The sequence below is a fragment of the Elephas maximus genome, chromosome 18 (genome assembly GCF_024166365.1).
Source record: "Elephas maximus indicus isolate mEleMax1 chromosome 18, mEleMax1 primary haplotype, whole genome shotgun sequence".
Lineage (NCBI taxonomy): Eukaryota > Metazoa > Chordata > Mammalia > Proboscidea > Elephantidae > Elephas > Elephas maximus.
In genome coordinates this window covers 36,464,345-36,608,523 of record NC_064836.1, presented here as the reverse complement: position 1 = coordinate 36,608,523, position 144,179 = coordinate 36,464,345, and the positions used below count along the sequence as shown (strand labels likewise).

Below are 144,179 nucleotides of genomic sequence, written 5' to 3'. Positions count from 1 at the left end.
TGTAAAGGTTGGGGGTTTGAACCCACCTAGTGGCACTGCAGAAGAAAGGCTTGGCAATCTGCTCCTGTAAAAATTACAGGCAAAAAAAGCCCTATGGAGCAGCTCTACTCTGCAACACATGGGGTCATCATGAGTCAGAATTGGGTATGGGTTTTGGTTTAGTATACTATCTACCTGTAGGCATATTCACAGAGAAAGACAGACAATTATCAGCAGATTGTTTGATGAGTACGAACATGAAGAAGAAGAAGCTGGATGATCTTTATGCTGGCTTCATCGAGCGATGACTGCTGTCTGGAACATTGTATAGATAGATCCTTGAGTTTTTGAGCCAGAATCTTCTAGACATGCTAGACATACACTGAGGAATTATGATCAGATTTCACTTTCCAAGAGCGGTTTCTCAATTTTCCTTCCGATGGAAAATAATGCAACAAATTATCTTTTTGTTTGTTTGCTTTAGCTTGGTGTTTACAGACACTTTCTAATCATGTACATTCTTGCCGCACTTTGAAACTCTTCATCCTTTCATTAGTAATCATTTTGGGCTCTTTCTTTAGATAAATGACTGTTTTAATTATACTAGCGATTCTGAATTTTTTTTTAAATCTCAGATATCCTGAAGAATATAACATTAAGACTAAAAGGGCACACCAGCCCTGGAGCAAGGACTAGAAGGCAGGAGGGAACAGGAAAGCTGGTAATAGGGAACCCAAGGTTGAGAAGAGAGAGTGTTGACATGTCGTGGGGTTGTTAACCAATGTCATAAAACAGTATGTGTACTGTTTAATGAGAAACTAGTTTGTTCTGTAAACCTTCATCTAAAGCACAATTTTTAAAAAAATTACTAATAACTTACTTTAAAAAAAAAGACTATAACAAACATTATAGGTCCCTTTCCTAGAAAACCAAATACAGCACATTAAACACAAATTTGCACACTCTTTTAAAAGAGATTGACAGGGATACAAACTTCGATTCAAATACCACAGGTCTGTCAGACCTGGGCTGTCTCACCTCTGCAGACCAGACCACACTTTTGTACTTATTATTTTCGGAATGAGACAAAAACTCAGTACACAAAAAGGCAAAGGTACAACTTGGTTTTACATAATTTTGTATCAAATGCAGTGCCAGGCCTTGCCTGGATCTTAGCGGAAAGCCCCTAAGGTCAGAGGTGGTAAATAGCCTCAGCCACAGAGCTGTCTTTGCTCTCAGTGAGGATGAGGGTGAAGGAGCCACAGAAGCCCCCAGCAGAGGAAAGAGCTGGCAAAAGAAGCAATAGGCAGTGTTCCATGTGCTTCCTATAAGGGTACATGTGATAGTTTCAGAAGATCGGGGCCTTCAGAGGGACCTTTACTCAAGTTTTCAACAATAGCAGTTAATTATTTCTTAATTTTACTCATAAACAGTAGACATAATTTCAAGCATGCCTTTATGTTGTCCTTGTAGTCCCTCCATTTACTTATTGAAAAATCTTAGTGATATATGAATATATCACCATTTAATTTAAAAAAAAATTTTTTAAAAAACAAATGTACAAACCAAAAAAACCCATGGTACCTAACTTCCGAACACTTCAAATTGTACTTCAGATACTTCACATCATTAGAAGGATTAATAATGAAATACATGTGTCTCTCCCCCTTAAATAAAATTAGAATTCACAATAAAAGAAGAAGGAGTCTTGATGACAGGCATGGGGTATAGGGCAATGAGAGAGAGTTGAGAATAATTTGTTAATTTTTTTAGAGCACTTTATAATGTCTCCTGTACCCCCATATTAGCTATTGCAGTTGCTTATTTATAGGTTATTGCCTCATACTTGAGTTCATTTCATGCTTCCGGCCAACTTCACCTGCTCGGCTGTTAGTTCTGTAGCCACCCTTCCTTTCGGGGCATCGGAAAGCTCTACTCTCCCCATTCCACACTTTCACAGGGTCCAGCTTGTTTTCCTTCTTTTTTTTAATTTGCTTTGCATTCTCTTTTAAGCTAGTATGCTGAGCATTCATCAGAGGACTCTGGCATTATGCAGACATAAAATTACTTTTTGTTTGGGGGTAGTGAGGCATCTCCATTCACCTTTATACCTTCTTGCCTCTGCTTCTGTTAGACTGAACTGCACAAAAGTGCCATTTTTTAAGATAAACTGTGGTCCTATGTCGACTATTTAAGGCAGCTCACTTATAATTTGTTAAGTATATTTGGGAAAAAATATTGGAGATTTCCATGAGAAAAAGATAGGCAAAAATGCTTGGCACATATGGGCTTTATAAGCTTATCGTTATTATTATTATTAAAACACTCTAGTGCCTTCTCTAAGTAGAGCCTTTAAGCGGCTTCAGATATTCTTCTCAAGTGAGTGCTGCAATGCTTAGGGAGCCAGTTCTCACTGAGACCTCTTGGAATATGATTTAGCATTCTCGAGTCATTCTAAACTTCTTCTTAGATTGCCAAGCTTTGGTATTTGTCGTCTTCAGGCTGCTTGTTCTATTATATTTATATCCAGTCACATTTACAAACTAATGTCATCCTCTTTATAATAACATCCCCAGGATAATGAAAGTTCTCAAGAAAACAAGTCAGAAAGAAATATAAAGATCTAGATATATTTAGGTATTATAAAATATACTGCAAATATTTTGGTTTCCCATGATTTCTATTCAAAATCACATGGATCACATCTACAGGTCAAACCTTCACCTGTGAGTTATCTCCATCTTCTTAGCCTATCTTCATGTCATTATCATCTAAAAAAAAAAAAAAAATTCTCAAAACAAAACCCAGAGGAGAGGCAGGATAAACGGTTTTCTCACGGGACTTGTGGTCATTTCCCTTCTGACCTGTTTCAGGCCTTAGGCTCCTGACCAATATTTATTTTCGGAGTTGAATGAGGCAAAATTTCATTCCAAGGATAAACTAATTCAAGAGCCAAAATAAAGGGTTTGCTAACTTAATTGTGGACTCAATTTTTTTTTTTTTTAGAACTCCAATGAGTGCTTGGGTTGGTGCAGCCTTCTAACAGAGCACGGGGGCTTGTAGCACACTTGTCATGACCGTAATTAGTTCTCACTTGGAACAAGCACCATGGTCATCACATTTTCCATGTTGCTCACTGCATACTGTGTCGGAAGAGAAGGAAGAGGTGATTGACAAAAGGTTTCTGTGACAGATCCATTTACCATATAAATACCCATCTGATGAGCTCCAAAATAAGCTTACTGCTTCAAACAGTGGTGCGTATTTTAAAAGACTGACTTCACAGAAATGCCATTTTCCACTGCTCATTTCAGCTAAAAAAAAAAAAAGAATAGAGGCATAAAGCTCAGATACCAAAACAAAATGATTTACTTTGTTCAGCCATTTCAAACAAGTGAGAGCAGGAAATAGCATGAAACTTGAGACCAGGCCCCTTAAATTCCAATGCCATGCACTGAGTGAATTTTTTTTTTTTCAATCAGAGGGTAAAACCAAACATTTTGCCTAATACCCTTTGACACTTTTCAGTGAATCTTTGCTATTACTTTTGTTTATAATTTTAAGTATATGTATTTATTTTTGGAAACCCTGGTGGCATAGTGCTTAAGAGGCACGGCTGCTAACCTAAAGGTCGGCAGTTCAAATTCACCAAGTGTTCCTTGGAAACCCTATGGAGCAGTTCTACTCTGTCCTATAGAGTCACTATGAGTCGGAAAAAACTCTAACAGCAACGGGTGACAGGGTGATACTTATTTTTATCTTAGCCTTCAGAATTATCAATGCATACATACTAATTAGTTGAGCTATATTTCTAGTTCACTTGCTCTGGAATTTCCAGTCCAGAGTTCCCTTTTTCTTCTCCCTAACAGCAGTGGGTTTGGTTCTCTATTTTTTTTCTTTTTTTCCTGCTTTATTTTCTCATTGGGCTTCCCAGAAGCTGGCTCCACTCTCTCCTGCCCACTTATGCTCAGTAGTCTTACTTCTTATACCTCCTTTATCAGTTGGTTATACCTGTGTAACAAACAATCTTAGAAATAAGTGGTTTAAAACAATCAATAACCATTTATTACTTCTCATGAGTCTACAGGTCAGGTGGGGGGCTCTGCTGACCGGGGCCATTCTTGGTGCTATCAGTGAGGCTTGCTTGAGTATCTGCAGGTCAGCTGGGCCTGGTGGCTTTAAAATAGCCTCACTCATATGTCTGTTGCATGGCTGACTGTTGACAAGCAAAATGGTTGACGGAGCTTGGGTTTTTCTTCATAGCAGCTGAACAGGGAGCAAGCAGAAGCTGGCAAGACCTCTTGGAACATAGTCCTAAACTGCCACAGTGCCATTCTGCCACACTCTTTTGGCCAAAGGAAGTCACAAGTCTAGCCAAAATCCAAGAAGAAGGGAAATAGACTCTACATCTTGATGGAAGAAGCTGCAATGTCACACTGCACAAAGCATGATTTGAGAAGTGAAGAATTGAAAAATTTTTGCAATCACTCCATCACACCCTCGCACCATTATCCCAACAACATTCATTCTACAACATTCAATCGCCATACCCCAATACTACCAAATGCCTTTGCTGACTAACTTATAACAAACAGAGAAAGCCAGGCTAGAAACCAAAGTTGAGGGACAGAACAAAACAAAAGTTAAGAGATGCAGTCACAGTGTCAGTTTACTATGTTATATGTGTGTCATCACTGTCAAAATGGCCAAAATAAAACTTCCTCCATGCTATCAGCTTTCATATCATACTGTTGATTATTTGGGGCATAACCCTGCACCTTGTAAAGTTTTTACGAAAACATATAGACATTTCAATACTAGGGGATTTTTTATTGTGGTAAATATATATATATATAAAACCAAAAATTTGCCATTTCAACATTTTTTACATGAACAAATCAGTGACATTAATTGTATTCATCATGCCAAGCAACCATCACCGCTATACATTTCCAGATATTTACATCACCCTTCGCAGAAACCCAGTGTCTCCTAAGAAACGACTCCCTCTTATCCCTATAACCACTAATAAACTTTGGCCCATCCTAGGTATTTCATGTAAGTGGGATCAAACAATAGTTGCCCTTTTGTGTCTTAGTTCACTCCGTGTAATGTTTTCAAGTTCATCAATGCTGTGGCATGTAACAAGCCTTTGTTTCTCTTTATGGCTAAGTTCCATTGGATGTATGTACCACATTTTGTTTATCCATTCAGCTATTGATGGACGTTTGGGTCGTTTCCACCTTTTCGCTATTGTGAATAGTGTTTCCATAAGAATCAGTGTATACGTGTCTGTTTGTGTCCTGCTTTCAATTCTTTTACTTATATACTTAGAACTGGAATTACTGGGTCATATATGGTATTTCTGCAGCCCTGCTGGCGTAATGGTAAGAATTCGCTGCTAATCAAAAAAAGGCAAGTGGTTTGAATCCACCAGCCACACCTTGGAAACTCTGCGGCAGCTCTACTCTGTCCTATAGGGTCGCTATGAGTAGGAATCGACTCGAAGGCAGTGGGCTATGGTAATTCTACGTTTAACTTTTTGAGGAACCACCAAACTGCTTTCCACAGCAGCTGTACCAAAATGGGGACAATTTTTATTTTGTAAAATCCACCCATTTTTTAAAGGATGCATTAGCCCATTAAATTGAACATATAAAAGAAAAATGCAGAAGAAAAAAATACAGCATGAAATTTTATGTCAGACATACCTGAACTGAAATTTCACTTCTGCCATTGACTGCCCTGTGACTTTACCTAATCATTTGGCCACTCCAAGCCTAACTTCTTACCTGCCTTACAGACTCATTGTGTGGACTTTGTTCAGTATTCTAAGTAAAGTGAATACATGTACCAGGTATCTGTCGAATGCCCATTTCACTAATGTATTGGTTCACAGTTTGACAGAAATGAGCACATGAAAGGGGCAGGAGGAAGCCAAGGAGGTTCTGAACGGAACTCTCCTGTCTGATAAAGACTCTTGGGCCCACACTTCAAGCTCCTTGAGAAAAATAAGTCAGTTCACTAAAAATAGAATTTTAAAACTTAACATTTTCATTTAGCTTATCAAACTCACATCTATCAAATTGCATTAAATAAATTTCCTCTAAATAGGCATTTTCTTGGGTTCAACTATTTTGTTTCATCCACTACGAAGAAGAATATGTCACAGTAAATGTTGTGCTTTGATGAAACCTCGCTGATGGTTCGCTCCTTTCCTTTAATGAGAGTTTATATCTGTTAGCCAACGAGCCATAGTAGCACAAGGGTTAAGTGCTAGGCTGCTGACCGAGAGGTTGGTGGTTCAAACCTATGCAACAGCTCCTCGGGAAAAAGACCTGGAGTTCTGCTCCTGTAAAGATGACAGCCTAGAAAACCCTATGGGGCAGCTCTACTCCATCACATGGGGTCACTGTAAGTTGGAATTGACTCAAAAGCACCTAACAGCAACATCTATTAGCCACAGACTCCTGAATTCCTTGGCAAACTATGACAAAAATGTACTGACAACTCAACACATATGGTTAAATACATTAAAAAAAAAAGAATAAACAGTGCTTTAGTGTTTCTGAATTTCTTCTTTCTTCCCCCCACAAAGGAGAAGAAAAACAATCCCTAGGCCACTTACAGGAAGGTTTGCTTGCATCTTCAATCCCCAAAAAGAAGAAGAAAATAATTGTTTGATGTTGTTTTACAAAGTTGGAAGGCATCTTTTACAATTTCATAGAAACTAAAATATCCATGTCCCTAGAGTCACAGTTAACATACTGCAGCTCATAGGTATTTTCAGGTTATTATATACTCGATACTGAAATATTCTTTCATTTATTTCAAAGAATTCATTTGTGCATTGTTTACCTCCTTTGTCAAGTTCAGTGATAAACCGTGAGGCTTTTTCCCAGTTAACAGAGAAGCTACATTCTGGAGAAACCGGACTCCGAGGCTCTAGTTTTCAGGGTGGTAGTCTCCAAGAGGAAAATTGTCTTGGTACTAGAAAGGATCAACAATCTCTAAATTAATTCTATCAGGAGTTTAATCTTGTAATGAAGCCTGAAAATTCCATTTTTGTTAATAGAAAGAGAAGCAGCATGAAATGTAGTGACCAAACCATTTCCACTGGCAGCTAACAGAGCCACACTGAGTCATCACAAACTCAGCACAATAAAATTGATTTAATTATATAGAAGAGAAGGTGGCAAGGGATGGACTGAACTAGCACAGTCAGCCAAATGCAAACAAGGCGCACAACTCAAAATTGTGTTACTGGTGGAAAAGCAATATACTGTGAGAGTAGAGCTGAGATTTGCATCTTTGACTTTGACATTTTCAGGTGTCCTACAGTGGTAACTTTGTGAGGCCGTTCCACTCTGTCCTGTAGGGTCTCTATGAGTCAGAATTGACTCGACCACAGTGGGCTCAGTTTGGTTTAACTGGTAGCAAGGCCAGTCTTATTGAAAAGCATCTCTTCCTTTCTAGACATTCTACCTCTTTCTGCTATGATTTGTCCGGAAAAGAACTCATTTGTACCAAAAAAGAATACCAACAAGCGGTATGTTTATTCCTTTGTATCACTTCCTTAGTGGTCTTGGAAAAACATTCTATTTTTACTTTTCAGTATTGTCCTTGGAAATACTTCTTACTTCCACTTACAAGCCACAGGGACATTTGCCAAATACACACGGGTTGAACCTCACCTGTTTTACTTAGAGATCACATTGTTACCCAAATTGTTAAAAAGAAGACGAAATATATGTATAAAACTGTGAGTGAATAGATTATACTTCAAATATAAAGGCAGGTCAATAAGGAGAAATAATGCTGGACTGGAGTCAGGAGCTATAAATGAGTCGGAATTGACTCAACGTCAACGGGTTTTTGGTTTTGGAGTCAGGAGACTTGGAACTCACTGCCAGTTCAACTAGCATGGTGGAAGTTTATAAAGCTTTCTGAATGATTTTCCTGTACCTATATATTTCTCATCTAAACATTACAGGATTGGCTGCGAGAATTGACAAAGCTCCTCCCACCTCTAAAAATCCTTGACTAAAAATACACAAGTTACCTAAAGCCACGACCAGTATAACCCAAAGCAAAGCTTCCAGTTGTAAGTTACATTGTTTAAAAGAGGGTCAGGGAAAAAGTGGAAGACCCTCAAAGAGATGGATTGACACAGTGGCTGCAACAATGGGCTCAAGAATAACAACAGTCACAGTGTTTCCTTGTGTTGTATATAGGGTTGCTATGAGTCAGAACCAAATCGACAGCACCTAACAACAACAAACCAACATTGGTTAAAAGTAGTTTATGAGCACAAATATGGGTAGAGGCAAAAAAAAAAAAAAAGCCCATATCCAATATTCCATTCAACAACCCTGCAGATATTTGTCTTATAGAAAAATTGCATCTTCACAAAAATATACTTCAAAGATATCCACTTAAAGTCCATACTTGTTCTTATCCTTTAAATGTACATGAAAACGGATCAGTATTTTTTTCATCCTTCCATAGTCTATATATTCTGATTTCTTTCTTATTTGTGATGCCCCGTGTGAATGTAAACATTATTTCCTTACCCTTGGACTTCCATGGAATTAATGAACTGTTGCAATAGCCAATCATAATTTGTGTTTATAGTTTAGTACCCTGTCAGTCTTCTAATTATTTTTAGTGCATACCTGCTAGTCCAGTGAGTCCCTTCATTATTCTTGGAGCTGAAGAAGCTGTTGGTTATGCAGAGCTTGCCTTGTCTCTGCCCCTTCCTTCTTGGCCACTGCTTGTAGTAAACAGCCTTTTTGCTCCATTTTAATAGAGCTGCCTGCAGAAGGTCATTTATTAGGTAATCACTTGTGTGTGAAAAATCCTAATTACTCTACGTTTGTCAAAGGGAGGAAAACAGCATTGCATTTGAATGCTGAATGAGGAGCATTCCTGAATGCAGATGAGGAAATCTGATTTTTTTTAACTGCCAGTTAAAGAAATTTGTTAAGTGCATCTACACTGTGAGGCTTGGAAAGAAAAGGTATGCTATCAGCTATACACAAAAAACCAAACCCACTCCATGGGGTGGATTCCCACTTACAGGGACCCTATAGAACTACCCCATAGGATTTCCTAGGCTGTCAGACTGCCACATCTTTCTCCTGTGGAGCAGCTGGTGGGTTCGAAGTATCAACCTTTCAGTTTGCAGCTGAGTGCTTAACCACTGTGCCACCAAGACTATAAAAAAAATAGTGAAGATAAAAAAAAAAAAAAGCATGGCGTTTATGGTGGTATCATTTTGGAGCTAAAGCAACAGAGAAATAATTTACGACTGGGTATTTTTTTTCTCGTGGAATCTTAGTGCCCCCTGCTGATCTTCAAAAAATGTTCTACGTTCCCAATGTTTCATGCTTTTCTTTATAAAAGCGGAGAAAACTCCCTACGTGGAGACTTGGTCTCAGCAGCAGTATCACGCGCTTGTATCGGCAGCTTCTAGTGGGGGGGGGAGTGATTAATCAAAAATGTATATTCATGAATTTTAAAAGATAGAGGGCAAAGAAATTTTTAGTTTCTTTGAAGTTTGAAATTACTGTGGTATCTCTTCTACCTACAATTGAAATTATTTGGTATGCTAAAGGAACTGTTTGAGCTTGTTAAAAAGAGACTTAAACGAGAGAAACTGGGCGAGGGGTGGGAGAGATGGGAACTCTGTACTTTGTGCCTGATTTTTTCTGTACACCCGAAACGGTTCTAAAAAATAAAGTCTATTAAAAAAAAAAAATCAAGAAACAGAAATATATCACCACGTAGGAAAAAAGACCTTGATGATACACAGCACATTGTCACAGGCCGCCCACTGTTAGTAACATTCATTTTCTCCATATTTTAGTCTTTTCTGGTACATTATAGGAAATATTACTATCCCCATCTAAGAGAAGAGGAAAGTGAAACTCAGAAAACGTATGTAACTTGCTGAAGAGCTGTATCATTTAATGGCAGAGAATCCAATTATTTTTAGAACAAGATGGAGTATGAACACGTTTTCTGCACCTCCCCACGGCACCCAACATTATTTTGAAGTAAATCATGGACATTATATCACCTCATCTGTAAATATTTCATTGCTTATCTGGTAAGATAAGGTATTTTTTTTTAAATCTAGCAGAATCAAGGTATTTAGGATTTCAACATCCATAAGCTTCCGGCTACCCCACAGAGACTCCCCAGTCTCTTGCCATCACATGTTCAATGAGACAATAAAATTGATATGAAATAATACCCATTTGTCAGTTTGTCGTACTGTGGTGGCTTGCATGTTGCTATGATGCTGGAAGCTATGCCATTGGTATTCCAAATACCAGCAGGGTCAGCTATGGTGGAGAGGTTTCAGTGGAGTTTCCATACTGACAGACTAGGAAGAAAGGCCTGGCAATCTATTTCCAAAAATTAGCCAATGGATCGCAACAGAATATTATCTCATATAGTGCTAGAAGATGAGCCCCTTAGGTTGGAAGGCACTACACAATTGCCACAATGAGCTTAAACATGTCAATTGTCATAAAAATGGTATTTGACGGGGCGATGTTCTGTTATGTTGTATGCAGGATGACCATGAGTTAGAGCCAACTCAACAGTAACCAACAACAGTCATAGAAATAGTGGATTAGGGGGCCAGTGAAGCACAGAGCTTTTTTTATAAGTACAGTAGACCTTTCTCATTAAGTTATTTCACATCATTTAAATGGATTCTTTGACATTGATGGGTGTCAGTGAGCCATTTCCCCAACCCCTCAACTCCCAGACATGTCCTGAGGAATGATTAACTCCAAGAACACTCCAGCAAAGGTTAACATGTGATGGTTTTGAAGATAAAAGATACCACACACTTCATCAGGCTGAGCTGTTACAGGGAGAAACTTAGAAGTCCAAAGGTCTGTATGGCTGAGAAACTGGCTTGGTTCAACAGGGTTTTTGATCCCTAACATCAGAGCTTCCATGACTAAGAAGAAGACATCAGACATGTTTTCCACTTAGATTATCTCATGTAATGCCATTGTCCACTGAGTTAAATCATTCTTGTTTTATTGATGCAGAAGTCAAGACTCAGGGATGGTCAGGAGTTTGCCTGTCATGTTTCAAAATCTTGTCCTGACTTTAAACATCATATTCTAAGCCTCAATACAGCCACAAAAAAAAATCTCAAATAACCTCTTTAGTTAAAGTCATGTTATAGGATAATTCCTGTGTTTCAAAAAGTATTCAGTATGGTATATCATCCTACTTTTAATAATAACAACTAAAGTTCAGTGAAGTTTCATGTGGTTTCACGCACAATACTCAAATTTAATTTTCAGCTAATAGACAAAAGGAGACAGTCACACTCCGGTGGTAGTTTTCTAGATCCTGACACAAGACCAAGGCAGAGTTTGCACTCACTGGATCATATAGCCCACCCCACGTAGTTTATTCAGGTACCAAGAGCCAGTCCAGTAGTAGGGTTATCTTCAGTCCAGAGTAGGTTTATCAGATTTAAGGAAGAAAAAAAACAGAGGCAGTTAAATTTGAATTTCAGATAAACAGCAAATAATTTTTAGTATAAGTACAGCCCATGCAATATTTGGGACATACTTACACTAAAAAGAATGTACTATTTACTTGAAATACAAATTTAACTGGGTGTCCCATTTTTTACCTGGCAGCCCAGCCCAGGATCTTCTGGAGAGCCCGAATCCTTTCTGTGGTCTCATCAGGAGGTGGTTCTGTGCTGAATGAGGAAAAAGTTAAACCCAGAACTCTCATCCCCAGACATTTCCTGAAATATAAAAAATTTCGATGAGGCTTCTTGAAGACCATGTTTGTGGACTCTTTCGCTCCCATGGCCCATCCTGGTTGAGGTAGAAAATCCCTGGGAAAACCTAGAACCGGATAAGCTTCTAGAATGGAAGAGGTAAAATGTCATGTTTTTTTATATCACTATGTCATTCCTTCTCTCAGCAAGGTCCACAGAATCTCAGAATTTGATGCCTTCATAATGGATGGATACGGGGGTAGACCACCACCTTTCTGTTTGTCATATTGCAGTGGCTTGCATGTTGCTATCATTCTGGAATTTATGCTACCAATATTTCAAGTACCAGCAGGGTCACCCATGGTAGACAGATTTCAGTAGAGCCTCCAGGCTAAGACAGACTAGGAAGAAAGGCTTGGCAATCTACTTCCAATGAAATTCCTTTGGGTCACAAAAGAATATTGTCTGATGTAGACGCTTCATCAAGAAGGATCATTTTCTGGAAAAGAACGTTATGTTTTGGAGAGTAGAGGGCCAAGGAAATCAGGGGAAGTCCTCTATGACATGGACTGACACAATGGCTGTAACAGTGGACTCAAGCAGACCAGCGATCATGAAGATGACGGAGGACAGGACACGGTTTGGTTCTGTTAAACTTAAGGTCACCATGAGTCAAAGCCAAGTCCAAGGTAACCAACAACATGGGGGTAGACGGAAAGTCATCATAGGCGGGAAAGAAAAATAATTCAGGGTCAGCAAATAAACCCAGAAACCAGTAAGTCCCAGAGAATGCCATCTTTAATATAGTAAAATCGTTTTTATCATTATATCTATTGTTCTAATTTTAAATCACGTTTCCCAATACCAAACAATTCAGAGCACCGCTATTTTGAAGAAAGTGGTATTTCCATGGCAGACTGTTTGGAAGAGCCTTATATTTAATGTACTACCATATGTCTAAATTCTCCTTGTGGTGATTTTAGCTTCTTGGTGTATTGTGATTTCCCAGACCCGCTAGATGTGGAAACATTCTTTTTGTTGATGTTGTTTCCTGCGAGGACAATTCATTTTTGAAGAAAAATATGATTTACTTATCAGAATTCAGACTGCTATAGCTGTGCATTACCTGCAAGTATTTTATGAGTCTTGTTTTTTTTTTTTTTTTTCCACTTTGAAAACTAGTAAGTTGGCTCAGTGAGAAACCTTTTAACTGAGAGATGAAAAAGACAACCACAGCCTCATACAGCGTGTTATAAGGGCTCTGACTTGATGGAATATTGGTGGTTTGGTGACATCCATCTTATTTAGTAGATATTTCTAGAACAGTGAATATCATATTGTTCCACTTGCCAAAAGGTCATGATTTTAAGGTTGGGCTCAAAAAAATAACAACAGTGCTGGCCATGAAATTTCCTTTGACTTAAGTGGAAGAACAGTATCTCCTTCATTCAAGAATCTTTATTGTTAAAGCAATTTAAATCAAACCCAGTTTTTCTGGGCCAGTCATATAATCGGAATGTCTGACTATCAACTCCAAAACTAGCTGAGCCAAAGAAAACACCTAAAAAGGGTTTGGAAGAGAAACAACTTCTTATAATTGACTTTTGAAAATCTGATCTAGAGCCCACATCCAGGTATCCAGGTAGATCCTTCATACGTAAGGTGAGCATTACAAGAAGATAGTGAAGGCAGTTTTAGAAATACATTCTCTGTGTAAACAATAAAATATGAACAGCTGAAATTGGGAAATAGATCTCGGATTTAACCAAACACCTTAAATTTTGTAGTGAGGTGATCATTATAGGAGATATTCACACATGAGCAAGAAATGACATAAAAGTTCATTTTCAAGCAAAAATTATAATTTTGAAACTCTTATATCCAGATGGCAATGAGCTTGACAGCCTCATAATGGTTAAGTACTTCTCTGATGAGATTGGTTGTGATATTAATATTTATGTTGTATAATAAAATATGCCCAAATGTGGAAGATCTGCATAACTCATGAACCAATATTTTCCAAATGACTAATGCATGATGTTAAAAAATTATATGGCATTAGAAAAACTATTCAAAGCAGAAGAGCGAAAAATAGATGTTGAGTTAACAGAGTATGTAAAGGTCAAGGATATGGTTTCAAATTCCACGTTGCAACTGAACTTTAAGAAACCACCATTTGTTGAGTTTTGGTGGTTTATCAAAAGATAATCAATATATGTCTAAAAAAGCTATTAAAAATAATTCTCTCTTGAATGACTGTTTGAGGCCATATTTTTTATATACTTCAATCAAAATATACTGCAACAGGTTCACCGTAAAAAAAAAAAAAAAAAGTTCCTGCCGAGTCAACTCTGACTCATGGTACCCCATGTGTCTCAGAGTAGAACTCTGCTCCAAAGAGTTTTTAAGGGCTGATTTTTTGGAAGGACATCACCAGACCTTTCTTCCAAATGTTGCCTCTGAGCGGACTTGAGCCTCCAAACTTTTGGTTAGCAGCCGAGCATGTTAACCATTTGGACCATTTGGACCATCCAAAAACTCCAATTATAGAAACAATTCTCCAGCTGTCTTCTACTGAGCTAGACATTAAGGAGATTTACAAAAATGTAAAACAATACCATCCTTCTTGCTAAAATTTTACTTGTTTTTAGAAAATAGTTGTTTTATAGTAACATATAATGATTTTAGTATTGTTATTTTCAAATTATTTTCAATGTCTTTGTTTTAATTTCTAATTTCATAAGTACCAATAGATATAACCTACATTAAAAAAAAAAAAAGTTCTTTTAGGTGATCAGTCATTTTTAAATATACAAAGGGGTCCTGACATCAAAAAGTTTGAGAACATTTGTTCTATAACAATGCAGAATTTTCTATCAGCTAAGTTATTGTGGGGCACTGCATTAATATTTTTAAAGAATTATGTACACTAATAAAACAATCACTTTATGCATATTATCTCAGGCAACTGCCCAAGATATGTATTCAATTCTCAAATAAATTTAGATTTGGAAAAAAAAAAAAAAAACTCATGTTGCATTGACCAGCTTCGCCCTGATAACCAAATGATCCATTCTTGAGAGAAAAGCACTTAAAGGAACAAATTAAGTTACAGCTTCCTAGGAAAATGCTTCTCAAGGACCAGGTTATGACACTCTATTGCCTGCTAAGCACTAGATACTTGAGTTGCCTTCCTTCTACATTGTTCAGGGTAGAAAAAGAAATTTGCAGGCAAATGTAGTTGGGATCCCACTACTTCAGTTAGACTGGGGCCATATTTCTGCAGTTCATCACAGTTCACCTTCACTTTCTCTGAAAAACAATGCAGACTAGAGAACGTGGTTAGAGGACTAGTTCTCCAGGATGATTGCTGTTGTGTTGTTGTTAGTTGTTGCTGAGTCAGTTGACTCATGGCAATCTTATACATAAAAAAATGAAATGCTGACCAGTCCTGAGCCACCTCCATGATCTTTGATACGCTTGAGCCCATCATTGAGGCTATTGCGTCAATCCATCTCACTGAGGGTTTTTCTCATTTTCACCGATCCTTTGCCTTACCAGATATGATGTTCTTTTCTAGAGATTGGTCTTTCCTCATGGTAGGTTCAAAGTAAACAAGATAAAATCTCACCACGTTTGCTTCTGAGGAGTATTCTGGTTGTATTTCTTCTAAGATTAATCTGTTCATTCTTCTGGCAGTTCACGGACATAGAATCAAAGAAAGAGAAGAAAAAGTGATCAAAAGTAAAGAAAGGTATAAAGGAAATTCTAGGGAAAATAATTCTTGGTCACCTACCATTTCTTCTATTGTGGAAATAGAAATGAGGAGTGAATGTTGAATGTTTAATTGTTGTTCCCCCTCCTCACTCTACCACCTACATCAGCAAGTTGTCTCTGCTTCACTTTGTTTCTTTTGCACTCTTTATTTGACTCTTTTGTCCCTCAACTTTTCTGTAGCAAGGAATTTTTCTGTCGTGTATATTCTTTCTGCCTCTCTTCTTCTTTTCTTTTTTCACTTCTCATTTCTCTTTTCTAATCTTTTTCTTCTTTTCTTTGTTTTTTCTTCTAGCTTTCTTTTTTTTTTTCACTTTCATCACATAATGCATTTTCGTCTTCTTTTTCCCCATCCCTGTGCAGATGGTGTTTGATGAAGCTGACAGCAATAGATCAGAATTTCTCAAGCTAGAAATATTGCACTGGTGAGACCTACAGATACATTATCAGAGGACCTTAAGTTCACAATAAGTTTTAGTTGCATTTTCTCTTAAATAAAAATCTAAGTTACATAAATAAATATCTTCTGAATCATCTGGATAAATATCTTTAAAAAAAAACAAAATAAGTGAAAAAAGCACTTCAACACTTAATTTTAATGTACCAATTTTTAATGTACACAATTTTGCAATTGTGTAAGTCTAAGTTAAGGTCAAATTATGTCATATCATGATGGAGAAGGGGGGGTTCGCAGAAGTTCAGTGGAAGAATTGAGTTATTGCATGGCACATAATAACACAGACACAGCTGAATCAAAAGAACCTATGCTAAAATAAACCCCTCTCCCAAAAAAAAAACCATTGCCGTTGAGTTGTTTCCAACTCATAGCGACCCTGTAGGACAGAGTAGAACTGCCCCATTGGGTTTCCAAGGAGCACCTGGTAGATTCAAACTGCTGACCTTTTGGTTAGCAGCTGAACTCTTAACCGCTACGCCACCAAGGTTTCCATGCTAAAATAGTTAGTACGATATTAACGTGGCAAATGGATGTATTTTGGAGATGCTGCCTTCATTTGTGTCACTTGAATATAGTGAAACAGCAGAAGTATAGTAGTAAATGCAGAATGTTGTTCTGTTCCCAGCTCCAACAAGAGTTACATTAATAGTCATTTACTGCAGATTCCAATAATGTCACAATGCTAACCATACCTTGAGTTGAAAAAAAAAAAAAACAGCTCCAAAGGCTTACCAAGAGACATCTCACTAAAATTAGCATTCAAGTTTTGTTCTTCATCAGAAGTTTGGTTAATAATAAAAAAAAAATAGGTCTAATTAAATTTTCTTTTCAGGTAATAACTAAGATTCTAGTGAACTGACTTCCAGAAGTAAATAACTATAAAATCTGGAGATTTACAGAATCTACGGATAGATTCTGGTGGGAAATACACACTTGGAGCAGAGAAGATGTACAGAGTGATTGGAAGGTTTTGCAGCATTTACCCTGGGGCCAGGGCAGTCCGCATTGGCATACAGAGCAGTCTTCCTGACCTGAAGAATCATAACACTGAATCTGAAGAAAGCACGGCTACTGAAGGGAGTAGGAGAATATTAAAAGGAAAAAGGCAAAGAGGGATGCCCATATGTGTCTATCCACACCTAGGACTAACCGCTGACACATGTTTGTGTAAAACAGACTCAAAGCAGTTCAGCTAAAGACAGAAGACCTTCTCTGAGACCAGTACTGCTGCCCAAATATTTGCAGTTGAAGTACAATCAAGGTAAGATCCTTCTAAAACAAGAGAAGAATAACCAAATTCATCAGAGAAAAATAACCTAATCCAGTGTTTCCAGACTTAACACTACAAAAGCCCAGCATCGAATCCTGAATTATGAAGAACTCAGAAAATGGAACATATTCTCAATAGAAAATAAAATCAAATATAACCAGTCTCAAGATGACCTAATTGAAACTAGCAGACAAGGTTTTTAATGTGACTTTCTAACTCTATCAATGAAGAAAAATAAAATATGCCTTCAGCAAATAAAAAACAGAAAGTTGCAGCAGAAATTAAAAAAAAATTAAAAGGACCAAATAGAGAAATTCTAGAACAAAAAAAAATAAAAGGACTTAAAAAATTCTCTAGGGAAACTCAACTGTCAAATGGAGATGACAGAGAAAAGAGTAACTGAACTTGAAATTTACCCATACGAAGAAAAGAGAAAAATAATGAACACAGCCTTAGTTACCTATTGGATAATATCAAATGATCAAACATACGTCTAACAGGAATCCAAGAAGAGAAAGAGTAAGAGAAAATACATGAAGAAAAACAGTTGAAAAATTCCCAAATTTGATAAAAGACATAAATTTACAGATTAAGATGTTTGATGCAAAATGAATATGAATAAATCTACACTGAGCCACAGCATTGTTAAACAGTTAAAAGCCAAAAAAGTAATATCGAAAACAGAAAGAGAAAAGTGACACATTACATAGAGGTAAGAATGATTCAATGATCAGAAACTATGGAGACCAGAAGAAAGTAGAACCAAATCTTTAAAGTGCTGAAACAAAAAAAAAAGCTATCAACCAGAATTCTACATCCAGTAAAAATATACTTCATGAAGAAAATCAGAATAAAGACATTTTCATACAAAAGAAAAGTATAAGACGGACATCAGGAGACCTGTTCCAGAAAACATGCTCAAGAAAGTTTTTCAAGATGAAAGGAAATGGTACTAGATGGAAACTCAAAAGCTGAGAAAGGAATGAAGAGCATGGTGAATGACAAATAACCCGTTGGTATCAAGCCGATTCTGATTCATAACAACCCTATAGGACAGAGTAGAACTGCCCCACAGGGTTTCCAAGGAGAGGCTGATGGATTTGAACTGCCAACTTTTTGGTTAGCAGCTGAGCTCTTAACCACTGAACCACAAGGGCTCCCTATGAATGACAAACAGCTGGGTTTAAAAAAAGGTTTTTTTAATAAAATTTTATCCTCCTAATTTCCTTTTTATACATATAATTGTTTAAAGAAAACATCACAACACCGTCATGGAGTTTATAACACATGAAGATGCAACACATATAACAACGATAGCATAAAAGCTGGGGGGAATATGTACAGATCTGGTTTCCAGGTTTTCAAATTTTATATGGAGTAGTATTAGCTGGGAAACCCTGGTGGTGTAGTGGTTAAGTGCTACAGCTGCTAACCAAAGGGTCGGCAGTTCGAATCCACCAGGTACTCCTTGGAAACTCTGATGGGCAGTTCTGCTCTGTCCTATAGGGTCGCTATGAGTCGGAATTGACTCGACAGCACTGGGTTTGGGTTTTGGTTTAGTACTAGCTGTAAGTGGACTGTTAGAAATTAAAAATATATATTGGAATCTATAAATCAATCACTATGAATATGGAACAAATAAACATAGAAAAAGTCAACAAGAAGACAAAAATTGAATGCTGAAATATTTAAATAAGCCAAAAAAGGCAGGAAAGAAGAACAAAGGAATTTTTAAAAAAGGGAGACAGAAAACAAATAATAAAGTGATAAATCTAAAACATATCATAGATTAGATCAGATCAACAAAATAACAAATTAAAAAGAAAAGATGACCTAAATGAGAAAAAAAGAGAGCCCCAACCATGTTCTCTCTATAAGAGATAACTTTTAAGTACACCAATACAGTAGGCTAAATATATATGAGTGGAAAATGGAATACAACCACATATGATGGTTGTATTAACGCCATATAAGAAGGATTTTGAGACAAATTCATTACTAGGGATAAAGAAACTATTTCATAGTAGAAGAGTCAATTCACCAAAAAGACAAAACAAGCAAAAATGTGTATGTTTTAATAACAAAATATCAGCATGCATGAAGTAAAAATTAGCAGAATGAAAGGCAGAAATAGAGAAATCCACAATTAGAGTTGAAAATCTTAAAACTTTTATCACAGCAATAGCTAGATCGACTAAAAAATAAATTAGCAAAGACATAGAAAATATGACTAACGCTAATATATTGATCCAGTTGGTATCTAGAGAACATCCCAACAAATGCAAAATACACATTCTTTCCAAATGCGTATGGCATGCCATAAAATGCCTCAACAAATTTAAATAAATTGAAGCATATTGATTTTGTCTGAATTGTGTAAAATATTTCAGATCAGTCAAACGCAGCAAAATTCTGATAACTGATAGTTTGGGTAATGAGAAAATGCAGTTTATTATTCTATTTTCTCTTGTTTGAAATATTTCTTAACATTTTTAAAGTGAGATTATAATCTGAAATATCAAGTACTCTATTTTGTTACCTAATTTATTTTCAAGCTTAAACTATAGCCTATATAAGAAAATTTATTAAAACACAATTTTATTTTATTACATTTTAAAACAATTTTAATTCAAAATAATACACAATTGTCCTTTTTTTAATTGAGAAAAAAGGCACAAAGTAGAAAATTTAAATGGCATTTAATTATTTTATTCTAGATAACCATTGTCTGTTGGTTCAAAAAAAAACCCACTGCCATGGATTCTGACTTATAGCTACCCTATAGGACAGAGCAGAACTACCCCATGGGCTTTCCAAGGAGTGGCTGGTGGATTCAAACTGCAGACCTTTTGGTTAGCAGCTGAACACTTAAGCATTGCACCACCATGCTCTGTCTACTGGTTAGCCATCTTTTATACATTTTGGAGATAACTAACCCATATATATTACTGAAGGCACTTGAAAAGGGGTGCCAATATATTTAGTGAATTAACAGAAAGGAGAAAGCACTTATGAGTACTAGAGTCCAAAATCTGAGTTATAATCGTTGCTCTGAATTTACAAACTACAGAAGCTTAACCCACTTCACTTGCAAGGAACCCTGGTTTGTCTCTGTAGGAGAAAGATGTGGCCTTCTGCTTTCCTAAAGATTACAGCCTAGGAAACTCTATGGGGCAATACTACTCTGTGCTATAGGGCTGTTATGGGTCAGAATTGACTTGATGGCAACAGGTTTGGTCATTTTGTTTTTTTGGTTAAAATAAAGGCACTGGATAATATTTACTATAATTATCTATTCCAATTTACTAAACATATTACATTATATCATATTATATTCCATGTCATACATTATTTTTTCATTATAGGGTTATATAGTGGGTTATATTGTACGCATAACGTATCAAAAATTACTAGCAGATAAACTCAAGCTGGTTAGTATTTCTTCTCGGTTTCTAATTTCACAGTAATAAAAGTCAGTATTGTTTCCTGTAAGCTGTACTATTGAATGTATTAAATACCTTAATTTCCATACTAATAACCTAGAGCAGGGGCCAGAAAACTATGGCCCATGAGCCAAATCTGTCCTGCTATCTCTTTTTTTGAAAATAAAGTTTTATTGGCACAAAGCCATGCCCATTTTTCATAAATTGCCTACGACTGCTTTCCTGCTCAACTCCCCCAGAGCTGATTAGTTATGATTCTCAAAACCTAAAACATTTACATCTGCCTTTTACAGGAAAAGTTTGCCCACTCCTAGCACAGATCATACTATGAGATAGGCACACCTACTCAACAAACATGTACTCCTGAATTGACATGTAGGTCACTGTCTTCCTAGGCCAAAAACAGGTGTTAACCTGCAGTGTTTGGAGCCAGGATAGTGGAGACATCACCCTTGGTATTTCCTATAAGAATAGTTCACTCTTCACAAATGTCGCGAATTTATCTTTCAAATCCATGAAGATTCATTCTACTCAGAAACTCCTCTTGAAAGAACATAATACTCAGAAAAAAGATGGGGAAAAAATAGTAGCTTTATTTAAACATTAGTATACTAGAAAATGTCCAGGCTATTGAGAAAATATCTTACCTGAACTATGGGTCAATGCTCTTAGAATCATCAATCAGCAAAAAGTATCTAAACTCCTTGTGCTTTGGAGGGAAAAATACAGACTATCATAGATTCTCCTTAAAGCATACTATGAAAGTTATATACATATAAGAAATTACATTTAACATTAATGCTTGGTCATAAAAATATTATTATACAATGTGTTATTTATGAAGAATAACTACAAATTACAGCCAAATAAAAGTTACATCTTCCTAAGGAGGTAGCAAAAAATGATGATTATAATTCCAATATTTTAAAAAATACTCATCAGGCTGCCTGAATAAACTCCTTGCCTAAAAGTACAATTTCTTTCTGTAGTTTATCAGGAAATAAATACGTTATTTATTGATTGATTGATTGATTAATTGATTGATTGATTGATTTTGGCGTGGTTTGGTTTCTAATTCTCTTGGTTTTAAAACTGCATTGGTGAATCATTCTGACTTCTGCAACCTCATTTCACTACCCTGGAGGGGTCAAAACTGCACTATGTCATCAAGAAATCAAGACAATCACAGTCATTTCTCTTTTGAACGTTCCTTCCAAGTTATCAGGGAGAAGTAATCGTCTTTGTATGAATTCTTCCACCTCTTCCCTTTAATGTTGACTGGAGACCTGAACAAACTCCCATTTGGCACCCCAAAAGGCCTCAACCAATAGTGTTCACAGACCCTTCTGACCCTCCAGAAACTGTCATGATTTAATTGACCAAATACATGTGCCCCTCCCCAGAACCAGTGGTAACAAAGCATTCCTCTTCTCCCTTGGAGTTCCTTCTCATTAAGAGTCATTCACCCAATTATGCATTTAACGAACTGATGTTGAGTGTCTACTATATAGAGCCCTGGGTGGTGCAAACAACCAATGTTCTTAGCTGCTACCCAAAAGATTGGAAGTGAGAATCCACCCAGAGGCACCTCAGAAGAAAGGACCAGTGATCTGCTTCTGAAAAATCAGCCATTGAAAACCCAATGGAGCACAGTTCTACTCTGATCCACATGGGATCGTCATGAGTTGGAACGGACTAGATGGCAACTGGTCCTGATACAGGTCAGGCAGTATGTTAGGTGCTGAAGGTACAGTGATGAGCAAAAGAGACGTGGTTCCTGATCCCATGCTGAAATATTGGTCACAGCCCAGACTGAAGACTGAGTTCCAAATTACCAGTCACTCACTCTTTTTACATCCCAACACTAATTCTCCTGCAAAGTATTTCTGAGATGACCAGACTGATTTGTGAGGCCTTATAAAGATGCATCCCCAGGATATCAGTAGACCTGGGGTATTTTTAGGAGCCCTGGTGATGCAATGATTAAGCGTTCAGCTGCTAACTGAAAGGTCAGCAGTTCGAACCCACCAGCCACTCCACAGGACAAAGATGTGGCAGTCTACTTCCATAAAACATTTACAGCCTTGGAAATCCTATGGGGCAGCTCTACTCTGTCCTATAGGGTAGCTATGAGTCAGAATCAACTCGACGGCAATTGGTTTGGTTTGGTTTTGGGGGGTATTTTTAAGTGTCTGAAAAGGAGATTCTCCAAATAGAAAGTTTATTTGTTGTTCGTGTGGTGCTTACCTAAGTATATTGTTTGTGTATTTATCATGCAGTGTCAAAGAAAATGGATTGTTGGGTTTGCACCTTTTTTCTTTGCACTGAGAAACGAACAGAAAAGAGTAAAGGTGGGATGCACGGTAATTTGATTCTGCTTTCCAGGCGGTAACAAGGGAGTATGAGGAGGCTTGAAGCCATCAAGAGGAGAGCTACTGCATTCAGCCTTCTCTGCCATTATGCCCACTGCTGTGTGAACCATCAATAGTCTGTTTCTTCATTTATGCAAAATCAGTCTCTGAATCGTGAAAGAAACTGTTTCATAGATTTCTGCTTAGTGTATATACTACTTACCACATGCATGCTTTCAGTTAATAAACAAAATTCAGAGAAAAAGAGCCAATTAATGTTCAATGTGAAAAAAAAAAAACTCTGCAACAAAGTATTTTTATAGGAATAGTTCTAAATTTATATGTGTATATACAGGGGCAGTTCAACTCTGTCCTTTAGGGTTGCTATGAGTCGAAATCGACTCGACAGCAATGGGTTTTTTTTATATAGGTTTATTTGGATTAACCAGGTGGCTGCAACAATGATTTCAATCCTAGCAACAGTTGTGAGGATGGTACAGGACTGGGCAACATTTTGTTCTGTTATACATAAGGTCACTATGCACCAGAGCCAACTCGGCGGTACCTGAGGGCAACATATATGTGTAATAACATAGTAATTAGATTCAATAAAATCACAAAATGCAGGGCTCAGTTACTCCTAACGGTTTTCTAGTCCAATTTCCATTCATCGTTAGGTGGCTAATGTTAAATACCACCCACATAATCCAAATATTAATGAAAGTCCATGAATACTTGCAGCCAAGTTTACATTTTTAACATGCAGGTGATATATCAGAATCAAGTCTTCTTGATGGTCATATTAATTTTCAACAGTTCATTTCTAAATCTATCAGTAGATTATGTATTTCTATTCTAGTATTTCCAAAGCCGTTGGGGCATATGCAAACATTAGAGATTGCCTATCATACAAAGGAAATACAGCCGATTCCCATAATGCGACATAGTTTCATACATTACAGAAAGTGGTTAAGAGTATGCATTCTGAGGTGAAGAATGTGGGTTCGGAATACAGCGAACTTAAGTAAAATCCCACTTCTCACACTTCTTAGCTGCATGGCCTCGAGTGTGTTACCTAATTTCCCGTGATCCTTCATTTCTCATCTGAAAATGGAGATAATGATAATGGATGTCCCGTAGAGTTAACTGAGATACCACCGTCAGAGTATTGCAGCTGTCGCTGTATCATTATCAAAAAAAAAGGAGCCAAATTGGCTTTGCATCCAGGAAATAAATGAATTTTGATTTTGAAAAGCAGATAAATCCAACCAGTGGCCATCATGTGGAGCTTTTTTAACACCAGCGCAGTCAACAGGGGGTTTACCCTGCAAAGCTACTGACATAGATCTGAAAGCCCAAATCTCTACACCAGGGGTGAGCCCCCTATGGTTCAGCAGTCTTTTCCTGGAAATACATAGGCCTGAGTAGAGTTTTCAATTTAATTCTTTTTGAAAGTTGTACAGTTTCCCCTCCGTTGAACCCAAAATGTTTCTGATTCCCTTCCCCAGGTTGCCAAAGCATATCGATTTGGTTGTGAGAGATTTCTCTCCAGAGAGGTCAAAGGAGTATATATGTATATGTGTGTATATATATATTTTTTTCTTGATTCTGTCTGCTTTAAAAATATCATTTAGGTTGTATGCTTTTGTTGATACAGAATTAAAAAAAAAAAAATTATCCATGGTCTAAAAAGATAATGGGAGTCAAGGCCACCTGCCTCCTGATGGAACTGAAGTTTGAGGTGGTTTTATCCTTTGAGTCAACCTTTCAATCAAGTATAGTCCAGTTTTAAATACCTTACTGAAGAATCTTTTGTATTTTTCACTAAGCTTGTGAAATTGACCAAACTTAGATTAAGAACTGCCTCTATTTAGGTATGGAAACCCTGGTAGCATAGTGGTTAAGAGCTAGGGCTGCTAACCAAAAGGTTGGCAGTTTGAATTCCACCAGGTGCTCCTTGAAAACTCTATGGGGCAATTCTGTGAGTCCGAATTGGGTGGAGCCAGTGGTTCTGTTTTTTTTAATGTTTCTTTTTTGGGGGGGGAGGTTTATATTTATGCATAATAATAATTATTCCAGTTGATATTAATCAGAAAGTCTTTTTAAGTGAGATACACTTTGAGAATATTTCTTCTTTTCTGGCAGTTTCTTAAGGAGCCCTGGTGCACAGTGGTTAAAGCGCTGGACTGCTAACCAAAAGGTCAGCAGCTTGAAACCACCAGCGACTCTGTTAGAGAAAGATGTGGCAGTCAGCTTCTGCCATGGAAACCCTATGGGTCACTATGAGTCAAAATTCACTCGACAGCAGTGGGTTTGGTTTTTTGTTTTGTTTTGGTAGTTTCTTATTATACTAAACTCTCCAAAGGAAAATATAAACTTTAACACTGGAGGGAAAAAGACTTGAATTATGCTCATTTTTTTTTTTCAATAAAGCCTCTTAAAATACTGTCTTTGATGCAGCTAAAAAAGATGAACAATCCAAATACTTGTTTTTAGTTTCAAATAAACTTGTTTAACAAAATTTCAAGCCCAGGAAACTGTCCATCATATACAAGGTGAGTACTGAAAATAAAATAACGTTTGCCACTGGCTATAGAGCACTGCTCTATCATAAATTGTGAATTTCCAAAATAAGCTTAAAGTAGAGGGCTCTGGGATCTGAAAATCAGATGCCATCAGGGGGATTACAGCACAAGGCAGCTTCCTATCATGTGTAAAAGTGTAAGAAATTTTTTTCTTAAGATTGTTATAAGACTACTTCTCATATTCCAAAACCCAACGTGCCATGATATTAGCCACCAGTGAAAATGGCAGTGTTGAAAATGGTGGCTTGACTTTGCTTCGATCTCCAGAGTTAGAAGTCTACATAAAATCACTGTAAATTTTTTCTTGAGTTTGTTTTTATTTTTAGTATAAATAAGTTCAAAAGTATTTGCTATTTAATTTGTCCTTCCTTCTAAATCCATAGCAGATGAACCACAACCAATTAATAAAATTAAAGCAAATGTGAAGTGTAGATGGAAGTCAACATAGCCTCCAAATGCTGTAGATAATTACAGAAACCACATTTAAAAACCAACAAACCCTGTTGCCTTGGAGTGGATTCCGACTCATAGGGGCCCCAGGGGACAGAGTAGAACTGGCCATAGAGTTTCCAAGGAGCACCTGGTGGATTCAAACTACAGACCTTTTAGTAAGCAGCCATAGCTCTTAACCACTAAGCCACCAGGGTTTCCAAAAAACCACGTAGATGAAAACAATACACTCCTAGCTGTCGTTCACCCATGATGTGCTATTGTAACATCCAGCAAGGTACTGCCCAGGTGCTACAATGAGGGCTAAGCTGTTTCTAATAGTGGCTCACTTATGCTAATAAAAGGCCTAAAAGCAAAGCCTTCATCTGTAAACTGAGACATATTTATACCTAACTTCAATATATAGCATATTAATTAGCTGTTAATTCCTGTTAATTAGCATTAATATAATATACTAATTTGAGGAGGCAAAGAAAAGCTATAGTTTATGAAGAAGTTTATTGAACCCCAGCTCTTACTCAACAAAATGGGTGTGAAAGAGCTCTCCATGCTGGTGTTAGTTTAAAAAGAAAAAGCCCATCTCCCCGTACCAGTAATGCACTTTGTTTCAGCCTAGATTTCATAGGCTAAACTGATTAGCAGACCGCCGAGAACTGTGAGAATTATTCAAAAGAGCTTGAAGAGAGAAAACAGTAAGTTGTGAGAAAGTCACATGAAGACCAGTGAATTATACTTAGGGACTCTGCATCCTGGAGCTCACGAAATGAAAAAAGAAGAAAAAAATCTACTGCCTTTTCTCTCAGCTCAGTGAGCGGGATACTTTATCAAACATTTCTGAACGTAGGACATCCTGCTGGTTTTATCTTATTAAACTGGGAATAAAACACATTGCTTCATTAGAGTTGCTTCAAGAATGAATCAAAGCTGTGGACTTTCTGCACAGAAATCAAAGGTATGAAAAAACATCACAATCACCTTATATTCTTCCCCAAAATATAATTGACTGTAATTAACAGAGAGTTGAAAGACAGCTAGTGGAAATATGACCAAGTTACTATAGAGTGTAATTTTCCAAAACCATAATATCATGATATCCTGGCCATTAAACAGTTATCTTTCTAATTTATATAATAACATGATAATTGATAGGAAATAACTTCTGGAAATTTTTTTTTATTTTGATAAAAATAGGTATAACAAAACATTTGCCATTTCAATCATCCTGGTGTGTACAATTCAATGATGTTACATTTATCCTTTTGCACAACCATCACCCTTATCCATTTCCAAATATTCCCATCACTCTTAACAGAAACTCAGTGTCCCCTAAGCAATGAGTCCTTCTTTTCCTTTTCCCCTCCCTCCTCCTCACCCCCGGTAACCACTAATATACCTGTCTATTCTAGATAATTCATATAAGTGGGATCATACCATATTTGCCCTTTTGTGTCTGACTTATTTCACTCAGCATTGTGTTTTCAAGGTTCCTCAATGTTGTTGCATGCATCAGGACTTCATTTCTCTTTATGGCTGAGTAATATTCCATTGGAGTCCCGGTAGCCCAATAGTTAAGAGCTATGGCTGCTAACCAAAAGGTCAGCAGTTTGAATTCACCAGCCGCTCCTTGGAAACCTTATGGGGCAGTTCTACTCTGTCCTCTAGGGTCACTAAAAGAGCTCTGGTCTGTCTTAGTCTGGAAGCTCTCTTGAAACCTGTCCACCATGGTGATCCTGCTCGTATTTGAAATACTGGTGGGTAGCTTCCAGCATCACAGTGACACGCAGACCACCACAGTATGACAAACTGATAGAGGGGTGGTGGGGGCTGATACTAGCTCTCCTGAATTTGCTTGCTCCTCCTGTTCTCATTATATCTCTTCATGTTATTTTTTTTTCTGTAACTCTCACCCCTGATTTATTGTTTTTATTCATAAAACTAATAAACCAAACCAAACTCATTACCATCAAGTCAATTCCTACTCATAGCGACCCTATAGGACAGAGTACAACTGCCCCATAGGGGCACACTTTTAACCACAGTGCCACCAGGGCCCCATAAATCTAATAAAACCAAAACCCGTTACCATTGAGTCCATTCTGATTCAGATACCCTATAGGACAGAGAACTGCCCCACAGGGTTTCCAAGGAGTGGCTGGTGGATTCAAACTGCTGATCCTTTGGTTAACAGCAGAGCTCTTAACTGCTGTGCCACCAAGCCTCCACAAAGCTAATACTACCTGTCAAAAAGAAATAAATATGCATTCACAGGTAAAATTCAATTCAGTACTATATTGATGGCATAGAAACCACCTGTGGTCAGAGGCTCTTGTGCCTCAGTCAGACAAGCCAGGGGTCTCTGTCTGCATAGCCTCAGAAGTTTTGTAAAACCAAGCTCTAAACTCTACAAAGAGGCTGGGGTGGTTCTTGACGTAGTCTGTGCACTCCCCCTTTTGAACAATAGCACTTAATTCAGGTTTGTGAACAGTACTTGCCAGGACAGTCATGAACTAGTGGCCAAGTGAACTAATACCCCTAGACCCCAGTGAATCATGGGAGAGGCATGGAAGGCTCTATCTTATTAGCCACATAGACTATTTCAAGTGCAGCACCAACAAAAGACATGCGGCAAACATAGCAAATGCATCTAACCAGTTATGCCGATATCAAACTACCTCACATTGTAAAAGCTATCTTTGAAACCTGTGTATAATAACTCTAATCACACAACTCAGCAATGAATGAGTCAATCAGCATAGTAATAAAAATGCCTTAAATTTGTAAAGCTTTTCATGGTAGTTCATTTGCCTAAGACATATTTCTCTTTCCTTGAGATGACATTTGAGCTTCTAAATTCATGATTTTCTTATTTAATTCTCAATCCAACTTGGAATTAAAAAATAATAATAATAACCAAACAAAGAAATAGACCACTTATAGCTCAATCAAGGTAGTTAGCATTAGCCTGCTCATGAATGCAAGATTGACAATAATTTGCTTCATGCCAGATTTTGCCTTAATAAAACATGACTACTGCCTTTTTTTTTTTTTTTACTGTCTTAGTCATCTGGTACTGTTGTGACAGAAATACCACAAGTGGATGGCTTTAACAAACAGAAGTTTATTCTCTCATTTTTTTTACTGTCTTTTTTTTTTTTTTTTTTACTGTCTTAGTCATCTGGTACTGTTGTGACAGAAATACCACAAGTGGATGGCTTTAACAAACAGAAGTTTATTCTCTCACAGTCTAGTAGGCTAGAAGTCCAAATTCAGGGTGTCAACTCCAGGGGAAGGCTTTCTCTGGCAGCTCTGGGGGAAAGTCTTTGTCATCAATCTTTTCCTGGACTAGGAGCTTCTCCATGCAGGAACCCTGGGTCAAAGGACACGCTCTGCTCCCAGCACTGCTTTCTTGTTGGTGTGAGGTCCCCTGTCCCTCTGCTTGCTTCTTTTTATATATATCCCAAAAGAGATTGGCTCAAGACACAATTCAATCTTGTAGATTGAGTCCTGCCTCATTAACATTACTCCACCTATCCCGCCTCATTAACATCATAGAGGTAGAATTTACAACACATAGGAAAATCATATCAGATGACAAAACAGTGGAAAATCACACAATGCTGGTAATCATGGCCTAGCCAATTTTACACATATTTCGGGGGGACACAATTCAATCTATGACAACTACTAACAGTTATATTTACTATATGACTTTTTGAAAATGATAAATTATGCTTGTTAGAAGATGGATGTTCCAGAGGCGCAAAGAGAATCTTCTCTGTATATTTCTTTCCGAGACAAAGCTTTATTTATTTCCATCTAAAATCTTAAAAGGTTTATTTCAAGCAGTCTAAATTATGGCCCAATATTCTTCTCAACATCACCGTGATGTTTGAAAATAATGAATATATTATTTCAACCAACTTATGTTTAACAACACTAAGAAACACACCAAGAGTTGCTGAAATCTTGGGTTCAGATCTTAGTCATTACAAAAATGTTCAGCTTCTGGGTAAACAAGTGGTGTTTGCTCTCAAACAGTGACAGGATTTTGGACACCATAATGTCTTTGTCTCCGTCACTGAGTATAACAAGCATCTGTTGACCTGGACCCTAACTGGGAAACAGTGTGCACAAAAATACAACGCTCGTACGGAAAACAGGCTTGGAAGTTTTGGAAGCAAAAAATGAATAAGATGGAATAATTATAGAGATAAAAATGCTTTCTCTCCTGCTACCAACCAAAATAAATTTAGAAATTGTGAGAGGAAACATCAAGGTGAGAAATTCTGATAATTAAGGTAGTGTTTATCCATCCCTCTGCACATAGCTTTTCATAAAACAAGGAGTAGGTGTGAGTGAGAAATATGTACCAGATGGGAAGAAAGGGCACCCAGCAGAAGGATTACTCTCAGCAGAATTATACCCAAAAAGAAATTGTGAAAACAATACCATTGTGAATGTTTAAGGCATATTTTGCTTTCCTAGTCTCTTCTCCCCATTCCTACCGCCTCCCACTCCACATCTCATGCCAACATCTTTATCAGCTTTTGTTTTCATTATGTGTAACAAAAGCCAGGGAAGAATAGCGGAAATGAATACGTAAATGCAAAAATGCCCATTTTTGACCAGAGCTGACATTACTCGCCTCTTTCCAGCTGGATCTGATTCAAACTTCAAAAGAAGAAGGAAGAGAAATGAGCTTAATTAAAATATAAAATGTGGGGAGGAAATCAATCGTACCTTTTTTTCTTCCAACAAGAGCTGAGTTTACGTGTTTCTGGTTTTTTTACTCAAAACAGCTAACATTTCAGCAAACAAGTTGTTTCTAGTTTGTCCAACCATCATGAAAAGCAGTACAGAACAGAAGTTGCTTTCTCTATGAAATATGGCAGATAACAAAATGTTTGCAATCCAAATGCGTGTTCTAAAACTACCATTCATATAAATTTACTTACCTGGAGTTAAGAATTCTGAATTCTCTACTCTGCCACTAACATTGACCCAGAGTCTAATACATTGCTGAACTATTCCATTTGTTTACAAGTTGTTAATGTTGCTGTGGTTGTTAGTCGCCATTGAGTCGATTCTGATTCATGGAGACCTCATGTGTGTCAGGGTAGAGCTGTGCTCCATAGGGTTATCAATGGCTGATTTATCAGAATTAGTTTGTCAAGCCTTTCTTCCAAGGTGCCTCTGGGTTTACTCAAATTTGCAATCTTTTGATTAGTAGTCAAGCATATAAAACATTTGCACCACCAAGGAACTCCTATGAGGAAAATAAAGAGAATGAGATATATATGTATATATATTCTTTCTTTCTTTTAAGTGACTAAGTGTGTGTGTAAAGGGGTGGAGGTTGTAGGTGGTATGGTCAAGGAAGGCCTCTAAAAAGATGTGATATTGAGGCTTGACATTAACGGATTGAGGAAGCCCACCAAGCCTAGACTCAGGAAGAAAGCATTCTAAGCACATGGAGCAGAATATACAAAGACCTTAGGGTTTGTGGGAGGTTGGGTTTTAGGAAAGTATAAAAGACCAGAGCAAAATAAATGTGGAGTAAATAGTAGGTAAGGTAGTCCCAGGCCTGGTGTGGGCCCTGTAGGTGGGTCTGGGTGTAGGCTGTGATGGGAGGGGTTGGAGACTATGTGGAATGCCTTCCCTTTACCCCTCCAACTCTCTCTCCACCCATCTCCATCCTGCTGTGTGCCCAGGTGGTTGACTTCTGCTCCAGTGTGGTAGGAGCTCAGAGGGCGGAGTTTGAGATACTGTATTTATTCTCCTGGCCTCTTCCCTGTTGAATCTCTGATGTTCAGCTGTGGCTTCCTTCCACAAGCCATGGCTCCCATTATTCGTCCCTCTCCATACAGCCATCTCTCCAGGTTCCTGTAACTACAAGCTTTCCTTGTACCATCAGACCTTGAGGTGGAAAGAGCTTCCTCTTTCCTCTTTCCCAAGACATGGTACTGGATGGTACAGTACCTACTGATTCCACTAAACACTACCCACACCTGTGCATACAGCCCCTCTATTAAAACCCCTCCAATTAACCAGAATGAATGTACCATCTCTTTCCTGACAGGGCCCTGGCTGATGTGTAGAATGAGATAAGGATTTGGAGTTTAATTCTAAAGGATAAAATACACGCAAAAGACCCCACAGTCTACACAGGCAGTACTTTGCATATGCTAACCCTCGTTATGATTATCCCATTTAGAAAAATTGACCAGCTTATCAATGCGTTTGAATATTGCCTTAAGGGTATCAGAGCTGCACTGAATCATCCTCTTTTGTTTTCTTGGTCAATGGCCAACAGTGGCCTGGCATCTGCAGCCAGGAGATCACACGATTTGAACATGTTCAGGTAGATTGCTTGACTCTCTGCTCATTCTCCCTACATAAAAATGCAGAATGGCATATTAAGAAGGTGACTGAGATTCACCAAGGTACTCTGAATAGGTTAGGAAGAGAGATATAATTACACATTGAAAATGTGGGTAAAGGCAATGCAAAGGTATGAAATTAGTTTTGGTCTCCTAAGTATCCTCTTGACAAATTGTATAAACAGAGAAGAGGCATCAATTAACTGAAAAAACTGGGAGGCATTCACAAACTGAAGAACTAAGACAGTTGAATTTATTACACTTAAATTGTTGCTTGCAGTAGAGCACAGAGTCCTTGTTTCCACCTCTGAAATAAAGGAAATACTGAAATTTTAAGACAAAAATATCAGATGTGAGTATATACTGTTCATTTGAGAAATGCGTGATGTTTCTCCCAAGACTACTTAGACGTAACTTGTGGTTCCTTCACTGTAAGATATAGACATTTAACAAAAGTTTAGGTTTTGTGCAAACGTAGATTATGTATGTGTACTATTCTCTAAGGCTCTAGCAATTCCTTCTCATCGAATTTCCTACAAGATTATAAATTTTGTATTTATACAGGCAAACAGCAGCAGAGATTTAAGCAAGAATCTGGTGATTTTGAGCAGAAACAACTGGTATGGTGATACTTCTCTCCAGCCTCGCTCTTTATTCCATAAAAGTTTGGGTCATTTCCATGGTCTCAGGGAACATCCAGCTCAACTGGCATTACATAGTTTATAAAGAAAATGGTCTACATTCTACTTTGGTGAGTAGCATCTGGGGTCTTAAAGCTTGTGAGCAGCCATCTAAGATACACCACTGGTCTCATCCCATTGGGGAGCAAAGGAGAATGAAGAAAACTAAAGACACAAGGGAAAGATTAGTCTAGAGGACTAATGGACCACAACTACCGCAGCCTCCACCAGATTGAGTCCAGTACAACTAGATGATGCCTGGCTACCATCACTGACTACTCTGACAGGGATCACAATAGAGGGTCCCAGACAGAGCTGGAGAAAAACATAGAACAAAATTCTAACTCACAAAAAAAGACCAGGCTTTCTGGCCTGACAGAGACTGGAGAAACCCTAAGAGCATGGTCTCTGGACACCATTTTAGCTCAGTAATGAAGTCAATCCTGAGGTTCACCCTTCATCCAAAGATTACACAGTCCCATGAAACAAAATGAAACTAAATGGGCACACTAGCCCGGGGCAATGATGAGAAGGCAAGAAGGGACAGGAAAGCTGGTAATAGGGAACCCAAAGTCGAGAAGGGAGAGTGTTGACATGTCGTGGGGTTGGTAACCCATGTCACAATACAATATGTATACTAACTGAAGCTAGATTGTTCTGTAAACCTTCATCTAAAGTACAATAATAAAAATAAAATAGTTACTGAGCACTCTAAAAAAAAGTTTGGGTCATTAAGTTTTAGTTATTTTGCTGATAATTACACCAAAATCATGAGCTGGTAAAATAGAAGCTTGACAGCTTTCCTTTGGATTTACCACATGTAGGTAGGGCAGAAACATTAAGAGCTATTCACCAAATTGTATTATTTAGTCCTGAAATACAATATGACACAAAGTACAACATTGAAAATTATGCAATAAAATCAAGTTGTCTACAATTTTTTACAAAGTCCCCACATTCAAGATCTGTCATTCTGCTGCAAAAGACCTCTTTAAAGTGTTGAAAAGCAAAGATATCACCTTAAAGACTAAGGTGTGCCTGACCCGGGTGATGGTGTTTTCAATCACATCATATGCATGTGAAAGCTGGACAATGAATAAGGAATAGAGAAGAATTGACACCTTTGAATTACGGTGTTGGCAAAGAATATTGAATATACCACAGACTGCCAAAAGAACAAACAAATCTGTCTTGGAAGAAGTACAACCAGAATGCTCCTTAGAAGCGAGGATGGCGAGACTATGTCTCACATACTTTGGACATGTTATCAGGAGGGATCGGTCCCTGGAGAAGGACATCATGTTTGTTAAAGTAGAGGGTCAGTGAAAAAGAGGAAGACCCTCAACAAGATGGATTGACATAGTGGCTGCAACAATGGGCTCAAGCATAGCAACGATTGTGAGGATGGTGCAGGACCAGGCAGTGTTTTGTTCTGTTATACATAGGGTAGCTATGAGTTGGAACCGACTTATGGGCACCTGAAGACAACAACAACGTTAAAAGAAGAATATTTCTATTTGTAAAATTTTTTCTTTCCTTTGTCAATGAATTCAGTGAAGCCAGTGAGCTAGGCTATGGGTAAACGTGTGTCAAATGCTAACTATCAGAAAACATCTTTCAGGAGAAGAGGTGTAGCTGTTTGAATTATTGGAGAGAGAGAAAAGCTTTCAGTTACACGGTCCATCCAGAGACTCATGATGCATAGGTTCAAACCTTCCAAAAACCACTTTATTTTCATTCCACTGTAATGCATGTTGATTGAAGTTATGGAGAATTTAAAACATATCCTTCTCATTTCTGTTTGAATAAACCTCGGGATTCCATGTTTATAAAATTTCCTTCTTTGGGCTAATAACTGGCTGATCTTTACTTTTTGCCTTGTAATTCACTTCTCCTTTATGCACTTACTCAACAAATATTTATAGAATGTCTATTAAGTGTCAGAAATAATTCTAAGCAAGAGAATATGATGATTTATAAAACACGCATGATTTTCGCCACGAAGACTGTTAATATCTTTATGTCTTCATAGACACAGGCTAAACAAAACAAATATTACAATTACATCAGGATTCTGCATTGGTCAGAAAGGATGAAAAAGTGATGCATTAAACTTGCCAGGATTTTATTCAAGCTAGCATTTATAATAAGTATAATGGATGTTATAAAAACAAAAAGAATAGAGAATCCCATGATACTAATATCAGATTTGACCTATTGTAAAATTCACCTGCCTAGGAGGTTAAATCAATTGCAGAGCTGCAGGGAGAGAATCTTGCCTTATACAAAAGGAATTTGACAAGGGTATTATTTCTGAGCAAGGGCAGTTGTATTCATGCATTGCTTGCAGCACTTAAGGTTATCTCATTCCTCTTCTAGAATGTACTAAATGTAAACCCTTTTCTTCCTTCTCTAAACATGCTCTAAGGTATTTGCATCACTTGGTATTTTAAAAAACCAAATTTGTTTCCTTTTGAGACACTTATAGCACTACGGTTAACTTTTTAGCAAATGACAATCCTTAATGACCCACTTTCTAAATGGAAAGTAAAAAAAAAAAAATCTCACAACAAACCTTCAAAGTACAAAAGCAATGACAGCTCTAAGTAAGCTCCCATTCAGCCCCAGGGTATCCTTAATACTCACAAATCTCGTCTTGGCATACATTTAACATCTGTGCTTTAATCTGCTTAAGGTCTGCCATTCATATCTTCCACCGTTCCTTTTAACTAAGCTAAATAAGCTTTTTTAAATAAGCTTAAGAGAACAGTGCTGTCCCTGAGACTGTAAATTAAGTAGTCACCAATCAAAAGAAGAAGATAAAGAAGAGATGTGAGATCATGTATCGAGAAAGAGAAATAAGAAAACCTTGAACTCTCCATTCTATGTATAGACACTAGGAGATGGGGCACGAGGAAGAATGAAAAAGCAGCTACCCCTATGGCCTGGCTCAAGCCCCAGCTGTAGCAATACACCTGCAGACGTAGCACCTTACCCTCTCTTACACCTGTCTTCCCCTCTAACATTAGCACCTGTCTTAGTTACCTAGTGCTGCCATAACAAAAAATGCCACAAGTGGACTGATTTAAAGAATAGAAATTGAGTTTCTCACAGTTCTGGAGGTTAGAAGTCCAAATCAGGGTCTCAGCCTTGTCAGTTCCTTCTGTGGGCCTCTCTCCTTATTCCTGGTGTCGGCTAGCAATCCTCTGTGTTCCTTTACTTGTAGATGGGTCCTCATGTGATGGCTCATCTTCTCCTTTTCTGTGTCCTTGTTTTTCCTGCTCTTTTTATAGACTTAGAAGAGATTAGGTTTAGGACTCACCCTACACTGGTAATGACTGTGCTGTGGATTGAACTGTGTCTCCCAAAATTGTGTGTCAATGTGGCTAGGTCATGATTCCCAGTATTGTGTGGTTGTCCTCCATTTTGTGATCTGATGTATTTATCCTATGTGTTGTAAATTCTAATCTCTATGATGTTAATCAGGCAGGATTAGAATCTGGTACCAGAAGAGTGGAGGTGCTACTCTAACAGATACTGACAATGTAGAAGCAGTTTTAAAAGTACGAATGGGTAGATGCTGGAAGAGTTTTAAAGTGCAAAAGCCTAGATTGCCTTGAAGAGACTGTTGGTGAAATTGTGGATGTCAAAGGCAATTCTGGTGAGGGCTCAGAGGGAAGTGAGGAGAGCTGCAACACCAGAGACAGTTCAGATGGCAAGAAGCTGCAGCAGAGAAATGGCAGGAGCAGAACCAGAAGACCTTTTCAAGACGGCGCAGGAGCTGACCCACAGAGCAAGAGAGCTGAGTGCCTTCCAGCCACGGTTTCCTGGTGGAGTGGGGTGCCTTCAGGCAGTTATTGGTAGAGATAAAGAGTTTTGTAACACTTGCCCAAGAAGGGCAGATGCCAGGCTGACCCAAGGGTCTGAGGGTCTGAGGGGCTGAGGGGCCGAGAGGCCAGGAAACCAGGAAGCAGAAGCTGAAGAGACAAAGAGCACAGGAAGCAGAACTGCCTCAATTTCAAAGGGTAAGGCCAAGACCACTGGGGCCTCAGAGGGTGGAGCCATGGCCTCTGGGGTTTCAAAAGGTGGGACCATATCCTCCTAGGTTTCAGAGTCAGATCTTCACCCACTCAATTCCAGAGTGTGAGGCTACCCTTCACAAGTATCAGTGGGATGGGGCCATATCTGCTGCCCAAAGCTGAGGGGGCAGGACTGCCATGCCCAAGGGGAAGAAGAATGGGTCCTGCCAGGGCTGAGAGGGTAGGGTCATCATCACTCAGACAGACTATGAGAAAGGGTCCACCCAAATCCTAGGGAGCCTGAATTGTTGTCCCAGTAGGCCTGGAAGGCAAAGCTGAAGCCTAGGGTCAAGGGGCCTCCATCCAGAATCTGGACAAAGTGGCCAACACCCAGAATCTAGAGGCCAGCGGCATTGCCTAAACGGTCTCAGAGAACAAAAGATTATTTTCAAGCCTTGAGAGGTAACGTAATGTGTTCTGCTGACTTGCTTGGTGCCTGTTATCACTTCTTTCCCACCAGTTTCTCCCATTTGTAATAGAAGTGTCTGCCTTGTGCCTGCTCCACTATTGTGCTTTGGAAGCAGATAATTTACATTCTAGATTTCACAGATGAAGAGCAATTTTGCCTGAGAATGGAATTTGCACATGGAGATGTTTTAAGATTTTGGGACTGTTATGATGGAGTGAATGTGTTTTACATGTGGCAAGGACATGAATTTTAGGGAGCCGAAGGGTGGAATGCTATGGATTTAATTGTGTCCCCAGTAAATGTGTGTCAGTGTGGCTAGTCCATGATTCCCGGTATTGTGTAGTTGTCCTCCATTTTGAGATCTGCTGTATTTATCCTATGTCTTTATAACTCTTACCTTTTATGATGTTAATAAGCCAGGATTAGAGGCAGTTATGTTAATGAGGCAGGATACAACCTACAGTATTTATATTTAGACTACCTTATTCATGAGACATATATGAGCAAGAATAACTAGAAAAAGGTAGGATTTGGAAGAAAGAAAGACAAATCGGGGGTGGTAGAAATTCTTGCAGTGCATCTTATAAATAAGTGAAGAGCTAAAGCGATTTTGTTTCCTGAAATGTTTATACTGTACTGAAATGCTTCTCAAATAGTAAGTAGGCTAATGGCCTGGGAGAAGATACACCTCTAGTATCATATCATGGCCATGATCAAAACCATCATCATCACCAACACCATTATCATCTTCCCATCATCATTATCATCACCAACACCACCATCATCGTTTACTATGCTTTGGATCTGTGCCAACGCTTCGTGTGACTTGTTCCATAACTCGGAAACAGCAAGAGGTTGAGAGGCTATTTTTTAACCCTATTTTCATTGAAAGCACTGATTATAACCATTGAAGTCTCAATATGAAGAAATGAGTGAAGACTTAAGAGAAAAAAAAATCTAACTTTGGTTTGTTCTGATTCATAGAGTACAGTAAAATGCAATAATACAAGCTACTTAGTAATGGAACCTGTAGTAAAACATGACAGATTATAAATATCAATATCGTCATGTCTCATCATTACCAGCAGCCTTATACTACTAAAAAGGAAAAACAACCTCTGAAAAATGATTTAGAGGTATGAATTGTTTGAACCCCTAAGTAGGTTTTAGTTAATGCTATTCAGAGGATTTAAAAAAAAAAAAAATAGCGTAAATGAAAATACTGCTTTGTTTGAAACACTTCTTTGAGAATCTTCTAGTTTTGGGAGAAAACTTGTTTTTTAAACAATATTATTTGATTAATTTACTTTAAAAAATGGTAGAGGCTAAAATTCTATGTCTTTGAGATAACATCGTCCTCATCTTATGTAACGGGCTTAAGACAAATAGCATCACTGTGGTTCTGCCTGCTGAGCTAACCTCACCCCAATAGAAGAGGCTTCTTTGAAGTGGAGATTTCTGTAATGAGCAGAAAAAGAAAAGAAGAAGAAAAGCATAGAAGAATAAGAGTCTTCCAGATAATATTTATCCTGAAGATAGTTTTTCTTTTCTTTCCTGCAAGCAAGAAGAGTTATACAATCCAGCCACCACCAAAGGTAGAAGTCACCTCAGGGCATTCAAAGAAAATTACATGAAAAAATTCCGACTCCTACAGCCCTGCTCTGCACAAGTTTGTATAATAGACAATACGGAAAAAAATAGTAAGATTGGGAGTTCTGAAGATATAGTTGATAAATATAGTTTAAAAGTAGTTTAAAAAGAAAGAAGACATGTTAATGATGCCTTTGAGCAATGACAGGCAAAAGCTGGGAATCAAATCTAGCTTTGATGCTAGAAGGTGACTAAAAGGGGGTTCAAAATTGAATATTGTGGACCAGGAACGAAAAGACCCAGGCCCAAACATAACAAAGAAGAAGAGAGTCTGGACAAAGATAAAACACCCCCCCCCCAAAAAAACCCAACATTGTCATTGAGTCAATTCTGACTCACAGCAACCATATAGTCACACTATAAGACAGAGTAGAACTGCCCCATAGGGTTTCTAAGGAGCAGCTGGTGGATTCAAACTGCTGACCTTTTGGTTAGCAGTGGTAGCTTTCTTAACCACTGTGCCACCAGGGCTCCTGGACAAAGATAGAGATAACAAAATAAGCTTCCATTTTTCACACGCTTTCAACCTCCCGAATTCTTAGTGGAATTGCAAAATAAAAGGAGAGGAGGAGATAGATATATATATATATACCCAAAAAACCAATGGCACTGGGTTTGGGGTTTTATATATATATATATGTAAAACCCAACCCACTGCCGTCGAGTCGATTCCGACTCATAACGACGCTATAGGACAGAGTAGAACTGCCCGATAGAGTTTTCAAGGAGCGCCTGGCGGATTCGAACTGCTGATCTCTTGGTGATCACTAAAAACAAAAGGTGGTATACAAGGCCAGGAGCTTCAGGAACATCTACTATACAGTCTTTTGACCAAATTGAGAGAAAGACCAGCCTGAGGTGTACCAAATGCAAAGAAGAAATCAGCCGGGAGAGTTAAGTGGGTAGGAGCCCAGCTAGAACTCAGAGTAATGGGCCAGGCATTGAGTGAGAAGTTGCCATCCCAAAAGAGACTTTGGAAAGCATCATAACGTTGACAAAGAAAGCAATGTCTACACCAATCCCTCCCAGCTCATATTTGTTACACATGACTTAGCACACAGAGCATGGAAATGTCACAACATGATGGTGCCAGTGGGAAGGTTTGATACCGCTGGAGTTAACGTTGAACAGTACAATGGGTTGAATTGTGTCCCCGAAAAAATGTATGTGTCCTAACTGCTGGTACCTGTGAATATAACCTTGTTTGAAAATAGGGTCTTTAAAGATGTTATCAGTTAACACTAGAGTCGCGCTGGAGTAGGGTGAGTCCTAATCCTACCTGAGTGGTGTCCTGCACAAGATAAGAAGAGGCACGGAGAGACAGGAAACAAGACCATGGGATGAGGGAGTTATGCCAGCTGCAAGCCATGAACCCTGAGGCTGTCAGAGCTGAGAGACACAAGAAAAGATGTTTCTCTGGAGCCTTTGGAGAAGCCGTTGGTGTGCTGACCCCCTGAATTTGAACTACTAGCCTCCAGAACTGTGAGACAACAAACATCTGTTGCTTAAAGGTACTCTGTTACAGCAGCCCTCGGAAACGAACACAATCAGCCACTGCAAACCCTTGAAAATCCCATAGGAATGAAACTTTCTGCCTTACAAATGCATTCCGCATCCCTCACAGACAACCCCAACCACCACGTGAAGACAGAAATCAAACTCAATTAAGCATATGCTTATATTTTCTCTGTCTCTGAGTCTAAAACTTTTACAGGGGGTCCCACATGCCTCAGATCAGAATCATTTCAATTCTTTATGGTGAATATATCTACATCTTCTGTTAAGGACAAACAGAAAAAAAATTTGCTAGACATGTTTAAATCTGTCTAAATCTGACTAAAATGAAGTATCAGAGCCAATTTCTGCTTGCGAAACAGCCTTCCTGAAAGAAATAGATGGAAACTTAACCACCTCTCATTTTTATTATCTAGGAAATTTGAAAGGGCAGTATATCTGTAACGCAGATAAGGAGAAATTGTTTCCAGATGGAAATTATCCTTCCAAATATTAATCAATGGAGGCAGTGAGAAGTAGATTGGCCGCTACAGAAAGCAGAAAGAGGACCTAGCCTACCCCAAGAAATATTTATAGAATTTAGAAGAAAATGGCAAAGGGGTCGATATGGTAAGTAAAAAGATAATAGCAAGATGGGAGATTGATCCTGGAGTTCCCTTATGCTCATAAGAATTCCAAAGCAAAGATTTGGGAGGGAAAAGCCCTCTACAGAAGATAGAAGAGAGGCAGCAATGAAACTAAAAATGAAGACAAGTCACTGAGCTAAAGAGAACCAGGACTTTAAATCAAAAAGTGGTACCTGAATGAGAAATAAAAGACGAAAACAAGTCTTGATAATTACAAGAATAAAGGGAAAATAAACTAAAGTCATTCAGGCAGAAAAGCAGGCCACATACAAAAGATAAAAAATCCAGACTTCTGTCATAATTCCTCCTCACAATTCTCTATTTCAAAAACAGACTGTTCAACATCTATAAAGTTAAGCTGACTTTCAACTTGGATTTAAGAAATCTAAGCCCAGCCAAGGTATCATTCATGTTTGGAGACAACAAAGACATTCTCATTTCCAGGAACTTAGAAAATATTCCCATACATGTATCTTTTTTTACTTTTTTTTATTTATGAGGCATTAGAATGAACCTGAAAATAAATCAGAATAGATTGTTGGCGAGCAAATAACCTGTGGTCATTAAATTACTGCATAAGTAAATCATCAGTGTAGTCATATAGCAACAGAAAACATCCCTAAGTGGTGCAAATGGTTTGTCCTCATCGCCTAAAGGTTGGTGGTTTAAACCCACACAATGCATTGCTGAAGAAAGGCCTGGTGATCTGCTTTCTTAAATTTTACAGCCAAGAAATTCCTATGGAACAGTTCTACTCTATGACGCATGGGATCGCCATGAGTTGGAATTATCCCAATGGCAATGGGTTTGTTTGTTTGTTTTATAACAGCAGCAATAAATAAATTCTCTAAATATATACTAATTGGCATTTTAAAAGAAGAGTATGAAGCAATAAGGAGAAGTGACAGGAAAAAAAAGAGGGAGGAAGGGAAGAAAAGAAAAAGGCAGGGAGAAAGGTAGGAAGAAAATATTATTCTTTCAGGTTAAATAGGAATAGTTTTATTCCATGATTGATTAGTGTAAGAATAAGTTCAAGTGCAGTTTTGTGAATTTTTATGATAATAATATAAAAATAGTTATAATATCTAAATTGCTGTAAAAGTAGTAAGAAAAATGAAACAATAGACCAAAACGTGGGCAAGGTACGGCCAGTAAAGAAAAAAAATTCTCCAGCTTTTCATAGGTAAAGTCTTCAGAAATAAATATTTAAGGAAGGAAAGATTGGTAGATTGACCCCACAACCACATTATAGTAAAAAATAACATTGTAGTTATTTATAAACTCCTGCCTTACTCTGCGGTTAAGTTACACAGCCATATACAGTGACTCTATCTCATTCCATTTTGTTGGTTTGGTAATTCTCAACAAATCTCCCATGCTTATTGCTGACTGTCTACTCAACATTCCTTTTTTCCTCACACAGCTTCTGTGATTCAGAAGAAGCTAACTATTACCACCCCAGCCCAGCTCCAGGAACAGACCCTTGTTGGCTTAAACTAAACAGTTCACTCCATTCCCCTAGCCACCATTATTAGTCCTAAATGGTCAAATTCAGAGTACCATAGTTTTTTTGTTTTTTGCAAGTTACGAACCCAAGTAAATAATGTGCCCATAGACATAACATGCGGGAATGATTAAAATAAGTAAAATAGTTCTAGCACAGCACACCTATGCATATACCGCTCTTGTCTTGTGACATTTCCAGAAGTGAATTTCACCCTCATGCATCCATCCTCCCACATTACAGGTAAATGATATCTTTCTGTTCATTTTTTTGTTGTTCTGTACATTTTCTTTAATCTCCTGTGTATGTGTACAAAAATAGTCTGAAAATGTTACTTGTGATCATAATTGCATAATAAAAGCATAAGCCATGGTCAAGAAGCCATGGATGGAGTTCGGTTGTTGTTGTTAGGTGCCATTAAGTCAGTTCTGACTCATAGAGACAGTGTGTACAACAGAACAAAATACTGCCCAGTCCTGCGCCATCCCAACAATTGTCATTATCCTTGAGCCCATTGTAGCAATCACTGCATCAATCCGTCTGGTCGAGGGTCTTCCACTTATGAGCTGACCCCCAACTTTATCAAGCATGATGTCCTCCTCCATGGACTGGTCCCTGATAATAACATGTCCAAATTATGTGAGATGAAGTCTCTTCTAAGGAGCATTCAGGCTGTGCTTCTTCCAAGACATATTTGTTCATTCTTCTGGCAGTCCGTGGTATATTCAATATACTTCACCAACACCACAATTCAAAGGCATCAATTCTATGGCCTTGCTTATGCACTGTCCAGCTTTTACATGCATATGAGGTGATCGAAAATATCATGGCCTAGGTCATGTGAATCTTAGTCTTCAAAGTGACATCTTTGCTTTTTAACACTTTAAAAAGATCCTTTGCAGGTGATTTGCAATATGTCTTCTGATTTGTTGACTGCTGCTTCCATGGGCATTGATTGTGGATCCAAGTAAAATGAAACCCTTGACAACGCCAACCCTTCTCCATTTATCATGATGTTGCTTATTGGTCCAGTTGTGAGGATTTTTGTTTTCTATATGTTAAGGTGCAATCCATACTGAAGGCTGTATGTAGTCGTTGATCTTCATCAGTGTTTCAAGTCCTCTTTACTTTCAGCAAGCAGGGTTGTATCATTTGCATAAAGCAACTGTTAATGAGTCTTCCTCAAATCCTGATGCTCCACTCTTCTTCATATAGTCCACCTTCTCAGATTATTTGCTCAGCATGCAGACTGAATAAGTATGGTGAAAGGATCAACCCTGAAACACATCTTTCCTGATTTTAAACCATGCAGTGTCCCCTTTTTCTGTTCAAACAACTGCCTCTTGGCCTATGTACAGGTTCCACATGAGCACACTTAAGTGTTTGAAATGTTATTCATAATTGGTTAAGACCCACACAGTCAAATGCCTTTGCATAGTCAATAAAACACAAGTAGACATCTTTCTGGTTACTTTCTCTAATCCAAGCTTATGAGATGGCATATCCATGCTTGACTATTAAATGCAAAGAAAGTAACTTTACCAAACTCTTCATTTCTTTAACCTATCATCTGGGAATTGGCAACCTTCCAACCACTAATTTTGGGTCCACAGAGAGCTGGTCTTGCAAAATCCCTAAACTTCCCAAGTAGAGAAGAATCCCAGATAGAAGCTGTCTCTGCTGCTCTCTGGTTTGATTAGTTAGGGAGAAGTGGAAAAGGGGAAGACCGTAATATGAGAAAGAAGTGATACGGTGCATGGGTGACCCAGAGAAAATGACACTGGGGCAGAATAAAGAAAACCTGAATTTTAACCCCCGGTATCCATATTTTGTCCTTTCTAAGCAAGCTACGGAATCCCTGGGTGGTGCAAATGGTTAACCTGCTTGCTACTAACGGAAAGATTGAGCTTTGAGTTCACCTGGAGGCACCTAGGAAGAAAGGCCTGGTGACCTACTTCCAAAAATCAGCCATAGGAAATCCTATGGAGAGCAGTTCTACTCTCACACACATGGGTTCTAAATTAACTCAACAATAACTGGCTTGGTTTGGGTTTTTGAAGCAAACTACAGAATTTCTATAAGCTTCAAATTACTCAAGGAAGTAGGCTGCAGATCTCAAATTCTCTTAAAAAGACCAGACTTAATGGTCTGACTGATCATTGATCTTCATCAGAGACTAGAAGGACCCCTGGGGGTCATGGTTCCCAGACCTTCTGTTAACCCAAGACTGGAACCACTCCCAAAGCTGACTCTTCAAACAGGGATTGGACTGGACTATAAGACAGAAAATGATACTGGTGAGGAGTGATCTTCTTGACTCAAGTAGACATATGAGACTATGTGGGCAACTCCTGTCTGGAGGCGGGATGAGAAGGCAGAGGGGGCCGGAGCTGGGTGAATGCACCCAGGGCATACAAGGTGGAGAGGAGGTATGTGCTGTCTCATTAGATGGAGAGTAACTAGGAGTACATAGCAAGGTGTGTATAAGTTTTTGTATGAGAGACTGACCTGATTTGTAAACTTTCTTTTAAGGCACAATAAATTTAAAAAAAAAAATTACGCAAGGATATATGGGCTTTGTTTAAAGGATCAAACACAACAAAATGCAAGGGGTTTTTAGTATTGTGTGTATTCCTGCTACAAATGAGTGACTTCTATCCTTCACTTTCTTGTGCTTTGAAACGTCTGATTTGGGAGTAATTTTTATCCCTCTCACAGTCTCATCATCACGTTACCATCAAGGTAACTTGTGTAAGGATGGTTTTTAGGTGTGGAAATGACTTACCAAGGGATCTGGTAAGTCTGTGTAAAAGCAGAAATTAATACCAGATAGTATCTCAAGGATTTTCCCAGGTTAGTGGCTCTAGGATTTATGTGGTAGAAGTCTCTGAACTTGGAAATGGGCTCTGGATTATAACCCCGAGAGCTGAGGAAGCGGGCAGTGACATAGGTGCCCAGGAACGAACCACCCTCCTATAGCTTCCAACTACACAGCCCCTCTTGACCAGGTCCCAGAATAACCACGGAGACTGCCAAGCAGAGTATAAGAATAACGAATGTGGTCAAATGTGTGACCATTTCCTAAAATGGCTAATGTTCAGCACGTAACTTCTTCGGCAGAAGCCTCAAAGGTACTCCAGGTAGAAGTACGACTTTTCATGAACACAACCTGCATTCTGCCATTTTTGAGTTTTTAACAAGAGCCTGTACAATGCGGGAGTGTTGAGAATTGACAGATTTGGCACATTTCCGTGCTTTTTCACCATGTTTGCTACCTTCAGCAAAATCTCAGCTTTTAGATTAAAAATACGTTTCCTAGCTCATCCCTCTGTGTGAAGCAGTCCATTAAGCAAGCCTAGCAGAAAGCCTAAATGGGCAGACAGGAAGGCTGCAAGAGCCTTTCCTATCAAACCTGATAGGAAATACGATTGAAATACCAGTTTGCCTACCAGTGGGTGAACCAGAAATCACAGCCCAAAAACAGAGGGAAAAAATCACCAAAGCAAGGTCCACAGAGACACAGACGAGATGTGAAATGTGAAAGAACTCGCTTAAAATGATCCAAATTAAAACATACAGCATTAAACATAGGGTCACTATAGGGTCCCTATGAGTCGGAATCAATTCGACGGCACTGGGTTTTTTTGTTTTTTTTTTTTTTTGGTTGCGTTAAACATACCGTGTTAAGCATACTGGACTAAAACACGCTGTTATTATAGCATAAGTTGCAATGACAATTGTGCCCTGTTGTTGACTGCCATGGAGTAGGTTCCAGATTACAGAACGAACAGCTGCTGTGTGCTGCGCCATTCCCACAAGTGGTTGCGGACCGGACCGTTGTGATCCATAGGGTTTTCACTGGCTAATTTTCAGAAGCCCTGGAGCCTTGGTGGCACAGTGGTTAAGAGCTCGGCTGCTTACCAAAAAAGGTCGGCAGTTCAAATCCACCAGCTGCTCCTTGGAAACCCTATGGGGCACTTCTACTTTGTCCTATAGGGTAGCTATGAGTCAGAACTGACTTGACAGCACCTAACAACAACAACTTTCAGAAGTAGGTCACCAGGCTTTTCTTCCTACTCCATCATAGTCTGGAGGCTCCGCTGCAACCTGTTCAGCATCATAGCAACACTCAAGCTTCCACTGACAGATGGTGGTGGCAGTGCCTGAGGGGCATTGGATGAGAATCCAATCCCGGTCTCACCCATGGAAGGTGACAATTCTACCGATGAACCACCGAAGCTCCCAATGAACCCAAAAAAGTCTGTATTTCTTGCCCCTATAGTTTGGAGCCCTGGTGGCATAGTGATTAGGAGCTAAGGCTGCTAACCAAAATGTCAGCAGTTCAAATACACCAGCCATTCCTTGGAAACCCTATAGGGCAGTTCTACTTTGACCTATAGGAGTTGGAATTGACTTGATGGGAAGGCGTTTGTTTATTTGTTTTATAGTAGTTCAGGCAGGTGTTCCTGGCTGACAAGAAGCTCTTCTCCATGCAGGAATCCAGAGCTCCAGGCTCCCTCCTTCTAGGACCCTGCCATCCTCTGGGGCCACATGTCATTGTCCACATCACAGAGGCTGGTCTGTCAGATCCAGGGTTAAGTGGCAGAGGGGAGAGAGGAGCATGGCAGAGGTGAAAGGCCCCAGCCTGGAAGCATTGCCTGCCCCTTCCTCTCTGGTTCTGTTAAGAAGAATTACTGATGACCACACTGACTGCAGCAGAGGGTGGAGAATGCAATCCTGCTCTGTGCCCAGGAAAAGGGGGAGCAGGGATTTTGGTGTCCAAAAAATTACAGGAAAAAAGAACATGAATACAATATTTGTACACTATTTATTCAATACCAAAAATAATCATGTTGATGCTACCATCCTAACAAATTTAATTTTGGGGAAAATATTTTAACACATCAAAAAGAAGCTAGACTAATTATGATGCTAAGTAACAAAAGTGTAAAGATAATTATGATCATTTTGCTTTCTCATCAAAATAAGCCATCAGATTGAGAACACAAGTGGTGACAAATTTCGGCCTACTATTTTGTGAACTTGAGGCCCTGTCTTCTGCAGTGCCTTTGAATGGGTTCAAACCGCCAACCTTTCTGGTGGTAGCCCAACTTTTAACCATTTGTGCAACCCAGGGACTCCTTGTTGTGGGGTTATTCATACTTATGCAAGGCATTTTTAGAATATTATTTTTTCTTGTGGCTCAGTTTTTTTAAGTGGAATTGTATATTCCATTCATTAAACATTTAATTTTTTTTTTTTAATTTAACAAAATATCTTCAACAATAATTTGCCTCGTAATGAATATCTCATTTACAACTTTTTTTCAGGGTTGTTGTTGTTGTTAGGTACTGTCGAGTCAGTTCCGCTAACAACCCTACGCACAACAGAACGAAACACTGCCGGGTCCTGCGCCATCCTCACAATCATTGTTATGCCTGAGCCCATTATTGCAGCCACTGTGTCAATCCATCCCATTGAGGGTCTTCCTCTTTTTCACTGACGCTCTACTTTACCAAGCATGATGTCCTCCTCCAGGGACTGGTCCTTCTCCAGAGACTGATCCTTCCTGATTACATGTCCAAAGTATGTGAGACAAAGTCTGGCCATTCTCACTTCTAAGGAGCATTCTGGCTTTTGGGGTTACTAATGAAAAAACAGTATCTTGTTATTTGTTTGTTTTACTATTTTGTAGGTCTTTTGAGGAAAAAGGACATATTAGATTTTTTATTCTAGGCTTTAAAGCAGGAATTTCCATCTTTTTATCAGTAAAAAAAAGTTATAAACTTGTAGTGTATGTTTGTAGGTCTGTATGTATTTAACTGAGTATGTGTGCATGTGTATGAATTACGCACATTGTAAAACTTAAACGAAAGCTAGACATTTTAAAGGATAAGATAAAAATGAAAAATATATTTTAAGATTATTTTATTTATTAAAGGTATAGGAAATTTTTGTCCTTACTAAAATTGTTTTAAATATTTTAATAGTTTTATTACATATGGAAAAAATTATATTGATTCAACAATATTTTAGTGGAAACAACGTGATTAATTTTGTTTCCTTCAGCACTTTAAAATCTGGCTGTTCAAAGGTGTGGTGCTAAGTTTAGAATATTTTTACAGTGGTTTTAATGTCTGTCAAAATTGAAAAAGATATTCTATAAAGCTGCAGTCCCGCACATATGTGCCCTTAGGGGATGGTTCATTGCTAATGATAAGAGATATAAATCTATATTTCTATAATCGTAATTCCTAGATTTTTACTGATTTGTGATATGATTAAATCATTGCGTTTTTTATTTTGTTCTGCTTTTTAACATCATAATAGGGCTGACAAAGGGCTCCTACATGGACTAGGAGAAGTAACAGCCCTGAAAATGTTCTTGTTCGCTTCAACTTGCATTTTAATACAAGCACTAATCGACAGTTTTTTGTTTGTTTGTTTTTCTTTTTGAGAGAGAATCTTTTTAAGTTTGTCCGTTTGGGAAGGATTCATTAAGTTAAAGCTGGATATTTCTACTTAAGTAGGCACAGAGGACCTGCATTTTACTGCACCACACTGAAAGAAAAGAACGGGTGGAGCAACTCTGTCCACCCCTTCGGGCTGTTGAGGAAACTCTGGGCTTGAGTACCCTGACTATCTCATATAGGACCACGTGGGGGCGCCAGAGTCAGTCAAGCTATTATATAGCCATCAACATAGTTCCTTTCTTAAGTTTTAAACAAAAATAAATCAAATGTAAACTGTGCCACATTTTGAACACCCTGGGTGTCTGCTCTCACTCTGAGATACTGGCTGAGCAAGTGCGTCTGAATTACCTGGGGATCTTTTTGAAAAGGCAGCTTCTAATCGAGCATGTCTCCAGTGGGGCTTGAGAGTCTGCGTTTGTCACTAGTTTCCAGGTGCTGCCCATGTTAAGTTGTAAGAATCTGGAATATAATTACTTTCTAGTGTAGGCCTACAGGGTTGCTATGAGTCAGTATCCACTCGACAGCAAGTTTTTTTTTTTTTTTTTTTTTTTGGGGTTTCTTTTAATAGCGAACAAGGAACCCTGGTGGCACAGTGGTTAAGAGCTAAGCTCCCAACCAAAAGGTTGGTGGTTTGAATCCACCGGCAGCTCCTTGTAAACCCTATGGGGCAGCTCCACTCTGTCCTATAGTGAACAAATCCATGGTGTGAAATCTCTTTACATAAACCTGAAAGGAAAAAAAAAAAAGGGTAACCAAGAATAGGAGAAGAAACAACCAATAATTTTACCCTAATGGATATTTTCTGGGAATGTAGTTCGGTTCCACCACTTGGTAGACCTTTGGGCATGTTTTCTGCAATGTCCTGGAAACTATCCACTAGTGACTAGAGGCGGGATTTCATATGCCGGCAGAGTTTCTTAAGGCTGTAGGTGGACTCAGCAGCCACGGTGAGGGCAAAGATAGGGCTACAGAAGTGTATATGGTCTCCTTGGTCACATAGCACTTCTTTCTGGTTTTTATCGGTGTTGTGGTGATAATAAAACTGATCCTGACAGTGGTGTTGGAAGAATTGTATAAGATAATGTGTGTGATCGGTAATACCTAGTGTGAACTGTCCCTGGCAATTTTGTACATGCTGGTATGCTTAAGGAATGTCATTGCTTCTTTCTGAACTGGAGCTGGCTTAAAAATTCTTAACACTCTCAGAAGCGCTCTTAAATATTTTAGTTGAGTATAGATTGGCATTAGACACTGTAATAGAGCAGGGAAAACATGATTAATTTCCAAGCGTTGCATGGAAGAGTAAAAACAAAACAAATTCAAATAAGCTTGTTTTTATATGCATCCTCAAAGTGCAGGACTACTCACGCTGCATTTAATGTGCTTGCTAAAAAATAGGCCATCTTCTCAGGAAATCTTTAATGATTATTCAAGAAAGCTAGAAAAAGAAAAACATGACAACAACTAAAAGGCAGTTTTATCTTAAAGGAGTCTGTAAGCCTGGAAGAGGGAAAGGAAAAGATTAAAAGCTTATTGGGTTTTCCGAAACACAATGAAAACTTCTGATCTTTGCCTTATCCCCCCAAAAATGATAATTGACTATTTTTTCTTTAAATTTTATTCATTTTGTAGTTGTTCTTGATAAAATACACAGCAAAACATACACCAATTCAACAGTTTCTACATGTACCATTTGTTGTTATTAGGTTCTTGTTAGGTGCCATCGAGTCAGTTCCAACCCATAGCGACCCTATGCACAACAGAACAAAACACTGCCCAGTCCTGCGCCATCCTTACAATGGTTGTTATGCTTGAGCTCATTGTTGCAGCCACTGTACCAAACTACCTTGTTGAGGGTCTTCCTCTTTTCCGCTGACCCTGTACTCTGCCAAGCATGATGTCCTTCTCCAGGGACTGAGCCCTCCTGGCTACATGTCCAAAGTATATAAGACCCAGTCTCTCCATCCTTGCCTCCAAGGAGCATTCTGGCCTCACTTCTTCCAAGACAGATTTTCTTGTTCTTTTGGCAGTCCATGGTATATTCAATATTCTTCACCAACACCACAATTCAAAGGCATCAACTCTTCTTCAGTCTTCCTTATTCATTGTCCAGCTTTCACATGCATATGATGCGATTGAAAATACCATGGCTTGGGTCAGGCACACCTTACTCTTAAGGGTGACATCTTTGCTCTTCAACACTTTGAAGAGGTCCTTTGCAGCAGATTTGCCCAATGCAATGCGTCTTTTGATTTCCTGAGTGCTGCTTTCATGGGTGTTGATTGTGGATCCAAGTAAAATGAAATACTTGACAACTTCAATCTTTTCTCCATTTATCATGATGTTGCTCATTGGTCCGGTTGTGAGGATTTTTGTTTTCTCTATGTTGAGGTGTAATCCATACTGAAGGCTGTGGTCTTTGATCTTCATTAGTAAGTGCTTCAAGTCCGCTTCACTTTCAACAAGCAAGGTTGTGTCATCTGCATAACGCAGGTCGTTAATGAGTCATCCTTCAATCCTAAAGCCCCGTTCTTCTTCACATAGTCCAGCTTCTCGTATTATCTGTTCAGCATACAGATTAAATAGGTATGGTGAAAGAATACAACCCTGATGCACACCTTTCCTGACTTTAAACCAATCAGTATCCCCTTGTTCTGTTCAAACAACTGCCTCTTGATCTATGTAAAGGTTCCTCATGAGCACGATTAAGTGTTCTGGAATTCCCATTCTTTGCAGTGTTATCCACAGTTTGCTATGATCCACACAGTCGAACGACTTTGCATAGTCAATAAAACACAGGTAAACATCCTTCTGGTATTCTCTGCTTTCAGCCAGGATCCATCTGACATCAGCAATGATGTCCCTGGTTCCATGTCCTCTTCGGAAACCAGCCTGAATTTCTGGCAGTTCCCTGTCAATATACTGCTGCAGCCGCTTTTGAATGATCTTCAGCAAAATTTTGCTTGCATGTGATATTAATGATATTGTTCTATAATTTCCACATTCGGTTGGATCACCTTTCTTGGGAATAGGCATAAATATGGATCTCTTCCAGTCAATTGGCCAGGAAGCTGTCTTCCATATTTCTTGGCATATACAAGTGAGCACCTCCAGCACTGCATCTGTTTGTTGAAAGACCTCAGTTGATATTTCATCAATTCTTGGAGCCTTGTTTTTCACCAATGCCTTCAGAGCAGCTTGGACTTCTTCCTTCAGAACCATTGGTTCCTGATCATATGCCACCTCTTGAAATGGTTGAATATCGACTCATTCTTTTTGGTATAATGACTCTGTGTATTCCTTCCATCTTCTTTTGATGCTTCCTGCGTCGTTTAATATTTTCCCCATGGAATCCTTCACTATTGCAACTCGAGGACTGAATTTTTTCCTCAGTTCCTTCGGCTTGAGAAACGCCGAGTGTGTTCTTCCCTTTTGGTTTTCCATCTCCAGCTCTTTGCACATGTCATTATAATACTTTACTTTGTCTTCTCAAGAGGCCCTTTGAAATCTCCTGTTCAGTTCTTTTACTTCTTCAATTCTCCCTTTTAGTTTAGCTGCTCAACGCTCGAGAGCAAGTTTCGGAGTCTCCTCTGACATCCACCTTGGTTTTTTCTTTCTTTCCTGTCTTTTCAGTGACCTCTTGCTTTCTTTATGGATGATGTCCTTGATGTCATTACACAACTTGTCCGGTCTTCAGTCACTAGTGTTCAATGCATCAAATCTATTCTTGAGATGGTCTCCAAATTCAGGTGGGATATACTCAAGGCCATATTTTGGCTCTCGTGGACTTGCTCAGATTTTCTTCCGTTTCAGCTTGAACTTGCATATGAGCAATCGATGGTCTGTTCCACAGTCAGCCCCTGTCCTCATTCTGACTGATGATATTGAGCTTTTCCATCGTCTCTTTCCACAGATGTAGTCAGCTTGATTTCAGTGTGTTCCATCTGGCGAGGTCCATGTGTATAGTAGCCATTTATGTTGGTGAAAGAAGGTATTTGCAATGAAGAAGTTGTTGGTCTTGCAAAATTCTGTCATTTGATCTCCGTCTTTGTTTCTATCACCAAGGCCATATTTTCCAACTACTGATCCTTCTTCTTTGTTTCCAACTTTTGCATTCCAATCTCCAGTAATTATCAATGCATCTTGATTGCATGTCCGATCAATTTCAGATGGCAGCAACTGATAAAAATCTTCTATTTCTTCATCTTTGGCCCTAGTGGTTGGTGCGCAAATTTGAATAATAGTCGTATTCACTGGTCTTCCTTGTAGGTGTATAGGTATTATCCTATCACTGTCAGTGTTGTACTTCAGGATAGATCTTGAAAGGTTCTTTTTGACTATGAATGCAACACCATTCCTCTTTGAGTTGTCATTCCCAGCATAGTAGACTATATGATTGTCCGATTCAAAATGGCCAATACCAATCCATTTCAGCTCACTAATGTCTAGGATAACAATGTTTATGCGTTCCATTTCATTTTTGATGATTTCCAATTTTCCTAGATTCATACTTTGTACATTCCAGGTTCCGATTATTAATGGATGTTTGCAGCTGTTTCTTCTTATTTTGAGTCATGCCACATCAGCAAATGAAGGTCCTGAAAGCTTTACTCCATCCACATCATTAAGGTTGACTCTACTTTGAGGAGGCAGGTCTTCCCCAGTCATCTTTTGAGTGCCTTCCAACCTGGGGGGCTCATCTTCCAGCACTACATCAGACAATGTTCCACTGCTATTCATAAGGTTTTCACTGGTTAATGCTTTTCAGAAGTAGACTGTTGGGTCCTTCTTCCTAGTCTGTCTTAGTCTGGAAGCTCAGCTGATACCTATCCTCCAAGGATGACCCTGCTGGTATCTGAATACCAGTGGCATAGCTTTCAGCATCACAGCAACACACACAGCCCCCACAGTACGACAAACTGAGAGACACGTGGGGGCATGTACTATTTAGTGACATTGATTACATTCTTCCAGTTGTGCAACCATTCTCGCCTTCCTTTTCTGAGTTGTTCCTCCCTGATTAACATAAACTCACTGACCCCTAAGGTTCCTATACATTTTTTCAAGTTACTCTTCTCAGTTTGATCCCGTATAGATAGTTCTTAGAAGAACATAACGCTGAAGGCAGATTTGTTTACTAGTTAAGCTAAACTATTGTTTGGTTTTAAGAAGACTTCAGGGGATAGTTTTTGTTTAAGCTTCAAAAGATTATCTCAGGGCAATAGTTTCAGGCACTCACCCATCCTCCAGGGCTCTGGAAAAATCTAGAGTCCCTGAGAATTTAAATTCTTTTCTACATTTTCCCCCTTTTGATCAGGACTCTTCTGTGGACTCTTTGATCAAAATGTTCAAAGATTCTTATAGCTCTGCAATCTCAAATTCCTGAATGTCAAAACTTTTCAAAAGATGTTTTCATAACATCCCAATCTGGCTGTTCAAGCTTTTATCACAGGAAAGAAAACTAGCCAAAACATGTCTTTCTAAAATAAGTAAATATGTGTGCCATTTTGAAAGGAACCTTCAGTAGCATAAATGTTATGCAGTTTATACACTCATGTGCATGTAAGCATGCCCTTTTTGTTTGCAAGAAAAATATTTTTAAAAATAAATCTATCTCTCCAAATGGTTCCTTTCTGATGTTACTAAAAAAATACTTAACTTTTTTCTCTGAATAAATGTTAACAGCACTAAAAATCCCCCATTGTTAAATCATAATGAAATGTACTTTGAAAAATAAATCCTGCTGAAACATATCATGTAAACTTTGAAGAACAAAAGCGAATAGAGTGATTGAATCAACACCAAGCAATCCCTCTTCCTAATTTAATAATGATAAAAAGTTACAGATATTTTCTCTTTCCAGAGTATCATAGAAGTGAAAAGTAATCTGCTGTAGCTTTTTAAATGTATTGTTACATTACGGGAAACATAAGGAATGTCTGTTGAGTATCTCTATGTTTTGGGCACTATGAAAATGTCTTACATACATACCTCATTTGAGACTTTCAAAAACCTTAAGAGAAAGCAGAATTATTCCCATTTTCTGGAGAAGAAAAATAAGGTTGAGAAAAATGAAGTCATCATGTCAATGTCAGAGGCTAATAAGCTGCCAGTGAAGGATAGACTCTCAGCAATACCTCACTGTGAAGCCTGTGCTCTTTCTCTGGTAAAGCAAGACTGGATGTATTCGGTCCACCAGCAAAAAGCATTGACATGCGTTCCCCATGGCCATCACCCCACAGAATTTCTGTCCAACTAGGCAGAAGAGTACGGATTGGGGGCATACTGACTACACATCTCCTACCTCTGCCCCCAGCACGGAGGCACATACACACTCACAAACAAGCCCTCACAACAAAAAGAACAAAAATAAAGTTGTTTGCAAAGTGATAAAACATAAAACAATAATACATGAAACCATCTACGGACATTATGAAATGACATTCACACTGGCATGTGTTCTGTGACAATGTAAACATTAAAAGGTTTCATCCTAGTAGGAAACAAAACAAAAATAAACTCCAAACATTATCTCAAGGAGAGAGCTATCACTTTTACATCAAATGTGGCCCATCCATCTCCGTGTGTCTGCTTACAAAGATGGGGGACATTATAATCCAGAGAGGAGAGTGTGTCCACAATGCTATGCTACTGAAGCTAGAATTAGCTAAATAGCAGGAATCAATTAAATTCATCCAAAGCCAGCTGAAGCCAAATTATTTTGCATCTTAAGGATAAATTCATTAACATTTATGGCTCTTGTACAAATCTCTCTCTCAAAATAATCACCATAAATATGACTGTCTGGCAAGTTCCCAAGTTCTTTTTGATGACCCTCTATCTCCCCAGGAGAGTTCAAGTTTCTGTGCCCGCATTCAGGTCTCTTCCATCGCCCCATCCTTACACAGTACAAATGCTGGAATCTGTATCAAGGGTAAGTAAATATAGGTGTCGAGGGCTCGTAACAGGTCTGTTATAGCAGATTGTAGAGCTTTTAGTGTGAAGATCAAATGAGTCAAAATTACTTCCTCTGCATGTTTCTTCTTCTTCTCCCACAGACTGAGCAAGACCAGATGGAGTTCAAGAAAAGCACTACTTTCTTGAAGGTTCAAGAGAAGCCTTAGCAAAGGATGACAAAGGGACCCTCAAAGGAGGATAGAGGGCTGAGCCATTCAGCTAGGGGTCAGTAATGAAGGCTAGTGCTTACGCATCCTTTGTGTGCGGTTAATGATCAAATGTTCTTAACCCAACTGTTGCCAAATGACACAACAAATCTTCATGAGAAGTGTTTCCAACCTTTGGTTACAGGAGAAGCTCTACTGTTAAATGAGGTGGGGATGGAAGAGATAATGTCCCTTTCTCCTTGGAATTTGTTAAGTTTAGATGCTGTGATATTTCTTGATATATCTCCTCCCTGTCTTTCTCTTCCTGTGTCATTTATTTAATACCCACCGTATCCCCTAAATAGGTAAAGTCTGCAACTAAAAGTATTTTCTTTAAAAATAAAATAATAGTCACCTTCTTTCCAGCTCCTACTTAGCCATGCCCACCATCACCCTCCTTGTTGCTACACACAACAGCCATCCCATCCATCCCAAGTTATGTCCTTATCCTTAGTGGGATCAACAGTTTCATGACTCTTTTCATGCAAACCCCTTGATCTTTTTGTCTCTAAAGACCTTCTCCTTCTTACTCTTAAGCCACCTACAACTGTGGTCACGCCGTATCAACCCATAACTGCTCTGCCTCCAGCATCACTAAATCAAGCCTCTTGCTTTTTGACCACAATGATATATTATTCTAGATTCACTAATGAGTTATATTTATGATACAATTTTAAGACGGGAGAATGTACATATGCTTAAAAGTCAGGGAAAAGGATCCATTTGGGGCAGACTGAAAGTACAAGAGAAAAAAAAGCAATGGCCTAATAGTCTAGTCCACCAACTCCTCGGATAACTTTCAGCCCCTCAGTCCTTCCCTTTCCTCATCTCCATCTTTACCTTAGATTCCATCAATCATATTTCTTTAATTGTACTTTAGATGAAGGTTTATAGAGCAAACTAGTTTCTCATTAAACAATTAATACACATATTATTTTGTGACATTGTCTGCCAACCCCACGACATGTCAATACTCCCTTCTCAACCTTAGGTTCCCCATTACCAGTTTTCCTGTCCCCTCTTGCCTTTTCATCCTTGCCGCTGGGCTGGTGTGCCCATTTAGTCTCATTTTGTTTTATGAGCCTTTCTAATCTTTGGCTGAAGGGTGAACCTCAGGAGTGACTTCATTACTGAGTTATAAGGGTGTCCAGGGGCCATACTCTCAGGGTTTCTCCAGTCTCTGTCAGACCAGTAAATCTAGTTTGTTTTGTTTTGTTTTGTTTTTTGTGACTTAGAATTTTGTGGTACGTTTTTCTCTAGCTCTGTCTGGGACCCTCTATTGTGATCCCAGTCAGTGGTGGTAGTCGGGCACCACCTAGTTGTGCTGGACTCAGCTGTGAGCCATAATTTTAATAGCATTTTTTTTTTTATATCCAGTACCATAAACTCCTTTCCCTCACTGTTCTTTTTCTTGTACCCACTGAACAAAACCCAGTTCTGGGTGATCTCATCTGTTTTCTTTCTTTGTGTCTATGATAATTATGGCAGCTTCTCAGAGACCAATCCATCCACCTGTGTTTTGGATCCCATCTCCTTCGCATCTTCTCACTAATTTATACTATGAGCTACACCGTCTTTCCTTTGTATGTTCAACATCTTCCACTGGCTGTTAAACATGTTCACATCTCTCTCATCTTAAATCTATGGTTTCACTGAAACTACCTCCTTGTCTTTCTTCTATTCTTCATTGACAAACTTCTGAAAATTTTCTTTACCTACTGAGTTTGTTTTCTCATTTACCTCTCACTGTCTACCCACTCCAATATGACTTCTATCCCCATCGCTCCACAAATAGCGTTGTCCAATAGCACCAATATTACCATTTGATAAATTCAGTGGGAATTTCTAGTAACATTTAATACTATTTATTTATCTTATTTTTGAATATCCTTTTTTCTTCCTGGGCTTCTGTCACCCATGTTTACCTGTCTTCCTATTTTTAACTTTCAGGAATCATTCTCCTCTATCCCGGCCATTAATGTTAGATGTCCTTCAGGCTGCTTACTAAACTATTTTTCTTCTCTCTTGATGCTCTCCACATATTTTCATCCACACATACATTTACATTGTTCTTCTGTCCTCCCTTTTCATTATCCAACTTTTGCATGCCTCAGAGGTGATTGAACAGACCAGATGCAGCCTACCAGAAAACCAAACCAAACTCATTGCCATCGAGTCGATTCTGACTCATACTAACCCCCTAGGACAGAGTAGAACTGCCCCTGTTTCCAAGGAGTTCCTGGTAGATTCACACTGCTGGCCTTTTCGTTAGCAGCTGTAGCTCTTAACCACGACACCTCCAGCATTTCCAGATGCATGTTAGGCAGCAGTATTTTTCTCCTTCTTCATGGTATATAAAATAATAGTGTATTAAGTTGGTGTTATCTTAGATTCATTGAAGTGCAATATTTCCAGACCTGAGATATTACACATCAATGAATCTGAAAACCAGACTGTGTACCTACTCTGCATTTCTACTTGAATTCTCCAAACAGCAGCAAAGCAATGTTTATATTGGATTCCATGTGCATGGTACCCCCAAGAAAGACACCAGATGGTGACATTGGCAAATGTTCTTCAAATTCAACACGGTCAAAACTGAACCCATGATCTTCACCCCTCCTTGCTCTCCCAGCTCTCCTAAAATCTAACCCTAGTCCACTGTTCCCTACTGTTGTCCATCCAGTTCTGCACAGGCCAGAACTTTAAACGCCAGATTTACATCTCCCCTCTTCACGCACTCTAAAATCCAATTATCAGGTTCTATTGATTTGACAGATCTGTCCACTTCTTTGTATTTGCTCCCTGGCCCAAGCTACCATCAGCTTCCCTAGGCTTCCATAATAGTCTTCTAACTGCTCTGACAACATCTATTCTCGCCCACTTCCCCAACCCTTCTCCATCTGGCAGAATAATCTTTTCAAAACAAATTAGTCAGTGTCACACCTAAATATTTCAATGCATTTAGTGTGTACCCATTACTGTGGTGCTGGGTGTCCTCCCTGATGGTGTCTTCTGGGAGGTTCTACATTTCTTATCCCCTCTTGTTCTTTGCCCAAGCTTCCTGTGCATGCCATACCTCTATAGCTTCCAGAAAGTAGAGTAGATTTATTTTGGTCCCTAAACACACCAAGCTCCTTCTTGCCGTAGACCAGAGTTTTTTGTTTTGTTTTTTCCTGAAATTCTCCAATAGTATCCTCTCACCTTCCCAGTTTAACACTTCCTCAGATCTTGGCCCAAATATGGCTATTTCTCAGAGCCCTTGGGACCTAAACCACATCAGCTCCCTTCATCCTATGGTTTCCTTTTCTATTTTGAAATTTTATATTTATATTTTATTAAATATTTTATATTTAATATTGCATGATGATTTTATTAAGGTTTGTTAAGCTCTAAGCTCCATGAGGGCAGGGCCAATGTCTGTTTACTTGCTGGTGTATCCCCAGTTACTAGCACGTTTCCTGGCACAGAGTAGGGGCTTGAGAAAAATGTGTTAAATGCGGTCTTGGTCAGCTAGTGCTGCTATAACAGAAATACCACAAGTGGACGGCTTTAACAAACAGAGGTTTATTTTCTCACAGACTAGTAGGCTAGAAGTCCAAATTCACAGTGTCAGCTCCAAAGGAAGGATTTCTGTCTCTGCTGCCTCTGGAGGAAGGTCCTTGTCATCCATCTTCATTTGGTTTGGGAGTATCGCAGTGCAGTAACCTCAGGTCCAAAGGACGCACTCTGCTCCTGGTGCTGTTTCTTGGTGGTATGAGTTTCCCAGCTCTGTGTTTGCTTCCCTTTCTTTTTATCTCTTGTAAGATAAAAGGTGGTGCAGGCCACACCCCACTGAAACTCGCTTTACATTGGATCAGGGATGTGACTTGGTAAGGGTATTACAATCCCACTCTAATCCTCTTTAACATAACCTTACAATTCCGCAATACTGGGAATCAAGGCCTGACCAGGTTAATACATACATTTTGGGGGGGACATAATTCAACCCATGACAAATGCATATTTGCCAAGATCAGATTGGACCAGATGACATCCAAAGCAACCCACTGCCACCAAATGGGTAATAATGAGGTAAAGGTTTTGTTTTTAATATTGTTTATCATATTTAGTCAATGAGTTTTCACCTTTTAGGAATACATTGCCCTCCCTAAAATTTATTCACTTACCTACCTTCAACTAATTTTTATTTTTGTTCCAGTAGTTTTTTTTTAAGATTTTTATTTCTGCACGATTGTTAAGATTTTTTAATCAACCCAATTTTTTTATCATTGATCTCTCATAAAGTGCTTTTTTTTTTCTTTTCAAATGAATATCTTTGCCTTTACTTCTATAACAAGGTGATCTTCTGTGTCGGTGATTTAATATTTTGGTGATGACTTGCAAGTGTTACTCTGCTACTTCTGCACCCCTAGGTCTTCATTTCAATTAGTAAAATATGCTCCTTAAATTAAGACATCTATTCTGGTGCCAACATTCACGTCACAGGCAGAAAAACAACTCATCGGGGTCAATTGGAATCATTCTGTTAAATTAACATTGTAGCCTTTTCTAAGTGGGTCTAAGCAGATACTGTTAGTAACAGAGACAGGGCACAAACTAAAATGAGGTTTTTATGCTCTGCCTACTCTGAGTAGATTTCAGTTGACAAATCTGTATAAAAGGCAGCTGAGCTTTCAAAATATACTTCATTCGTGTATCCGGAGAGCTATTTGTCAGTTTGTACAGTATTAAGGGTCACACCTATTTACCTGGCTCAGAAACTAGCTTTCAACAACTTCAGAAGTATTAGTTGCTATTATTTTACTTGAAGCCCTGGTGGCAGAGTGCTTAAGAGCTTGGCTGCTAACCAAAAGGTCAGCAATTTGAATCCACCAGCCGATCCCTGGAAACCCTATAGGGCAGTTCTACTCTGTCCTATAGGGCCGCTTTGAGTCAGGATTGACTCGACAGCAATGAGTAGTAGTATTACTTTATTTGGCTATCTGCTCTAACAAATTTGTGGGATGATAAGTCAGGTGCAATGTGAGAAAGAGGAATCAAGAAGGCTGAGAAAAGTGAATAGGTTTATTATACTCACAGTTCCCAGAGACAGGGAGGCACAGCACACCATGACACAGGGCCACACAGGGGGTTGTACCCAGAGACAAGGTAACAACAAGTTGGAGTTGTAGGAGAGGGCTTATGTATGGAAGCAGGGTGGGGTTAACTAGATTTCACTGGCTTTCTGGGAATTGGGCATTTTGGATTAATCTGCAAGCTCATGGGGCATAGGAACTATCCCTAGTTGTTGGGTACTTGACCCCAGGGCAATTAGGACAAGTATATAGTGGCCTAGGAGCATAAAAACCTGATAGAAAATGGGCCACATAAACCAGAGACTCCATCAGCTTGCAACCACAAGAACTAGATGGCACCCGGCTACCACCGATGATGACCCTGACAGGGAACACAACAGAGAGTCCCTGACGGAGCAGGAAAAAAGTGGGGTGCAGAACTTAAATTCTAGTAAGAAGAGCAGAATTAATGGTCTGAGAGTAGAAGAACCCCAGAAGACATGGCCTCCGGACTCTCTGTTAACCCACAAGTAAAACCATTCCTGAAGCCAACTCTTCAGACAAAGATTAGAATGGACTATAAAACATAAAATGATGCTCATAAAGATTGTGCTTCTTAGTTCAAGTAGATACACGAGACTAAATGGGCAGCTCCTGTCGGAAGACGGGATGAGAAGGCAGAAAAGGACAGGAGCTGGTTAAATGGAGACAAGAAACCCAGGGTAGAAAGGGAGAGTGTACTGTCACATTATGGGGAGAGCAACTAGGGTCACATAACAATATATGTATAAATTTTTGTGTGAGAAACTCACTTGAGCTGTAATCCTTCACCTAAAGCACACTTAAAGAAAAAAAGTGCTTTAAAACAAAAAGAAGAACCTGATGGGGGGAGAGTTGACTAATGTACTCAATCAGCTTCTCAAGAAGAGAAATGGGTGGGCCTCCAAACAGGGCCTCAAAACTGTGTCAACACAGCATTAAAGAAAATGGTACCACACCAGCATAAATTCCTTTGATACCTTTCGAGTCAAAGATATCTCTGGAATAAAGGATGTCTATTTTACCTGTCCAGTTCCTGGGTGGCACAAATGGCTAGGCACTTGGCTACTAACAAAAAAGTTGGCAGTTTGAATCCACCCAGAGGTGTCTCAGAAAAAAAGACCTGGTGATCTACTTCTGAAAGGTCACAGCCATTGAAAACCCGGTGGGACATGCTTGTACTCTAACAAATTGTTTTTTTTTTTTTAACCTTTCAGGAATATCTTCATTCTCTGTGATTAAGTCCCTCCCCAGACACCTGGAGCCACTCTATACTGACAACACAGTGTGCCCCTCAGTTGTAAGCACACTGGCCAAGTCTTAATAACAGAAAACTAATCAATAAAGAGTCCCAAAAAACTCACCAGAGCAGCTGGTAAGTTGGAACCAATGACCATTCAGTTAGAGCCAAGGGCTTAACCATTGCTACCAGGACTCCTCCCAATGATGCTTACCCAAAAACCCACTGCCATCGAGTCGATTCTGACTCAATACAACCAAGGCTGTAAATCTCCATGGAAGCAGACTACCATATCTTTCTTCCTGTTGGGCTCGAACCGCTGAACTTTTGGTTAGCAGTTGTCAGGGATTGAATCGTGTCCTCCAAAAATGTGTGTCAGCTTGGTTACTAGCTTCACAGTATTGTGTGGTTTTCCTCCATTTTGTGATTTTCCTGTGTGTTATAAATCATAATCTCTGTGGTTAAAGACGATTAGGGTAGGATGTAACATCCTTGCTCAGGTCACATCCCAATCCTATGTAAAGGGAATTTCCCTGGGGTGTGGCCTGCACCACCTTTTATCTCTCAAGATAAAAGGAAAGGGAAGCAAGCAGGAAGTTGGGGGCCTCGTACCACCACAAAAGAAGCACCAGGAGCTAAGCGAGTCCTTTGAACCCAGGGTTCCTGCATGGAGAAGCTCCCAGTCCAAGGGAAGACTGATGACAAGGACCTTCCTCCAGAGCCAACAGAGAAAGCTTTCCCCTGGAGCTGACACCATGAATTTGGACTTCTAGCCTACTAGCCTGTGAGAGAATAAACTTCTGTTTGTTAAAGCCATCTATTTGTGGTATTTCTGTTATCAAGACAGCAGTTGATTGCTTTAACCACTGCGCCACCAGGGCTCCTTAATGGTGATTAGCTACCACATACACTCTAGCCTCCGTACTACTCTCTGACTAGATGTAGGACCTGGATCAAGTCACATATGCCCTCTGGTCCCTTATTTTCTAATCTTTTAAAGATCTACCCTGACTTAATTGTTACGAGCATTAAATACACTAACATGGCAAGCATTTTATAAAGTAAAAGCATTATACAAGTAACTGTTTCACTCATGTTGTGATAATTTGCATTTTTCCTTACCAGCTAATTTGAGCCCGTGTTACCTCTTGCTCACTTGCCTCTAGCCATCCTTCCTAAATATTCCTCCCAAGTCAATTGTTATTAGGTGCCGTTGGGTCGATTTCTGTCTCATAGCTTCCCCTTGGGACAGAGTAGAACTGCCCCATAGGGTTTTCTAGGCTGTAGTATTTATGAGAGCAAATTGGTAGATCTTTCTCCTGTGAAGCCTCCGGGCAGGTCTGAGCCACCAACGTTTCAGTCAGCAGCTGAGCACTTAGACATTGCACCGCCAGGACTCCTTCCCCAACTGATTGACCTTCTCCAAAATGCTATGATGGGGACAGTAGTGGTTCAGTAGCAGAATTCTTGCCTTCCATGTGGGGAAGCTGGGTTCCATTCTCAGCCAGTGCATCTCACGGGAAGTCACCACCCATCTGTCGGTGGAGGCTTGTGTATTATTATAATGAAGAAGAGGTTTCCAGGGAGCTTCCAGATTAAAACAGAGTAGGGAGAAAAGTCCTAGCGATCTACTTCCAAAAAATCAGTCAGTGAAAAACCCTGTGTATCAATTTTTTTTTTTTTTTTTTATCACAATGGCCCAGTCATGGATATGGCACAGGACCAGGCAGTGTTTCAATCTGCTGTGCATGTGGTCAGTGTGAGTCAGGTGCCAACTCAATGACAGCTAACAACAACATGTGTCCAGCACTATGTTAGGTGATAAAGATATGGTCATAAGCAAGACATGTTCTTGAAAAGGAGATACAGTCTACCTCTATATAAGTATGAAATCCAGCATAATACATACATTTTCATAGGTAAAAAAAAAAAAAAAAGCCCTCAAGATTTTCATAACAACTAGCAAAATGTTTAGGTCAGTTAACATTTTTCGCTTGACTTTTGATGAATTATGAAACATTAGAGCTAGAAACCACAGGTGGTGGTGGTGTTAGGTGCTATCGAGTCACTTCCAACTCAAAGCAGCCCTACATACAACAGAACGAAAGGCTGCCTGGTCTTGTGCCATCTTCACAATTGTTGCTATGCTGAAGCCCATTGTTGCAGCCACTGTGTCAACCCATCTCACTGAGGGTCTTTCACTTTCTAGCTCATCCTCCACTTTAACAAGCATAATGTCCTTCTCCAGGGACTGGTACCTCCTGATAACATGTTCAAAGTATATGTGAAGAATTCGCACCATCCTTGTTTCTAAGGAACATTCTGGCTGTACTTCCAAGACAGATTTGTTCATTCTTTCGGCAGCCCGTGGTATATTCAGTATTCTTCTCCAACAGTGAAATTCTTCTTTCGTCTTCCTCATTCATTGTCCAGATTTCACGTGCATATGAGGCAATTGAGAACAACATGGCTTGGATCAGGTGTGCCTTAGTCCTTAAAGTGACATTTTTGCTTTTTAACACTTTAAAGAGATCTTTTGTAGCAGATTTGCCCAATGCAACGTGTCATTTCATTTTTTGACCGCTGCTTCCATGGGTGTTGATTGTGGATCCAAAAAATCACTGTGCACAGGTAAAATGTAGAAGGCAGCCACAGAGAGTTGGAGGAAAAAAAAAAGTAGCAGGCAGAAGGGATTTTCCATGAAACCATGAGATAAACTGTCGGGTCACACTGTGTATAATTCCACTTACATAACATCCTCAAAATGACAAAAGTATAGAGATAAAGAATAAATTAGTCATTGTCAGGGATTAGAGATGGGCCGGGGAAAGTGGCAGGTCTGACTCTCAAGGAGCAGCAAAAGGGAAATCTTTGGGGTGACAGAATAGTTCTATATCCTGAATGTGATGGTTTTTGCATCAAGCTATACATGTGATAAAATGGCATTGCACGGTGGTCTCCTGCAGCATGTGAGCCCACGTGCTCAATGTGGAACAATATAGAGGATATTAGCATGACACCTGCATAAGTAAATTTGTGAAGCATTCCACATATTTGGAGCCATGAGCATTTTGTAGGACAGTGAAATGATTGTTTATGATATTGCAATGATAGACATATAACAACATGAATTTTTTAAACACGTAGGACAGGACAGCGCAAAGAGTGAACTCTGATGTCAACCATGGACTTCAGTTAAGAACACTGTATCAGTATTGGCTCATCAACTGTAACAAATGTACCAAAGACACGCGAGGTGTTAATAATAGGAGAAACTTCACAGGGGCAGGTATATATGGGAACTCTGTACTTGGTGCAAAATTTTTCCATAAACCTAAAACTTCTCTAAAAAATCAAGTTTATTAACAAAAAAAAAGGCCAAAAAATGGCATTGCGCTGTATACACACATTGTACCAATGTCAAATTCCTGGGTTTGATATTTCAGTTATGTAAGTTGTAACAATTGAGGAAACCAGGACCAACAGGGGCAGGCGACCTCTCTGCCCTATGCTTGCAATTTTCTGTGTATCAATAATTATCTGAAAATCAAAAATTTTAAAGGAAAAGGAACAAGCACTAGGGGCTTTTCATGAAGCTATTATCAGGTAAATAGTTTTATAGAAGCCTGATCTGCTTGCAGTTGGAACCAGAGGTAACTCTCAGAGTGTTGGGACCATGGGCAGCATGTCTCTCACTTCAACACTGACAATGGGAATACAATTGCATCCATAGAAGACTTGCCAGTCACATAAACCAGCCGCCATAAAGTCAATTTCAATGCATGATGACCACACATGTCAGAGGAGAAATGTGTTCCATAGGGTTTTTAGTGGCTGATTTTTCAGAAGTAGATCTCCAGGCCTTTCTTCCGAGGTGCCTCTGGGTGGACTTGAACCTCCAACCTTTCCGTTAGCAGCCAAACACATTAACAGTTTGCTCCAATCAGGAGCCACCCAGTTAACTACCCATCCACTGCCGTTGAGTTGATTCCAACTCGTTGTGACCTTATAGGACAGAGTAGAACTGTCCCACAGGGTTTCCAAGGCTGTAAATCATTATGGAAGCAGGTTGCCACTTCTTTCTCCCACGAAGTGGCTGCTGGGTTTGAACTGCCAACCTTTCAGTTACCAGTTGAATGATTAAACACTGTACCACCCAGGCTCCTCATCCAGTTAACTCAAACCAAAAACCAAACTCATTGCCATCGAGTTGACTCTGGCTCAAGAGACCTTTTAGGACAGATTAGAACTACCCCATAGGGTTTCCAAAGCTATAATCTTTATGGAAGCAGACTGCCACATCTTTCTTCCATAGAGCAGCTGGTGGGTTCAAACCACTGACCTTTTGGTTAGCACCACACGCTTTAACCGCTGTGTCACCAGGGCTCCTTCAAAGTTCACTAGGTGGTGTTATATTCCTGTGGTTCTATAATATGAAACTAAGGGCTGACATTTAAAAGAGAAAATGAAAAGCTTGAAGCTAGCCACCAAACATCTATCTAAAGATTTTATCATTTCTAAGTAACATGACAAATATCTCAATTAATTATTTAAAAAACTTTTGCTTCAAAAATTGTTCAAAGTCGTATCACTGCAGCCATTAGAATTGACATAAGGTGCTTAAAAGGTGCAGCAATTTGTCATGCCAGTAGAATAAAGTACCTCTTCAGCTTTTCTTATCATCAACATCTATGGTTACATTGTTTCTGTTGAGGTAAAATTATCTACCTAATGTCATTACCTAGGTCTCCTGTGTATAAGGATAATGGAAAGTGCCTCCACACTTTGAAAAGGCATTATGTTCTCAAAGAATATTAACATTTTATTTTATATATAAGTTCTTCATGGGAACATTTCTAGAACACTAAAATTATCACTCAAAATGGCCCCGTGTGCATAATTGCAACAAATTGTATAACCCTATAGGTTTTGGAAGATATTACTAGGTATTATGTTTTGCATTGTTAAGATATTAGACATTCTGATTCAGTGTAAATATTATCCATCAAGTTTATGTACACATTGTATGGGTATCTATGATTTATCTAGCAGGTGTACACAATGATAGAATATATCATCAAATAATCTGTCTAGTCTGTTCCCCAAAATAGGTTCACCTGTAATATTTCAGTTTAAAATAATCATATAATTGGTCCTACAGTGTAATTTGCTAATACAAATCTGGGCCAACTATAGGGTATGTTCTGTGTATTCGTTTTCACAAGCCATGGATCTTCAATGCCAACCTCTAATAATTTCCATAAGTGCAACTAGGGCACTAGGGCAATGTTAAGGATTGAATTGTTTTCCCTCAAAATAAATGTAAATCCTAACCCCTACACGTAGGGATGTAATCCCATTTGGGAATTGTTTTTTATTATTGTTTTGTTAATGAGGAAACCCTGGTGGCATAGTAGTTAAGTGCTATGGCTGCTAACCAAAAGGTCAGCAGTTCAAATCCACCAGGTGCCCCTTGGAAACTCTGTGGGGCAGTTCTACTCTGTCCTATAGGGTCCCTATGAGTCGGAAGCGACTCAACGGCAATGGGTTTGGTTTTTTGGTTTGTTAATAAGGTCCTATCAGTGTAGGGTATGAATTAAACCAATCACCTATGAGATGTAAAAAGAGCAGAATAGACACAGAGAAGCAAGCACAGATTCGACAAGATGCGCGCCACACCACAATAAGATCACCAAGGAATCAAGGAACACAAGCTGAAAAGAAACAAGGACCTTCCCCCACAGATGAAAAAGAGAGAAAGCCTTTGCCTAGAACCTCCTAAAGTGTGAGAAAATCAATTTCTGTTTGTTAAAGCCACCCACTTGTGGTATTTCTGTTATAGCCAAAACCAAAAACCAAACCCACTGCCATCGAGTCGATTCTGACTCATAGTGACCCCATAGGACGGAGTAGAGCTGCCCCATAGAGTTTTCAAAGGGTGCCTGGTGGATTTGAACTGCTGACCTTTTGATTAGCAGCCGTAGCACTTAACTGCAATGCCACCAGGGTTTCCTCTGTCATAGCAGCACCAGGAAACTAAGACAGGCAAGAAAAGAAATGCATCAACCACCTTAGTGAGAAACACAGTTTTGATTGTCACGGAATCCAGATTTCTGGGTTCCAAGGAGATTGAGGTGACCCACCCAGGCCATTGCCCTGAGGTGATCTTTTGAACCTTGAGCAAATTAATCTCCTAAAAATCACCTTTAAGTCAAACAATAGTCTTGCTAATTAGTAAATCCCGTTTTTCCTTGGGGTGGTGCTCTTTTGAAGATTACCTATGCGCAGTCAATTTCAAGAAATAGAAGCTCCAGGGAGAGGCTGGAAGCTCTGTTTTAGGGTAAATTGTTACTATGAAAACCCTATTCTGGCCCCGTTTCCATGGCAATGGCCACGAGATGGGGTAGAAGAATCTTTGGGAGTTCTCTCATCTCTGGAACACTTTGACTGTAGCCTGAAGGGCTGCTCAGTTTGCCAATCATGTATTAAATAAGTTTCAAATCAATTTACGTTATCTGCTTAATATGATTTCTGTGTAGTAACACCAGTACTCTAACTATTTGGGGTATATGGATGTAGGAGCAAGTGGGGGAATGGTAGAAGGCTTCCTTTTGGCCTCAGAAGAAAGCCACATTCTCCAACAGGTTCATAAAACACCTCGTATCTTGAGGTGAAAAACTTAATACTATGCTTACTTACCAGGTCACTCTGGTGTCTGTTACTCTAATAAGTTAGAACCCATAGGAAGGAGGAAATATTATTGTATTGCTAAAATTAGCATCCCCCAACCCCAACGCCATTCCCTTTGAGTACAATGATGTGTGCACATAAAACTGGACAATGTCTTTAAGGATCCTTTGTAACATAAAATAAAAATCTATTCAGTAAATATTTTAAGTTATGTGTCTTATTGCATTTAAATCCTCTAAAATTGGTAATTCTTATATATGGCATACATAGAAGCTCTTCACTAACCAAAATATTGTATTGGAACACCCTATATGTCATACTATTTCCAAAAAATATTTTTAAGTAAATGTTAGATTGATGAATGTAACTAGGCGACAGACCTTTTGAAAAAGTCCATTAGTGGATAAATGGATACATAAAATGTGGTATACCAGATGATAAACCTCTTCAGGGAAATTAAAAAGAATAAAGGATCTATCTCAACCTGGATGGAACCCAGAAACATAATATGTGGAAAAATCATATTTCAGAATATGATGTAAATTGAGTAAAATTTTAAATCGTACTAAAATAATATTTTATATTGTTCATGAATACTATAGTTTTTTTTTTTAATAAAATAAAAAATAGACTGGAATGATACGCATTATGATAAAAATTTCCTTTAGAGAAGGGGACGAACCCGGAGCCGTCAAGTCAATTCTGACTCATAGCGACCCTATAGGACAAAGTAGAACTGCCCCCACAGGGTTTCCAAGGAGCACCTGGTGGATTTGAACTGCCAAGCTTTTGGTTAACAGCCAAGCTTGTAACCACTGCACCACCAGTGTTTCTTAGAGAAGGGAAAAGTAAATAAATTAGGGATAGGGGCTAAAGGGCACCCAGAATTATCTGTCACGTTATATTTATTTTAGTAATTTAAAACATGTAGCCATTTTTTTTAATGGAAAATTGAGATGCAATTTTACATTCATCAAAAAATGAAAAGGATCTTCTAACAAGCTTTTTCTACTCAGGTACTTTCACATTTCATCTTATGCTTTTATTTTTAGGAATTATTCTTCAAGTGTTTACGAACTAAAAGAAAAAAGATGTTTTGTAAACTGTACAGACAAATGAGGGTTAAATCTATTCTAGGCTGCGCTTAGTCTATGTATTTCAAGAGTACACAGTGAGTAACCTGACAAAGTTTGAACTCTGATAAGTATTTTCTTATTACAGCTATTTCTACCTTTTTTTTTGTGCTCTTAGAAGATATAATGGCCATAGTCAGGGCCGGATGGAATCCCAGACACTACATCCCTACCAGCTAAAATCAAACAACATATTGCAACAGAAACCATTGATCCTGCCCCTCAACTTCCCCCATTACCAGGGAAAATCCAAGTTCAGCCTTAAGATGTTGCACAATCAATTGACTCCAACTAACAGGTGTCAGGAGTGGAGGTTGCTTCCCCTCCTAACATCAGAGCGCCAGACTAGGGTCACACCTGAGGCTTCATTTCCAGACCCTCTCTCTCAAGAGTAGACTTGACCCCAGCTGCTCTGGTTAGAGAGTTGCTTATCTGGAAAGAACTCACATCTTGGTTGTATGTACCATTCCATCCAATCATGGAAATATTTTACTTGTCTCCTCTCTCAAGGCCTGACTTCTATTCTATACCTAGCCCTGGACCCTGAGTCTAGACTCAACTTTGAGTCCCCAACTTCTGCTTCCTGGTCTGTCAATGTTTCAATAAGCCCTTTTTATGCCTAGGCTATCTAATTGTAGAATGCTACAAGATTTTTAATCAGCTTCTAAATCATGAATAAAAACGTATTCTGTACAACTTACATGTTGTGTCTATTTTACTGTATTATTCTCTGAAAATTAGGTGCTTTTCTAAAACATTGTAGGAAAATTAATAACCAAGCTATTTTATTAAACCACTGTACACAGTTATGTAAAACACTAAATACACCTATGGTGCCTGTCTTAGTCATCCAGAGCTGCTAAAACAGAAATACCACAAGTGGGTGGCTTTAACAAAGAGAAATTTATTCTCTCACAGTCTAGGAGTTACAAGTACGACTCAGGGTGTCAGCTCCAGGGCAAAGGCTTCCTTTCTCTGTTGGCTGTGGGGCAAGGTCCTTGTCATCAATCTTTCCCTGGTCTAGGAGCTTCTCAGCACAGGGACCCAGGGTTCAAAGGACATGCTATTCTTCTAGTTCTTGTTTCTTGGTTGTAAGGGGCCTGCCCGTCTCTGTGCTCACTTTTTGATATCTCAAAAGAGATTGGTTTAAGATACAACCTAATCTTGTAGATTGAGTCCTGCCTCATTAACATAACTGCCTCTGTTCCCACCTCATTGACGTCAGAGAGGTAGGATTTACAACACATAGGAAAATTGCATCAGATGACAAAATGGTGGACAACCACAAAATACTGGGAACCTTGCCCTAGCCAAGTTTACACCTATTTTGGGGACACAATTCAATCCATGACAGTGCCTAACTAGTAACTGACCAGCAATCAAGAGACAGAGTCGCTCCCACCTAACCACACAAACCTCAACGCCCTCTGAATGCCCTGCTTGTTGCCCTCTTTGCACTGAGTCTAGCTCTGCATCCTGTGGTTTGGCCCTAGTAACTCCACCTTCTATTACACATCTTTTAGGTTTATACAGAAAGTTGTTCTAGAGATATATCTTCCGACATAAAAAAGTACCTTTACTCTCTGATCGAAAGTTAAAATAAAATTGATGGTTACATCTACTTATAACCATCATTTTTATAAAATGTGCTCTGTGTATTAAAATATGCTAATCTCCTTCATTATGCTGATGGTGTTTGGTTGTCCTCAATAAAGGGAATGGGTCTTTACAATCACAAGCCAGGATTGCCACATTTCCCTCCTCCTCGCACAGAAAACATTTAGAGTATGTAAGTGAATTAGATCCCCACACGCTGTTGCCGGAAGAGGCACGCCCGAGGTTAAAGCAGGGAATGAATTGCACACAGACGTTAGAACCTTGGCAACAGGCAGCTTAAAAGAGTTTTTTTAATGTCCACAAAACCTCTCAGCTTGAGCATGTACCTTGAGCATTGTGTCTCAATGCCACAAAGGCCACTCCTGTGGCTTACAAGTATTCTTGCCCTTTAAGAGAATTTGATCGGCAGTTTGATCCAGCACCGTTCCTTGGAAACCCTATGGGGCAGTTCTACCGTGTCCTATAGGGTCACTATGAGTCCAAATCAACTTGGTGACAAAGGGTTTGGTTTTTTTTTTTTTGTTTGTTTGTTTAATTTGAGAACTTTTTGGAGAAAAAAATTGAAGTTGTCAAGGATTTCATTCTACTTGGATCAACAATCAATGTCCATGGAAGCAGCAGTCAAAAAGTGAAACAATATACTGCATTGGGAAATTTGCTACAAAAGACCTCTTTAAAGTTCTAAAAAGCAAAGATGTCACTCTGATGACTAAAGTGCACCTGACCCAGGCCACGGTCTTTTCAGTTGCCTCGCATGAGCGCAAAAATTGGACAATGAAAAAAGAAGACAGAATTTATGCATTCAAACTGTAGTATTGGTGGAGAATATTGAATATACCATGGACTGCCAGAAGAATGAACAAATTAGCCTTAGAAGAAATAGAACCAAAATGCTCCTTAGAAGCAAGGATGGCAAGACTTCATCTGGCTTACTTTGGCCATTGGTCATTGGGAAAGATCAGTCACTAGAAAAGGACATTATGTTTGGTAAAGTAGAGGGTCAGCAAAAAGAAAGGAAACCCCCAATGAGATGAATTGACATAACAGCCACAACAATGGGCTCAAGCACAGCGAAGATTATGGCCATGATGCAAGACTGGGCAATGTTTCACCATGAGTTAGAGCCAACTCAACAGCTACTAACAACAAAACGCAAACATGCTGCATCCCTAGAAGAACATTACCCTAAACTCTAACTTCTCAATGGCCACTGTGACAGACAAAGCGATATGCCACTCAGGTCCAAGAAAAGACTTGCTGCTCAGCTGTGAGGAGCGTGGTTAGCTGTCTCCGACTCTTAGCTCCTTCAAAATCGGCCTCAGCATTTGACCCAACATCACATTCTCCTCAGGGCGGCCCTCGGCCAATGACGCAACAACATGGCGCTAGGCAGGTCAGGCTTTCCTTAGGGTACTTCCAGGCAAAGAATGAGTAAGGCAGGGCTACAAAGGACGTAGTCATTTCCACTCAGTGCAGGACTCCTCTAACTGGCAATCTTTGTTCAGGAGCTCCCCATCTGGCTGGCAGAGATGGGTCAGGTCTGTATTACATCTAATGGCTCACTCTGTCCAATCCTGTTTCCTCCCTTTTCTTTCACAGGTGTTTACTCCCACTAAAGATTTTATACTCTTAATTCAGTTTCACCTCCTACTTCCTGGAGGACCCAATCCACAACAGACACTGAACTCTCACACAGGATTTGTAACAGTGACAAACCTGAGAAAAGACCAAGCAGAGCTGACTCATAAAACTGTTGGTGGAATCTCGGAAGAGACAAGAGGCCAAAGAACTTCTATCATTGCCAGGAACAGGAAGAGGACTCAAGCCACAAGTTATTCAGTGATTACTATGTGCCAGAAATTTTACAAATGTTATCATCGCTCATTCCTTACAACCATTTTTGTTAACAGATATTGCTATCTATACTTTATAGACCAAATTGTCCAGTAAATATTTATTCGGCCCTCCTATGTGGCATATACTGCACCAGGAAGTTGCCTGCCTTCAGAGATAAAACAGAGGTGCAAATAGATACATAGAAAATTAAAGTACAAGATAATGAGTGATATCAAGGTGGTGCAAGTAGCGATGATGACTAACCCAAAGCCTGTCGGTTTGAACACACCAAGAGGCAACTTGGAAAGACCTGGTGATCTGCTTCCAAAATATCACAGCCTTGAAAACCCTACAGAGCACAGTTCTACCCTGACACATGTGGGGTAGCCATGAGACGGAATCAATCTATGGCAACTGGTTTGGTTATGAACTATAAACAAAAGTGCCATCCACCTAGCCTGAGAGTCGAGAGTAGTTTTCAAGGAGAGGTAACATCTGAGCTAATCATTGAAGCATGAGGACCTATTTCACCTGGGACCTACTAGCTGGAAAAAAAGTGGTCAGGGCAGTTCAAGCAGAATCTCATGTACAAATGAGAGGAGACCACAAAGTTCAACTCCCACATTCCTAGCAAAAGGTGGGGCCAGGATTCAAACTCAGCTTTGACACCAAAGATCATGTTTATTTCACTTCCACCAAAGATCAGGACTGAAAATGGTAGTTTTTGTTGTTAGGTGCTGTCAACTCAGTTTCAGCTCATAGTGACTCTACATACAACAGAACAAAACACTACCTGGTCCTGCGCCATCCCCATAATCTCTGCTATATTTGAGCCTGTTGTTGCAGCCTCTGTGTCAATCCATCTCATTGAGGGTCTTCCGCTTTTTTGCTGACCCTCTACTCTACCAAGCATGACGTCCTTTTCTGGGGACTGACCTCTTCTGATAACACGTCCAAAATATGTGAGACGAAGCCTGGCCACCCTCACTCCTAATGAGCACTCAGTAGTAGACGGATATAAAATTTCCTCCCTCACAGGTGTGTCTGGAGTCAGCTCTGACCTCTCTGATTGTCCAGGGTATGTTCTTCTTCTCCCATTGTTCCCATTAGGAACAAAATGCAGCTCAAACCAACAAACAGTAACACGGAGAGAATTGCTGAAGATGTTTTTCAAATTCTGAAGCTTCCCTGAAGGCTAGTTGGCAGCAAAAATATTGTCTGGGTTAGAAAGCCACTGAAAGCGAAGACCTCTGGAAGGCCTCAACTATGCCATTGTTTACACCAAATGTTGGTCTACCCAAGAATACCATTGCTGTCAAGCAGAATACCATTGCTGTCAAGCAGAATACCATTGCTGTCAAGCAGAATACCATTGCTGTCAAGTCAATTCCAACTCATAGCGACCTTTTAGGACAGGGTAGAACCACCCCATAGGGTTTCCAGGTAAAAGCCGGTGAATTTGAACTGCCAACCTTTTGGTTAGCAGCCGAGCTCTTAAGCCCTGAGCTACCAGGACTCCATCCCAAGTATAGGAGACAGCAAAGAAACACTTTAGTTAATGATTGAGTACTCTTTTGAGACAATATTATAGTCCTTGTTCTTCTAATAAGTATTACTTTCATTGTTCTGAATGCTATTTATAAATGATTTTTTAAATCTCATAGAATAAAAGATGTTTTGCCTTTCCTGAATAATGGCAATAGTTTTACGAATCAGTGTTTAGCTAATGCAAATTACCTCCTGAAGACTCACCCCATATGTTTCAGAGAGGAATCCAAACAACCCAAACAATGTCGACACGCAAGTAGAATCTTGCATTAGGGAACCTACAATAAAGCAACCTTCGGTGCAAAACACTTATTTCGGCAGCTGATGGATTCTATTAGCAGAGATGCTTTGGCACTGGCTTCCAGGTGGTGCGTGATTAATCAGGACTCCTGCAAGGCACTAATTCATCATTAACCAAGTAAATAAATATTTTTCCATCTTTAATTTCAATACTTGAGTCAAACAGAAATGAATTAGTTTATTTACTTGGGAACGAGAGTTGGGTTTTTTGTTGTTGTGGTGGTGGCTTTTTGTTTGTTTGTTTGTTTCTGTAGAACTAAAGGTCTGTGTTGAACAGGAAGAATCCGGGTATCACATCAGGATCATAGGTCAGAGCTGGGTATTGAGGGCAGGAAGCAGAGACCACAGCCTAACCGAGGTTATGATAAGAAGGGTGTCAGAGCTCCCCATGTTAATGGCGGCTGAGACTCAGACTCAGAGAGTAGGGACTTGGGTTGACTAGGCATCATCACAGAGCAAGAATGAGATAGATGGGTTTTGAAGTGATATGACTTCATGTGATATGGTGTAGGTGGAAGGGCCTGGCGCAGTGCTGAACCCAGATGTGGGGGTGAGAAGGTAGTAGCTGAGTCATACCCCAAGAGAGTCAGCCCTGCTCCACCAACCAATGTGGGTGGGCTTCATGTAGATCAATTGGGACAAAGCCCAAACCAAACTCACTGCCATCGAGTCAATTCCAACTCATAGCAACTCTATAGAACAGAGAAGAATTGTCCCATAGGGTTTCCAAGGTTGTAATCTTTACGGAAGCAGACTGCCACAGCTTTCTCTCATGGAGCTGCTGGGGGGTTCAAATCGCTGCCCTTTCAGTCAGCATCCAAGTGCTTTAACAATTTCACCACCAGGGCTCCTTTCCTACCCAGCAGGATCCAACAAAATACAGCTTAATAGCATAAACAGAAAGACGGAATTTTACCGTCACCATTCGCTCTCACTCAGGCTATGCTATAAATGCTATAGTGTGAAAGCCTCATTAAGGAGCCCTGGTAGCACAACTGTTAAGCACTCAGCTGCTAATCAAAAGGTTGGAGGATCACATTTACCTACCCAGCAGCTCCACAGAAGAAAATCCTGGCAATCTCCTATAAAGATTACAGCCTAGAAAACCCTGTGGAGCGGTTCAACTCTGTCACATGAGGTCTCTGAATTGAACTTGACCCAATAACAACCACAACAAATGCCCCATTATTAAGTTGCGTTCAGTTTTCAGAGGCTATGACGAAATTGCTAATAATAATAATAACTTTCCTTTTTTGCAATTCAAATATTTGTAATTTGCTTTAACATGTCTATTAAGCTTATTGTGCTACAGTGGAAAGAGTTTTGGCACTAAAGGGAAAAAACCGCTACTATTTCTTATTAAATTTATCACATCAGCATGTTACTAAGAGTTCCTGGGTGGGTGGTACAAACAGTTAAAGAGCTCAGCTACTAACTGAAACGTTGGATGTTTAAGTCCATTCAGTCGTGCCTTGGAAGAAAGGCCTGGTGATCTACATCGAAAAAACCAGCTATTGAAAACCCCAGGGAGCACAACTCTGCTCTGACACACACGCAGTCTCCATGAGCTGGGACCAACTCCAAGGCAACCGTTTTTTAACATGTTACTAACAATTCCATATCTCAGTGTCCTGGGCTAAAAACTTGGAGTGAGAATAACTTGGAGAATCTTGTGAGAATAAATCAAGAGCATACGCAAGCTCCAAGCACTGTACCAGGTTCACAGACGAATCTCAGTCATTTTTTTTTGATGGATGGATGAACAGTGATCAAACATTTTGGTGGATAAAAAACTTTTGGAATTAAATGAACACTGAAGAAGTTGACAAACATGAGGTCTTAACTTTCAACTTAGTGACAAACATAAAAAAATAATTTTATTATTTTAATTACCAATTCATTTCCTTTTGCCCATTTGTATTTTTACCCACCAGAACCACGAGCGTGATCGTTTCTTATTTTTACCCCGCCTTGCTCTGATTTCCTACATAAACTTGGAGTAAATCATTCAAAATACCATTTAAGCCATAGACCAGCAGACCCTAGCAGCCTTTGGATTCAATGCCGTTGAACCATACAGGAAAACTAATTCATTCATTTGGCTTTTATTTTGTACATCCTTCCCATCATCTTCAGTACTTAATTTCTAGAGCATGGCCTGTGAATAGCCCCACAGACGTTCACAATTACATGGTGCTGCCCCCCATGTTAACTCTTCAAACGGCTGCATTTGTAGGCACAGCTGTGTGATCTTGATTTCCCTGGGAGCGAGGCAGATCCAGCGTTTCCCTTCTCACAGCCCATTTATCTTCAGACACGTGCTGAGGCATACATTAAGCTCAATTTCCGTGGAGTTGTTGCTGAGGTATAGAACCATGCACATTTGGAAGGCGCTGTGCCCTCCAAATGGGACGAAGATGAATAAAGCAGACAAAAGGCTGCGTATAGGAAGAGGTAAATTTTCCTGTGTGGCGTACACCTCAGCTATGGAGATCCCCAAGCTTTCAGCAGAAAAAAGAAGGAACAGTGTAACCTAGATGGCCCTTTTCTATTTAGAAACAATTTCACACGCATCATTTGATACTCTGTACTATAACACGGGTATTGTTTATAATTCTTATTTTAGAGATGAGGAGACAAAAACACAACAGGGTTATGTAAACTTCCCAAAGTCACACAGTTGGCAGGCTGCATAGCAGGGACTGAAAATTGTTTTTTGTGGTTTTTTTCCCCCTAAAATCAAACCCTACATTGCTCTAAAAATCTCAGTATTTGTCTATACTCAAAGGTGACTCTAGGGTTAGTCAACCAGTTGTCATCAAACCGATGCCAATTCATGGGGCCCCCTGTGGGTCAGCACAGAACTGTGCTCCATTGAGTTTTCAATGGTTAATTTTTTGGAAGTAGATCACCAGGCCTTTCTTCTACAGTGCCTCTGGTGGACTTGAAGCTCCAATCTCTCGGTTAGCAGCTGATCACGTTAGCTCTTTACACCACCCAAGTTCTCCCTAGGTTACCAGAGTCCTTAGAAAGGAGGAAGGGAGATACGCCCAAAGCAGGATGCACTTTTCCAGACTCGGCCTGCATAAACTGATTAATGTAAATGCCCCTTATCATGTTTAGTAAAGTAGGGCATCAGTGAAAACCAGGAAAACCCTCAATGAGATGGAGTGACACAATACCCTCAACCCTGGGCTCAAACATGTCAAAGATGATGGAAATGGAGCAGGACCAGGCAACATGTTGTTTTGTTATACATAAGATCACCATGAGTGGGAACCCACCTGAGGGCAACTAACAACAACAACATCACGTTCTCCTTGAAGGCACCTTGTGGGTACAACCTTATTAACTTATTATTGATCACTGACCACAGGGAGTCACTTTTTCGGGGATGGTCACCGTGGCTTCCTTTCTTTGATTTGGCCACAGACATCTGATACCTGTCAAAGCAAGCAGTGCTGTGGGGTCATTGGCCTATCCGAACACTTCTTAGTCCTACTTGGTTGAATTCTCCTGGGCCGGAATGTTCTGAAGCTGATGAGGTGTTAGTAATTGGTTTACACAGAGGAGCGTTGCCCACGGCATTTGCTTCCCCTACTGCATAACAGCATTTGCTCTAAGTAAATCTGACTAATCTCCAGTTCAAAGGATTCTGCCGATAAAACACCCACAAACATAAATCCTCCTCATTAGGAAAAGCTAAAATAGATTCATTTTCATCTTGTAGTTCATGCAAACTGCACTTCTGTGACTAAAGTCGGGACGCACTCAGGTGAAGGACTGCGTGCTCCGCCTTCCAGGGAAAGCTCGGAGGGTCTTGTTCACTTGGTTTTACGGTGGTCTAGCAAGGCGCTTCTATAAACAAACTACAGAACTTCCCTGCCCTTAGCTGGAATCCCTTGCTGAACGTTCAATTAACTGCCTTAGATACATTCTCCTGGCTCAGGAAATTGCTAAACCTGCCAGGTAATATAAGTTCAAGCAAGAGACAAAGCTTTGGTGAATCAAGGTGAGACTCCCAAACACACAGGAAAGTGCAGCTAATGATAATACATCCGCCTCCTCTCTCACGCCACCCCCTCTGCCTATAGAGAGGATGTGGTTATGGTCCTCTCTCACCCTCACTTCCAGTCTCTCTTCTCACCCATTTCTGCTCCTCAACCCACCCCCTTATTAACTCTTCTCCAACAGAGGAGTTGCTAATCCTCAGAAACGGAGGTATTTGGGGTGCAATATACTGCTGTAGTAGTTAGCTGTCGTGAGTCGACCCCGACTCATCGCAATCCTATGTAGACTAAAGGAGCGTTGTCCAGTCCTGCAACATCTTCACGATCTTGGATACGTTTGAGCCCATCGTTGTGGCCATTGTGTCGATTCATCTCATTGAGGGTTTCCCTTGTTTTGGCACAATATACTCACCAAAAACAAAACAAAACAAAACAAACCCAGTGCCTGTCAAATCAATTCCAACTCACAACAACTGTATAGGACAGAGTAGAACTGCCTCATAGGGTTTTCCAATGCTGTAATCTTTATGGACACAGACTGCCACGTCTTTCTTCCATGGAGCGGCTGGTGGGATCGAACCACTGACCTTTCAGTTAGCAGCCAAGTGCTTAACCACTGTGCCACCAGGGCTCTTCTCATAAAGACTGCCACCTTGGAAACACTATGGGGCAGTTCTACTCTGTCGTATAAGGTCGCTATGAGTCAGAGTCGACTCAGTGGCAATGAGTTTGGCTTGGGCTTGGAACCTTTACAGGAGCAGACTGCCACATCTTTCTTCCACAGATCTGCTGGTAGATTCGAATGCCCGACCTTTCGTTTTGCAGCTGAGTGCTTAACCACTGCACTACCAGGGTTTCTTGCACAATATACTAGGTACCTTAAATATTAAAATGCCCTGAGATCCCAAAATGAAGGAAACTAAATGTAGTCTAAGAGTCCCTGGGTGGTACAAATTGTTCATGTGCTTGGCTGCCAACAGAAAGGTTGGCAGTTTCAATCCATCCAGCTGCACCATGAAAGGAGGACCTGGTGATCTACTTCCATAAGATTAAAGCCATTGAAAACCCTATGAAGTGCAGTTCTACTCTGTGACATACAGGGTTGCCATGAGTCGGCATCAACTCAACAACAAGGGGTAAGTGTACTGTGAGAGTTTTCTAGGCGGTATTGAAAGAAGGCTTGCCTCTGTTCTGAGAACAGCCTTTTGATTTCAATATTTCAACATCTGTTTAATTAAATTAAACCTTCCATGGTGGCCATTATCCTTGTCACCCCTGCCTCAGTGGGTTTTCCATCCAAATTAGCTCGTACAGTGTTTGAGCTGTGTGTTAGCCCATGTTCCCAAGAAAGGAGATCGAAGACAAAGTCTCCGGTGCAGCATTTTATTTAGAAAGTAATCCTCCTAGGAAGCAGGAATGATTGACGGATGAAAGAAGTGAAATATGAAAGGAGGGATATTCGATACAAGAATGGTTTACCAAGTTGCTGCTCAGTGCTTGATCCCCCAGGACATTCTGGGGCCGTTCACGAAATATGTCTCAGAACCATCTGCCTGGAGGAATGAACTAGAAAGCATTTATCAATTGGCTTATATTCCCCGCTGGGCAAGGATGGCTTCCAAGGCATTCTCTCCCCCAGCTCCCAGATTGCACACGTGTAGGAGTTTGGCAGGTTCCCACAGGCATCTAACGCCAACGCACCAGAGCAGCCCTCACACAGGGAAGGCCCATGGCGAAAACTGTCAGGTGGCACCTGTGGAAAGGTAGTCAAATCTTGCATGTAACTAGTTGTCACAATAGTAGGTAAAGTAAAAGGTGAGACTATTTCTAATACAGTCCACCTATAGAGTTACATAGCTCCTAACATGTCCTCCCTTAAATCCAAAATGTTAAACAGAGCTCCCTTCAAGCTATGACCAGCCACAGCCTCTGTAAGGAATGAATACAAGAGAATTGGAGGAACAGTTCCTGATGCTGCAGTTGGCCTAAGGTTATAACTGATGTTCACCATCCAGCTTCTTCATCGTTTATTTATTTCCCTTACTCTTGGCCAGTATTTTGGCAGCCCTAGGATTGCCTAGACCTTCATCCTGTAGAAATGAACCCATGAAAATCTAGCTTCCTATTGCAGCGTAGCCTAAAAATGCAGGGACAAATCACATGCACACGTGCACACACACGTGTGCATACACACACACTTAAGTCACGGGGAGTGATGGTGAAAAAAGCCCTTACTACTTCTACTCCTGGGGTCCCAAGCTCCTGTTACCTAGCCATTGCCAAAACAGCATCATACTCTCCTGAAAGCAGAGTCTGAGAGCTCACATATCATGTCCTAAGGGAAGAACCCCAACCCCATGGGCTTTTTCTCTGAGCTGATGATGCCTTAGCTAAGCCTTTAACAGCCCATGGTTTTCTCAGGCCAGCTTGTTCTGGGTAGAGAGGTATATCAGAGGAGCAGAAGAGTTCATAAAATGGACCCCACAGTCCAAGAAAATTGTATGCAGAATACATACCCAGAGATCAAGAATTCTGTAAGTGTTCGCATGGTCGTGCTGGTAGAGGCGCTACAGGCAAGGAGGATAAACCTGTGTCCAGAGCAAATAATATTTCCACTAAGGATGAACCATTCCCCCTCCAGGATGGAAGAGGTCTGATGTAATCAGCCTACTGCTGAAGGGCTGGTTGGTCTCCAAGAGGACCAGGGTCCTGAAGAAGGCTCAGCATTACTATTTGCCACTGACAGTTTGAACATTAAGACCTACAGTACCTAAATCAGTCTCTGCAAACAGGTGCCTATGCTGTTGACTCTATGCATAACCTCCAGGCTTTCTCCATTCATGGCCCATTGCACAGCACTGGGATGTTGAAGACAGAAACTGGCTGCCATCTTCAGGACAGCTCATCCTGCCCACTAGGTTATTGAGGGTCTTCTTTGGGGTACACACTCTCTGGTGGGCATTAATCTGAGATACAAGCAATGTTTGTTACCTAACGCACAGGCCCATTCACATATCTTTTCCCCAAATACCTTTGCCTCCGATCTTCTAATCTTGCTCCTTTCAGGCCCCTGACCAAATAGGTAAGACATTCACCACTGCCCAAAATTTTGTGTATATTCAAACCTCTAGCCCCTTCTCCCCATATACAAAAAGAAAGACCAAGTTTATACTAGTCAGATATCTGCAGGCTGAGAAGATAGGCCTTTACTACCCTCCTTTAGGGCCAGACATAAGCAGGACTATAGTGTGGCAGCAATTCGCTTTAGCCATCACCAACATATCATAGTTCCATCTGTGAACAGATCTGATTTTTTTCTGCCTCTGTCAGTTGCTTATAGGGAGTCCCTCATAAAGCCATAGGTGTGAGTTGAAAGAGAGATGTCAACACAACAGAGGTAGGTAACATGGTAATATGGCCACTTGTTCTTATAATTTTCCTTTGCCTTTTGGACTTCCTAGAAGCCCTGGTGGCGCAGTGGTTAAGCATTTGGCTGCTAACCGAAAAGTCAGCAGTTCAACTACACAGCTGATCCTTAGAAACCCTGTGGGGCAGTTCTACTCTGTCCTATAGGGTCACTTTGTGTACTATGAGTAGGAATCAACTCAATGGCAATGGGTTTGGTTTTGTTTTATTTTTATGTGTTAGTTGGTCATACTGTGGAGGCTTGTGTGTTGCTGTGATGCTGGAAGCTATGCCACCAATATTTCAAATACCGGCAGGGTCATCCCTCATGGACAGGTTTTAGGGGAGCTTCCAGACTAGGACAAGAAAGGAAGGCCTGGTGACTGACTTCTGAAAATTATCCAATGAAAACCTTTTGCATTGCAACAGAACATGGTCGACTCCCTTGCTTTGGACACAACATCAGGCGGGATCGATTCCTGGAGGAGGACATCATGTTTGGTGAAGCAGAGGGCCAGCGAGGGTGAGTGAGACCCTTGGTGAGAAGGACCGTCACAACAGCCACAACAGTGACCTCAGACTTGCCAGAGATCATGAGAAGGACGCAGCACCAGGCAACGTTTTGTTCTGTTGTACATAAGGTTGCCATGAGTCAGAGACGACTTGCAGGCATCTGCCTATCTATCTATCCATCTATCTATCTATCTGTCTGTCTATCTATCATCCATCCATCTATATCTATCCAACTATCTATCCATCTACCATCTACCCATCTATTTATCTATCATCTATCTATCTATTATCTATCTATCTATCTGCCTATCACAAAATTTAATAACAATCATATACATCAAAATATTACTATCATGTATTTCATATTGATAGCGCTTTTATCAGCAACACACTTTCCTTTGTTTTTCCCCACTGTCCCATTCTTTCAGATCTTCTATTTAAACTGAGTTTCAATGTCTTTCTTCCCTGAGATCAAATGTAAGATGAATTTGAAGCCCTTTTATTGTTCACATGTTTGGTTGCCAAGAATCCTTGTAGCATCTCTGCCAAGAGCCTTGTCCACAGCACACCTGCCTTGGCTCCGCCTTCTTATCAGCAACCTCATTCCTTTGTGTCGTGGAAATGAAGACTCGGTACATAACTTCATCTGATTTCTCACTTGGCTCTGAGTTAGAAGGCACAGCGTTAGTGTCAGCCTTTCCACCATCTGCAGAGTAATGCGGGGAGAGGCAGCCTGCACTGTGACTTTGTCAGCTCTTTAGTAAATTGTATGCAAGGATAAAGAGGAGAAACTTGCCTGCTGATAAACGATATCTCTTGGGCTCCTTTTTCTACAGTGTGTTGAATAACACCATAGGGCACAAGTCATTATATACCTCATATAATAAATGCATAATCACGACACAGAAAGCCAAAAAGCAACCTTCAAAGAGTATCACGCTTCCTAAAGGGAAGGGGAGAGATGTTTCAGAACGCTAGATTTTGAAACCTTTTGACAGCGCGATGTTTTTGAGCATCTGAGCCAGATTGTGACTCTGCCGGCTAGACGTATATTTCAGCCTTCTGTCTTACGTTAAAACCCAAGTAGCAATTGCCATTGAAAAAAACTGGGCTAGAGGGAGAAATTTTTTGCATTTTTAAAATTTAGTATGGTATGAAGCACTTTGCTTGTGGCATCGTTGACTCCGCAGAAACCCCAAGGAGTAGGTATGATAAGGCCAGCGTACAGCAAGAGCTGACAGCGCTCAGAAAATCACTCAAGATCAGTCTCCAAGGAGATAAAACCTGGATTCGTACAAAAAAAAAAAAAAAAAGATCTGTTCAAATCCGAGGACAGCTTCAAACTTCAGCACGCAGCTTCTCCTTGGATTTCCGTGTGTAAAATTACCATTACAGTTTTTAACTTTCTGAAAACAAAAGTTCAAGTTTTCCTTAAGAACAAAATTAGCATATACATGTGTGTGCATATTAAGTCTACAATGGCTGTGCCTTGAAATTTGCGTTTTGAATAGTTTAAAAAAATGTTTCTCATGGTAAACTGACCTCCATTTAGTCTTATTTGGTGTTATTTTTCTTGAATCTAAAAAAATACTTAGTGGAATGTATTTTGGATCATTCGCTAACATGATACTATAGGTATTTTTCTTTCCTTTTAATATTGCAATCTATTTAGAATGTTCATTTTAACCTTTCAAAGGACTTAAACCATGCATGTTTCAAACCAATAAACCAGTAAAACATAAAGGAAGATCAGATGGGGAATTCGGAAGGTGAAACAAGGAAACAATCAAGATGATTATAAGAATGGAGTCCTTCTGCCACCTGCTGGCTATTCTGTGTTATACCCAGGGCTGCTTTTAAATACTGAGAGGATTTGGGGGGAAACGGATGTTTTGATCCATTTTTATATCCGAAAGATAGAATACTCATTCAGTGGTTCCCAAATCTAGATGCTCAACACAGTCACCCAGAAATTAGATTTGTGGGACCCGTCCCTGGATATTTTGATTCTGTATGTGTGAGAAAACCAAAACCAAACCAAGCCCGTTGCTGTCGAGTTGATTCCGACTGAGCGTTTAGGATACTTTAGCAGTTAACCCAGTTGATAGTGATGCAGTTGATTCAAGACTGGACTCGACAGAGCTTGCAAGCTTTTCATAAATAATTGATGCGCTCTTCTTTTTGGGTACAATGTAAAACTTCACTTCGTGCCTCTTTTTAGCTGCCATGACCACCTAACTGAGCTCTGGCCAAAGGAATCTGGCTGCCTTCCTCTGCATTGATTTGTTTCCACTTTAAGGATAGCTTAACTAATCATATTTTTAACTAGTCATGGTATTAGTGATGACCTCTTTTATTCTGTTGGGTTTACTGAAATTTGCTCTTCTTGTTTCTCTTATCAAACAAATTAACATCATCAGAGTCAAAGTCAAAAACTAGTTCTTTAAAAGAATATCATGTATCCTTCTAGGCCCTTCTAGATTCCAATCCACTCTAGCCTGACTGGTCTCCTTGCTTCTCCCCGAACACTCCAGACATCCGCCACCCCCAGGGTCTTGCACTGTCTAGTGTCTTTGCCTAGAACACTCTTTCCTTAGGTACCTACATGGTACCTGCTCCACCACATTCAAGTTCTTGTTCAGATATTTGTTTTTTGCTGAGCACCCTATTTATAGATTTGACTCCCTCCTCAAAAAATTTTTTCTTCTTATCCTGTTTCATTTTCTTCCATAGCCGTATAATGTTCCAACATACTATATAATTTACCTATTAGGTTCATTGTCTCTTATATGACCCATGAGAACAGAGATTTTTGTTTCTTTCACCACAATGTGCTCAGAAATGAAAACCATTTCTGACACATTTTACCACAAAAAAAAAATTCCATCAAGTAGGTTCTTACTCACAGCGACCTTATAGAACAGGGTAGGACTGCCCCATAGGGTTTTCAAGGAGCTGCTGGTGGATTCGAACTGCCAACCTTTTAGGTTAGCAGCTTTATCACTTAATCCCAGTATCCCTAGGGTTCCTGATACATTTTAGGTGCTCAAAAATATCTGTCCAATTCAATGAATGAATGATGGCTCATGCTGTTGGGAAATAAACACATGAGACACTGTTCAGCCTTTCAAGTATTCAAACACACAAAGTAATGCAAACAACCATATTCTTCTATGAAATGCCAAGTGAAGAGGCAGAGAATTATATCCTCACACATTTTAGGTAAATTGATACAGCCATTTTTTAAATCTATTTACATATAGTCCTAAAAATTTCATAACATTTTACCGAATAATTCCAGTTTTAGAAATATGCCACGACGAAAAATCAAAAAAAGAAAGAAAGCGCTTGTATTTCTTGTCACCATTGTTATTGCTGTTAGGAGCCGTCTGGTTATATTACGGCTGACGGCGACCCCACTAACAGTAGAACAGCCCCACAGGATTTTCTAGCTGTAATCCTTACAGAGGAGCACTGATGGCACAGTGGTTAAGAGCTTGACTGCTAACGGAAAGGACTACAGTTCAAACCCACCAGTTATTCTGAGAGAAGATTTACAGCCTTGGAAGCCCTGTAGGGCAGTTTACTGGGTTCTGTAGGGTCACTGTAAGTCAGAATCCATTCTGGGGGCAGGAGAGAACAGGAGAGAGCAAATCCCTCCACATCTTTCCTCTGGATGGGTTTGAACTACAGACCTTTTGACAGTTGCACCACCAGGGAGGGCTTGCTATGTAACCATCTATTGCAGCATCATTAAGAACAATGAAGGACTGAAAGAAAGTAAATGCTTAACAAGAAGAAAATAATGAATTAAGCTATGCTAATTCTACACGGTGGGCTGTTTTGCAGCTGTTATAATCCTAAATCTGTGCCACAACCTGGAAAACTGTCTATGGAAAATGCTGTAGTGCAAAAAAATTCAAAGTGTGATTGCGCAGTTTTATTCGTATATGGGGAAAGACCATACGGAATGCATGGATCATGGGATTAGATCTTAATGTTGTCTCCATTTCCTGTTGTTCCAAATCATCACCACATTTTTTACAAGCCTTTACTATTTCAAAGAAAAAAAGATTGTCTTACTCCTAAGTACCCCAACCTCACCTGATGGGAATTCATTCTAAATTCAGAAAAGTGATCATGACCTGCCTTTATTGTATTCATCAAGAACGATTGACATCTCTGTAGAATTACTTTTAGTTGGAGTATTTAAGTATTTAAGGAGCCCTGGTGGCACAGTGGTTAAGAGCCTGGCTGCTAACCAAAAGGTCAGCAGTTCAAATCCATCAACTGCTTTGTGGAAACCCTATGGGGCAGTTCTACTCTGTCCTATAGGGTCACTATGAGCTGGAATCAACTCTATGGCAATGGGTTTGTTTTTTGGTTTGGTTTGGAGTCTCTAAAGCAGATTTACTTGCACTAAAGTGAGCAATGTATCCAATACATTCAGGCAGAATTTAGCATTAATTCAAGATTTAAAGTGCTCTTTTTCTTTTTTAATGTATCTGTTCTACATAACTGCTTGAATTGGTTCACCTTACAATTGCTTCGTTTGTATGAACAGAGTTTTATTCATCACCCTCTTTGTTTGTATGAACAGGGTTTTATCCATCACCCTGCCATATTTTGGTAAACACATCAGTGTCCACCAGCCCATAGCACACTCCCCAGTAATTCACAGGATCCGGGGCGAGGGGGAAGGAGGGGAGTCTTTTAGACCAAGGAGGACAGGGCATGGAGTCCTCCCCCATCAAAAATGGTCATTTCCCCATTGATAAGTGAACTGACCTTTAGCCTTTATCAGAGCCTGTGTTTTCCTATCTCCTTGCTTGATCTACCAAGTAACACTGGTGTCACAGTAGAGAAAGCACTGGGCTGCTAACTTGAAGGTCGGTGGTTCGAACCCAGAGGTTTGTTTGATCTACCCTTTCCTACCAGCTCTCAACCCAAGTCAGCTCTTAGCGTTAGTCTGTCTGACCTGATGTATTGCTTAGATTCAGTCTTCTAACAGGTGCCTTTCTCAGCAAGGATTTTGCCTGTGGCCTCGCCTACCCTTCTAGTCATGGTGAGGGGCAGCTGCTCTCAATTTAGTAGAGCTCCACTTGCATTACTCTCTGCCACCCTGCCACTCCCCATTCAATACTGACAGCCCAAGAACTAACTCTTTAGGGTCATAACCTTAACATCTTGGTGTGAAAATTAGTCAAATTAGCCATCCATTAATTCTCTTTTTTGTAAAGATATTCATGTGACCATTAAAAAAGACCACACATACACACACTCAAAAACAAACAAACACTCTCCTAGGTATTCTCTTGGAGTCTCTGGGTGGCTCCAATGCTGAAGCACTTGACTATTATGCAGAATGTTGTTGGCTCGAACCCATCTACAGGCCTCTGAAGACAGGCCTGGTGATCTGCTTTCCAAAGGTCACAGCCTTGAAAACCCAATGGAGCAGTTCTACTCTAACACACGTGGGGTTCCTGCGAATCAGAATCGCCTCGACTGGCAACTAACAACAACAACCGGTGTCTTCTTATTCCAAAGACGCTACTTTCACACGACATTATACTTCTCACCTCACTGACAGACTTATGACTGCCAAAGACATGGGAGAGGAAGTGATAGGGTCCAGTTCCGACCGAAGCTTTAAGAATCATCACATGGTTTGAACTCCTTCTGCCAAAAGACTAACAATACCCTAGATGGAAGCAGCTTCTTCAGCCAAAATCCAGGAATGAAGCAGGGCAACAGTGCCCTGTGAAGGAGTAAGAAAAAAACCTTTGTTATTATATTCTACTGAGGTATTTGGAGTCATTTGTTACCACAACATAATCCAAGCAACGCTGCCTCAGACAGCTTGGTTGTCCCTGCCAGTGTTTGAGGAGACAGTAGGACAGACTGGGCTAGCTGGTCGACCTTGGGCAAATTACCTAATCTCACTGTGCCTCATCTACACCACTGAGGAAACAATAACACCAACTTCATGAGGTTGTTGTGATAAATATCAAAAACCAAATACGTAGAACCACCAATCTTTAGGTTAGTAGTCAGGCGCAAACCGTTTGTGCCACCCAGGGTTGTTCGTTGTGAGAAATAGGTGAGTGAAAATATGTAAAGCACTTAAAACACTACCTGGTACTGAATATGTGCTTGGTAAATGTTAGCTGTCTATCATTATTATTATTATTATTCTGCAACAGATGTAGATTTTATCCTAATTCTGTCCCTTACTGGTTATTAGACTTTGAATAAGTTTTTAATCAACGTGGGCCTCAGTTGTAAGAATTAAGATGTTGTGTGACCGTGTGTGTGTGTGTGTGTGTGTGTGTGTGTATGAGTGAATGTGTATATGTAAGTATTTGAATATGTGTTTATGTGTATATATATAAAGCCACTTGTCGCCAAGTTGATTCCAGTCCTGGTGGCCCCGTGTGGAACTGGGGTGGAACTGTGCTCCACAGGATTTTTAACGGATGATTTTTCGGCAGTGGATCGCCATGCCCTTCTTCCAAGGCAACTCTGGGTGGACTCGAACTTCCAACCTTTCGGATAGTAGCCAAGCTCGTTAATCATTTGCGCCATCCAAGGTCCATATAGAGTATCTGACTCATCTCACACTCCACCTAGGCCTATTTTCCAAGTATCCTTAATTGATTAGCCTTTTGTTTAGTTTTCTCATACATCCACATTCATTGATTTTCTCTTACCATCATTTTATTCTTCTTCTCCTTCAAACTAGGAAAGGTTTTATAACATAACTTTAAAGGAGATCCAAATACTTTCAAGAAATTTGGTTCACTTTTGCTTAATACCCTGTACTTTCAGAGACTTTGCCCTAAACGGAGCTCCACATAAATCATTTTATATACCAAAATTTGTGCTGTAAAGAATACTCTAAGACACCATGTGTTCAATCTGTAAACACTCGCAGTACCTCCAATGGCCATAAGTTATGAAGCCAGAGCCTCAAGGGAAACTCTTTTTAGAAACCGTTCTTTTCCACTGTCATGGTCTCAAGGATGGGGAATAATGTTCTTTTCTTTTTTTCTTCGTGGAACAATTATACAAAAAGACAAGCTTTGTTTCTGAGAAATTCTTTAATTTCTGCGTCCTTAGTTTCTTTCCATGTTGCTATTTTTCTCCCACAAAGCATCTTTAATCATCTGTATGTGACATTTGATGTCCACAGCCGCCCATTTCCCTGGATTCCAGAAACAGAAGACGTATGCTTTAAATTACCAAAATCTCACTTTTCAAAACCATCTCATTTTTCACCACAAGGACATAAAACAGAAAGTTCTTTTTTTTTTTTTTAAGTAAAAACGATTCTTTCTTGTGTTAGGCTTTATAGATGCTTAAGGGATTTTTCTTGTTGCTGCTATTCCTGGATTCTAACTGGTCACCTGAACTTCAACTCCTTCCTCACTCCAATCCATCCTTTATTTTGTTGCTAAAATCATCTTCTTAAAAGTTAACTTTGATCATTTTGCTTTTCAGAGTAAAAAACTCCAGCCGCAATAGGATAAAGGCCAAATGACCTAGCATAATCCTATTCAACAGATGCCCTTTGCTAAAGCTTCCTCTTCCTTCTGTTCCTGTGATAACATCTTCTTCACCTTCTTCTCTATTTATTCTCTAACTCCTTCCCAGGCTCTAGACCGTCTTCTAGGCCTATAAATACAGATATTCTCCGCAATTATGTCCTCCTGTAAACCCGTTGCCATCAAACCTATTCCTGGGGGTTAGACTGTCAGGCCTGAATGATTCCTTCTGATTCTTCAATACTAGGGCATTTATAGAACTTACCTATTGAGATATTGTTGGGGACACTGATAGCTATGAGAAAGTCAAAAAGAAAACTGGTGCTTATGTGAGGCATGAGAAATCACAGGGGGAGCATGTATTTTTTTAGACCTGGGCAATCCGAAGTGCTGGTAGGGCATTCAGGAGATGTTGAGCAAATCATTAAAGGCACAGATCTGGCCTTTGGAAAAGTATTTAGGGCATTAGATCTGCATTGTTCAAAATGGTAGCTGCTGGCCATATGTGGCTATTGAGAGCTTGAAAGAAATGTGGCTAATCCTAAAATGTGTTGGAAGTGTAAAGTGCACATCCATTTCAAAGGCTTAGTTTGAAAAAAGAGGGTAAAACATCTCAATTTTAAAACATTGATTACAGGTTGAAATGATAATATTTTGGATATATTAGGTTAAATAAATTATGTCATTAAAATTAACGTTATTGGTTTTTTACTTTGTAAGTTTGCGCAAAATCTGTCTGGGTTTCCTCTTGTCAGTTTGGAGATGCAGTTTAGGTATGTCCTCTGCGTATAAATATAGATTGATTTCTTCCAGAGTGTGGGGCCTTCTTTAGGAGGTTATTCCTCTCAGGCTCTGCCTTTTCCAAGGGCTGGGAACAGGGTTCTAAAAGTCAAGCTTTGGGCTAAAGCCTTAACAATTGCAATAAACCAAACTGGCCTCCCTGTTGCTGTTTTTCTCATTCTATTGCATCCTACAAAACTCTTGACTCAACTTTCTCATGCGAATATACAATGGCACTCCCCTTTAGAAGTCTTGTTGCTGTTGTGGTGGTGGTGGTGGTGTGCCCTTGAGTCAGTTCTGACTCAGAGTGACCCTATAGGACAGAGCAGAACTGCCCCATAGCATTTCCAAGGCTATAATCTTTACGGAAGCAGATTGCCACTTCTCTCTCCCGCATAAGAAGTCTTAGGGGCACTTATAGGCAACAAATAAAATCTAATCTCCCTAGCATTGAATTCAAAACCCTCTTTAGAGTCTGTCCTGTCCTGGGGTCCTATCTTGCATATCTTTCCTACCCATGGCTTATGCTTCAGAAGAGAGATATCAGACCTTTCAATCCTTATGCTAGTCTTTTGGTTCATGTTTTCAAAAGCACAGTTTAAAAATTGCATAAAATCAATATCACTAGGTAAAGGTCACTCTACCCTGAAACATAGGCTCCTATGGAAGCATATCAATATAACTTAATGAAGGTTAATAGACTGGCTATGAATGAATTTAAAGTACTTAAACTGTTAGAACTTCTCAGGCAGTGAGAGCCTTGACCTCACATTCATAAGCTCTCTCGTGAGAGCCTTTATCAGACCCCCAACCTTCTCCACGCAAACCTGTGTAAGCAGATGGCAAATCACCTTGCTTCCGCCAGACACTGAAACTGAAAAATGCCCCCCCCCAGATTCCTATGAAAGAGACAAAATTGCCCTCTAGATACTATTTTGGCCCTGATGCAAATTTCTAGATTCACATCCTGCCATCTTCTGGCTTGTACAAATATTTAAGCTGCCTGGACAACCTTCGGTGTTTCACAAGGCAATGGGACGATGGGACCATCTACCCTGCATCCCTCCAGCCAGCGCTGGCATCTCTGAAATCAAATTCTTCAGCTGCCCGCTGTAAACCACCCCCCTGTTTTATGCTAGCACTAAAACTAAAAACATTAGCTCTGTTCCCCCCTCAAACTGCTCACTGATCACAGTACAAATTGCTGTTACATTATCAATGTCCTTATGGTGACTCACTGGTATAACCAGCACGAAACCTGAGAGAATATTGAAGGTGGTTAGTTGCCTTTGTAATTCCTCAAAATGACTGTGGAAAAAATATATATATATAATCTCATTGCTGGGATAAATAATGCTTCAGTCTTCACTCCTTAGAGAGAAAATAGAGCTTCCAGAGTTTGTCAATAAACCATTCCTCCGCACCACCTGTGCAATGGGAACAAAGACACAAGAAGATCATAAGCATTCTTTAAAAATGAAATGGGAGGTCATTGATGTCTACATAAAATCTCTTGGAAATTAGAAAATGGCGTTTAGTTTTCAATAATATTCTATAGTTTAAAACACATTGCAGTCGATTCCAACTCATAGAGACCCTATAGAACAGGGTAGAACTGCCCCATAGGGCTTCCAAGGAGTGGCTGGTAGATTGGAACTATAATTAGAAACATATTTATTTCAAAACAAATTTATTTAGAACATTCGCTTAAATCTGGGATAAATGTAAATGAAATGGTAATTAAGAATGGCCAAGTTCTCAATAATAATGTAACAAAAGCACTTTTATAGTACATATTAATAAAAAAAAAATTAATAGGGTACTTTAAAACCAAACCAAACCTGTTGCAGTCGAGTCGATTCTGACTCATAGTGACCCTATAGGACAGAGTATAACTGCCCCACAGGATTTCCAAGGAGTGTCTGGCAGATTCAAACTGCTGACCCTTTGGTTACCAGCCATAGCACTTAACCACTACACCAACAGATTTTCTAGGGTACTTTAAAGGTCCTCTTAAAAATTCTGCAAAATCCTGTTTACAATAGCAAAAAGCTGGAAGCAACCAAGGTGTCCATCAATAGATGAATGGTTAAATAAATTATGGCACATTCACACAATGGAATACTATGCATCGATAAAGAACAGTGACAAATCTGTGAAACATTTCATAACATGGGGGAAACTGGAAGGCATTATGCTGAGTGAAATTAGATGCAAAAGGACAAATACTGTATAAGATCACTATTATAAGTTCTTGAGAACTAGTATAAACTGAGAAGAACACATTCTTTTGTGGTTACGAGAGGGGGGAGGGAGAGAGGGTGGGGGAGGGTTATTTACTGATTAGTTAGTAGATAAGAACTACTTTAGGCGAAGGGAAGGACAATACTCAATACAGGGAAGGTCAGCTCAACTGGACTGGACCAAAAGCAAAGAAGATTCTGGGATAAACTGAATGCTTTGAAGGTCAGCGGAGCAAGGGCGGGGGTTTGGGGACTATGGCTTAAGGGGACTTCTAAGTCAATTGGCATAATAAACTCTATTATGAAAACATTCTGCACCCCACTTTGAAGTGTGGCATCTGAGGTCTTAAATGCTAACAAGCGGTCATCTAAGATGCATCAATTGGTCTCAACCCACCTGGATCAAAGGAGAATGAAGAACACCAAGGTCACACGATAACTATGAGCCCGAGACAGAAAGGGCCACATGAACCAGAAACTTACAGCATCCTGAGACCAGAAGAAGTAGATGGTGCCCGGCCACAACCAATGACTGCCCTGACAGGGAACACAACAGAGAACTCCTGAGGGAGCAGGAGGACAGTGGGATGCAGACCCCAAATTCTCATAAAAAGACCAGACTTAATGGTCTGACTGAGACTAGAAGAATCCCAACGGTCATGGTTCTGTTGGCCCAGGACAGGAACCATTCCCGAAGACTACTCATCAGACATGGAAGGGACTGGACAATGGGCTGGCGAGAGATGCTGATGAAGAGTGAGCTGCTTGTATCAGGTAGACACTTGAGACTGTATTGGCATCTCCTGTCTGGAGGGGAGATGGGAGGGTAGAGAGGGTTAGAAACTGGTAAAACGGTCACGAAAGGAGAGACTGAAAGAAGGGAGCAGGCTGACTCATTAGGGGGAGAGTAAATGGGAGTATGCAGTAAAGTGTATACAAGCTTATATGTGACAGACTGACTTGATTTGTAAACTTTCACTTAAAGCACAATAAAAATTATTTTTAAAAAATTCTGCAAAATGAAAAAAGGAGGAAAGGAAGGAAGGAGGGAGGGAGGAGAGGAGAGAAAAGGTGAAAGGTGGAAGGAGAGAGGGGGCAGGAGAGAAATTGAAGGAAGGAGGAAGAGAAAGAAAGAAAAGGGAGGAGATGAGGAGGGAGAGAGTGAAGAAGGGGAACATGAAGAGAGGGAAGAAAGAAGAGAGCAAGTGAGAGAAGAAGGAGGAGAAAGAAAGGAGATAAGAAGAGACAAAAGAGCCAGGGAAGAAGAGATGGAGAGGGGAGAAGAAATGACATTTTATGTCACATGCTAATAGTAAACAAAATGCTTTATTAATCACATAGAAAACTAGATCAAATACATGTAATTGTGACTTTTCCCTATGTAACCCGAATACTAAATTTTTCTGTTTGTGTTGCTCATGGCCAATGAAAAGCTATTAATATCATTCTGTCTGCAACATTTTGTTACTAAATCTAGGAAAATGCAGGGTTCTTCTGAAAATTGAATGCAAGCTTTTTAGCTAGATGATGATAATTTTGAAATTCATTGTATCTGTGGTTCTCCCAAAACACAGTTAGAAGGTGGGTTCTTTTCTCTTTTTTTTTGAAGGGGTGGGGGCCTAATCTTATTACGGGTGTGCTCTGTAATGCAACCGTGAGGTTCTCTGGGTCCTTAATTCAATAAACCTTGTACTCCAGGAGAGGAGGGCCTAGTTTTCAATCTGCTCGCTAATAAATAACATAAATGCAATTCATTCATTCAGTCTTATCCCTTAACAACAACAGAAAATGCGTCTGACATGTGCCTTGCCCTCACCCATTGCCATTGAACCAATTCCGACTCCTAGCCACCCTAGAGTAGATACTTGATAAACTCTTCATTATGTGAAAAATAATTATTGTCTGTTTCTGAATATTCCTCATGAACTATAGATGAGGCAGAAAGCCTAATTAAAACAAAAACTAATAAGAATTATACAAGAGGACTAAAATAATACAAGTTACTCTTCCTTTCTGGAAATCTTTCAGGAGATCTATATTTGCAGAAATTTGGAGAGAAAATCAAAACAAGACGTAGGTTTTCCAGTGTTTTGGTGCCATATGTTGGATTCATGGGAGGTAGACATGGAGATAGAGTTTGAGTACGAGATGTTTATTAGGGATCAAAACCTGTGAAAAGATGGGAGAGGAAGCAAGATTGAGCAGAAGAACAAATCAATCCACAGCACATGCTCCTCAAAGATGACCCATGTGTATTGTTTCCTCAGAAATTAATATATTAGAAACACTTTAGAGCCTTCATTTAAAAAGTTTTGATAGCTCCTCAAAATGTTCTGTTTTTTATTCAGTTTTCATAAGTAATGTTTATAAAAAGTCTTTGGTTAAAAAGAAAAACTTCTTTCATGCTAAAGGAGACTGAATCACGATTGGTGAGGAAACAAGCTGACACAGTAACATTGGTGGTGGCCATTTTTTCTACTTCTATACATTTTTCCAAATTACCTCATGTGAACATGCATAGCTTTTAAAAGAGTTATAAATATATAATAAAACCCAGCCATGGAACAAGTGGGAGAAGTGTATATGGGGCAGTGGGTAAAGAATGAGGGAATTTAGTTTCTAAAAAATGACCTAGTATTTAGCAATGGTTTTCTTTGGTTGAATAGAATCATAAGTACCTTTTGCTCTTCCAAATTTCCTATAATGAGTTATTTACCTTTATCACGAGAAAAAAAAAAATCAAGTCCACCAAACCCTTTAGTTTTCCAAATAATACTTAACATATAAATGCAAAACAAAGAAACTGAAATTGAGTTGATTCTGACTCATGGCGATCCCATGGGCTTCAGAGTAGAACTGCTCTCCATAGGGATTTTCAGTGGTTGTGATCTTTTGGAAGTAGATTGCCAGAGCTGCCAACCTTTTGGTAGCCCAAGCTACTAACCGTTTGCACCACCCCAGGACTACTAAAATAAAGAAGAGGGGTGGAAAAGTTGACATTGGGTGGCAGAGACACACACTTCTCTGAGCTGAGAGAAGGAATTGAACAGCTCACACTGGTTTAGGCCTCCCTGTTATTTGGGTTGCAATAGGAGACAGTACGGGTTGCTAGCATGGAGAGTAAACACCAATATTTGAGGTGGGGGAGAGGGACACTCAGTATACTGAATATTTAGGTATTTTTTGGAGGGGATTCTAAGAGTTTTGGGAAATGAAAATTCCTTTCTATACTGGAGCACTTTTGAAAGAGACTACATCAATTCATCTTTCCTCCACGTGAGGGTCTTTCCAAGTGTGTCATATGAAGATTCCAGCAAGTGGCATCTGATTGAGTTCATGAGTTACCACCCCCATGAGTGACTGGGGTGAAATCACACCCGCAGCCCCTCCAATCACACCACAGTCTCCCACCATCACAATGGTTTGAACAATGTGTGACTAGAGGCCTGTTTGATTCTCCGCTGAACCAAGGCCTCTTAGAAAATGTGCCATCCAGAGTGCGAACTATCCAACTTCGAGTGAAGCCTGGGCCGTAGCATTCTGCCTCAGAGACTCACAGAGTGACATGTTTTGGTCACAGAATTAGTCAACAGAAACTTGACTGTATTGGGGGAGTTTTACAGGACTCATTTCATCTCTCAATTCCAGAGAGCTAATATTAGAAATAAACTAAACCTACACAAGTATGGCTGTCAAATCAAAAGGAAAATCATAAATGTAGAAAGTACAAGCCCGATGTCATTTCAAATGCCAAAAATATTGTATCTTTCCAGTCAATGCCATTACTCAGTTATCTTCTACCTCATTCAAGCCAAGCAGGTCACTCAAATGGATAGGAATATATTCTGTATTATAAAACACAAGAGATAGAAATTAAATAGATTCTTTTTAGAACATTGAAACCAAACCCATTGCTGTCTAGTCGATTTTGACTCATACTGACCCTATAGGACAGAGTAGAACTGCCCCATATGGTTTCCAAGAAATTGCTCATAGATTCGAACTGTCAACCTTTTGATTAGCAGCCAAGCTCTTAATCACTATGCCAACGGGGCTCTAGAGCATTAGAAATTTGTGATTAATTAATTACCTCTATAATGCAGATCTATTTCAGAACATTAGTATGTTTAATAATCTCCAGTGAAAAACTTTCTATGTTGTTACTTACAGTTGAAATTTCTGATTGTTTATACAATATAACCTTTTAATAATCTCACTTAAAATAAGTGTTCTATTAAAAAAAATTACCTTTCTCTTTCTGAGTTCAAGTAGCTTAATCGTCTCACTCTGGTATAAAAATAATCTAAAATGTATTTTAATCTACTATCTGATTTCATGGATGTTAATCTTTTTTATTTTATACAAATTGAATCTTATCCAATTTTATGGAGAATCACCTGTTTGTAGTTTACCCTTCAAATTAAAATTTAACTAGCAATAAGCTGTTAAGAATCCTGATGGGTAGAAAAAAATGGAATATTATTTATGAAGAAAGCCTAGTGGTCTAAGTCCTAGAGACCTACTCTGGGAAAGGGATATAAGATCTCTAATAACTAAAATGGAAAATCCATACATGAAGGTGTTAGCTGGACTAAAACTTAGGCCAAGATAAAATGTGTGTCATCTGGTGGAATTTTGAATGGTAGATAACAAAACAGGGCAAAGAGTTAATTGTCATAAGGAGACTGAGAACACTTCCACCTGGAGAATGCAGGGTGTGGGTTATGTGGGTGGCATGTATGAGTGTTGGGGGTTTATTCCCCTGTATCAGTTTCTGGTAGAGGAGACATAGAGAAGCTCCACAACTATGGTCTCAGAAGTGGGGGTTGAGTTAGGGGTTTCCCAAGAGCTTCCATTTCACTTTGTTCCTTCTTTTATGCTCCGTTTCATTATAGTACACAAAATTTTAAAAATATATACATTTAGATGTCAGAAATTTGTTTGACATTCATAATACAGTTAATATTCAAGAAGGTACAGAAAAATTCTAAGAAGAATATATTCGAGAATCATAAAATAATAAAATAAATACTCATATGGTCAGTATACGCATTACCGCCCGTAAGGTTGAATATTTACTGTCTTTAAAATATCCAAAATGTGAAGCTCCGTCACCTTTCTTCATAGCATATGGTCTCAATGTTTCTCCTACAATACAGTAATCTACTATAAACTGCAGTCACTCTGATCTGCCCTTAATGGAGAAATCAAATAGTACATCGCCACCAACTGAGCAGTATTATTTTATATGCATGCTACATATATGAGGAGCCCTGGCGCAGTGGTTAAGAGCTCAACTGCTAACCAAAAGGTGGGCAGTTCGAATCCACCAGTCACTCCTTGGAAACCCTACAGGGCAGTTCTACTCTATTTTATAGGGTTGCTATGAGTTGGAATCTACTCGACAGCAACTGGTTACAGGTTACGTATATGAAGAGTATGATTTCTTCATCCACCAATCTCTTAATCATAAGCATCCATTGAGTACCTTCTACATATTAGGCCTTTGATATGCTATATCCTGAACATAAAGATGAATATGATCCAATCACCTGCCTTGAAGGAACATGCCCTTCAATAGAGAAAATAATTCAACTTTTTTCCATGGAGCTTACACTTGAGTTTTAAATTGTTTGAGCATCTTCATTGCCGTATTTTGGACCTTCTTAATCTTTCCACACAGTATCTAAATTCTAGGACCTATTAACCCTTTGGGTTAGATTGTTACATTAATGGCCCACAATGAATTTCATCTCTTCTTATCCACGTCTGGTAAACTTCTTCCACATAGACTCCAGGCTTGGCCACATGACTTCCTGTGACCCACAGGAGACATAAGCAAATGTAACACAAGCAGAGGCAAGATAAGTGCTTGCATATTGGGGCCTGACCTTTGGGAATAATGCTATCCACAGTGTCTAGTCTCCTTTAGGATGAAAGACCACGTAGAGAGGCCTCACCATCTTAGCCAACTAGGGCATCAAACTGCTTGGAACTGGTTCAGTTCCGTGACCGAGGAAGCAAAACCAGAACAGATCTGAGTTTTCAAAAAATTAGGTGAAATGGAACAATAACCAGAACTGGAAAAATTATGAGTTGAGCCCTGAAATGGGAGACTTGGAAGAGGAGTAGTGAGCCCTTTCAGGAGCCTGATGTATGAGACAAGATTATTGGCAGGACTGTGGAGAGTGACACACATTCAAAGTGGCATGGGTAGCCACCATCTTTGAGTGGGGCACCACTGTTTCCAATTCTGCTCAAAATCCAACAGGTAAGAGATCTAGTTGCCATGCAATGCATACAATGCCCTTGTTTTCTAAGAAGAAAGGTTAAGTTTCTAGCAGGGCTCCAACCCACAATTTCCCCATTCCAGTTATTTTTCCGGTTCACACAAATTATAAAAATTTGAGTCTTGGGGCGGAGCCAAGATGGTGGACTAGGCAAATGCTACCTCGGATCCCTCTTACAACAAAGACACGGAAAAACAAGTGAATCGATCACATACATAACAATCTACGAACCCTGAACAACAAACACAGATTTAGAGACAGAGAACGAACTAATACGGGGAAGCAGCGATTGTTTCCAGAGCCTGGAGCCAGCGTACCAGTCAGGTACCGCACAAGCATAGAGATCTGCTCCACCCCCCTGAACTAACCCCAGGAGGGAGACCAGCCAGTTCCGCGGGCAGCGGGACGAAGCCGGTAGGAGAAGTCCCCGGGAGGCAGTGACTGGTCTTGGAGCAGAAAGAGGAGCGTCCCAGCCGGGGAACCGTCTTGCCGCGATTTGGACTGGACGCAGGTACGGCATAAACACGGAGAGCTGCTCCACCCCCCTGAACTAACCCCGGGAAGGGGCCCAGCCGGGTCGAGCGGGCGGCGTGGGACGCAGCCGATAGGAGAAGTCCCCGGGAGGCAGCGACTGGTATTGGAGCAGGGAGAACAGCGTCCCAGCCAGGACACTCGGTCACGGCACAAGCATGGGGAGCTGCTCCACCCATCTGAACTAACCCCGGGAGGGGGCCTACCTGGTTCGCGGAGAAGGCACGGCCACGCGGCTGGAGGGACGAGAAGTCCCCGGGAGGCAGTGACTGATTTTGGAGTCGAGAGTGCACCGTCCCAGTAGGGGAGCCTTGACGCTGGGCGTGGGGCTGGAAGCGGAGGATCTGACTGTGACTCCAGTGGGCCAGACCCCCCAGGCAATCTCCACACAGCCAGCACACATAGGCGACGCCCTGCGGGAATCTCAGATATAATAGTCATTCCAAGCAAGACAAGCAACTCTGGCTATATTCTGAGGTGCTACTCTCCTATCTCTCTGTTCCCTCCCCCACCCTCCCCAGGCGGCTTCATCAACATCCGAATAGCCTGAGCCAGAGGGAGAACTCTGATAGGGGTCTGACTGCATCTTTTTTTTTTAGCGGATTTTCTGGAAAAACTAGTTTCCCAGTGATGGCTCGGAGACAACAATCCATATCAAACCACTTAAAGAAGCAGACCATGACAGCTTCTCCAACCCCCCAAACAAAAGAATCAAAATCTTTCCCAAATGAAGATACAATCCTGGAATTATCAGATACAGAATATAAAAAACTAATCTACAGAATGCTTAAAGGTATCACAAATGAAATTAGGATAACTGCAGAAAAAGCCAAGGAACACACTGATAAAACTGTTGAAGAACTCAAAAAGATTATTCAAGAACATAGTGGAAAAATTAATAAGTTGCAAGAATCCATAGAAAGACAACATGTAGAAATCCAAAAGATTAACAATAAAATTACAGAATTAGACAATGCAATAGGAAGTCAGAGGAGCAGACTCGAGCAATTAGAATGCAGACTGGGACATCTGGAGGACCAGGGAATCAACACCAACATAGCTGAAAAAAAAATCAAATAAAAGAATTAAAAAAATGAAGAAACCCTAAGAATTATGTGGGACTCTATCAAGAAGGATAACCTGCGGGTGATTGGAGTCCCAGAACAGGGAGGGGGGACAGAAAACACAGAGAAAATAGTTGAAGAACTCCTGACAGAAAACTTCCCTGACATCATGAAAGACGAAAGGATATCTATCCAAGATGCTCATCGAACCCCATTTAAGATTGATCCAAAAAGAAAAACACCAAGACATATTATCATCAAACTCACCAAAACCAAAGATAAACAGAAAATTTTAAAAGCAGCCAGGGAGAAAAGAAAGGTTTCCTTCAAGGGAGAATCAATAAGAATAAGTTCAGACTACTCAGCAGAAACCATGCAGGCAAGAAGGGAATGGGACGACATATACGGAACACTGAAGGAGAAAAACTGCCAGCCAAGGATCATATATCCAGCAAAACTCTCTCTGAAATATGAAGGCGAAATTAAGACATTTACAGACAAACACAAGTTTAGAGAATTTGCAAAAACCAAACCAAAGCTACAAGAAATACTAAAGGATATTGTTTGGTCAGAGAACCAATAATATCAGACATCAGCACAACACAAGGTCACAAAACAGAACGTCCTGATATCAACTCAAATAGGGAAATCACAAAAACAAACAAATTAAGATTAATTAAAAAAAAAAAAATACACATAACAGGGAATCATGGAAGTCAACAGGTAAAAGATCACAATAATCAAAAAGAGGGACTAAATACAGGAGGCATTGAACTGCCATATGGAGAGTGATACAGGGCGATACAGAACAATACAAGTTAGGTTTTTACTTAGAAAAATAGGGGTAAATAATAAGGTAACCACAAAAAGGTATAACAACTCTATAACTCAAGATAAAAGCCAAGAAAAACGTAATGACTCAACTGACATAAAGTCAAACACTATGAAAATGAGGATCTCACAATTTACTAAGAATAACGCCTCAGCACAAAAAAGTATGTGGAAAAATGAAATTGTCAACAACACACATAAAAAGGCATCAAAATGACAGCACTAAAAACTTATTTATCTGTAATTACCCTGAATGTAAATGGACTAAATGCACCAATAAAGAGACAGAGAGTCACAGACTGGATAAAGAAACACGATCCATCTATATGCTGCCTACAAGAGACACACCTTAGACTTAGAGACACAAACAAACTAAAACTCAAAGGATGGAAAAAAGTATATCAAGCAAACAATAAGCAAAAAAGAAGAGGAGTAGCAATATTAATTTCTGACAAAATAGACTTTAGACTTAAATCCACCACAAAGGATAAAGAAGGACACTATATAATGATAAAAGGGACAATTGATCAGGAAGACATAACCATATTAAATATTTATGCACCCAATGACAGGGCTGCAAGATACATAAATCAAATTTTAACAGAACTGAAAAGTGAGATAGATACCTCCACAATTATAGTAGGAGACTTCAACACACCACTTTCGGAGAAGGACAGGACATCCAGTAAGAAACTCAATAGAGACACGGAAGACCTAATTACAACAATCAACCAACTTGACCTCATTGACTTATACAGAACTCTCCACCCAACTGCTGCAAAATATACTTTTTTTTCTAGCGCACATGGAACATTCTCTAGAATAGACCACATATTAGGTCATAAAACAAACCTTTGCAGAGTCCAAAACATCGAAATATTACAAAGCATCTTCTCAGGCCACAAGGCAATAAAACTAGAGATCAATAACAGAAAAACTAGGGAAAAGAAATCAAATACTTGGAAAATGAACAATACCCTCCTGAAAAAAGACTGGGTTATACAAGACATTAAGGAGGGAATAAGGAAATTCTTAGAAAGCAACGAGAATGAAAATACTTCCTATCAAAACCTCTGGGACACAGCAAAAGTAGTGCTCAGAGGCCAATTTATATCGATAAATGCACACATACAAAAAGAAGAAAGAGCCAAAATCAGAGAACTGTCCCTACAACTTGAACAAATAGAAAGTGAGCAACAAAAGAATCCATCAGGCACCAGAAGAAAACAAATAATAAAAATTAGAGCTGAACTAATTGAATTAGAGAACAGAAAAACAATTGAAAGAATTAACAAAGCCAAAAGCTGGTTCTTTGAAAAAATTAACAAAATTGATAAACCATTGGCTAGACTGACTAAAGAAAAACAGGAAAGGAAACAAATAACCCGAATAAGAAATGAGAAGGACCACATCACAACAGAACCAAATGAAATTAAAAGAATCATTTCAGATTATTATGAAAAATTGTACTCTAACAAATTTGAAAACCTAGAAGAAATGGATGAATTCCTGGAAAAACACTACCTACCTAAACTAACACATTCAGAAGTAGAACAACTAAATAGACCCATAACAAAAAAAGAGATTGAAACGGTAATCAAAAAACTCCCAACAAAAAAAAGCCCTGGCCCAGACGGCTTCACTGCAGAGTTCTACCAAACTTTCAGAGAAGAGTTAACACCACTACTTCTGAAGGTATTACAAAGCATAGAAAATGACAGAATACTACCCAACTCATTCTATGAAGCCACCATCTCCCTGATACCAAAACCAGGTAAAGACATTACAAAAAAAGAAAATTATAGACCTATATCCCTCATGAACATTGATGCAAAAATCCTCAAGAAAATTCTAGCCAATAGAATCCAACAACACATCAAAAAAATAATTCACCCTGATTAAGTGGGATTTATACCAGGTATGCAAGGCTGGTTTAATATCAGAAAAACCATTAATGTAATCCACCACATAAATAAAACAAAAGACAAAAACCACATGATCTTATCAATTGATGCAGAAAAGGCATTTGACAGAGTCCAACACCCATTTATGATAAAAACTCTTACCAAAATAGGAATTGAAGGAAAATTCCTCAACATAATAAAGGGCATCTATGCAAAGCCAACAGCCAATATCACTCTAAATGGAGAGAACCTGAAAGCATTTCCCTTGAGAACGGGAACCAGACAAGGATGCCCTTTATCACCGCTCTTATTCAACATCGTGCTAGAAGTCCTAGCCAGGGCAATTAGGCTAGACAAAGAAATGAAAGGTATCCGGATTGGCAAGGAAGAAGTAAAGTTATCACTATTTGCAGATGACATGATTATATACACAGAAAACCCTAAGGAATCCTCCAGAAAACTACTGAAACTAATAGAAGAGTTTGGCAGAGTCTCAGGTTATAAAATAAACATACAAAAATCACTTGGATTCCTCTACATCAACAAAAAGAACACCGAAGAGGAAATAACCAAATCAATACCATTCACAGTAGCCGCCAAGAAGATAAGATGCTTAGGAATAAATCTTACCAAGGATGTAAAAGACCTACACAAAGAAAACTACAAAGCTCTACTACAAGAAATTCAAAAGGACATACTTAAGTGGAAAAACATACCTTCCTCATGGATAGGAAGACTTAACATAGTAAAAATGTCTATTCTACCAAAAGCCATCTACACATTTAACGCACTTCCGATCCAAATTCCAATGTCATATTTTAAGGGGATAGAGAAACAAATCACCAATTTCATATGGAAGGGAAAGAAGCCCCGGATAAGCAAAGCACTACTGAAAAAGAAGAAGAAAGTGGGAGGCCTCACTTTACCTGACTTCAGAACCTATTACACAGCCACAGTAGACAAAACAGCCTGGTACTGGTACAACAACAGACACATAGACCAGTGGAACAGAATTGAGAACCCAGACATAGATCCATCCACGTATGAGCAGCTGATATTTGACAAAGGACCAGTGTCAATTAATTGGGGAAAAGATAGCCTTTTTAACAAATGGTGCTGGCATAACTGGATATCCATTTGCAAAAAAATGAAACAGGACCCATACCTTACACCATGCACAAAAACTAATTCCAAGTGGATCAAAGACCTAAACATAAAGACTAAAACGATACAGATCATGGAAGAAAAAATTGGGACAACCCTAGGAGCCCTAATACAAGGTATAAACAGAATACAAAATATTACCAAAAATGATGAAGAGAAACCCGATAACTGGGAGCTCCTAAAAATCAAACACCTATGCTCATCTAAAGACTTCTCCAAAAGAGTAAAAAGACCACCTACAGATTGGGAAAGAATTTTCACCTATGACATCTCTGACCAGCGCCTGATCTCTAAAATCTATATGATTCTGTCAAAACTCAACCACAAAAAGACAAACAACCCATTCAAGAAGTGGGCAAAGGATATGAACACACATTTCACTAAAGAAGATATTCAGGCAGCCAACAGATACATGAGAAAATGCTCTCGATCATTAGCCATTAGAGAAATGCAAATTAAAACTACGATGAGATTCCATCTCACACCAGCAAGGCTGGCATTAATCCAAAAAACACAAAATAATAAATGTTGGAGAGGCTGCGGAGAGATTGGAACTCTCATACACTGCTGGTGGGAATGTAAAATGGTACAACCACTTTGGAAATCTATCTGGCGTTATCTTAAACAGCTAGAAATAGAACTACCATACAACCCAGAAATCCCACTCCTGGGAATATACCCTAGAGATACAAGAGCCTTCATACAAACAGATATATGCACACCCATGTTTATTGCAGCTCTGTTTACAATAGCAAAAAGTTGGAAGCAACCAAGGTGTCCATCAATAGATGAATGGTTAAATAAATTGTGGTATATTCACACAATGGAATACTACGCATGGATAAAGAACAGTGACGAATCTCTGAAACATTTCGTAACATGGAGGAACCTGGAAGGCATTACGCTGAGTGAAATTAGTCAGAGGCAAAAGGACAAATATTGTATAAGACCACTATTATAAGATCTTGAGAAATAGTAAACCTGAGAAGAACACATACTTTTGTGGTTACGAGGGGGGGAGAGAGGGAGGGTGGGAGAGGGTTTTTTTTATTGATTAATCAGTAGATAAGAACTGCTTTAGGTGAAGGGAAAGACAACACTCAATACATGGAAGGTCAGCTCGATTGGACTGGACCAAAAGCAAAGAAGTTTCCGGGATAAAATGAATGCTTCAAAGGTCAGCGGAGCAAGCGCGGGGGTCTGGGGAACATGGTTTGCGGGGACTTCTAAGTCAATTGGCAAAATAATTCTATTATGAAAACATTCTGCATCCCACTTTGAAATGTGGCGTCTGGGGTCTTAAATGCTAACAAGCGGCCATCTAAGACGCATCAATTGGTCTCAACCCACCTGGAGCAAAGGAAAATGAAGAACACCAAGGCCACACGACAACTAAGAGCCCAAGAGACAGAAAGGGCCACATGAACCAGAGACCGACATCATCCTGAGACCAGAAGAACTAGTTGGTGCCCGGCCACAATCGATGACTGCCCTGACAGGGAGCACAGCAGAGGACCCCTGAGGGAGCAGGAGATCAGTGGGATACAGACCCCAAATTCTCATAAAAAGACCAAACTTAATGGTCTGACTGAGACTAGAGGAATCCTGGCGGCCATGGTCCCCAGACCTTCTGTTGGCACAGGACAAGAACCATCCCCGAAGACAACTCATCAGACATGAAAGGGACTGGTCAGCGGGTGGGAGAGAGACACTGATGAAGAGTGAGCTAATTATATCAGGTGGACACTTGAGATTGTGTTGGCAACTCTTGTCTGGAGGGGGGATGGGAGGATAGAGAGAGAGGGAAGCTGGCAAAATTGTCAAGAAAGGAGAGACTGAAAGGGCTGACTCAATATGGGGAGAGCAAGTGGGAGTAGGGAGTGAGATGTATGTAAACTTATATGTGACAGACTGATTGGATTTGTAAATGTTCACTTGAAGCTTAATAAAAGTTATTTAAAAAAAAAAAAATTTGAGTCTCTTCCAGTTTCGCTTCCTTGGTCGTGACTGAACCAGGAAGAACTGCAGCCAACCCTCCTCAGCCTAACGGAATGCAATTGCACAAGTAAGCCCACGAGAGACCAATAGAAGTGTCCAAACAGCCCCCAAAATCAAAAGAAATAATAAAGAGCTATTTTAAGCCTCTAAATTTTGGAGGTGGTTGGTTATATAGCGATGATAACTGAGGCACTATTCAATTGCAATTATACTTCAATTAAAATATCCCATTTTGAGACTTGCTTTTTTGGTAACAGAATCACATTGCTGACTCTTATTTAATTTGTGATTCAATTAAACTCACCATTTGTTCTGATAGCTGGACTGATTCATTTAAGAAAATTATTGAAACATATACAGCAAAATCAGGTTTTATTGGCTGAGGCAATTTTAAGTAATGGAAGGAAACTTTGATTTCATTTAAAAAAGTATTAGGAACTTGACATAATCAGAACTTCGGAAATAAGGGTCTTCCCCTAGCCAAGAATTAAAGTGTAGCCTATGAGAATAGTGAAGACATTGGGCTTGATCTCCCAGTAGTCAGTCTTCTACGTGGTTTCCTCCTTTCTTTGTTTCCTCTCACTCACAAGCCCCCTTGGTTGCCCAAATACACCTCCCCAGATGCCCAAGTTTCCGTTTTGAATTCCCACCTAGATCTACCCTTTATGACCATAATCTAGAACTAGGCTTTCTCTTGTAAACTGACCCAACAAATGCCAGCAAATTTCCATTAGTCCTTAAACTAGCCCAAGTCAGATTTGGCCTGCACCACATGCACAGAAGGATCAGCTGTGACTGCTAATTGACCTCAGCCGGGGACACAACAACCAGGGGAAGGAATCAGAAAAAAAATCATCACCCAGACCCTATTCCAAAGCAAGAGGTCTAACAAGAACCACGTCACCTGCTGTTTTCTGGCCACCTTCTTGAATTTTCCCTCCCCAGCATCCCTGTGAGGCCACCAACTTGCTGCCGAAATCACATAAAAACCCTGCTTCCCCATTGCTCAGGGAGCTGGATCTGAGGAACTTCCTCCCTGCTCCTTGCTCTGCACATTGCAATAAAGTTACTTCCTCTTTCTCAAAGACTGATGTCCAGATAATTGATAAGTCTGAGCAAGCTGGACAAGAACCCACCTTTCTAGGTTTGGTAACACCCTCTTCTCCTTCAAAGTCTGCTAGCCTCTGGCCTCCTTATCTCAGGGACAAACTTTTTTATGTGTGCACAGGAAAGTAGCATCATGGAGCTCCCAGCAGGGGACAGAGCACCTCGTAACCAGCAAGACAAGCTTTTCCACACCCCGCCCTCTCCCTGCTGCTCTATCTACTTGCTTCCTGGCTGACTTCAGTGGCTTGGTCAGCCAGGAAGTGCAGCATCTGTGATGCTTGGATTCATCCCACCCACATCAGAGATCGGCAGACAGGGAGTACTCAAAAGCAGCTTCAGGAAGTTTCCAGCAGAAGACAGAGCACCCAGTACCCAGCGATATATGCTTTCCTAACCCCATCTTTCTTCCCCCCTCCCCACCTCAGCCTCCTCTGCCTCTCACTGGCCATAGCCTCTTAGCCAGGAGGCAACTGCTTCTACCCCAGGCTACTTGGATTCTCCTGCCCACACTGGCCGGCTACCTGAGTGCCATTTGTCTATTGCTGATGTTCCTTTTCTCTGTTTCTTTTGGTTTCTTCCGTGCATCCCACCACCTCCCCTGCCTTTCTATGAAACACCTGGATCCGTGTGCCATATTTGCTTCTTTCTGAAAGGGTGTGAGGCACTGCTTGACTGGGGAACCACTCCCCCAGCCCAAGACACCATGTTGGTGGGATCCCTGGGACTTTTTGTTTCTTTGTTTTGTTTTGTTTTTCTCTGCTTTATACTGCTCTATCTTATTTGTTTGTTTCTTTTCTTTTTCTTTTTGTGGCTTGGGATCCCCTTCTAGCCAGGCTGCACTGCATGGTTTAGGAGCCACTTCCCCAGTCAATGGGATTCCTGGGGGCATTTCTTTTCTCTCTCTGTCTCTCTTTTTCCGTTTCTCTCTTTCTCCATTTCTCAGTTCTTGTCTCTCTACACTTACCTTCTTTTCCTGCCTCCTGAATACCTGGTGTTGTGTGACATCTATATCCTCTTTAACCATGCTATACTGTGCAGCCTGGGAGCCACTCCCTGGTCTTTGCAGCCACAATGGTGGGACTCTTGGAGGGTTTTCTTTTCTTTTTTTCAAATTTTTATGTTACTTTTTTCTTTTTCCCTTTTTCTTTCTTTCCTTTTTGTTCTCTCCTTTCCAGTGGCAAGCTCCCTTATCTCTCCATTCCAATGGCAAGCTCCCTTAGCACTCTTTTTTTCTTTTTGCTTTTGGCTCCTGTTTCTCCCTCCACTTTCCCCTCTTTCCCACACCCATATTAGCTCCACAAATCACAACCTCCCCCTTCCTTCCTACCTACCTGCACCATGCACTAAACATCACACCCCCAAGCAGCACAGGCATGGACTGCTGGAACCTGACCATCACTAATTCCTGGCCCACCATGTTGGCCCTGGTATGTGCCAAAAACAACCCATTCCAGCCCCTCCCCTTCAGCTGGACCTGACATGCTGCACTATAGCTGAGTGACTGGACCAGTCTATTGGACAAGGAAGTGAAAATATCGTGACCACAGACAAGGAAACAACAAAGAATGCACAGCTCGCCTGCTCAGACATAACCAAATAAAACAAAAAATCAGGATGAAACAAGCAGATCTACAACAAATAAATGGAGAAAATAACTACTGAATATCCCAAAGATGGTAGAAAATATCAAAACATATTTAAAAAAAAAAAAAAAAAGAACAGGACAGGATGGTTCCAGTAGGCGTCCAAAATAAAATACCAGATGACTTTCCGGTAGAAGGAAAGGCACTAGAACTACCGGACAGGGAATTCAAATCTCTAATATTCAGAGCTATCCAAGAGTTGAAGCAAAGAGCAGACAAAAATGAGGAAAAAATAGGCAAATTTGTGGAAAACACAGACAAAAAAAGGAAGAATTTAGGAAAATAATACAGGAACAAAATGTCAAAATAAATTCACAACTAGAAATCATACAAAAACAACAATTAGAAATCCAGAAGATAAACACAAGATTTCAGAAATGGATGGTGTCAAAGAAGGGCTGAGGAGCAGGTTTGAAATGATAGAAGACAGGATCAGCAAAATTGAGGACAAACACTTGGCTATAATTCTGAGGAAAAGTCAGAAAAAAGAATGAAGAAAAAAGAAGAAACCCTGAGAATTACATAAGATACAATCAAAAGCAGAAGTTTGTGAGTGATCAGAGTTCCGGAATGGGGGAGAAAACGGAAAACACAGAGAGGATCATTGGAGAATTACTGACAGAAAACTTCCCTAGTATCATGAATGATGAAAAGCTGACCATCCAAGAAGCTCAATGAATCCCATATAGGGTAGACCTCAAAAGAAAATCACCAAGACATATCATAGTCACACTCACTAAAACCAAAGATGAAGAAAAAATCCTGAAAGCAGCTCTAGAAAAACAAAAAGTCACATTCAGAGGAGAAACAATAAGACTAAACTCTGATTATTCCGCAGAAACCATGCTGGTAAGAAGGCAATGGGATGACATATACAAAACCTTTAAAGAAAAAAACTTCTAACCAAGAATAATATATCCTGAAAAACTCTCATCCAAATATGATGGTGAAATTAGGACACTTCCAGATGAACAGAAATTAAGGGAATATATAAAAAACAAACCAAACTTACAAGAATTATTAAGAGTCCTTTGATCTAAGGACAAACAACATCAGACCACAACTGGAATCTAGGACACAAGAGTGTACCAGCCAGATACCAACCTAGGAAATTAGCTCTCAGTGAATATCCAAAACCAAAAGAATTACAACAGGGAACCAGACAGGTTAATCTATGAATGACAACAATGTCAGAAAAATAAAAGAGGGAATAAATGGTGTAGATACAGAACTTTCTAATAGAGAGGAATTCAAGGTGATGCCGAGTAATAATATACAGGTTCAAACCTAGGAAGATAAGGCTAAATTCCAAGGTAACCACAAAGGAAATTAACACCTACTCATCAAAATAAAGAAGGAAAAGGTAAAGTCTCAATAAAAACAAAATCTACAAAAACAAAAGAAATCCACAACCAAAAGGAATTCAGCACAGCAGAGTAAGAGGAACAAAAGAAATGAAAAAGAAATCCACAAACAAAAGGAATTCAGCACAGGAAAGAGGATCAAAGAAAATGTAAGCATCACACACACACCAAAAAAAAAAAAAAAAAACTGCAAAATGACAGCAATAAACTCACACCTATCAATAGTTACACTGAATGTAATGGCCTAAATTCACCCAAAAGGTGACAGAATAAATAAAAATAAAAACAGGATCCATCAATATGCTGTCTACAAGAGACACACCTTAGAAATAAAAACTTAAATTTATTAAAAATCAAACAGTTGAAAAAAATATATCAAGCAAACAGCTACCAAAAAAGAGCAGGAGCGGCAACACTAACCTCAGATAAAATAGATTTTAAAACAAAATCCACCATAAAAGACAAAGAAGGGCACTATATAATAATTAAAGGCATGATCCATCATGAAGACTTAATCATAATAAATATCTACACACCCAATGACAGGGCTCCAAAATACATAAAACAAAATCTAACAGCACTGAAGGGAGAAATTGACAGTTCCACATTTACAATAGTAGGAGACTTCAACACACCACTTTCAGTAAAGGACAGAACATCTAGAAAGAAACTCAACAAAGATACAGAAGAGCTAAAGGGCACAATCAGCCAGCTCAACCTCATAGACATACATAGAACACTCCACTCAACAGATGCAAAGTACACATTCTTTTCCAGTGCACATGGAACGTTCTCCAGAATAGACCAGATCTTAGGCCACAGAGCAACCCTCAACAAAATCCAAAACACTGAAATAATACAAAGTATCTTCTCTGACCACAATGCCATCAAAGTAGAAATTAACAACAGGAAGAGCAAGGGAAAAAAAAATCAATTACATGGAAATTGAATAATACCCTGCTTAAAAATTTTTTAAAACCACTGGGTAATAGAAGAAATCAGAGATGGAATTAAAAAATTCCTAGGATCGAAAGAGAATGAAAACACATCATACCAAAACCTTTGGGACACAGCAAAGGCAGTTCTCAAAGGTCGATTTATAGCAATAGATGCACACATCAAAAAAGAAAGAACAGAATCAAAACTTTAGCTACACAACTCAAACAAATAGAAAGAGAACAGCAAAAGAAGTTCTCAGACACCAGAATAAAGGAAATAATAAAGATCAGAGCAGAAATAAATGAAATAGAGAATAGAAAAACAACAGAAAGAATAAACAAAACCAAAAGTTGGTTCTTTGAAAGGATCAACAAAATTGACAAACCACCAGCCAAATTGACAGAAGAAAAACAGGACAGTATGCAAACAACCCAAATAAGAAATAAAATGGGGGATATTATAACAGACCCAGCTGAAACAAAAAGGATCATAACAGAGTATTATGAAAAAACTATACTCCAACAAATGTGAAAACCTAGAGGAAATGGACAAATTTCTAGAAACACACTACCTACCCAAACTAACACAAAATGATATTGAAAATCTGAACATAACCATAACAAGAGAAGAGATTGAAAAGGTAAAAAAAAAAAAAAAAAAAAACTCCCAGCCAAAAAAGCCCTGGCTCCTATGGCTTCACTGGAGGACTCTACCAAACATTCAGAGAAGAGCTTACACCAGTACTACCCAAACTATTTCAGAACATAGAAAAGGAAATGATACTTCTGAATTCATTCTATGAAGCCAGCATAACTCTGATACAAAAACCAGGCAAAGATACCACAAAAAAAGAATATTACAGACCAATGTCTCTCATGAACATAGATGCAAAAATTCTCAGCAAAATTCCAGCCAACAGAATTCTGCATCATATCAAAAAAAATCATACACCACGACCAAGTAGGATTCATACCAGGTGTGCAAGGATAGTTCAACATTAGAAAATCAATCAACGTAATCCACCACATAAATAAAAGGAAAGAAAAGAATCACACGATCATCACAATCGACACACAAAAAGCATTTGACAAAGTCAAGCACCCTTTCCTGATAAAAATTCTCAATAAAATAGGTATAGAAGGGAAATTTCTCAACATAATAAAGGGCATCTATGTAAAACCAATGGCCATCATTCTTAGTGGAGAGAGGCTGAAAATATTCCCCTTGAGAACAGGAACAAGACAAGGATGCCTTTTATCGCCACTCCTATTTAACATTGTGTTGGAAGTCCTAGCTACAGCAATAAAGAAAGAAAAAGAAATAAAGTGCATCCAAATTGGTAGTAAAGAAGTTAAACTGTCCCTATATGCAGATAATACGACACTATATATAGAAAACCCAAAAGACGCTATGAGAAAACTACTGAAACTAATAGAAAGATTGAGGAAGGTAGCAGGATACAAGCTAAACATACAAAAATCAGTTGGATTCCTATACACCTATAGAGAGAACGATGAAAAAAAAATCATGAAAACAATATTTACAATAGTCCCTAAAAAAAAATAAAATATTTAGGAATAAGTCTAACCAGGGATGTAAAAGACCTATACAAAGAAAACTACAAAATGCTACTGCAAGAAACCAAAAGAAATCTACATAAATGGAAAAACATATTATGTTCATGGATAGGTAGACTCAACATTGTGAAAATGATAATTCTACCCAAAGCGATTTACAAATACAATGCAATCCTGATCCAAATGCCAACAACATTCTTAAAGAAATGGAAAAAATTATCATTAACTTTATATGGAAAGAGAAGAAGTCCTGGATAAGTAAAGCACTAATGAAGAAGAAGAATAAAATAGGAGGACTTGCACTACCTGATCTCAGAACCTACTATACAGCTAAAAAAAAAAAAACTAATACAGCTACTGTAGTCAAAATAACAGATTTATTGAGCAATGGAACAGAATTGAGAACACAGATATAAATCCGTCCACCTACAGTCACCTGATCTTTGACAAGAACCCAACGTCTATCATATGGTGAAAAGACTGTCTTTTTAGCAAATGGTGCTGGCAAAACTGGATGTCCCTCTGCAAAAAAATGAAACAGGACCCATATCACACACCATATACAAAAACTAATTCAAAATGGATCAAAGGCCTAAATATAAAGCCAAAAACTATGAAGTCCATAGAAAAAAAACAGGATCAATGCTAAAGGCCCTAATACACATCATTAACAGGATACAAACCACCAACACTAATACACAAACTCCAGAAGATAAGCTAGATACCTGGGATCTTCTAAAAATTAAATACTTATGCTCATCAAAAGAATTCACCAAAAGAGTAAAAAGAGAACCTACAGACTGGGAAAAAATATTTGGCTATTACAAATCAGAAAAAGGTCTAAGCTCTAAAATCTACAAGAAAATCCAACACCTCTACAACAAAGACAAACAATCCAACTAAAAAATGGGCAAAGGGTATGAACAGACACTTCACTGAAGAAGACATTCAAGCAGCCAACAGACACATGAGGAAATGCGATCACTAGCCATTAGAGAAATGCAAATCAAAACCACAATGAGATACCATCTCACCCCGGCATTACTGGCACAAATCATAAAAACAGGAAATAACAAATGTTGGAGAGGCTGCAGGGAGATCAGAACTCTTATCCACGCTGGTGGGAATACAAAATGATACAACCATTTTGAAAGATGATATGGCGCTTCCTTAGAAAGCTGGAAATAGATATACCATGTGATTCAGCAATCTCACTCCTAGAAATATATCCTAAAGAAATAAGAGTCGTCACATGAATACACATATGCACACCCACGTTCACTGGAGAATTTTTCACAATAGAAAAAAATGGAAACAACCTAGACGCCCATCAACAGATGAATGCATAAACACATTGTGGTACACACAATGGAGTATTACACAACGATAAAGAACATTGATGAACCTGTGAAGCATCTCATAACATGGACGAATCTGGAGGGCGTTATGCTGAGTGAAATAAGTCAATCACAAAAGGACAAATATTGTATGAGACCACTACTGTAAAAACTCATGAAAAAGTTTACACACAAAAAGAAACAAGGGAGAAAATGGGTGGGGATGGAAAAACATTAAATAGACAATAGATAAATGGTAACTTTCGTGAACAGCAAGACAGTACACAATACTGGGGAAACCAACACATCTTGTTCAAGGCAAGGTCATGGAAGCTCCATAGACTCATCCAAACTCCCTGAGAGACCAAATTGCTGGGCTGAGGGCTGTGGGGACCATGGTCTTGGGGAATATCTAGTTCAATTGGCATTACATAGTTTATAAATAAAATGTTCTACATTCTACTGTGGTGAGTAGCGCCTGTAGTCTTAAAAGCCTGTGATCAGCCATCTAGTTTACACCACTGGTCTCACCTCTTCAGGAGCAAGGAAGAATGAAGAAAACTAAAGGTACAAGGGAAAGATTAGTCCACGGCCTCCACCAGACTGAATCCATTATGACTAGATGGTGCCCGGCTACCACCACTGACTGCTCTGACAGGGATCACAAGAGAGGGATCTAGACAGAGCTGGAGAAAAATGTAGAACATAATCCTAACTCAAAAAGAAAGACCAGACTTGCTGGCTTGACAGAGACTGGAGACACCCTGAGAGTATGGCCCCCAGCCACCCTATTTCCACCCTGTCAGCTCAGTAACGAAGTCAATCCTGAGGTTCACCCTTCAGCCAAAGATTGTACAAGCCCATAAAACAAAATGAGACTAAAGGGGCACACCAGCCCAGGAGCAAGGGCTGGAAGACAGGAGGGGACAGGAAAGCTAGTAATAGAGAACCTAAGGTTGAGAAGGGAGTGTTGACATGTCATGGGGTGGTTAACCAATGTCATAAAACAATATGTATACTAATTGTTTAATGAGAAGCTAGTTTGTTCTGTAAATCTTCATCTAAAAGTACAATAAAATGAAATAAACTTACATTGTTGTATGACCCTAATTGCTCTCCCTACAATGTGACAGCACACTCCTTCTCTCCACTCTGTATGTTCTGTGTACATTCAGCCAGTTTCTGTCTCCCTCTGCCTTCTCAACTCATCTCCAGACAGGCACTGCCCCCATAGTCTCATGTGTCTACTTCAGCTAAGAAGCACACTCCTCACCAGTATCATTTTATGTCTTATAGTCCGGTCTAATATTTAAGAGTTGGCTTCAGGAATGGTTTTAGTTTTGGGGTAACAGAGTCAGGAGGCCATGACCTCTGGGATCCCTCCAGCCTCAGTCAGACCATTACGTCTGGTCTTTTTACTAGAATTTGTGTTCTGCATCCCACTTTTTTCCTGCACCATCAGAGATTCTCCATTGTGTTCTCTGTCAGGGCAGTCATTGGTGGTGGCCGGGCAGAATCTAGTTCTTCCAGTCTCAGGCTGATGGAGTCTTTGTTTTACGTGGCCCTTTCTTTCTCTTGGGTTCATATTTTCCTTGTGTCTTTGGTTCCACATTCTAGGTTGAGACCAATTGATGCATCTTAAATGGCTGCTTGCTAGCTTTTAAGACCCCAGATGTCAGTCGAAATATGAATGTGCCCTTATTTATTTAGCCAACCAAACATGTACCATGTACTATTCTGGGGATACAGCAGAGAATAAAAGAGAGAAAATCCCTGCCTTCATGGAGCTTTTACATTCTATAGTGTGAGAGACAAAGCACTAGACTAAGAAATAAGTGAAAGATACAGAATGGCTGGTGGAGATAAGATACTACAAAGAAAAATGAATCAGGGAAGGACGGTAGGAAGTGCCAGGATGAGAAAGAGATTACATTTTAATCAGGGTAGTCAAAGAACCCAGACCCAGTGTCACTGAGTCGATTCCGACTCAGAGAAGTACTCCTATAAAAGGTGAGATCTGAGCATAGACCTGAGCAAGGTGCTACCTTGACTTATTTTTTAATTGTACATTTCCCAGTCATGATTTTTACTATATGCCACTTTCTTAATTTTCTAGTGCGGATGTTACAGAAATACCACGAGTAGGCAGCTTTAAAGAGCAGGAATTTATTTTCTCCTAGTTCTGGTGGCTAGAAGTTCAAATGAGGGCCTTGACTGAGTCCATTCCTTCCTCGTAGGTCATTTTGAGCATTCCTTGGTTTGCAGATGATCCTCTCATGGCATCTGTATTCCACCATGTGCTAACCTGCTGTTTCTGTAACTCGGAAGTGATTAGAATCCTATTACCAAACAGGATTACACCCACAGGTGTAGGAGTTAGAATTCCAACACATATTTTGGTGGTGACACAATTCAATCCATAATCCGACCCATTGCCAACAAGTCGGTTCCAACACATAGTGACCCAATAGGACAGAGTAGAACTGCCCCATAGAGTTTCCAAGGAGTGCCTGGTGGATTCTAACTGCCAATCTTTTGGTTAACAGCTGTAGCTCTTAACCACTACACCACCAGGGTTTCCTAATCCATAACAGCTACCATTATTTTATTCTACATATTGAATTATAACCTACCTTATGTCCTTTTCTAACATAGCAAAGTAAAATGCACACATATACACATAGTGGATGATTAGTCAATGGGATAACAGGTTATTGGAATAATCCATGATCCTTTTACATCAACTTTCTGGAAACACTCTGGAACCAGATTACCTGTGTGGGTCCCATTTATCCAGTGGGCCTTGGGCAAATTACTTAACTGCTCTTTGTCTCAGCTTCCTCATCTTTAAAATAGGGAAAAAATAGTCCCTACCCGTAAATTAGTATGTATAAAGTGCCTGGGACAGGGTGAGTGCTATATGTTTATTATTATTACTAGGTCAGAAGGGGGGAACGACGTATTTGGCAGCAGATGTGTGTCATATCACTCTAAATGACACCTCATATATTATAACTGACTATTCTAACTACATTTGGGGCTGACATTGGAACAAAGAATTAAGTGCATGTGTGTGTGTGTGTATATATATATATGGAAACCCTGGTAGTGTAGTGGTTAAGTGCAATGGCTGTTAACCAAGAGTTCAGCAGTTCGAATCCACCAGGTGCTCCTTGGAAACTCTATGGGGCAGTTCTACTCTGTTCTATAGGGTCGCTATGAGTAGGAATCGACTTGACGGCAGTGGGTTTGGTTTTTGTTTTGTTTTTTTTTTGGCTTGTATATACACACACACACACACACACACACACGGGTAATGGTTTATTGCCTATCCAGACATAAAGTGAATTGAATTTTCAGCAATCTTATTTTCCCTAATTTAAATTTGTCACTCCTAATTGAATAAAGGCCATTCAAAGCACTGATGAAAGCATATGGCTTAACACAAATTCTCATTTAAGGCGTGACGCAGCTGAAGTCACAATTATTTGATCCAATCTTGAGGTATTCTGAGGGTGAGGGAGTTCCAGCCCCACTGAGTCGCCACAGCCACCTGGCCTAAAACAAGAGCGCATGTAGTGGCCTTGGGGGCTAACAATAACAGCAGACCCAGAGGATCTAAAGGGACGAGACAGCTGGGTGGAGAGAACAAGCAAGTCAGGAAGCTATTAGTGATAAGCTCTGATTAAATACGATCATATGAGAACTAAAAACGAGTTGCCATCTAGCCCATTCAGATTCATGGTGACCCTCTGTGTGTCAGAGTAGAACTGTGTTCCATAGAGTTTTCAGTGGCTGATTTTTCAGAAGTAGATTGCCAGGCTTTTCTTCCAAGGTGCCTCTGGGTGGACTCAAACTTCAACTTTCAGTTAGCAGCTAATCACATCAACTGTTTGCCCCACCTGGGCCAATTATACGACACTTGGCTATATAAGAATGAGAATGATTTGAGATTAAAATCAAGATGCATGAAGTTATCTTTAGTTTCACACTTCTGTGTATGACATTAAATATGTTTATTGCTCTTTTCTCTCTACAAAAGGGCAAAGAACCCATTTTTACGAACCTGCTTAAAAATACGCAGAAAGTCCAGGCAGCTTTCTTGGAGTGGGACTTGCTTTACAACAATTGCTTAGAGATGATCACTTCAGCGGAAATTCTGCACACAGGCAAATTTAAAATATCTGCTGAGAACACAGGTAATGTAAGTAAATGTTCTCTTATGTGTTACAGTCCTCAAAAATGTTGATATACTGGAGAACACTTGTTGATAAATTAGAATAACATTTGTTCTTCCCTTGAGTCAGATCTATACTTGAATATTAAAATATCAGTTAAATAGTTAGACAAACTTTACCCGTTGTCATCAAGTCAATTCTGACTCGTAGTGACCCTATAAGACAGAGTAGAACTGTTTCCAAGATTGTGATCTTCATGGAAGCAGGCTGCCACGTCTTTCTCCCAGGAAGCAGCAGGTGGGTTCAAATTGCCAACCTTTCACTTAGCAGCCAAATGCTTAACCACTGTACCGCCATGGCTCCTTAAACAAACTTTAAATCAAAGAAACCAAACTTGCTGTCGAGTCGATTCTGGCTCACAGTGTACTTTAGGAGGATTCTGAAGCAAGATGCTGGTCGAATCTTTTACGAGTACTTGGAATTTTAAGGAAAAACTCAAAATAAATTCCAGGGCTGCAAGAAGATGACAGACTGCTCCAAAGAAGAATTATCAAGCTATGTAAAATAAAAGCTCCAAAGGCAAGTTGCCTGCATTTATGATCATATGATTTTCCATTAAATTCAATGTCTCACTGTTTCAACAGTAAAAACTGGGATTCGCATTTATGAAGGACATATTGAGTATTTGCCCAGGTGAGCTGCCCAACCTAGGTGATTTAGCCCACTGCCTTACCTGTTCCAGAATTTAGCATATGAAGCGTGGATATATGAATTCATGAATAAATGAATATTTGAACGCATAAATAATTGACTGTTTAAAATTATAAACATAATGTCTAAGAATAAAAAATGTGTGATCCTTCAATCATTCAGAACTGAGGGTTTTTCAAAAGCAAGTACTCAGGTGACTAGCTTCTTCCCCACAGGATGAACAGTAATGACCAATCGACTCTAGAAGATTCTGGAAAGTGCAGTCTAGCTGTGTCCCCCTAGACCAAATACTCGGTTGAAAACTGGCAAGGGTAGAATATCCTCCAGATTGCTGGTGTCAAAGGAGAGCAGCTGGAGTGTTCCCAGTAGTGAATGAATAAAGCTTGTGGGCAACATTATCCCAGAGTCTGTGCCTCCCTAGGCATTCCCTCTGCTTTGCTGAGAGCAGAGCTGATTCATTACTGTTTTCTTTCAGCCTCTCATCTCCTAACAGACTCCATCTCCTAAAATCTAGGAGATCGAAGTGAGAAATAGAATGCACACACACAAGTCTGAAACATTTATCCTTTATATCATATTAGAATGCTACAAAAAAAAAAAAAAAAGACAGCTCTTGCTTGAAAAATAAAATGAATAGGTAGAAAGGCGTATGATTTTTACTGTAAATTCTATCAAGTGCCTACACTGGTTCAAAAATATTAGAAACAGGGATTTTTAAGTAATTGAAAAATTATCTCAGAAGACTCATCTAAAATGTATTGATTGCTAAATTTATGTCAGAGACCTGGTGGCACAGTGGTTAAGAGCTTGGCTGCTACCCAAAAGGGCAGCAGTTTGAAGCCACCAGCCCCTCCTTGGAAGCCCTGTGGGCAAGTTCTACTCTGTCCTGTAGGGTCACTGTGAGTTGGAATTGACTCAACAGCAATGGGTTTGGTTTGGTTTAAATCTATACCAGGAAATTTTATTTCTTTTCTCAGATAATTTTTATAACAATGCTTTAAAAAAAATTATTATTAAGTTGTAATCTTCATAACAAAACTTATTTTCAAGGGGGGTTAGTAACGTCCATATTCAGACATATTGGATGTCAGGATACAAATTCATCCTGGTCTCTTGGACTTCTGATATTTCAACCCTACCATTCTGATTTTGAATACAAGCATACGGTAAGACTCATTGTTAGCCCACTCTGTGAAGTTCTGGCCCAAATGTAGAAATGATTTTGATCATTACATATGCTATTTTAGACATTCCTCATATTGAGGAACATTGTAGGTTAAGTTGTTTGGAAATCCTGTGTCCCTTGAAATTTTCCAATACTTTTGACGAAGGCCCTGGCATTTGGGAATCCTGAGGCAGCATCCTAGGTGAATGATGTCTGGATTGCAAAACCATTATCGTATACACCCAGAGGCAGAATCCAGGAGGCTGTCCTCATTTTTATACATCATTTATCTGAATCAGGAGGAAAAGAGACATACACAGCTATAGCCTGTTACAAACATCATGGAGAAAATATTGAAGTTGTCAAGAATTTCGTTTTACTTGGATCTGCAATCAACGCTCACGGAAGCAGTAGTTGAGAAATCAGGTGACATATTGCATTTGGCAAATCTGCTGCGAAAGACCTCTTTAAAGTATTGAAAAGCAAGGGCGTCACTTTGAGGACTAACGTGCGCCTGACCCAAGTCATGGGGTTTTCAATCGCTTCATAGGCATGAGAAAACTGGACGATGAATAAGGAAGACTGAAGAAGAATCAATGCCTTTGGATCATGGTGAAGAATACTGAGTATGTCATGGACTTCCAGAAAAATGAACAAACGTGTCTTGGAAGAAGTACAGCCAGAATGCTCATTAGGAGCAAGGATGGTGGGACTTCGTCTCATGTAACTTGGACATGTCATCAGGAGAGGCCAGTCCCTGCAGAAGGATATCATGCTTGGTAAAATGGAGGATCAGCAAAAAAGAGGAAGACTGTCAATGAGATGAATTGACACAGTGGCTGCAACAATGGGCTCAAGCACAGCAAAGACTGTGTTGTTTCGTTCTGTTGTACATAAGGTCGGTATGAGTCGAAGCTGACTCGACAGCATCTAACAAATGAAACAACCTTTCGCAATGTTCGTCTGTTTGCATTACTTCACTCTTGCTGCTGGCAGTCACATCATGCTATGATTTCTGTGCTCCAGAAACAAAACTAGACCTTCACAAATCCCTGGGGTGACTATGTATTGCACACACACACACAAAGTCATTGCTCAACCCTTTCATTAGTTCATGGTCTAAATGTGGACTTGCCAACTTGAGGACACTTTCAGGAATATCAAGCAGTTACTCACTTCTCAGTGTTTGTTAGCTAAGTACAATAAAATAAACCACAGTTTCCTGCCCCTGACACTTCACCTTAGGATGCTGACGCAGTGCCGAGCCACAAAACGCCACGTGGCCCAAAAGCCAATTGCTCGAGAATAACATCATATATACTTTGAATACAGGTTTTTTCCTTATTAATCTTTTCAATGGTTTTCATATATACAGTCTAGTCACATCCATTATATTAATCATGTTGTTCAACCATCACCAATCTGTGTCCAAATTTTCCATCGCCAGAAACAGAAACTCAGTGCTTCCTAAATAATGACTCTCCCTTTCCACCCTCCCTCCCATCCCTGGTAACAACTAATCAGCTTTGGTTTGTATACATATGCCTATTCCAGATACTTCCTAAGAGTGAGATCATACAGTATTTGCCCTTTTGTGATGGGCTTACTTCACTCATCTATGTGTTTCCAAGGCTTAGCCATGTTGTAGCATGTATCAGGACTTCATTACTCTTTACGACTGAGTAATATTCCATTGTATGTATAAATATAGGTATATTTCAACAAAATGTCTGGTGCTATCATAGGTGACAAGAAGTTCTATAGCTGCCTTCACACTTGTGATTTTACAAGTGGTAAAGATCGCAAGCATCTCTGAAAACTCTTTAGGAGAAGAGTACTAACCCTAATGATGAATTCTTCTATGTAGCACTGAAGGTTTATGTCCAAAGCCTATGAGTAAATATTTATTAAAAGCATATTGAGGAAAACCAAATCTAAATCCATTGCCACTGAGTCGATTCGGACTCATAGAGACCCTGTAGGATAGAGTAGAACTGCCCCATAGGGTTTCTACAGAGCAGATGGTGGATTCGAACTGCCAGGTTTCATTTAGCAGCCGAGCTCTTAACCACTGCACCACCAGAGCTCCATATTTAGAAAAGCAATGTTGAATATTTATATCATGAGTCATCACCTTGCCATCCCTGGTTAAATTGTGCTGTGTCACTGAAAATGTTGATGCTAAAGCATTCAATCCTACAGATATTTTGGGGCAGGGGGCCATGATACTAAGCTATCTTAAGCAGGGTGTGGAAAGAATATCAGGTACAGAAACTACCTGGGGAACAGGAACAATTGCAAACCACTTAACACTTTTTAGATTAGGAAATCTGCTTCCAAATGGAACTCATCCTGATATTTTGCTCATTCTTCATACCACGTCAGGGAATTATTTCCATAAAGGCATTGACTAAAAATGACAATCTACCAACCTGTTCATTGGTTTTTATATTGAATACAGCTTTAAGTAAAGATAGGACGTGCTGAGCTACTTAGCAGAAATCCACCAAGAGAAATTTTATGCCTGGGGAACTGACCTCAGGCAAGCTTTGGGCAAGAATCAATATTGATTTTTCAGGACACTCCCAGAGGAAGAAAGTCTGGATGGTGGTAAGCTCCTTTGTAAAACCAGCTAGAAGACCCACATTTTCCTCTTAAAATGTGGCCACCACCATCTCAGATTTGTGATTGCCAGAACATTTCTGTTCACTATTCTGAGTTTCCATCAATTGGGCTAAAGAAATTTGTACAGAAATGTTTTTTCAAGCAGTGAGGAAAAAGAACGCAGATGAATTAAAAGTGCTGAAGTGCATTGCTGGATGCGACTGGCCAAATCGAAATGATCGATGTAGAGTCTTTATCAAAGGAGCCATTCTGTAGCAAATTGTAGGGTAACACAATGTATTGCCATTGTTGCAGGATGGTATTTTTTGAAATATAAATGGATTTTTCCCTGAATTTCCCACCTTCCCTCACCTGTTCACCCAATTAAAGAAAACAGTTCATTCTGAGTTATTTCCTTAAGATGTGGGTGTGACAGGGTGAGGTGGCAAGCAAAAACTTTGTGTAAGTCTCTGGTTTATGTGTTTCCAAAATCCTAAACCCATAAAAAGGTTATTTTAGGGGTGAAAATGAATCTGGGGGGAAACCATCAAAATTTAATCAGGGAGGGATTTTCCCTTCATACTAAAAAAAAAAAAAAAAATACTGTACTAGGCTGGGAGAGGGTGGAAGAAAGACAAAGCATTGCTGGTTCAGAGTCACAGCATTGATTCTGCTCACCAGGCTAGAATTTCAGTGAGGGGGCAAGACCTCAACGTGCTTTAGGAGGCAGAGGACAAATTCAGATATTTGTCCTTCTTAGATCCTGAACTCAACAGAGTGACAAAGCCACAGATCAGGCTTCAAGGCGTATTGGGCCCTAGACAGCTTCCAACGGAAAGTACCTTGTCAGAGAATAGCACGGAAGCAGTAGAATGATCCTTCTGTTCTCAAGCCTGGCATGAAAGTAGCAAAGAGACCCACTGGACCGGAAGCCCCAGGTGGTCAGGAACGAGAATTGTCCTGCACAGTTCAATGAGCAAGAACCAAATGGCTCTATGGATTTGTCAGCAGATACAGATGACTCAGGGACAAGATGGGTCATACAATACCTTGCTACGACATCAATCGCCCCAGGACTTAGATACAAACCAGAGAAAAGAGAGAGGGAATTCCGTGTTGACAGTTTTAGTGCCTGACATCCTGAGGCCAATGGAGGATTCACAGAGAAATTTAGTGGGTACGTAGGAAAATAAAATTACATTTCCTACACACTTGATTCTTTGGACAGAGACTTGTACCCATAATATAAAATGATATAATCAACCTTATATCATGAATTCTACTTCATAAATTAGTGTCCAAGTACCTGATCTCTTGGACTGTCCTAACAATGAAACTTTGCTGCATGACCTGTGCTGTTGTTGTTGTTATTAGCTGACATCAGGTCCTCCCGACACATGGTGAACCACGCACAGCAGAACGAAATGCTGCCTGGTCCTGCAGCATCCCCATGGCCAGTTGTGGATTGGACCATTGTGATCCTTAGGGTTTTCAGTGGCTGATTTTGGAAAGTAGATCACCTGGCCTTTCTTCCTAGCTCTTTGTAGTCTGGAAACTCCAGTGAAATTGTTCACCATCGGTGCAACATACAAGCCTCCACTAACCTGTAGGCCTGTCTAATCTGCCCTCCTCTACCTCACCCATGTTATTCTAGCTTATGTTTGCTCACAGTATGCATTCTGTTTCTCCCTCCTCTTCTGGTTTTTTGGTTAAAACCTGCTATGTGCAAAACATGATAGGGTAATAGTCTCCTTGTCCTTCACTGTCCAAGTGTTCTATTAGGTCTTTTATATAAACCATCATTATTGCACATCAACTATGTGAGGAGCTTTACAAAAACTATCTTTAATTTGCAAACACAAAAATTTAAGTTAAACATCGCAATCCCGTTTTCAGATAGAAAGCAGAGGCTTTGAAAGGCCAAGTAACTTGTCCAAAGTCAAACTGTCTGAAGGTGAGGAAGGCAAGCCTGAAAATCTTTTCTGTTTCTAAAACCTCCAGACCAAATTGATCTCTAGGTTTGAGTGTATGGAGTATATTGTCCATTCTACCCAATTATCACCTCAATATATACTACCTATTTTTTTCTCTCTTTTTTTAAATCACACAACTAGTCCACTAGTCATTATTTATGTATTAAATCTGCCTTCCAAACTAAATTGGAAACAACTAAAGGTCATAGATGTAGCACTGGAGAAACCATTTTTTCTTGTCTTTTTAACATTTCCCTTGATACTAATGCCTTTCCAGTAATATTTAAGCTTGCCGCGGTCTCTCTCCTCCTAAAAAAAAAAAAAACAAAAAAAAAAAACTTTATTTTATTCTACTCTTTCTCTAGATGCTTAACTTATCTCTCCCTTCTTCCTCTACAGTTAAACTTCTTCCCAGTGTTTGCACTTTCTGTATCTACTAGGGCACCTTCTATTCACTCCCCAACCCACTGCAACCTGGCTTCCTTTCCCAATCAATGGCTTACATATAACTCCTACAAGGACCCTTCCCAATGTCACCAATTAATTCCTTGCTAAATCTATTGAACACTTTTTCATCTTTTTTTAACAGGAAGAAGAGAGTTTGTCTGCTTGAGCACTTTCTGCAAAAGTGACACCTTTCAGATATTTGTTTTTGAGGTAATATGCTGACACGACCAGAACAGTTGTAAAACTGTAATGAAAATAAGTAAAGGAAGCTGTGCGAAAGCTAGATAGTAAGATACAGAAAAAAAGGGAATCGAGGGTTTGTTCCTTTTTTGAACAGCTGACTTCCCCATTACCTAATGGTAGAGGCCACCCAGGACCTTCTCCACTGATGTGAGAACCGGTAATCCTCTTAAACACTCTCTTCCCTTGGACTCTGAGACACCTCTCAACACCAAGTCTTTTCCAGTAGCACTTCCATTTTCTGGACCTCTGTTATCCTAGCTTCAGTCTTAGCTTAAACATCTTGCCTTCCATGATTCTTCAGAATTAATTAAATCCCCCTCACATTAGACGATTTTACAACCTCTTTCATAACAAACATCACACTCGTAATTACTCATTGAATGTCTGTCTTCACTCAGTGTTTATGATCTTCAGGAGGAGAAATGGCAACCATCGGTCATGTTTACTGCTAACGCCCCGGGACTTAACAGTGTCAGTCACATTGTAAGTGCTTGATAACTATTTCATGAATTGTTGAACTGAACTGAAATTTTCTTAAATTGAGTTTCGCATTACTTTTTAGTAGGTACCTTTGTAAAATAGGAAGCAATAAAAGAAGGGGTTTATTATGATGATAAAATATCTAGAAGTGCTGTCAACACAGAATAGTTGAAGAATCTGGAATTATTTAACCTACCAAATAAAAAATAAATAAACACAGCCTGTCACATGAAAGAGCATCTAGGATTGTTCCCTTCTTAGTGTCTTAGGACTGCTGTAACAAAATACCACAAACTGCCGTGGCTTATAAAAAGAGAAATTTATTGTCTCACAGTTCTGGATGATAGTGGTCCAAATCAGGGTATGGGTCATGTTGATTCCTTCTGAGAGCTGTGAGAGAGAAACTGTTCCATGCCTGTCTTCTAGCTTCTGGTGGCTCCTGGCAACCTTTGGTGGTCCTTGACTTGGGGCTGTGTCTGATTCTGTCATCACATGGCTGTTTTCCGGGTCTCTATTTTTGTCTGTTCACTTCTAAAACATGATTTAGATGGGATTAGGACTTTGTTGTGGATTGAATTTTGTCCCCAAAAAATGTGTGTCAACTTGGCTACTCCATGATTCCCAATATTGTATGATTGTCCACCATTTTGTCATCCGATGTGATTTTCCTATGTGTTGTAAATCCTAACCTCTATGATATTAACGAGGCAGGATTGGAGGCAGTTATGTCAGTGAGGCAGGACTCAATCTACAAGACTAGGTTTTGTCTTAAAAGAGAAGCCAGTAGAGACAGGGGAACCTCATTTCCACAAAGCGAGAAAAGCCAGGAGTGCGCATCCTTTGGATCTGGGTCCCTGTGATTAAAAGCTCCTAGACCAGGGAAAAATTGATGATAAGGACCTTCCCCCAGAGCTAACAGAGATAGAAAGGCTTCTCTTGGAGCTGGCACTCTGAATTTGGACTTCCAGTGTCCTAGCCTGTGAGAAAATATATTTCTCTTTATTAAAGCCAACAGCTTGTGGTATTTCTGTTATAGCAACACTAGATGACTAAAACAGACCTCATGTCCTGTATGACCTCACCTTAACCAACTGATAACATCTCAAAGACCTTATTTAAGACAAATTCACATTCCCATGTACAGGGGTTAAGACTTCGACATATTTTGGGGGGATGCAATTCAATCCAACACCCCCTAAGACAGAACTAGAACAATATGGAGGAACAACTCATCCAATACGAGTAAAGATTTTGCAATGATTGAAGCTAACAAAAAAATAATAGCATGCATCAAAATGGGAGCAATTAAAAAAAAATGGGAGCAATTCTCTGCCACTGCTCTGATTTAGACAAGTGTATCCTGGGGAGATACTCCCTCACTAGACAGGAAGTTTAAGGCTGTGAACCCTGAAGGTCTTTCTACATTCTCAGGTTTTCTTTGTCTCCAAGTGAAAGAAAAGTAAAAACTAGTACGATATTCCTCTTCAGTTCTTCCCCTTAAGCTGCATTCCAACTTCAAAGGGGAGAGGTTACAAAGAGAAGAGGAAAGATGGATATAAACTCTTCGAGAAAGACCTGTGTTTAACACACAGTTGTTAGGATATTTTTTTTTTTTTTTTTTTGCTTCCAGGTACATTGGAGTTATTCTAACTTTATTTTCTTGTTTAATTTGTTTTCAATTAAGGCTTGATTGTTCGATTCATTGATTTGTTTTTTTAATGTCTACGAGTGTGTTCTACATGCAAACCACTTACTCTTCTTAGTCATTTCTTCTGAATTCCTTAGTCCAATTTTGTGGTGTTCAACTACAAGCAATTGCTCAACACACAGGAAAATGATGATTGCTTATTGTTGGTGCATAATCTTATTATTAAAAATTCAATAAACATTTGTACAGATGCTCAAAATTTCCAGTCAGTACACATCCCTTGAGACAAGGCTGGTAGCAAGAAGTAGCTTGTCCAAGGCAATTTAGAAGGAGAAAATTATCTTTGAAAGAAAATCATGAAGCCATAATATTATTTTAATTGATATTAGCATTCTGGGGTTAAACACACTTTCTGCATTAGTAACCATTCTATTTCACATTCTCTCTGTCTGGCCTTTCTTGGCTCATGATGCCCAGAAAAAAACAGTAATTATGGTGAACACTGAGGCATTTGGAATTGAAAATAATTATCCAGGCAGCTTTCAAATGAGACAGAGACAACATTTAAACAGAGATTCTTCACTTACTCTATTATTCCCAACATTATTTAGTTTTTCTCTACTATTCAGAAATACAGTGTATGCACACACACACGCACAAACACAACTGTTTTCTTACAAAGACAATCAAATTTTCTTTTGCGAAAGTAGTTGTTTTGTAAAACTCAAACAAAACCATTTAAAAACGAAATCGCTAAATGATCGATTTAAGTCTGGCTTGAACAAATAATAAAGCATGGCAAGTTACAATTGAAATTATTTTTATCCCGTTTGGTATTCGTTCTCCAGACTATAAAGAATTTTTATTCGATTTTTCAACATAATTCAGAAATAGACACTGAGAAGGATACAGAGGAAGTACGAGAAAAGACACCTTTCTAACGCTAAAAGGGCAGATGAAACGTGGGAGTTTGGAATGTGGCTGCTGCCTGCCAGGAAGGTGCACAACATCATATGCCACCAGACGCTCCTCTGGGTGGCTCAGGGATATGCCTAAAGCCAGTGACCGAAAGTGAGTGTCATGGATTGAATTATGTGTGTTATCAGTTTGGCTGGGCCATGATTCCCAGTATTGTGTTATTTTCCTATGTGTTGTAAAACCTGCCTCTATGATGTTAATGAGGGAGGATGAGCGGCAGTAGTGTTAGTGAGACAGGACTCAATCTACAAGATTGGATTGTATCTTGAGGCAATCTCTTGAAATATAAATGAGAGAAGTGAGCAGAGAGACAGGGGGACCTCATACCACCAAGAAAGCTGTGCCAAGAGCAGAGCGCATCCTTTAGACCCAGGGTCCCTGTGCCAAGAAGCTCCTAGTCTGGAGTAAGATTGATGAGAAGGACAACAGAGATAGAAAGCCTTCCTCTGGAGCTGACACCTTGAATTTGGACTTTTAGCCTACTTTACTGTGAGGAAATAAACTTCTCTTTGTTAAAGCCATCCACTTGTGGTATTTCTGTTATAGCAGCACTAGATGACTAAGACAGTGAGAGAGCCTATAAAACCCCACAGGTGGGTTAAATAGGGTACTGTAAGGCTCCAAAGCTACTCTGTCTTAAAAGACATCAAAGAGACTTCTGCTTCGGAAAGATGGAATAGATATACTTTACTCATCCACTAAATACAGCTGAAAAGCCTCTCCTTATGTACAAACAGAAGAAGATTCTGAAAGTTGAAGAGAAGAAGACAGACTGGCCAGGGACCTTGGGACTTGAGGAAAGGCCCGGCGATGAGTTCCTGGGGTTTTGTTTTTGCCTCATATATGCCAGAGCAGTTTCTGGAAACACTTACAATGTAGAAACACCAATGGGCATAGATTTAAAAAAAAAAAAGCCTGCTCCCTCTAGCCAAAGGACCAAAAAAAAGCAATACTAGAAAAACAGAAAGCTTTTAGATAATAACCACTTTAAACTAGCCAAACAGCACAGAAGAAATTGAGACCCCAACCCCACTCCACCTGCAAAGACCAGCCGTAAAGGAGCACCCCACCTCTCCATCAGAGTTGCGTCAGAGACAGCCCGGGTGGGAGTGAGGATTTTCATCCTGCCGGGTAGTAAGGAGGCCTCACTTCCCCACAGAGTCAGAGGAAAGGCTGGACTTCAAACCCTACCTCTCTCCTTTCCCACTGGGTGGTATCAGAGGAGGCATAGAAGAGAGTCAGGGTTTCTATCACTGCCAATGGGTAAGGAGACCACCGCCATCACTCTTTGTGAGGGGAGGCCATATGAGAAGCAGTAATGTGGTATTCCTTCCCTCCACGCCATGGTGGTATCAGCAGAGATGGAGTGGGAAGGCTGAACACCCACCCACACAGCAGTAATGAGGAACACCTCCCCTGTGGGTGTCAACAGTAGCCAAGTGTGCAACCTGGACTTTCACTCCCACCAGGCAGTAACGAGGTAGTGCCCCCCTTCACCCACCGGAGCAAGTGGGGTAAATCTGACCCTTGGATTTTATATTCTGGGAAGGGGCCAAGAAGTCTGGTGCTGTCCTGCTTCCTTTAACGAAGGCCTCTGGTAGAGGAGCTGTGAGCAATACTTTGACCTTGAGACCACCTAAGAATTTTGTCTCTATACAGTTAAAAAAAAAAAAAATCTGTGATTTCTAAGTTTATACTAATTCTTGGATTGCTAAGTGTGCACTGCAAACTGGCATTTTGTTTGAGAGAACATATTCTTAGGACTTTTTGATATAAAAGGCAACGTCCGGGGCAGAGTCTAGAGGGAGGAGGTTGCAAAAAATAGGAAGCTAAATTGTTCCATTTGACAAATCAACAGGACACTCCTCATGCAGTAATAACGTCCATTTAAAAAGTGTTTTATTTGTAATTGGAGGAGGGAGGTGAATTTGGAGGCTTGGAGAAAGTAGCAGAAGAATAGAGACTCTGGAGGGAGAGAGAAGACCCACAAAGATGGCAGCAGACCAGGAGCTAAAAAAGAAGAATAAAAAAGTAAGAGTCCCCTGGAGCAGAGATGGCTGAGAACTTCAAGAAAAGTAATTCATTTATTTCATTTTTGGCTGTTTCCTGATTGGTGCTCTAATTCCCTGTTACTATCACCAAGCCTTCAGAGAAAGTAGATTTTCTGAGCTGGAGATACACAGGACAATAGAGGAGAGGTGGCTGTGTCTGACTTGGATAAATTGGTGTGGACAGGAGACAGGGGCCAGAAGAATAATAGATCCAGAGGTGATGAAACTGAGATAGTGTTATGGATTGAATTGTGTCTCCCCAAAATGTGTATCATGTGGCTAGGCTGTGATTCCCAGTATTGTGTGGTTGCCCTCCATTTTGTGATCTGATGTGATTTTCCCATGTGTTGTAGATCCTAATCTCTGCCGGTGGCTAATGAGGCAAGATTAGATTGTGTTAAAGAAGATTAGGGTGAGATGCAACAACCTTACTCAGGTCACAGCCCTGATCCAATGCAAAGGGAGTTTTCCTAGGGTGTGGCCTACATCAACTTTTATCTTACAAGTGATAAAAGGGGAAGAGAAGTAAGCGGAGAGAGGACTTTAGGCTACCAAGAAAAAAGTGCTGGGAGCAGAGCGGGTCCTTTGGACTGGGGGTCCCAGTGCTGAGAAGCTCCTGGACCAGAGGAAAACTGATGGCAAGGACCTTTCCCCAGAACCGACAGAGAAAGAAAGGATTCCCCGGGAGCTGGTGCCGTGAATTCAGAGTTCTAGCCTCCTAGATTGTGAAAGAATAAATTCCTGTTTGTTAAAGCCATCCATTTGTGGTATTCTGTTATAGCAGCACTAGCTAATTCAGACAGATAGTAAATGGATATTTGCAGGCATGGTGAATGGGAGAATACAAGCGATAAGAGCATCCTGGTCCCATTCCCCTTCACTTGACTGCCTGTGTTAACAATGGAGAGGACACCAGCCTGGCTGCAACATTTATTGAATTTGCACAGTGGGTGGGGGGCTAATTTATTGAATTTGTATTTGAAAGGGCAGAGTAACCCCAGAAGGCTGAAGGACTTAGGAACACTCGGCTCACATATGTCTTCTTTTCAGGGATTCTTGAAAACTTGTGACTTACAATACCTTCTATTGAGCATTCATCATAAAGGTTTCCAAGTAGATTTGGGTGATCTTGTCCCTGAGACTACTGCATGGCTTCATGCAAGTTTCCTGTCCAGAGATTCTTTCAACAAATTAGACAAATACCAAAATTACATAAATCTTACATAGCAAATAGAAAGGATATTATAAGAAAAGTCAGTCAGGTTGTTCTTGACTGGACCTAAATGTAAGTAAGGAAGTACAGGCTGTTAGGGAGATTGTATTGGGCATTATGTGGAATGTCTGGAACAGAAAAATACTAGGCAATTTAGGTCTTTGCTTCGGATTTCCACCACTTAATGTGATGTCATGGTTTGAGCCCTAATAGCAGAACCTAGTATGAAGACTTGGACTTGGGTGGAAGTAGTTTATTTGGGACACAATCCCAAGAAGCAAGAATGAGGGAGCAGGTGAGAGAGATGAGGACGAAAGGGAATATAAAGCTGTGTTATCATGAACGGGGGTTTTAAGCTTCCAGACTCTGAGAAACAAATGAAATACCTCTCAGAATCATCCTGCTGAAGGATAAGAGGCTAAAGCATTTCTCCAACAGCTTTCATCATCCTGGGCCAAGGATTGCCCTCAAGTACTTAAATCCCTACTACTTCCAGTCTGCACTTTACTGGGCCAATTCCCAGGAAAACAGGAAATAGCTGCCAGCATGAGATGAGTCTGAATTCAAGGAATGCCGACCAAAGTTGTGGCTGAAATCAGAGGTGCACTGAGAAAAAGGGATGCAGGGAACCACACAGGGTGCCACAGGTCAGTGTCCAAAGCAGTCAACCCAAATTCATGTAATGTCCTTCTTTTCAGTTCCCACAACAAACGTGTTAGTGGCAGCCTAAGAGTAGAATTCGGTCTTCCTGTCCGCCCAGAATGAAGCTTTTCCTCTTCATCATACCTCTTCCTAAGAATTTGATCTTCAGCAAATCAATTGACACACCAGTTCAATTGAATTGTCAGTGACTACAGTTGAAAGGTGAGTAACATCTGTCACAGCCCTCAAAAAATGTATGAGTCAGTGACAGAAACAGACACATAAAGAGATCATTTCTAATAACATGGTGAACACAATGAAAGAGAGACATAGGCACACAATGACAGAAGAGGGCAGAGAAGGAGCTCTGAGCCCAGTCTAGGGAGTGGGAGTATGTTATGAAATCAACCTGAACAGGACATTCTAGGTGCACAGAATTGCTTAATAAAAAATACATGAAAACCCAGAAGAGCATGCTGTGTGTTTCTGTTTTCCTCATTTGTTTCATACAGCTGTTGCATGCTTGGATAGTACCTTGAGCCTCTCCTTCATAACATTTCTTATGTATAACAACTTGTTCATGACTGTCTTCCTCCACTGAAGTGAAGTTCCCTGAAGACAAGCCATTTCTGTCTTTTTTTACTTCCCTACTCTCAGTACTTACCTAGGAGACTCTCACTATTGGGCGAATTAATGAAAAAATAAGTAGGTGATTTCTATAATCTCTTTAAATTCCACAATCTCTAAGATTAAGACCGTTTCTTATTAGACAAGGCACAGACCCATCAACAAGAGCAAATCAAGAAGCCCCAAAGATTTAATCCTTCTTCTCTAAGACATTTTAGTATTTACCTCCCCTGAAACTGTAAGTAATTTATGTTCCAGGAAACGTTCCTTCTACATGATTTTGATAAGTTAAAAAGTATAATTTTGAGTTGTTTATCAGAATTATTTGAGTGTATGAATATTAAGATGTTATGACAAGCTTCATCTCTATGTAGAAATACCAAATCCAAACCCATTGCCACTGAGTCAGTTCCAACTCATAGCAACCCTATAGGACAAAGTAGAAATGTCCTGTAGAGTTTCCAAGGAGTGCCTGGTGGATTTGAACTGCCAGCATTTAGGTTAGCAGCCAAAGCTCTTAACCATTACACCAAATAGGGGAGAAATACAGGCATTCAGTCCCTCCTCTTCAAATTATTAGCTTCCTCTCCATGTCTGGGACTCCTAGTGCCTACGAGTGTTGTGGGGAAGAGGGATGGACATGTCCACTCAATCAGGACTACTGATACACTGCTCATGAGCACTGGATCTTAACAGAGCCTGACCTTGGCAAGTATTGCTGACAGCACAACAAGTTGTCTCCTTTAATTCAGCAGCCAAGTGTAGTAAGTTTAAGTGTTTTATTTTCACTTTAAATTTTGAATAACTTGGTAGAGCTTAATTTTTATAAGTGTGTGTCACGATTTAGTTTAAATAAAAACTAATATACAATATGCTTACCCAGAGAAATACTCCTTGAACAATTATAAAATCATTTTTTTATAGAATTGGTGTTGGTTGTCCAGATAAATCTTGGTTAGTTGCAACTTATAACAGAAGGTTATAAGATAGTATATACAGTTAAGGCTTAGAAGTGGTCTATTTTCACAGACCAAATTAAAGCTCACCAACTCATCTAGAATACTCAATTTGAAAATTTCCTTCCTCCTACAGGCATTTATTGGGTATCTACTACGGGCCAAGCATCCTGCTATATATGAATACCAACCATCAATATATGAATACCAACCATCAAAGGTGCTCAAAATTAAATTGGCTTTTTATGTTAAATTGGAAGACATTTTGAAGCCTCAAAGCTTAGGTTCATAAATATGTTGAGATCAAGAACAGCAGCTAGCCAGCATGAACTATTTTTTTTTCTTTGTATTCAAGAGCTGAACCAACAAGGAAAGAAAAGCGATGCCTGAGCATGTTGACATGTTGCATATCTGGAGATGCCAGCAATGAGGTCGGTTTCATGCCTGACTAGTTAACACTGTAAAAATCAGAGAAAGATTTACTAACTAGAGAAATGATTTTCCTATATGAAAACAACTGTATTAATAAAAATGTCAATGCAAAAAGAATAGTTTCAAATTTGAAATGTGTCTACCTTGGCAGTATCCCTTTAGCCACTTGACTTTTCATTACTATTTGAAGGCAAAATGACTAGACATAATTCAAACTACTTTAAAAGTTTTCAGAGAACTATTTTGGTCTAATTAGTTGATCTAATATTATTACAATTAACTATATTAATTTTACTGAAACTGTTTACCAGGAGTGTGATCACCTTGATAGCTCTTTGAAGGAAAACGCAAAAAGCAAATCTAAATAACACATGATTTATCTAAAAGTTTGTGACCAGAACCTATTCATGGCAGTTATATGAAATCACAGAGCTTTTAGTTTAGGAGATTAAAACATAGCTACTGGATTTAAAACTACTGTGGGAACTACCCTATCCAACCAATCCCTTTCTCTGTAGTATTCCCCTGTAGCCATTTTTGTTCTACTTTGCATTATCTTAGACTAAATTACATGTTTTAAATATAGACATGTACTTTTCATTTACTAAAAACTCTCCTTTCTCTTCCTTCACACACCTGCCCCCTCTCATTTACTTTCACACACACACACACAATCTTCATTATTAGAGTCTTGCAGTCAATGAACCGTGATACATTTGTTCTTCGTCACTTCCCTTTTTCACTTTTTAGAAAAAGAATATGATGACAACTGCTTCTACACAAGAAAATCAGTGGAAATTTGAAATACATTTCTCGATGGTTTTCCCTCATGTACAATTTCTTCAAGTATCAGGAAAATTGAAGCATGCGTCACTTTTGTGCTCTGAATTCCTCTCATTTTATCTTCATTATGTTTATGCAAAGCCTAAGTATACAAATAAGAACTTCTGTAGCCTTTCTCCTCAGCCATACTGAGCATACCTTTTATTATGGAGCCACTGGAACAAAACCTAGTGCCCTTTAATTATTGACCCCAAATCAAACTTGTGTTTCCAGAAAACCATCAGGTAATGAGAACTCATCACTTCCAAATGGCCTGCAGGGAAAATAGGCATTGCCAACAGGATTGAAGATTTTCATTCAAAAACTTTTCTGGGTTCTTCCATTTCTATTTAGAAAGTCACTGAAGTGACTAGGAAAATCCTCTCTCGCTGTAACTTACACTGGGGTCAGAGAAGCCTGGAAGTGTTGGTATGGTCTGGGGACATGTCCGAGGAGGTCACCAGCTATACAGAAGTGAATTTTTTCCCTATGTAGACAATATCCTTTAGGACAGACAAGTCCCTGTGGGAATAACTTGGACATTATGTGGCATATGAAAATGCCATGCTACCTCTTTTCCCTTCTACCTTTCCTATTCCCAGCTTTCCTAATACACCAGCTGCCGTGGAGTTGATTCTGACTCATGATGACCTGATGTGTACCAGGGTAGAGCTGTGCTCCATAGGGTTTTCAATGGGTGATTTTTCAGAAGTAGATTTCCAGGCCTTTCTTCCAAGGTGCCTCCCCACGGACTTGAACCTCCAATCTTTCAGGTAACAGCTGAGCACGTTAACTGTTTGCACCACCCAGGGACTCCAGCTTTCCTAATAGAATCAACTTATTTCCAAACAGGTCATTTTTCTGTACATTTTCCAACTACAAAAGAGGAAATCATTATGTTGTTTGTTTTTGTGCTTATTTATAAATCTCCATGGAATTTTTTTCCTTTTTTTTAAATTGTACTATAGATGAAGGTTTACAGAACAAACTAGTTTCTCATTAAACAGTTTGTACACATATTGTTTTATGACATTGGTTAACCACCCTACGACATGTCAACACTCTCGCTTCTCAACCTTGGGTTCCCTATTACCAGCTTTCCTGTCCCCTCCTGCCTTCTAGTCCTGGTGTGCCTCTTTAGTCTCATTTTGTTTTATGGGCCAGATCAATCTTTGGTTAAACGATGAACCTCAGGAGTGACTTCATTACTGAGCTGAAAGGGTATCAGGAGCTATACTCTCAGGGTTTCTCCAGTCTCTGTCAGGTCAGCAAGTCTGGTCTTTCTTTTTGAGTTAGAATTTTGTTCTCCATTTTTCTCCAGCTCTGTTTGGGACCCTCTGTTGTGATCCCTGTTAGAGCAGTCAGTAGTGGCAGCCAGGTACCATCTAGTTGTACTGGACTCAGTCTGGTAGAGGCCATGGTAGACGTGGTCCATTGGTCCTTTGGACTAATCTTTCCTTTGTGTCTTTAGTTTTCTTCATTCTTCCTTGCTCCTGAAAGGGTGAGACTAGTGGAGCCCATCCTAAATGGCCAGTCACAGCCTTTTAAGACCCCAGACGCTACTCACCAAAATAGAATGTGGAACATATTCTCCGTAAACTGTGTTGTGCCAGTTGAGATAGATGTTCCCCGAAACCATGGTCACTACAGCTCTCAGCCGAGCAATTCGGTCCCTCGAGGAGTTTGGAGGTGTCTGTGGAGCTTCCATGACCTTGTCTTGTACAGGTTGTGCTGGCTTCCCCGGTATTGTGTACTGTCCTACCTCTAGGGAATCTTTTTTTTTAATAATGAAAAGAATTTTGACAATAAAATGGAGGAAGAAAGAGAAAGGAGTCAGAATATACAGAAAAGTACAACTAGAATAAAAATCTCATCTGTGAAAAGAATGGACTTGTATAAAAATTTACTTTTTCTGTAGTTTTTTTTATTTAAAGACTACTCCATGAATTGAAAGAGGCAAGCCTAGATAATACGTTACCAAACCAAACCCGTTGCTGTTGAGTTGATTTCGACTCATAACAACTCTATAGGACAGAGTAGAACTGCCCCATAGGGTTTCCAAAGCTGTAAATCTTTACGGGAGCACACTGCTACATCTTTCTTCCATGGAGCAGCTGGTAGGTTCAAACCAACAACCTTTTGGTTGGCAGTTGAGCACTCAACCACTGAACTACTAGGGTTCCTTAGGTGATACATTACAGTAGGAAAAACTGTTATGCCTACTTTTCATCTGGGGTCTTAAAAGCTTGTGAGCAGCCATCTAAGATATTCCACTAGGCCCACGCCATCTGGAGCAAGAGAGAATGAAGAAAACCAAAGACACAAGGGAAAGATTAGTCCAAAGGACTAATGGACCACAGTTACCACAGCTTCCACCAGACTGAGTCCAGCACAACTAGAGGGTCCCAGACAGAGCTGGAGAAAAATGGAGAACAAAATTCTAACTCAAAAAAACAAAAGACCAGACTTACTGGTCTGACAGAGGCTGGAGAAACCCCAAGAATATGGCCCCCGACACCCTCTTAACTCAGTACTGAAGTCACTCTTGAGGTTAACCTTTCAGTCAAAGATTAGACAGGCACATAAAACAAAACAAGACTAAATGGGTACAACAGCACAGGGACAAGGACAAGAAGGCAGGAAGGGACAGGAAAACTGGACGAATGGAAATGGGGAACACGAGGTAGAGAAGGCGAGAGTGTTGACACACCGCGGGGTTGGCAACCAACATCACAAAACAATATGTGTATTACTTATTTAATGAGAAACTAATTTGCCCTGTAAACCTTCGTCTAAAATACGATTATGTTTACTTTCTTTTGAGTCTCCCACCTTGTAAACTTCATCTACCACCTAAAATAAACATGTTTTGCAAAATCAGTAAGCATGCCCTTCTCAGTGGATCCCATACCCACCGGAATAGAACTCACAGTGGATGTCTTTCCCTCCTCCAAGAGGCCTTGGGCTCTTCCAAATTATTTCAGACTTTCAAAGTTCGAATTCTTAGTTCTGGATTCCTTGCTGTTTCCAGTACAGAGTAGATGCAACAAAGAAAATATGACGAGTTCAAAAGCCAGAAACACATTTTCCCAATATTCAAACTTCATGGATCCCACAATCTCCAAAGTTTCAAACCCACATCTTGTAATTCCTACAAATAGCTCCAGTGTGGGAAGAAATCCTGGGGAAGGGCGAATGAGAAGAAGAATTTAGCAACAGAAAAAAAAAAAAAAATTTTTTTTTAAGGGTTACTTTATCACAATCTTTATTGGTGGTGGAGTCCCTAGATGGTGGAAATGGTTGCCTTGCTCAGCTGCTAACTGAAAGGTTAGAGGTTCGAGTCCATCCAGAGGCACCTTGGAAGAAAGGTCTGACAATCCACTCCTGAAAAATCAGCCATTGAAAACCCTATGCAGCACTGTTCTACTCTGACACGCATGATTTGCCGTGAGTCAAAGTCAACTCAACAGAAACTGGTAAATTACTGGTGGCAACAATCGTTACTACTTTCTCTAATAGTTGGTATTTAACACATATCTGAGTGACAGGAGGAAGGAGTGAAAAAATGAAAGCAGTATAGCTACATGTCAAATAAAGCTGATACCTCGGTCAGAAATATGCCATCTTGAAGACATTTTTTTTTTGATGGAATAAAACAAAATAATAAATCCCGATGCCGTTGACTTGTCTTGGCTATAACTCAGCCACATCTGGCCATCCTCTCTAGGCTGACAAATTTCTTGCAAGAAACAGAGGGATAAAGGTGGAGCTTACCCACCAAGTTATTAGTTTTCAATTTTTCTCTTTCTGAGGCTTTAAATTTTTCTTATTGTTAGACAATTTATTACATTTTCTTATGAATTATGATTAGAGACATGGTGGTTCAAAATTAAAAGTCATTTGCTGTGGCAGTGCAATGACTCAGCTGCTAAAAAGAATTCAAACCAGACTCAAGAATATTCTCACATATAGCCTCAAGTAGTATCATAATTATTATCTGACCACTACCAGGAGGCCTTCCAAGAGACCCAGTTCAGAATAGAATCTTAGTCATTTCTCCACCAGACAATTCATGCACAAGTCTACGTGCTTTTTGAGATTGAGCCACATACTAGGAAAAAGGAAACTAGAGTCCTTTTGTTCAAACCTATGAAAAATTGCTTCCTTTATGTGTGGATTTGTACAAAGGAGGTTATTTTGTTGTTGTTGTTGTTGTTGCTGTTGCTGTTTTTGTTCTTTTTTGTTTGTTTTTTACCAGATGTATTGATTTGAGATTTAGTTTGAATCTTTACAAATCAAAAGTCTGAACGTTTAAGAAAGCTTCGCTTGACACCACACAGAACAAAATATTCCTTCAACTAGAATTCGTCACCCATTGATTTTTTTTTCCTAATTAACTGCATAAATCAGATTGTAGTAAATTTTAATGGAAGTAATTATGTTTGGGATTAATTGTATTCTGTAAATTGGGAGTCATAAAATGTTTGCTAAATATTCCATTTTAATAGTTCCATTTAAAAAAAAAGTAGAAGAAAAGCATTTCTTCCTCATTTCTTAACCAGAGTTATTTAGAAATATAGTAAATGAGATTAAGCTCAACTGCCAAAAAATTAACAAAAAGGCAGAAAAAACATTTGTTTAATATGATTATTTTATATGGCCCTCAATACCTAATACACTTAAATCTCATATTCTAATTATGCCTGTTAATATTATTAAATATCTTTAGCCTGATAATAAGCACAAATTCCCAAGTAAATATTACACCACTTTAGAAACTAATGCTATTTCTAGTCTGATGTTTACTTACGTTTTATTTTTCATCTTGGACAATGACATGTTTTTTAAGAATCAACTCACCTGGACAACCTTCTAACTTAGAACTGAAGCCAGTTCTGAAGTTCACCTTTCAGCCAAAGATTAGACAGGCCTATAAAATAAACAGTAACACAGGTGAGGAATGAGCTTCTTAGATCAATCAAGTACATGAAACCAAATGGGCAATGCCTGCCCAAAAGCAAAGATGAGAAGGCAGGAAGGGACAGGAAAACTGGATGAATGGATACGGGGAACCCAGAGTGGAAAGGGAGAGTGCTGACATATCGCGAGGATTGCAACCAAGGTCACAAAACAATTTGTGTATACATTTTTTAACGAGAAACTAACTTGCTCTGTAAACTTATACATAAAGCACAATAAAATTTAAAGAAAAAACTGGACTCTAATTAATTACCAAGTATTTGAGTTTCACACAAGAAATATCAATCTGGGTGCCTTGTCCTCAAAGTACATATGAGCTACTGGAGAATAGATTCTCACACAGTTCAAGGCAAGCATTGATCTGAATGGTGCAGTTTAAAAGAAACATAGAGAAAGAAGAAGTCTTTGTAAATAGTAAAAACCAAGAAAGGGGTAAAAGTTGAGCTTACCTACTGTCTTAGGCTGGGTTCTCTAGAGAAGCAAAGCCAGTAAAGCATATAAATATAGAGAGAGATTTATAGCAAGGGAATGGCTCGCTTGGCTGTAGAAGCTGGAACGTTCCAAGTCTGTGGGTCAGGATAGAGGCTTTTCCAGATTCACAAAGCCACAGGGGCTGGTGGACCCAATATTGACAGGTCAGAGAGCAAGGCTCTTGCTCACAGGCTTCATAGGTCGATGGATCCCAAGATTGGCAGGCAAGACCGCAGGTGAGCTGCTAGCTCAAATCCCAAGAACCAGAGGTCAGACAAACAGAAGCCAGCTGCAGGAGCCAGCATAAGCAAAAAGTTCACAAGCCTTGCCAGAATGTCCACTTATATTTGATACAGGCCACATGCCCAAGGAAACTCACTTGCAACCGATTGGCTACTCACAACCAATCCAATAATGGAGATGATCACAACATCATACAACTGCCAAACCACTGAGAATCATGGCCCAGCCAAACTGACCCACAATCTTAATCATCACACCCACTAAAGAATGAGAAGATAGCAGAGGATCTAGATGTTTGGAAATATGGAAGTTGAGTACAAGTCAAGAACTCAGGGCAGAGATATAGATGTGATGTTATTCATCATTAATTGTATGATGAAAATTCCAAACAGATAAAATATGTTAAGAAGTTAGTGTATAAAAGAGAACAGAAAACTAAGGACTAATTCTTGTGAAATGCCAATGATTGGATGTGGGAAGGAAAGAGGTACCAAGGAGGAAAACATTGAGGATAGTGGGGCAACATGGAAGACAGGGTATGAGATTTTTCAAGTAACACATGTTCAACAGAACCTTACGTGCAGCTGAATAACCCAAGAAGTGGAGGATTTTAAAAGGCCATTGAATTTCACCAGGATCATGTAAACAATGACCTTCCCAGAAGCAGTTTTAGAGGCTAAAATTCTATTTCAAAGCTTAAAAACAAAACAAAGTGAATGTAGGCTAGTCATTGAAAGACGTGGGCCTGATAAGGAAGGAAAAAAATTTGAAGTTCATTAAAAAGGCATCACGTCCAAAAAAGGTTGATTTGTGTAAGATAATTGACCCCTGGGCATGACTGATGGTGAGAAAGATAAAAAAGGAAAAACTGAGAACCGTAAGGACAGTGGAGTATGGCAAAATGTGAAGCAAGGTCTGAAAAATGGCAGTCAGGGATGGTTCCAGAGCAGAGAAGAAAGATTAACTTTAGAGATTAGAAAAGAAATGATGCTGTTTTTACTTGCCTTGAGTTGGCTTCCACTCATGGTGACCTCGTGTATAACAGAACAAAACATT

The 144,179-nt window shown here is 39.7% G+C and overlaps 1 long non-coding RNA gene and 1 other non-coding gene across 3 annotated transcripts; one reads left to right on the top strand and one right to left on the bottom strand.

The window, feature by feature from the left end:
- Positions 1-65,845: 65,845 nt before the first annotated feature.
- Positions 65,846-65,947, top strand: LOC126061859 (U6 spliceosomal RNA). Its single transcript, XR_007513908.1, has one exon. It is a non-coding gene; the product is annotated as a U6 spliceosomal RNA (small nuclear RNA).
- Positions 65,948-93,162: 27,215 nt separating this feature from the next.
- On the bottom strand, positions 93,163-142,361 carry LOC126061777 (uncharacterized). 2 transcript variants are annotated; one of them, XR_007513878.1, is made up of 4 exons: positions 142,290-142,361; positions 140,360-140,610; positions 101,538-101,744; positions 93,163-93,694 (listed from the first exon to the last, which is right to left on the bottom strand). It is a non-coding gene; the product is annotated as an uncharacterized LOC126061777 (long non-coding RNA). The 2 variants fall into 2 exon arrangements; XR_007513879.1 differs by lacking the exon at positions 93,163-93,694 and adding an exon at positions 96,558-96,679.
- Between the last annotated feature and the right edge of the window lie 1,818 nt (positions 142,362-144,179).